Source organism: Ylistrum balloti, unplaced genomic scaffold (assembly GCF_031769215.1).
Source record: "Ylistrum balloti isolate Yb309-2 unplaced genomic scaffold, AGI_CSIRO_Ybal_v1 Utg370368, whole genome shotgun sequence".
Taxonomy (NCBI): Eukaryota; Metazoa; Mollusca; class Bivalvia; order Pectinida; family Pectinidae; genus Ylistrum; species Ylistrum balloti.
Genome location: NW_026782259.1, coordinates 307,943 through 452,121, shown reverse-complemented (window position 1 = coordinate 452,121; position 144,179 = coordinate 307,943). Strand labels below are relative to the sequence as shown.

Here is a 144,179-nt window from a genome sequence, read left to right as displayed (position 1 = left end):
CAAACAACACAAAAGACATGTTGTTTACAGCTACAACTGTCATACAACTCAACAGACATGTTGTTTACAGCTACAACTGTCATACAACTCAACAGACATGTTGTTTACAGCTACAACTGTCAAACAACTCAATAGACATGTTGTTTACAGCTAAAACTGTCAAAAACCATGACAGATGTGTTGCCTTTAGCAACAGGTTTTAAACAACACAACAAACATGTTGTTTACAGCTACAACTATCACACACAACAGACATGTTGTTTACAGCTACAACTATCACACACAAGAAAACAGGTGTATTACCTTTGGCAACAACTGTCAAACAACACAACATACATGTTGCCTTTAGCAACAGGTTTTAAACAACACAGCAAGCATGTTGTCCATAGCTGCAACTGCCAAATAAAAAGACAATGTTTTTACTTCTTACAACTTCATTTGCAAGCGAAGACACCTGATTATTTCTTGTATTGTTCATGATAATTGAAGTATTGTTGAGAATTATTTTGTAACCAATGATGAGCGGTATGCCAGACTTGTCCAGCCAGTTCTGAAGGATTTGTCTATTGTTAACTTACGAAGCTGAGATAATGATATTGTTTAAAAAAGAGCTCCACGCAAAACGTAAGTGGGTTATATTTCATCTTGAGTTCAGTTGAGTTGGCATGCAAAACATATTTGTATATTAAATTTGTTACATGTTAAAACAAGTTACTTTGTTTTGTAGAACTAACAATTTTTTTACAGTTTAAAGTCAAGGTATTACCTACTGATAAACTAAAAGGCTACCAGGTATATATGGTCTTATTTTTCATTGACCAAACCTGGGGAATTCCCCTTAACTCATCTCTTGGGATACCCTGTTATATAAAACTTGAGAGGATTGCCTTCGCATGTCTCACAAACTTTCTCTATGTTTATTGCATGGTTTGAAATTTCAAATTTATTTTATCATTAACGCTACTGTTAACTTTACCAACCAGGTTTCTTTTGTTTATTTCAATGTTAATTTTACAAACAAAAGTCTTTTTGTTTACTGTTTGATATGTTACTAATATACTTATTATCTATGAGAAATAACATAAAACACATAATATGTTGCATTCAGAAAAATTGTAAAGAAATTTGTCCAGTGAAATTGATTAAATTCAAATGTCTGTTTTAGAAACTTCAATGTTGTTGCATATATAATTTAGAAAATTATTTAAAATTTGATTTGTTCCAATTATGTTATAAAAAGTACACTCTTCTTAACTTTGCTATAAGTGAAGACCATTACATATATGTAATCCTTATGGTGAAATTATTCTATTCAATGTTTTATTTTGACAACAGATGAAAACTAAAGGACAACGAGAAAAGAACAGACGAACAACAAAACCAACTCCAGAAAAAATCATTCAAAAGGGGAGGCAACTCAGTAACGCTAATATTGTAAAGAAAAAGAAGAAATTTAAACCAGCTACTAAATTTATTGCACACAGACTTCCTCAGAGAAAAGCAAAACTACGTTGGAACAGTTGTTACCTTGAAGATGATGAATTTGATCATGAGGTCAGCTTTGTGTTTAAACAATCCCCAGAATCGTATACAAATAGGAAACGTAAATCAGAGCTAGACTCTGAAGGCCCTTCCAGTAGTGCACCTTTAAAGAAAACTAGACTGCAGAAGGTGGAAAAAAAATCTCAAAAGGCCAAAACTCATGGAAAAATTCAATTACGTCAAGTGAAGAGAAAAGTGAAAACAGAGAAGACAGAGAATACAAAAGTTTTAGGACAAAAGAATACTCAAGTAGAATGTGATAGTTCATCTGGGGTTCATACACGATCAGGAATTGTGTTGAGAGCAGAGGGGTGTGTGGAGGAGTCTACTATCCCAGCCGTCAGTCCAGCTACTGCTGGGAACAATAAAGGAGTTATTGAATCCAGCAAGAAACGATCTCAAATCAAACAGAAAAATATAAAGGATGATGTGAAATATAAAATAGATCAGAAAAAGAAATTTGAATCATTATCTCCAACTGAGAAACGGAGAAAACTTTTAGTGAAAGGAGAAAAGGACTCTAAAACAGACATTTTGATGTCAGATTCAGTCAAGCAAGGATCTCGAAATTCAGGGTCTGATTCTGTGAAACAAAAGCGGAAACCCTCAGGTAAGACCAGTATGAAGAAGTATTTATGATTTATAGAAATATCAGTCTTCATCATATGAGCTTTAATATCTCATTTGTACTATATCTGGCAAAAATGTTTCTAAGAAAACTTGTACAGTATCTTATTTTAGCTAATAATGTTTTAAAGTGAACAAAATATGTAGAAATTGAAAGTTGAAGTTCCATAAGTTATATAAAACATGTATGACTGTCAATTCAAATCTAGGGTGGTCGGGTGGCGCAGTGGTAACGCACTCGCCTTTCACCTAGCCGACCGGGGTTCGATTCCCGGAACGGACGTGAAAAGGTAAGGGGTCACCTACCCGACCACGTGGGTTTTCCCCGGGTACTCCGGTTTCCTCCCACAATAAGACCCCTCGCGCGCTTACATCCGGGCCAACAAGAGTGATTAGTATAAGTTGACATAACTTGTTTCGCAATTGTTGTAAAATAAATAAGGTTTATATTTTATATATATTTATATATTTATAATTCAAATCTACAGTTTTACTGCAAACATATCTAATGTGGTGCAATCCAATTTTAGCGCATTATCACTTTAGCACATTGATAAATTCACACAACCACAATAGTTAATTTATAATGGTATTATAGAACCTACAATTGTTATTTTTATGGACACTACAGTGAAGAAAAGGCTGAAAGACAACCTGTCGGTTGACAAGGAAGTGAAACAAGAGCCTTTTCCTGGGCCAGGGCAGCCTGCCAGACTTGTTGAGGCTCCTACATTTTACCCTAATGAGGAAGAATTCTCTGATCCTATCAAGTACATACAGTCTGTCACAATGGTAGCAGAACCGTATGGAATGTGCAAGATCGTCCCACCACAAAGTTGGAAGGTGTGTGTATTGTATAGTTGCTATTAGACTGTGTTCATCATCTTTACAAAATACAGTTTTTCTGATCGATTTCAACTAAGTACCCTCAGTTTGGAGCTGTATAACTCCCTAATATGAGGATGTAATGATACAATAAAATTTGTAAAGTTTACTTTGCAGCTTATTAATTATCAATGGATCAGACATAAGCTGGTGATGCTTCATTGTAGCTGCTTTTATTCAATTTGAATGATATGTCTACCTGGTATTGAGGAGTATTTGCATCTATCTATATAATCCTAGTGTTCTATACATGTGATGTATCGTGAATCAGCTGTGAGGTCCACTGTGTTTCCATGTTTTAGGCCTACAGTGTTTCCAACTTTCAGGTCTACTACAGTGTTTCCAAGTTTCAGGACTACAGTGTTTGCGTGTGTCTGATCTACAGTGTTTGTGTGTGTCAGGTCTACAGTGTTTGTGTGTGTCAGGTCTACAGTGTTTGTGTGTGTCAGGTCTACAGTGTTTGTCTGATCTACAGTGTTTGTGTGTGTCTGGTCTACAGTGTTTGTGTGTGTCAGGTCTACAGTGTTTGTGTGTGTCAGGTCTACAGTGTTTGTGTGTGTCAGGTCTACAGTGTTTGTGTGTGTCAGGTCTACAGTGTTTGTTTGTGTCTGGTCTACAGTGTTTGTGTGTGTCAGGTCTACAGTGTTTGTGTCTGGTCTACAGTGTTTGTGTGTGTCAGGTCTACAGTGTTTGTGTGTGTCTGATCTACAGTGTTTGTGTGTGTCAGGTCTACAGTGTTTGTGTGTGTCAGGTCTACAGTGTTTGTGTGTGTCTGATCTACAGTGTTTGTGTGTGTCAGGTCTACAGTGTTTGTGTGTGTCTGATCTACAGTGTTTGTGTGTGTCAGGTCTACAGTGTTTGTGTGTGTCTGATCTACAGTGTTTGCGTGTGTCAGGTCTACAGTGTTTGCGTGTGTCTGATCTACAGTGTTTGTGTGTGTCAGGTCTACAGTGTTTGTGTGTGTCAGGTCTACAGTGTTTGTGTGTGTCAGGTCTACATTGTTTGTGTGTGTCTGGTCTACAGTGTTTGTGTGTGTCTGGTCTACAGTGTTTGTGTGTGTCTGATCTACAGTGTTTGTGTGTGTCAGGTCTACAGTGTTCGTGTGTGTCTGATCTACAGTGTTTGTGTGTGTCTGATCTACAGTGTTTGTGTGTGTCAGGTCTACAGTGTTTGTGTGTGTCTGATCTACAGTGTTTGTGTGTGTCAGGTCTACAGTGTTTGTGTGTGTCTGATCTACAGTGTTTGTGTGTGTCAGGTCTACAGTGTTTGTGTGTGTCAGGTCTACAGTGTTTGTGTGTGTCTGATCTACAGTGTTTGTGTGTGTCAGGTCTACAGTGTTTGTGTGTGTCAGGTCTACAGTGTTTGTGTGTGTCAGGTCTACAGTGTTTGTGTGTGTCTGATCTACAGTGTTTGTGTGTGTCAGGTCTACAGTGTTTGTGTGTGTCAGGTCTACAGTGTTCGTGTGTGTCTGATCTACAGTGTTTGTGTGTGTCTGATCTACAGTGTTTGTGTGTGTCAGGTCTACAGTGTTTGCGTGTGTCTGATTTACAGTGTTTTCGTGTGTCTGATCTACAGTGTTTGTGTGTGTCCGGTCTACAGCGTTTCACAGTGTCTTAGTTTATTAAATAGTGAAACATTATTTGAAAACAATTCTAATGTTTTACTGGTATGTAGTTATGCAGTCTTGTGCTTAATAAAAAATTTCATCTTTTTCAGTCCGATAGTAAGATCAGTGAAGAATTGCGGTTCACCACACAAAAGCAGTATATTCACAAGTTGTATGATAGGTATGTATATAAACACCTCTCTCCATCAACCACTTGTATGATGTGTATGTATAGGATATTGGGAGAAAGACACATATAGAAATAACTATCTGTCACCCCTTACTGTCAACTGATTGGCTGTGACAAGTTACATATTTTACCTAAGGAAGGGAGCTCAGCCAAGCTTGTCTAGCAAGGAAATCTCAGTCTTTCGATTTAAGATTTCATTCACAGTATCAATAAACAGAAAAGTCATACCCTGATCGAAGTTCTTAATGAACCCAATTCAGCATTCAAGGCACTTCTTTTGTTATAAAAGGCACTTAATCAGAATAAGCCTGCTATGTTTAAAAAATATAGAACTGAAGACAAGTGGATTTGTTGTCTGTCTACAGGTTTGGACCCAATGTGTGTCAACTTAAAGCTATACAGAAGCATCTTGACTCTCATGGTGTGTCAGAGCCATTTCCAGTCGTAAGTCATTCAATTAAAGAAACATTACCAAGCCTTCAATCAACAAATCACCATGTGAAACTATGGAGAATAAATTATCTAGTGTCAATTATACATGGCATTATCAAATAAAGTGAAAGTATGGAACCCCTTAAGGACAAAAAATCCATGTAACAATCTCTGATAGTACTGCAATGTGTATTAAAATGATAACGGCATTAACATGAAATTTGTGAAAAAATGTTCAAACAAGTACAGTTTTCAGCAATTTAACTGTTATTATGATGAAAAATGATGGAAAAAAGAAAGTGAAAATGTTGACTTTGAGAAATTGCAATTGTTTCAAAAGAAATCTCCCTCAATAGTTATGGTTTTCATGGACGGGAAAATTTCATTGTATGCTATGTTTGCTCTGTTCAGATTGGAGGTGTAGAGGTGGACATCTGTAAATTTTCAGCTGTTATTCAACACTTGGGAGGCATGCAGAGTGTTATTGAAAAGAAGAAATTATTGAAAGTTGCAGACATCATAGGAATTCCTAAATCAGTAAGAGACTATAAGTTCTCTCAAAAACCAATGGTTCATTTCTGTTTCATAGGTCGACATCTTTAATACATTTGATTAAGCTGTCTGGATTGTAATACTGCATGTCAGACTACTTATGTATGACATAAAATTACTTAGTCCGGTGACTCAATCATCTATTCCTGGTGTGCTTTAGATGTGTGAATGCTGTAGGCGAAAGATAGGGGAATTAAACTTTTAAAGCTTACTGTAAGTTCCTGAAGCATTGTTTCATTCTTATAGGCACAGGTTTGGGGAATTTAACTTTTGAAGCTTACTATAAATTCATGAAGCATTGTTTCATTCTTATAGGCACAGGTTTGGGGAATTTAACTTTTGAAGCTTACTATAAATTCATGAAGCATTGTTTCATTCTTATAGGCACAGGTTTGGGGAATTTAACTTTTGAAGCTTACTATAAATTCATAAAGCATTGTTTCATTCTTATAGGCACAGATTTGGGGAATTTAACTTTTGAAGCTTACTATAAATTCATGAAGCATTGTTTCATTCTTATAGGCACAGGTTGGGGGAATTTAACTTTAGAAGCTTACTATAAATTCCTGATATAGCATGAATCAATGTTTTCTTCTTATAGAAAAAGGATAGGAGATTTACGATCATTACTGTAAACTCCTGATTTAACACATCTCTAATGTTTATATTGTTACAGGCACAAGATAGGGGAACTAAACTTTACGATGCTTACTGTAAGTTCCTTGTCTCTTATGATATGTTGTCTGCAGACAAGAAGCGTAAACTTGAGGAGGAGGTAACAGAAATGAGGAAAACTAGAAAAGATAAGACGGAAGAGGAGTGTGTGATGAAGGTAACTGAATCGGGGTCAAGGCCACTACAACTCTTCTCATTTGATATGTTTTTAGCCTTCAATCATCCCCATATGCAGGTTCCTCTTGGTTGCTAGTTGTGCATTGGCTGATTTTGGGACTGACCTGAAAAGTAATATGTCTGATCGATGGCCCTCTTGGATTTTGATAGTAACGATTTATTATTGCAATTTCTGGAGAAGAACTGGATGTTGTTTTTTTTTAATTTCTTAACCAAATCCAAAGAAGTCTCAGTAAGAGTAGCTTTATCTAGACAAGGACTGAAGTAGTCAGGAAAATGTTTTTATCTTCCAAAAACTGTTTTTACTCCGAAACAATATACTTTACACTTTGTGTATTACTGACATTGGTCTAGATCTCAAACATGTGTGTTAAACATGAGGCAGTGTAAGCAAACGTAATTGTATGTAAATTGTTCAGTTTCTCTCTGCTGATGTCACAATGATGCCCTCCTTCCTCTACAGGGAAAAAACATGTCCTTGGTAATGTTCAACAGAGCTGCACGGAACATCGGTGGGGCATGGCTGCGAGACTCTTCTTCCAACTCCACTGACAATGTAGAGGTTTGTGTTCAAGGTCAATGCAGGAGAATATTAAAATTTATCAACCATAGGACATTTCTGTTCTACTGTCCAAAATCTTTGCTGGCATTTGTTTTAATCTCTACCAGGAAGATATCAGAGTTGATGGAGAACAACTTCATAGACTACATTTGCTTGTGCATACACTGTGATATACTACTCCCACAGATGGAAATGTTCATGAAACACGTAATGATTTAAAGTTTTTAAAAAATGACTTTGAAAATTTACAGAACATTAACTTTTGGCTTTGTTGCAGTACAAACATGCTGTTAAGGATTTTTTATATATAGTGTTAATTTTTTTACCATTTTGTGATGGGACTTGCAATTTGAACTTTCTTGTTCATCATCAGCTACAGTCAATGATAGTCTTATATTGAATTTCAGAAAGAGTACTGGAATATAGTGAAAGGCAGGAAATCCCATGTTGTTGTACATGGTGGTCATATAGATACTCAGGCTCACAGCTGTAACACATTCTCTTCCAAAAAGGATAATCACCACTGCAGGTAAGGTACCTCCTACAGGTTAAAGGGTCAGTATCAAAAGTACTGGTAAGGGGGTGGGTCTCTTGTAATGGTAAAGGGGGTGGGGTCTCTTGTAATGGTAAAGGGGGTGGGGTCTCTTGTAATGGTAAAGGTGATGGGTCTCTTGTAATGGTAAAGGGGGTGGGTCTCTTGAAATGGTAAAGGGGGTGGGGTCTCTTGTAATGGTAAAGGTGATGGGTCTCTTGTAATGGTAAAGGTGATGGGTCTCTTGTAATGGTAAAGGTGAAGGGTCTCTTGTAATGGTAAAGGTGATGGGTCTCTTGTAATGGTAAAGGGCGTGGGGTCTCTTGTAATGGTAAAGGTGATGGGTCTCTTGTAATGGTAAAGGTGATGGGTCTCTAGTACAGGTAAAGGTAATGGGGTCTCTGGTACAGGTAAAGGTGATGGGACCACTTGTAAATGTTAAGAGGTGGGGTCATTGGTACCAGTAAAGGGGAAAGGTCACCTGTACAAGTTAAGGGGGTAGGGTCTACAGTACAGGTAAAGGGGATATAGTCACTTGTACAAGTTAAGGGGGTAGGGTCTACAGTACAGGTAAAGGGGATATAGTCACTTGTACAAGTTAAGGGGGTAGGGTCTACAGTACAGGTAAAGGGGATATAGTCACTTGTACAAGTTAAGGGGGTAGGGTCTACAGTACAGGTAAAGGGGATATGGTCACTTGTACAGATTAAGAGGTAGGGTCACTTCAAGTAAAGGGGAAGGGTTATTAGTATGGGTAAAGGGGATGGAGTCACTGGTATAGCTGAGGGAGTTTGCATGGTCAATAGCACAGGTGAATGGGTGGAGCCACTAGTACAGGTAAAGGTAATGGGGTCTCTGGTACAGGTAAAGGTGATGGGACCACTTGTAAATGTTAAGAGGTGGGGTCATTGGTACCAGTAAAGGGGAAAGGTCACCTGTACAAGTTAAGGGGGTAGGGTCTACAGTACAGGTAAAGGGGATATAGTCACTTGTACAAGTTAAGGGGGTAGGGTCTACAGTACAGGTAAAGGGGATATAGTCACTTGTACAAGTTAAGGGGGTAGGGTCTACAGTACAGGTAAAGGGGATATGGTCACTTGTACAGATTAAGAGGTAGGGTCACTTCAAGTAAAGGGGAAGGGTTATTAGTATGGGTAAAGGGGATGGAGTCACTGGTATAGCTGAGGGAGTTTGCATGGTCAATAGCACAGGTGAATGGGTGGAGCCACTAGTACAGGTAAAGGGTTCAAAGACACTAGCACACTTAAACGGGTGGGGTTACTAGTACAGATGAAGGGGCTGGGATTATAAGAACAGATTAATGGTGTGGTGTCACTATTAATATGGATAAAAGTTGCAGAGTTAACTAAAGGTGGAGAGGAATATGTGACTTCTACATGTAGGAGTTGGGGCCACTATTAGAGGTATAGATATGGAATTAAAATACAGGTAAAAAAGAAGGGGGGATATTTACAAGGGATGGGATGGGGATCACTACTACTGGGTAAGAGGGTGTAAGTACAATTATAGGGTGACTTATCCTGCAACATGGGAGGAATACAGTTAGAAGAATCAAGCAATAATTGACTAGAATGAAAATTTAAGAATGATTCTGTTCTCAATTCAGCCATCCATGGAATCTCAACAACCTCCCCCACAGTCCTGGCTCTCTGCTGCGTTATCTTGGACATGTGTCTGGTAGGTGTCTGTACACATTCTGTGCTCTAGTTATTTTGTATGAATACATATAAATGTAATTGTTTTGTAATTTGTATTACCTAATAATAGGAAAATCCATTATTTTAAGCTCACCATCATCAGATGGTAGGCTGTTCAAATTGCCCTACATCCGTGGTCTGTTATCCCTCTGTCTGCAAACAATGTTTGTTATTGTTATTTCTTGAGGTGTACTGGATGGATCTTTCTCAAATTTCACATATAGGTTCCCCCTGGCTTTTAGTTGTACCTGTAAGATTTTTGAACAGATCAGAGAAACAAAATGGCTGAGAAATGACCGTCTTTGATTTTTTCAGTGAAGTTTGATATCGCTATTTCTTGAAAAGTACTTGATGGATCTCTCTCAGATTTCATATGTAAGTTCCCCTTGGTCTCAGTTGTGTCCATTTGATTTTAGGTCTGATCAGAAAAACGAAATGGCTGACAGACAGCCATCTTAGATTTCTCCTCAATCTCTTTTTCTTAAGAAGTACTAAATGGATCTCTCTCAAATTTCATACGTATGTTCCCTTTGGTCTCTACTTATGCCAATTTGATTTCTTGACTGATCAGGAAAAAAACAAAATGTCTTCCAGGCGACCATTTTGGATTTAGCAGGAAAATATTATCATTGCTACTTCTGCAAATGAATGTTCAAATTTCTTATCATTAAGAGCAAAAACAGTGAAGAAATAAGAAAAAAAGGGAAAAAATCAAGCGTTCAAAGAGCAAATAAAGATCAAACAATGGTGGGCACCAAGATCCGTTTGGGATCTCTTGTTTAAGAAGTTTTAAGGAATAAAAACTGGAAAACTATCTCAACGAAACAAACTGTTTTGTTAGTATGATTAAAGCTGCAATGTAATAGTAGCCACTGTCATATGTTACTAGGAGTGACTGTACCTACACTTCACATGGGGATGGCCTTCACTACCTCCTGCTGGTCAACTGACATTCATAGACTGCCTTATGTCCAGTATCTACACACAGAGGCAGACACGATCTGGTGAGTAAACTACCTTATACTGACATTCACAGACAACTATATGTATACACACAGTTTGGTCACATCTCCTATACTAGAATAGACATTCTTATCACACAACCAGTAGAAGACGGAGACATTTCTATGACTTCACTGTCATCAGACAAATGAACAGAGTGAAGCACTGACACATGAAGTGCTTTTCTTTCACACCTTTTAAATTTAATATTTTTGTAAAGTTCTTCACTTTGGGATTCTAATGTTTGTATAATGTTTTATTGATATGTTTTGTCTTGCCAGGTATGCTGTGCCTGGACAGATAGAAGAGACCTTTAAATCTGCTATGAGAAGTCTTGTACCTACATTGGTGAATGATGACCCTCACTGGCTGCGGGAGGACACAGTCATGGTAAGATCATTAGAAATACCTGGCATCCTCACATGAAGAGCATTTTGATTTAGGTTAATATTTAAAACTAAACTTCCCTCACTATACTGTAAATCATGTATTTTTGTGGGTCTGAAATGTTTCGATTTTCGATGAAAATAGGTATCATTGCTTTTCTAAAATATTTTGGAGATATGTAGTTCTTCTAAATTCACTTGTGTTAAAATAAGATTTTGTTTGTTTACTGTTTATCATTTCACATACATATAGATTCGTTGATTAAGAGTACCCAAGAAATCAACAAAAAATAAAATCACAGAGATTTAAAGATTATCAAATCATGAAAAAATTCGTTAAAAAAACTGGATTGATTTCTTTTGCCCATATTAACAGTACTAAACTGTCATTAATTCAAGACTCTTGTGATATGTGTATTATTTCAAACCTGTCCTACCTGACCAGATTTGATGATATTGAATCTGTCAAAGTTTTTACCCCCAAACCACTGATTAATATCTTAACAAATTGATAGAATTTTAATCTTCAATATTTTAATAATTATTTAAAACCAAAACAGGATACATATGTTTTGAGGTTCAGGTACATTAAATAAAACAGATTGTTAGTATTTCTGAATATGAGACATCTTATTTAGGTGGATCCAGATGATCTCACAGCTAATGGTGTAGCGGTCAGTAGGTGTATCCAGAGACCTGGTCAGTTTGTCATAGTGTTCCCACGCTGTTACACATCAACAATCAGCTGTGGCTATTCCCTGGCTGAGTCCGTCCACTATGCAACACCAAGTTGGTTAGAGGCTGGGCATAGAGCCACAAAGGTACATCAATAAATCTGATGTGTTTTAAATAGGAATTATGTGTGCTTGTAAATGTTGTTTACCTTATGTCAACCATAACAGAATAACAAGTCTGTATAGATATTGTTGATAGTGGATAATCAAAAGTTACAGTATTGGTTGTTTGTATGCTGTAAAACAAATTGCAAATTTTGTTTGTGAACAATTTCTGTAAGAAACAAGTTAGAAAGTTTTTTTCCAAGTTTAGATGTCCGAAAAGTTATGTCAGTCATTAATGTCACATTCCTGTTATTACCACATTTTTTCCTTACAAATGGAACATGATACTAAGTAGTTTTCACTATAATAAATGGCAGTGCATGGATTAGTGGTATTTTTTCTTTCATCTGAGAACTTGAAGCTTTCATGTTCTTGATAAATTTACTTTATGTTAACTAATAGAAAGTAATAATGGCTGTTCAATATTGTTACATATTTTACAGGCATTGAATGATAGTTTTGAAACTGAAATGTTTTCCATGGACGAGTTGTTGACAAGGATAGCAGAAGATCCGACAACTCCTGTTGGTGTCCTGGCATCAATGTTACCATGGTTACAGAAAGTCATGTAAGTCGGTTTGCTTTCTTGACTTCGCTGTCTATTTCTGAGATGCCAAAACATACTTAATAATCTTCTGAGAATGAAATCAGACAAATGAAGATCTGGAATTTCACATTTAAGATAAGTTTAATGCAGAAATCATTGTTGAACTGTGTTGTGCACAAGCCAAAATGGTTGTTTTATCAATTAAAGTTTGCAGATAGCCCACTAAATTACATTGTTTGCAGGCTTTCTGCTACATAATAGATAAAGTACAGGTACCCTATCAGGGGAATCACCTGTTGTATTTTTACATAGTTAGAAAGCTGACACAGTTGACGGATGGGAGTAGGTACAGATGATGACGAAGGTATATGCATCTTATACAAATGAACACCATGTAAAACTAAAATGTTATTGTATTATTTTCACAGTGATCGAGAGCTTAATAACCGACAGCAGTTGTTTGATGCAGGACTTAAGTCATCCAAGCGTATGTGTACCAGCGGAAATCTACCGCACGCCTCTTCAAGGGGGGCATGTCAGGTGGAGGAAATCATAACAACATGTGACGTGTCAAAGAAGATCTGCTACCTGTCATTGGTGAATATCACTTAACAGAGCTCTGTGTGAATTAGAACAAAAATGTTTGCTGATATTTGTTTTGAACATTTTTCAAGCTTTTTTTCTTACAAAGGTAACATAACAATATTAGATAGACATTTGTCAGAGGAACAGATTCTCTGTCCTATATAATCTTACCTTTATTTTTGTTAGGTTTTGAATGAAGTTGATGACCTGGCTTTCTCATTAGAACATGGATTATCTCATGTGCAGAAAAAACGCAACATAAGGTCGTGTAAACTGATGTACCGACATACAGAGGTAAGTATCGTCTTCATAACATAGTTCTCCTTTGTGCTTGTTATCATTGTTGGCACTCACTAGGAGCTACGCAAACTCACAACTTTATCACAGTTCTCATACAAAGTTATTTCTATGTTATCCAAAAACTCTAATCTTGTACAAACTAATACTTAACTTTTAGTGTTAACAAGAGTTTTTACTTGTTGTTTGCAGTAATGGCTGTTCATTGGTAAGAAACAGGTTAGGGGAAAGGTCCAACACACAGTTTAACTGAATGCAAATTATGACACTTGTAAATGCTGTTATGCTTTAGTTCAGTTCTGTGCCTGTTTTGTAGGAGGAACTTAAGAAACTATTAAGAGATGTGAAGGAACGACTCAATACTCAACACATCAGTACTGGCTTGAACGAATCTGCAGAGGGAAGCTCACCACGCAGGAAACAGCCCCGCAAAGTGGAGCACAAGAGCTGATACAAACAGAATGACAGAAAAAAATAATTTTTGTTTGTTATGATTAGTTCAGCATTGTTATCATCGACCTTGTGTACAGTGAAACATCCAGTCTGGATGCAAAGTTAAAACTCATCACAACTAAAGAGGTTTAATAGTGTTAAAAAGTTAAGTTACCGCATTGATACCAAAAACTGTTTCCTATTTTACTTTTTTTTCTCTTGAATTTTGTTAATGAACCAATGCTAATCCATTAAGACCTTAACTAGAAGTGTGTTGCTGAACTGATGTCAACACATCAAGATCTTAAGCTGAGGTGTGTTGCTGAAATGATGTGAACACTTTAAGACCTTAAGCTGAGGTGTGTTGCTGAAATGATGTGAACACTTTAAGACCTTAAACTGGAGTGTGTTGCTGAAATGATGTTAACACTTTAAGACCTTAAGTTGGGGTATGTTGCTGAAATGATGTTAACACTTTAAGACTTTAAACTGGAGTGTGTTGCTGAAGTGATGTTAACACTTTAAGACTTTAAACTGGAGTGTGTTGTGTAACCTGATATTTCTGTATGCCAATAATGGCATTGTTATTGATAATGAGACTGAAATCCTTCATGATTAATGTGTGAGACGTCAGATAGAATATGGTGTTATTTATTTAACAATTTGTTGAAACGTGATTTTTGTATAAATCTAAGAAATATGTCTATCAAACCTACATGTAATATTAGTAAAACACTTTCTTGATTGTAAATATCAACTATCTGTACTCCGAAGATAGCCTCCATTACACTGAAAACTGTACCTGGTTTATAAATCATGGATTTAACTACATCTGTGTGCTGGATGCTGTGATTTGTTGCTTAAAACTTCTACTAATATTCTAATAATAGCGGAATACTTAAAAACAAAGAACACTTTACAGTGGACTTGGATGATTGAGTAACTGTTAAACTAGTTGATTTTGAGGGATTCTGTTTGTTCTGTTTGTCACTCTTTTCATGGTTGGAATAGAATTGTGCAACCCCCCCCCCCAAAAAAAAAAAAAAAAAAATGTACACAGGGAAAAAAGAAAACAAATTGCAGTCCATTTTATGACTTCTTTTAAAAATACATCTATTTTGCTATAAGCTTTTGGTAAATAATTGCAAATTTTAAACAACAATAATTGTAATTTTACAGAAACATTTGGTGATGACATTTGTTGGGAAGGTGAATAAATGTATTTGAGATAAATCTTTTTGTTTATCAGTTGATCAACTTTTATCGGTAGATGCTTTAAAATGTAGGAATATTAATATTTATTTTCAAGGCATTGTTCTTTAAATGTCTTAAGAGAAATACTTTAATTGTTGTTAATATTGAGAATTTTTTAATTGGACTTGTAATTTGGCTGTTGATAGCTTTCTATTGGCAATAATGTTAAATCCTATCAATTTTGATAAGAGATGTTGTCAAGATGTCTTTCTGATAGAGATGTTGTCAAGATGTCTTTCTGATAGAGATGTTGTCAAGATGTCTTTCTGATAGAGATGTTGTCAATATGTCTTTGTGACGGAGATGTTGTCAAGATGTCTTTCTGATAGAGATGTTGTCAATATGTCTTTGTGACGGAGATGTTGTCAATATGTCTTTCTGATAGAGATGTTGTCAATATGTCTTTCTGATAGAGATGTTGTCAATATGTCTTTCTGATAAAGATGTTGTCAATATGTCTTTCTGATAGAGATGTTGTCAATATGTCTTTCTGATAAAGATGTTGTCAATATATCTTTCTGATAGAGATGTTGTCAATATGTCTTTCTGATAAAGATGTTGTCAGTATATCTTTCTGATAGAGATGTTGTCAATATGTCTTTCTGATAAAGATGTTGTCAATATGTCTTTCTGATAAAGATGTTGTCAATATATCTTTCTGATAAAGATGTTGTCAATATATCTTTCTGATAAAGATGTTGTCAATATATCTTTCTGATAAAGATGTTGTCAATATGTCTTTGTGACGGAGATGTTGTCAATATATCTTTCTGATAAAGATGTTGTCAATATGTCTTTGTGACGGAGATGTTGTCAATATATCTTTCTGATAGATATCTCATTTGTTTCTCACCCCATCAACAGCCAGGGCCATGTTGAGGAAAGGTCTCTTGTTGGTTACCTTAGGGAATATCCATAGGAAGGCCCATTGTTCCTAAAAAGAATCAATTGTATATAATGTATCCTACCCAAGGTTACAATCACAACATCACAGGACAATCCAGGAAAAGATAACCCACCCTGGGTAAGGATCAGACCACAAATATTATATCTGCCCCTGAGGTTGGTAAGTCTGGTATTCTACGCACAGAGATATATTGTTAGTTCATGTCTCTGTAATAGATGTATTGTCAGTCGCCCTCGTTTTCATAAGAGATCTTGTCCATTTTTGTCTTTGTAATGAAGATAGTGTCATTTGTATTTTTATTAAGATGTTGTTAGCTCATTATTTAAGTTTGAAAATAATTATTTCATGTCCAAATCAGAGTGGGTGTTTCCAGCTCATTTCTTCCGTGACTTTAGGAAACTGTGGATTCACTTTGTCCATACATGATCACATTTATAAAATCATATTTGTCTTTAAATTTAAGCTGTTTTACATGGAATGTTAGTTGTATGAATGTTCAATTTAATAAAACAAGATCTTAATAACTTAATTTTTGTTTTAATTATTGAAGCAGATGTCAGTAAGGTTCCAGACTGATGATATACCTCAGTCAAGGGTTATTACATTCAATAAGAATATCTATATCTCAGTCAAGGGTTATTACATTCAGTAAGGAATCTCTATACCTCAGTCAAGGGTTATTATATTCAGTAAGGAATCTCTATATCTCAGTCAAGGGTTATTACATTCAATAAGAATATCTATATCTCAGTCAAGGGTTATTACATTCAGTAAGGAATCTCTATACCTCAGTCAAGGGTTATTATATTCAGTAAGGAATCTCTATACCTCAGTCAAGGGTTATTACATTCAGTAAGAATCTCTATATCTCAGTCAAGGGTTATTACATTCAGTAAGGAATCTCTATACCTCAGTCAAGGGTTATTATATTCAGTAAGGAATCTCTATATCTCAGTCAAGGGTTATTACATTCAGTAAGGAATCTTTATATCTCAGTCAAGGGTTATTACATTCAGTAAGGAATCTCTATATCTCAGTCAAGGGTTATTACATTCAGTAAGGAATCTCTATATCTCAGTCAAGGGTTATTACATTCAGTAAGGAATCTCTATACCTCAGTCAAGGGTTATTACATTCAGTAAGGAATCTCTATACCTCAGTCAAGGGTTATTACATTCAGTAAGGAATCTCTATATCTCAGTCAAGGGTTATTACATTCAGTAAGGAATCTCTATATCTCAGTCAAGGGTTATTACATTCAGTAAGGAATCTCTATATCTCAGTCAAGGGTTATTACATTCAGTAAGGAATCTCTATACCTCAGTCAAGGGTTATTACATTCAGTAAGAATCTCTATACCTCAGTCAAGGGTTATTACATTCAATAAGAATATCTATATCTCAGTCAAGGGTTATTACATTCAGTAAGGAATCTCTATACCTCAGTCAAGGGTTATTACATTCAGTAAGGAATCTCTATATCTCAGTCAAGGGTTATTACATTCAGTAAGGAATCTCTATATCTCAGTCAAGGGTTATTACATTCAGTAAGGAATCTCTATATCTCAGTCAAGGGTTATTACATTCAGTAAGGAATCTCTATATCTCAGTCAAGGGTTATTACATTCAGTAAGGTATCTCTATATCTCAGCCATGTGCTATAACATTGTATATTCAGTAAGGAAATCACACTCAAAGTGAAGATATGAATAGTACAAAATTTCACCTCAAGACATGATTGTGTCAATTTTTCACTTTCAATTTCTTCAATTTGGCTATATTTCTTTCCTTTATATACCATGATTAGCTCACCTGACCTGATGGACCAAGTGAGCTTATGCCGTAGCGCAGTGTCCGTCAGGCGTCACCTTTTCCATTTAAACAACTTCTCAATAACCAGCCGACCAAATGTCATAATATTTAGCCTGTGGATTGCTGGGATGTAAAAAGAATTGAATATTTTTTCAAACGTCATAAAATGAACAATGGATTCTCTTTTCTCTATAAATATCACCTTTCAAGGTGTCATTTTTTTTTTGTAACTTATCACAAAAAATAAAGATAAAATCAAAAGTGGTGATATCCATGCCTTGTCCTGACTGGACACCTTCTTTTCATATATATTATATTGCCCTGCATCCAAGTTGGGTGTCAATATTTCACAAAAAGCACCATACTCGTCAAAGTGTCTGCTTCTATGGTTTTGGAAGTGTGAATTGTTGGCAAATACAGATCAGCATGTGATCAGGACACAGTAGTAGTGACCATTTTTGCTGAACAAAGAGACGAAGTAACAAAAGAATTTCCAAGAAATAATAAACAAAATTGTAAGGAATTGAAATTTATTTTAATTTGCTTTTCCCCTTTATATATGATGTACAATTATTGACAGCTTTACAACGTTATGTATCACATAATATACTGCAGACATTTTAACAGCAAAACCCTCTACATTCAGACTTTCTTTCCTTCCAGTACACAAGGAAGAAACCTCTATACACAGTTAACATTCTGCATATTTACTGATTAGAATCATTGAAAAATCATTTTTTGTCTTTTGTTCATCGTGAGTTTGACAAAAGTTTAATGTGGAAGTAATTCTAGTCTTAACAACACACAGAGACTTTTCTTTTCGAATAGAACAAGTGAAATTGCTTTCTAATAATTCATACCATTTATCCTTTACTATTGCATTTCAACAAAAATATCAAGGTAAATAAGAGGCCCAATGGGCTGGTATTACTCACCTGGTATTCAATTTTTTTTTTTTTTTTTTAAATGAATATATTAGAACACAACTTAGATATTCAAATAGGTTTATACCAAATCTATTTAAACAAAATTTGAAACTAGGATATTTACAATACAATTTTAGGGCAGGTGAAGCCAGTGGAGTCTTTAAATGAATTAGAGTCCTGTGACCGTGAATATGGGTAAATTTGATTTTGCTTTCTAAAAATTCACTGAGCTTTATCACATCTAGTACTTTCATTTAATTAAAATAGAAGTCCTTTGAGCACTGTAACAAATTTGACCTGTGACTTTGAATATGGGTCAAGGTCATTTCTTTTCACAAACTTCGTGTGGCTACCTCCCATGGACCTATAAGCCAAACATCTTTATTTTAGGTCCTTATGTTAATAAGAGTAAATTTGATAAATATGACTCCTGTGACCTTGCATATCAGGTAATTTCTTCCCACAAACATTGTTGGGCTTTATCCCAAGAACACACAAGATAAATATCATGGTTCTTGACATTTCAGGCCAGGTTAGCATAAAATATTGATAATAATAAGCAGGGACTCGTTGTTAGCATTGTATATTTTTGTTCTTTGTGCATCAGGATCAAAGTCAAATCATTATAATCTGTGTAGATGGAGCAAATACCTTTCACCCTCATAGTTACTGTAATCATTGATTTATAGTTGTCTTCTTTAACAGTTTATCATTTTTTCAAAATCATTAAGTGATTCCAATATTTAGGTTTCTGATACTTTTTAATCTAATGGCTATATATTGTAAAGTACCTGAATGCTTAATTGCTGGTAATGAAACCTGACATTATAATAAGAAAAAACTATTGGATTTTTATAAAATTTTGATTGGAACTAGCTATGCATTTCATATCACTTCTGTAACAAAGGTAATAAGACTACAAGCTCTCAACTTTTGATCGATTTTCCGATGGACAAATATGTTCTTCAACACTGGTTCTATATCAGATGAATCATATGATAAGAAGTGCAAGTATATAACCAAAGTCTTACACAAAGTGCTCACAGTAGAATATGATAAACAATTTTGTACAGACACCGAGCATGCATGAATCTCAGCAGTCAGTGCTGAATTACAAATTACTAAATAGGGATTATATACTATATATATGTAATTATTTGGGTTCGTATCGCTGGTAAAGTTTCATTAAAAGTAAACTTTTTTAGCATAATGATGCAATAAGCCATGCTCTATGGATGGATAACTATCACTATAAGTTTAAATGGATTGATGGCCAACCAAATATCAAGATTTATCAAAATATGTGTAAAACACATCACACTTATCAATATTCTGATTGTTCAGTCATCACTCCTACAGTACTATACTAACATACCACCAAACTTGTCCTTTTTCCTTCCCTATTGTATTGTTATCTCTTTCTCTACCATGAGGTGAAGTATCAAGCCATTGTATTCCTGTTCACAACCAAATACATTTAAACAAAGTTTGTAAAAATCCTACTGAAGTGATGACCAAAAGGAAATTAAAATTAAAAATGTTTAGTTAGTGATCAGATATAAACCAATAAGCACATAGTTCACAAAAATGTGATTTATCTTTCATACATATTCTTCGTCACATATCAAATATGTATGATAATAAATGGGTCATATTTCATTTCCTTTGAATTAACAGCTGGCTGCATAAACGTGTAATACCACACAAAATGAAAACGACATCATTTACTGTGTGAAGGAGTTGAAATTTCCACATCTATAAATACACATATGATAAGAGCAATATATTATATTTGTAATAGGGTAAAGGGACAGAATGATTTTCAGCATATCTAGATAATACAGTACATATCTACTTAGTGAAAGTTGGCAAGGTGATGACAATATCACTGAGTGCATGCAAAAATGTTTTATGATGACACAAGAAAGTCATTTTTAAAAGATATATTGTACATGATCTACCACATACTTATTACTGGGGAAGTTGTGTAGATTATCTTAGTTTGTTTAGAGTACATTGAAAAATATCAACAGCAGTATTTTGTTAACAGGAAAACCATGAAGCATAAGTGAAGTTTGATTTTTTTAGCTTTAAGTTCCCTCACAAAAACATAATCATAAGGTTTTTTCTTGTTTTCTTTGATTTAATGATTAATGTGTAGATTTTGTCAGTTTTCCATGATAAATTTCTAACATTGTGAGATATACCATTATATAACAGGCAGTATCTACAGCTTCCATGTTTTGTTAACAATTCTGAAGTGTATGAACACTTCCTTATTTGGTCAAGTATCATTAAACATTAATGAGGGGAGGGAACTCAAGATAATAAGGATACTAAGGAGATTCAAAATCAGCTCAAGTTTGTATGAACTCAGCACTTTTCTACAACGTCCATATTGGAGTATATACCTTACACCAGTACAGGAACTATGATCTAAGTCTACCATTGAAAACAGCAACATTGAGATGACCAACATTTATTTAACCAAACCAACTTACATACATCTGTAATAATGGAACATAATGTCATGATCCTTAATCCTTGGATAACATGTCCAAAAGTTATCTCTATTAACATCAATCATAGAGAGGATCACATGAGAATTCTGTAAAGAGCTTTCATATAAATCCCACTAACTAATAGTGGAATACAATACTTTGGTGTTTAGTCATTTGTAGTGTTCAATTTCATATGGACAGGATCAAAAGTGAAATTTCCACCAAAAAAGTTGTTTTGTTTCACAATAAGCACAAAAGTAACATGGTGCACAGTATGCAGATCACAATGAAATGTTGGCTTCAGGCACCTTAGCCCATCAATGCTGATTTGAAAACAATTTTAGCTCTAGTCAATATTAAACATGCAATCAAGACCAACTGGATTCTTCTTAGCTTAAAAATCGCAATTGAATTTTGCTTGATAACTTCTTTCTTGGTTTTTGTATTTTTCTTTCATGGTTTTTGTATTTTTATGTATTTATATCAATATCATAAAAATGGTATGATTGGTCCTTTTAGAGAAATTTCCACATTTACCATAAATATGAAGCATAAGAGTAATTCCATTCAAATATTTTTTCAAAAATCACAAGTTCTTGATGCCCCAAATCTGTGGTGAATGTCTTGTAAGTAAAGGGTCTGGGACCTATCTGTCATTACATCAGTGATGACAAAAACAAGAGGTGGAGCCTGATACCTTGTTCTTCAGCTGGACAAAGTAGGACAAAGATGTGGAACCAACTTTGCAGATTAAGAGACAGCTCATTCTGAAGGGAGTGTAACTATAACCCAACTATCACAGATTTTTGGAGGATTTTTCATTCTTGGTGGTGTAGTGGATTCTGAAAGTGTGGGCAGTGTCCCAAAAGTCTCAAAGTGATATTGATTTATTATATAACATTCACAATGTGTTTTTTCCCAAAATCAAACTCCTAAGAAATGTTGGGCTATTCAAATTAATGTGCATTTAAACAATGTTATACAAAAGATAATGACATTTCTAATTTTATGTCATAAATATTTCTTGCACAATAGTTTTATGTTTCAAGTTTAAGGTTAGTTCAATTTAATATAAACATTATTGGCAGAAAAAAAGATATCTGTATGTATGGAATGTATAAATATGTAATGATGACAACCCCTATCACAATTTCTATATACAACTCTGATTTATATCTAGGACTGTTTCACAACTTGCTTTGTAGGGTAATGATAAAGGATGTCCATCATAAATCAATGCAAATTTTTGTAGTAGTTTCACTTTGGTCAAGACATAGAGATCAATAAGATACTTCAATTTCATCATTCTCAAAAGTTTCTTCGTTTTTTTAACAAAAATCTTGTGTTTTGATAAGCAAAATCTGTTCAGGAATGGATGTAAATACACACACATACAAGTAAAGATACAATTCTCATTTCTGTGTAACTGAATGTTTTTACTGAGACCACAGCAAATTCTGATCTTCTTAAATTGCAACTAAATTTCGTCTCACACCTCTGATCATACATAACATACAGAATGAATGCTACAAAATATCCATACTTAAATGCACTTCAACAAATTCCATACTACATACATTTTACATCACACAACAATACAAAACAAATATTAAGATAAACGAGTAAACTAAATTAGCCGCTTGTTGGGTCAAAACATAAATACTCTCTAAAATAATATTCTAGAACAATTTGATGTGATAAATAACAAAAGTGTGACATAAAATTGTTGAGTTATCTCCCCTTACTTGCTATCAAACTTCATGAAATGGATACGATTTTCAAATTAAACTCCAGAGGTGAACTATGAAAGTAATAGCAATGACACATAATAAAAATACATAAGAAAATTTGAAAATATATGTAAAAATGCTTTTAAATAAGCACTTTTATGTTAAATATCAGAAATGAAATAAACATATCTGCAATGTTTGTCAAGCTTTTCTTTTTTTCCAAGATCATTTTTAGGAAACACAATTGTAAATGATCCTAAATTACTAAGTTATATTTACTGGGAACATCTCTATATAAACAGGCAAACCTGCGCATCCACTATCTAGTAAATCTTTTTCCTACAAGAATTGTTTGTTACTTTTTTGAATGTTTGGTAATGTCACAGCAACAATAACCCATGTTTCACATTTATCACCATTATTTTCTTACCAACTATTGCACATAAGATTTGACAAAACCAAGAAACATTCCTTTAAAAGCAATTAAGTCTGCAAATTTTGAATGGAAATAAAAGACTAAATCCTGACTGTAAAATGACTTTTCACTTAAAAAAAAAAAAAAATAAGAAAAGGCAGTAAAAAAAGAAAAAAAAAAACAATGGGAAAAAACCACCTTACTGATTATGGTAGAAAAAACCCATTTTCAAAATCTTTTTATTCAAAACCCTTGAAGTTTGATGAACTCGTTTTTTTTTTTTTTTTTTGGCGCCTGTTTTTCATTCAAGCATGAATACTAGGCATATTGACACCATATGCATGTATGAGAACCAGAAAGCTGGTTTTGATGATGTCGTATGATGTTATTGATACTGAAAGAGTGGACAAGGTTTTATGTGGTATGTTAAAATGGATGTCGTCGCTGTCTATAGCAGATGTTCCCATCACAACATTGATGGATTTGAAGTATCCCGGTGATGTAGGTGCCAGTTAACAACAGCCACCTCCCTGGCTGCTACCACCGCCTGAGGAAGGCATGCTGGGATTGCTAGGAGAGTGTTGAGGTCCAATCTTAATGCCATTTGCCTATGGAAAAGGAAAAGATCAATATACATATCAATGAACTTTCTTAAAATAACTAACAGCAATAATTTAGTCTTAAGTGGTCATTTCCAATTAAATTTGAGTATTTGGGTGGTACAGGAAAATCAGTTATCTCTGGCTTTATTCCTGGAGAAACAAAAGCTAATCCCTATTTCATTCTTTCAAGTTTGTGATTTTTCTATCCTAAAACAGTGAAAAGAATTTACTTCCTCAGTATATTTCTTTACTTTCATTTGAACAATGGAGGATCTGTCATGATTGGAAATTCAGGTCTCATGGATTTAAGGTATTAATAGGAGAAAGCTGATACTTTGCTTAATCCACTTAAACATTTTTTTCTTGCATATGTTATAATAGGTATTTCATACATTTACCAATACAATTAACTCACCTCATTATTTATATCAAATACACCATCCTGTATCTTTTGGTAGATCTCTTTTGCAGTGTTGATGAAAGCCTGAAATATGTTATAGATTAATGAATATTTATCTACAAAATCTTACAAAAGTATTATCATTAACTGATATTAAGTTTCATCAGGAGGAAATAGTCATTTGTTATCTTGTTTTTAATAATTTGAATGAAATTTGTACATTCTTTACCAGATAAAATACAGTATTAAAAGTCTTATTATAATGACACACCTTAATTTCGAGTTTCAACTTTGAAATACGAACCTCTTCAACATTAGCAGCTGTTTTAGCAGAGGTCTCCATAAATATAAGTCCGTGCTCTCTAGCGAATGCTTCACCCTCCTCCTTTTTGACATCACGTCTTGCTTCTAAATCACTGCATGGGGTAAATGAAACATTCTGTCAATTTTATATAATTTCTGGAAAAGCTGAGTTGACTTTGGGAATATGCTACTAAAATTGTATTTCAATGGGTTAAAGAGTGCATTTTTGGAGGATAACAAGGCACACAAATTTAGTACAATAGTCTTACTTATTATTGACATGTCTGTTACAATTTGGTTTTCAGATCAGAACTTCATTTTCCATACATTGAGGGAGCCAGTTACCAAGATGCTGGAAATTAGGATTTCAAAATGTTTGAGATATCATAGGATCAGCACAAAACCAGGACTCCAAAAAAATCTTTGACATAACCACATTGAAATATTTATAAAAAGCAAAACTTTATACTAGGGTGCGATTGCACTGTTCCAGATTTTTTAACAAAAAGAAATCAAGAAACTATGAAAACGGACTTCCTTAAACGTTCATTGAAGCAGAATATCTAGGTCACCTTGACTCGTTCACCTTAACAAGGAAACCAATTATAAGTTCTGATGAAAAAACCAAAAAGATGAGATTGGAAGAAAAGACACTAAGAACAGTATTAAACAGCATACACAACATAAAGTAAGTTGTCTCTCTTTGTGGAGTTACCTTTTGTTTCCTATCAACATGATGACCATGTTGGAGTTGGAATGCTGTCTGGCATCTTCCAACCAAGTTGTTAAATGATTGAATGTGTCTCTCCTGAAAAACATAGCAATCATTAAAACAGTATAAAAACACAGGATTTCAAGCAACATGTATGCATCTATTTAACAAATAACTTGTTTTTTGCATTTAAAGATATTCAGTAGTTTCACTAGATCAATGTATATTACAGTTTCATTAAACATCTATCAGACTTCTTTCACTGACCATCTATCAAAACTTCTTTAATCAAATAAGATTTTGCTGCCAACCTTGCCTTTAATAAATGCAATACACTGACAGGGGAAGAGGACCAGGAAAGTCTGTGTACACGATTATCTGGTAATACTGCACACCAACAGTAGCCGACTAGCAGCCTGTCTATAGTAAGATATGGTGAAATATAGTTTATCTGGTAATGTCCTACACCAGTAGTGCCCCATCAGCCTGTCTATAGTAAGATAGGGTGATGTATACTTTACCTGGTAATGTCGTACACCAATAGTGCCCCGGCAGCCCCTCTGTAGTAAGATCTTGTAATGGACCTGAATGACTCCTGCCCAGCCTACCAATACAAGAGTGGGAAAAAAGGGATGAAAAATTGCTGCTTAAAAATTGAGAGGATAAGTCCCAGATGTACAGAAAAAATAACAAGTCATTATTATAAGACAGACCTAATTAAGCACAAATAAATATCAATACATTTACTTGTTGCTGCAGTGTTCAAACTGATCAGATATGATTTTGAATTGTCTCATGTAAAAACTTCTCAGTGCCAGAAATCTTCTTTTCTTACTTCATTTCATAAGCTTCTCATAAAATTTTAACTCTGTCAGAGGAAAAATGCATTGACATGGAAAAGTATTGGTAGTAAATATTTCAGTAAATAAAGATATATGTGGTTCTTCAAAAAAAAAACCCAGTTCATGTCTATTGAAATACATACTGTATCCCAGATCTGTAGTTTGATTTGTTTTCCATCAATAGTAATCATACGAGCTCCAAATTCCACACCTGTAAAGAGTAATATTATTCAAATTGTTAAAGACTGGCCACCAGCAATATTTTATTCACTAACAGCCCAAATATATTCAGTTTTTCCTAAAAGGTGTTATAGTTATACAAATATTTAATAATGTATGAAACAAACCTAAACACACTTTCTGATTCTGGATTCTTTTACAGTTGCAGCAATATGAATCCCTACCACAAGTGCGAAATTAAATTCCCAAATAACCATGAAATTTAAAAATTCTTCTCTTGACATTCATCAGTGTTTTCATAAAAGTAAAAACTGAAATTCCTTTTATTATTCTTTCAATACATTTGTATTTACCCAAAACATTGACAAACTTGACATATTCTAATCCAGAAAAGCTTACCTATAGTTAAATCATGGACAGGCTGGAATCTCTTGTCTGTGAACTGAAGGAGGAGACAGGATTTTCCAACTCCTGCAAAGATTATGACTGACATGCTGACATTGTTTAGATAACCAGAGATGTTATATTCTGTTTTTCATTTCCCTCAGGCAGCAGTTACTTGTACATTCCTTCAAGCTTGATCTTGGACGCAATTACATTTTAAGTACTCAAACCCACATACAACAGAAAATGTTCATTTCCAGTGAATATAAAATCAAATGATTATCTGGTTACCTGATCAATGGGAAAGGCCTGATGAAAACTGTCTGATATACTCAAAGTAAATTATCATCTATGATTTAAGAAACTCAAACCAGGCTATATAAGGCCATTGTACAGATCTCATTGAGGAATGAAAAGAATTTTCATTCACATTAGAAGACATGACGATATTCTTGAGAGAAACTAAGACTTGCTTATCATCAACTGTTTCCAAATCTCTTTGTTATACTTATTCTTAGTCTTTCTACCATTTAAATCCTTTCATAGTCATAAATGCACATATCTCAAATATTGGATTTTGCTTCTCACTGATAATATGATCCTCAAGAATGATGGAGATACTACATATATAAACTAAAACAAAACAGCAAATTTTAGACCACACCACCTGCTTATAGGAATTTCAATAATACTGCACATGTCAGATTAGGTCAGTGCCTGGTTATGGGCAACATAATACATCTGCCAGAAACACTGTTCAATTCAAGAAACCAACTTAAAATGTCAAATGGCTACTCAATAGAAGTATACTTAGTAAATGAAAACACCAGTAAGATCAGTGGTGAAGCTCTGGTATTCTAAAACTGACTGGACATAAGACTGCTTAACAGATAGTACTTCTCTATCAAATGTTAAAAGTTTTTAGAATAGCAGCTATTTGACCACTTTTGGACAAATACGTTATAATTTCAAAATGATCAAGTTTGCATGTGTCAGCGGACAATGAGATTCCATACAATTCTTTTAGGCCCAAGAACAAAATATTTGGAAATTTTTTTAAAGCGTACATCATTAGTTACCTATTCTGAGATTCTATTGACTTTTTGAACTGGTCTAGAGATTATTAATGTCAGAATAATTTGGACTATCAATTGTCTAACCTTTCTATTCTTCACTAGCTTTCTACTTTTAACTTCTTCAAAATTGCCTTATCACAAGACAAAAAGATGTCTGATGTAGTGCCATCAATCATCACCCAAAGAAAATTTCTCTTTAAATTTCTAGCCACATGAAAACTAAAAAAACAAACAAAATGCAATAAAACATCATTATTACACTAAAATGTCAAAACATGTTACAATTTGGACATCCTTTGTAACCTTCGTTAGACTTAAAATTACCCTCCAAGCGTCCTCAGCTTAAATACTATAAATGGATATTACATAACTGACAGATGTCATTCTCGTATCGCATTTACTCATGAGTCAATTTATGTCCTATGTCATATGATCGTAGAATCTTCCGGAGTTAATGCCGGAATAGTTTATGCAATAATATATTTTTTTGTAATTGAATAAAGATAATTTCTCTCAAAATGGAAGCATAAAAAGGTCGTATAAAGAAAATATTTAGATGAGTAGGATGTCTGTAAATATCGATTTTTTGTTTCGCTCTCCCGATTGGAATGACATTTTATCAACGGAACAATACTCCAACAAAGCATATTTTTGCAACCTCTTAATGGAAACATCCACAAGTGTAAATTTTGAATGCCAATGCCCTTTTTTCATTAAACGAGAAGTCAGATTTCACAAATAGTCAATAGACATAGGTGGTGCTTCGTGTTTGGGCAGCCATTTTGTGAATTATTCGTCGTTTACAGAAATAATGCGACACATCAACAGCCTGTGCTTTGTGAACACGTATGCATCCAATATATTACGTTGTTAGAAGCATGGATTTACGGAAGATGAATTACCTGTATCTCCGATAATAATATACTTGAATAAATAAGCGTATGACATCTTTATCCACGAAAAAGAGTTGGTCTGGGTTGATGATGTCAAGTTTGTTGACGTCACACTATCCTAACCCGGAAGTAGATCAATATTGGACCTTACCCTAATATTTGAGTCGAACCATATCCGGAAAATGTTCCGAGGGAAGCGTGATGTTGATACAAAAATATGAAAAATCAAGATGGCATACATATACTTCCGGTCATAACGTAGATATTTTTAAAATGTCAGTAAAGGTATGAACAATAAACTAGAGCTGAAACTAATAAAGTTTCCTATGGAAGCGCTCGATCGATATTTTACATGGTCAATATCGATCTTGTACTTACCTGATTAAAAAAATATCTTATTTATGAAATAAGATACACAATTTACTGATGTTTTACATTTATTAACTTATGGAATGAATATATAATTTATCAAATAAGACGTCTAATATATTTGTCTTTATAAGATAGCAGATTCAATAAGTAGATGTCTTTAGTAAATATATGTGATAAACTTCATTCGATATCATATTTCGTATATTTCACATAAAATTTAAATAATATATCTTCTAAACAAACAAGATACCCTATCTAATTTCGACAAGTACTGAACCGCTTCGCGAGTAAATGACAACTTGGCTTGCCACAGGATACTGTAACGTAGCTTACGTTTGTTGGCCCGAGGATTGGGTACTTCGTAAAAAAAATAGTATTTTTTTTACAGGGTACTCTTGAATAACCTTAATATAACAACAATTTATATCCTATATCATCATTTAGCACCCTTTTGCAGTTCATTATCCCATATAGTATCATGATTAGATCAATTCTGATATCATACATGGGTTCTGAAAATAATAGTACGGGGAGTCATTTAATTTGTATCATTGGCGAGACTAACAACTGTTATTACGAGTATTGAAGTCGATATGGGGCCGTTCAAGCTAGCACTATTTACATCGTGCAAATCTGATGCAAATATTCAACATTGTCATACATAATTTCGTCCCACCAGATCTGTAAAACATCTTTTATCTTAACTAAATTTGTACATAGCGAACTAGGTTTAAACGCGAATATAAACACTGTCCTGTTGTTGCATTTGTAGTCAATATAAACGACACGGTGTTGCAGGCCATTATAAATATAGCGCGAAATAGTAAGTTTACCTGTGAAACCCAGTTGTTGAAGTTTTTTTTCATAGACTACCAAAATTATATAACAAAAAAGCCCTTGTAGATCGTCTACAAAGCCATATAGAATAAGAAGGGGGGAAATCCCATCTTTTTTGTTGGCATGAAATGTGGAAACTATTATATTAAAATAGAGATATTTTAAAACAAAGAGAAAATACCAAACGAGAATCATAATCCAACTTGAACAGAAGAAATATTTACACGAATACTCTCATGAAAAAGTACAGAGAGAATAAGACCAGGGTCCGTATTCATGAAACCATTCTCATGCTCAAGCATGAATTTTGTGCTCAAGTCTTATATCTTCCTTTAGTTAAAAATGAATAAAAAAGGCTGATTTTGAAATATTTTTTTTTTGAAAATATTTTGAAAGGACTTAAGCTTAATTCTATATTCAATGTTTATATTTGACATTTGTACTATTGATATGATTTAGGTGAATTATGAAAAAGTTATCTTGAGTAAAAAATCGATGATTGAGCATGAGAACGGGTTCATGAATACGGGCCCAGGTGTTCCAGAAGAGTAAGCGTCTTCTGCCCCATCGACGACACTCACCATTTAAATCTTTGTCAATTCAAGTAAGACATTTTACGTTTCAAAACAAGAATAATGTATACAGCAACAGAGCCATCAAACACGTCCAGCTTCCTGTCGCACAATGTAATAGAATTTCGCTCAAAAAGATCGCTTGGACGACTTTAAAAACCTCCCATAATTTTCATCAATCTTCAATCCCTCGAAACCCTGTGTTGTTTGTCCAGATATTGCACGAAAATTGGTACATTGAGGACAGACCCTTGAATCAATTGCAATAGGTAAACACCATAGATTAGGGAGTGCAGGGCCGTTACCATCCACAACAATTAACATTTATAATCGAAATATATACATCACATAAATACACTGTTATCAGCGTAACAACACCTGCTATATTAGGTTTTTATGACGCACATTCCATTAATATGACGTAGCAGTGTTGTGATTAACCTAACTAAGGTTCCCGTTGTTTCCATTGTGATGACATAACTTCATCAGAAGCATTATTATGTCACTAAAGAAAGATATGAGGGAGAATCTGATTTTGTTTTTTCAAATATTGCAAAAGTATGCCAGTAACTTATAAATCAAAAGTGTAATAAAGCCATATACATCAGTTTTTTCGGTTATAACACACATTTGATTAAAATGACCTACCAGATATCAATCTTGCCCATTGTTATAGATTGTCACAACTTGTACCCAATCTTTTCGCTTGTTTTAGAAGCATGTAAAATATGCCTGCAGTCATTGTAATTAAACACATCATATGAATTTTAGTAGGAACTGTTAATGGTTAAATGTTCCCATTCTGACGTTATAGCTTCATTACATCATTTGTATTGAACGTCATCAAAGAGATATATTAGAGGCCATATCGAAGTAGTTTCGCGAATATCAAGTTTCAAATCAAAGTTTTATGTAATAAACATTCGTTTCCATTGAATATGAGATTAATGAAGATTGTCATGAATTAGGCCTTTTGCCTTGCCGGAGGCCTGGGAAAATAGAAAATTCTTAACCTCGTTTGATCCAAATAAGACCCTCTTTATTCTTTAAACGTAAATGCATTTCTGGTCTGCATCCACCTTGTATAATGTGTTTGTTGTCTCCCTTGGCTTATATTTACAAAATACACGGGTTCGACCAATCAAATCTCTAGTTAACTTTACTGTGAACCTAGATTAGAAATAGGTTTGTGACTCAATGTCAGTCAGTGCTGAATACATTTCATGATATAAACCTAGCGTCGTTTTCTAATACTCAGTTATTGTCAGTAGACCTGTTATATTTCTGTCAAGATGTCGGTCTTCGCCAAATTGTTTGGAAAGAACAAAAATGAAACAATCGAACCGACAGAAGCTATTCAGAAATTAGTGGAAGTGCAGGGGATGTTGGAGAAAAAGTCAGCATTCCTCGAAAAGAAAATCGAACACGAATTGGACACAGCTAAGAAGAACGGAACGAAGAACAAGAGAGGTATCAAATAATAACACAATTATAGACATTACCCCATAATTATCAGCACGATTTCGTATATTGAATACAGTAAGTTCGTAACTTCAGTAGTAGTTCAAGACCTGCTTTTCCGGGTTAGGGTTGTGTGCCCTAAATTCCAATAATGGATTTGAGATTCTAAATCAGGGCGCTTAACTAGTATTGGCACTAAGAAGGTATATGCACCTGAGGTCTCGCAATGTCTACTATCACCGTTGCTCTTAATGATATTGGCAAATTTCAGGACTATGGTATAACAGTTTGGTTATGAAAATACATCCTTACATGTACATATATGTATAAACTTCATAGCAGTTACATTAATGGTAGAGAAATAAAAATTGTTTAGATTAAAAATTTCTTCTGATTTCTGACATATGATTGGCATGGTCACCAACTCAACTAATGCTTAAAAAACGAAATACTATTAATTCCAACCTAACACTACAAATTTAAAATCAACAACATTGTCATGGTAACAAACTGCTCACATTACAGCAAATTCCAACTCAGAATGCCTTCACAACATGTCCATGTGTAAACACTAGGTGTTAGACAAAGATTTGAGACTGCCCAAATTGTAATCTCCGACACAGTGCAAAACTATTCTGAAAAATTTGAAACCCCACATTGTCCAATTGAACACGACAAGACCAATTTTAGCAATGATTTATTTTCAAAATCTTGATTTAAACCATTATTATTGGATAATCTAATGAACAGAAATATCACCCATGGCCACACCTTGAAATCCTACTGCAATAGAATGAAATTTCCATGAAACAGTCAAGCCTTATTGAAAAGGAAAACAAAACATAACAATTACCTGATACCACATGATGTTATCTGAACTCTTGTATTCTCTGCCTATGTCCTGTATGTCTATCATGGTGTTCACTTCTGATATAAAGGGTACAGTATATTTGATAATAATACTTTACTTGCTAACACTCTTACATTGGGTACTTGGTCTCACAGATGTCTGTTCATATGTCCATCAACATTTTCAGGGGTTGGGCCAATATGTTTCATATGCCCATCAACATTTTCAGGGGTTGAGGCTAAATGGCATTCAGTTAAAGTGGGAAAACAAATAGGATTCCCAAGCACTTGTGGGCAGGACATTATTCTTGTATGGTGTGGAAGACAGAATTATTTAAGCCATCATCATCTCAATTTGTGAAAGCAGACCTTGAACAGGGTCAGGGGATAAAGATCTGCATAAATCAAACAAAACACAAAACATTGGTGCACATTATGAACAGATGAGCCAAATTTTACATATATGTACCCACTAGAACATAGAACAGTCAGTGAATATGAAAAGTCCATTTTGTATGTTTACTTTCACAAAGGACTTGTTGGCTTGATTGTATTTGTAGACAAACATGTCTAGTTAAGATAATTTTATCCTCTGACATGAGAAGACCCTATAGGCCCCAATTAATGTTATGTATGACTTACAAATTTTACTATAGCCTTTTGAGGAGCTCTAAACAAAGTTTCATTGACTGAGGGGAAATATTGCATGATGACTATACAAAGTTTTAAATTGATACATGCTTTTTTGACTAACAAAAAAAGCATAAATACCAATCAAAGGCAGATCAATAAAACTACAAAAATGTCTTGACTGAAGTAAAAAGGCTTCACAGTTTTAGGATAATTTGTGTCACAACAGATACATTATTATTTGTTACCTGAAATATTGCAAAACAATGTATGTAAACTTCCATAAGTCATTGCCATCTATCTGTCAGTCAAATGTCTTGTGTTCATTCAAATACTGTTTTATTGCTTGTATATCCATGGGATTAGCCCCAACTTCTTACAACTTACTAGACCCTTTCCCATGTCTTTTGTTAAATTGATAAAAAGTACTCATAACCAGTCCTTAAAACTTGGCCTGACTTTATACATTGACAAAGTGAAACTATGACTTTTCTGTATACCAAATAAACACTATAATTATGTGTAATCAGTCTAAATCAGTTGTGTCAGGCTTTCAAAGCTTGCATTTTTTTTGGCTTTTTATTTCATATCAAACAAACATCTTACTAGTTCCCTTTTCATTTTGGCCTGCTTGTAGTGCTTCGAGTGATATAGGTTACTTTTTTTGTATTGCTTGAAACATTCATTGATTATATTAATAAATATCTTATGTGATATTCCATGTAATGAAATTTGAAAAAAGACAGACAGCAATTATATATACTACAGAGTAATATAAAAATAGATTTATGTTAAATTGATAAATTTGTAATCAGTAGTTGATTGAAGAATAGCTCCAAATGAGAATACACATCATATTTGATAAAAAATTACTTCTGTGGACATGGACATCTCATCCAGATTGTAGGAGTTTGATTAAAAGCCACATGCTGACCAGCTAGACTCATACACAAGGTTTGGGATATCTCTATCCACAACAGAACAGACTTCTGTTTTATAATGATTCTCACATGATACAAAAAAGAAGTTTAACAAATGGTAAGTTTTCGTGAAAGCTTTTCATAACCCTGTCATCAATGTTTCATGAAATATGCGTTAAAATTGATGATGATATCAGTTTGTGACATGATTATGCTACATAAATAATAATGCTACCATATTACGAGTGGCATCACAGTACATGCCAACAGTCTTTACCTACTCATTGTGAGTTAATTATCCCATCCCTAGCAACCACCGGATCACCCTGTGAAATCTGTGATTTTGTAATTTTGGAATGTTTGGAATTACGGTACAAGTTGGGTGGAATGCTTTCACACATCCATTTTTAGCCCACAACCTGTTCATGTTTCAAATTGAAAACCATGTTCTATGAATGTCCAAAGCAGAGCCCGGCATGGCATTTTGCATGGAATGAGTCCTGTTAACTTGCTCTAGTCTACAGCAATTACCTCTCAGGAAAGTCAGTATACAGCAAATATTAAGCCTACCAATGTTATATCGTGTTTCTGAAAACCATTTCTTGGGCAGTGTGATCACGGTATCACTGTATGGACCCATTTATTTTCAACTCACACATTGTAGTTATTTACATTTAATTAGTGATGTAAAGAAATGGTTTGTCCACGCTATGTATAGATTGGTGGTCTGAAATCTACAACCGCCATTGAGAATTGTGGTCTTAAATATATAAATGATCAGAAGAAATGAAACGGCGTTTTCTGAATGTTCTACACATCGGTCATAATTAAGAAGAAAGGACCCAAGCTCCAACAAGAGTGCTTTTATGATGACCTTGAAGTTTAGGTGACCTTGACCGTGGTGTGTTGGAGGGACTCCATTCCTTTTTTGAAGATTGATGACAACCATAATGAATGGTGTGTAATTGTAGGAAATTGTGTGTTATTTTCCCTGTCAAAGAGCTTTCTGTTTCATATTTTCTTCTTTAATTTCTTCCTTTGATAGTAGTGGAACAGTGTTATGAGTATACTATGATATTCATTATGTATGAATACTATGCAGTATATCTGTATTTACACAGAAGACTCTTTTTAGGAATTCATGATAGATTTTAGATTCTCGGTATTATACATCTATCTATCTATCTATCTATCTTGATATTAATATTCAGAATTATTGATACTACTCGGAATTTCTTATCAGACATTCATTTCTCTTTCCTTATTATATTTTTGATGAAGATTAACATGAAAAATGAAAATGGGTGATATTTCTTATCAATTAAAAACTTAACTTTATACGATTACAATACAAATCATGTGAAAAAAATCCTTCACTCTTAGCATCAACAAGTCATTATACTGGTAGTTGATTCAATATATAAATACAATGTGATTAATAACTTTACAGAAATATTGAAATTTAATCCTAGTAATATATTTTGTTTCCGTTTGTTATTACATTAAACATATTACTATAGTGTCTTCTGAAGAATCCTATTCTTTTGAAGATATCTCTTTACAAATTAGAATACCTTATGCCTCATAGGCATAGGTTTACTTTTATAAATGCATGCATTCCTATTCAGGATGGAATATAGCAATTTTGTATATTTAAAAAAAACGTGTTCTAAAGATTTGGAGCCTGAATCAATCCTAAAATCATATTTTTAAATCTGTGTGTTGTCTGGTAATAAACCCAGCAGCTATGATCATATTTCAGTGCTAAAAAAATTGGTATAGACTTATATGTTTGAAAATAAGCTTTTGTTTTTTTTCTCATAAGCCAATCAGATTAGCAGTTCTGAAGATGGTACATGTATATCGCTCTTAATTGAAACAAATGCTCCAGAATACATATTAACATACACAGAATGGCTTACCTCTAGCTGCTCTAATTATAAATTTCTGAGCTTGATTGCTTTAAATTTGCTGCCCATCTGACCATATTGGGATTTCTGTAGACCATTTAGACATGGATCGGTTTTTATTGATTGATAATGCTTAAAAGATGAAGAACATTCAATTGATGTATCATGCATGATTTTAACATAAATTTTATGTGTCCGTTTTTCCTTTTTGTTTTTATATGATAATAACTTTTACTACTTGTTATTGGTAGCTATCAGCATCTAATGATGTTCTGTCATGCCCCCAAAACCTTTATCAACCATTATGATACATAGGTAGAATGAGGTTATTATATAGTGGTTTGCTTTAGCTTGTCTGGCTGATACAACATGTAGGTGAAACATCTCTACAAACTAGCTGTTTTGGTCATGGTTCATCAGCTACTCAGTTACAGTATATGTCTTGCCAAAATTTGAGGTATGCATTTCTAAAGTCAAGTTAATTGATCTGCAGTGACCTTGCATGCTCCTTGAGGAGGGGGTTGGGGGGTTGGGGGCTTTGTCTGTAGGTACGCATGAAAGTTTGGTTGTTGTTAAATTTTGAACATACTCAAAAACCTGATCTTGGTAATTAAGTTGCAGGGATTTGCCTGCGAAGGTCCATGCAGATTACAACCCAGAGGCCTGTGGTAGTCAATAGTCAAATGCTTTTAAGTAGGTTTGGGGCGTTGCACAAGTTTGTGGTAGTTACAGGCACTATGCTGGCAAGGAACACTGTTAGTAATGCCAACTTGCTAATGGCGTCTCATTTCTGTGGGCTTGGAGCAAGGTTTTCAAGGAAAATGAAGGTGTGGTGAGGGCCAGTTATGGACATCTTTCCTGTTGCAAGTAATCTGAGGGCTAGCTGCCGCCAAATTGCTGGCATCCTGTGAGGACCTCTGGCATGTAAGAAGTCCCGTTCAGGCATCAGTCCGATAGGAGAGAGGACTTCTACACCGGATCACTAACAGGTCATGCATTCAGTATCAATTAGGTATCAAGCAGTCACAACTAGGACCCATGCATGTGCAAGTGCAGATGATGGAGGGATCAGAGAAAGGGGATTAGAAGATGGTGTGGTTGAGTCCCAAGAGATGCAGACCTGTATTTCCCATATCTGGGTTATGATATGCTGCTTTTTCCTCGATGGTTGGGTGTACGGCTTATATACTGATGTGGCTTATATGTAGACGTAAAAAATCGGCAGAGTGAAAATAAACATGAAAAGTATCGTCTGGCTATTGGTTCAGGACTGCCTTACAGGCAATTCCAACACAGATATTATACAGTTGCCCTTTGTGGCGAGGAGCTAGAAAGAACTTGTTTTGAAGCTCTTGCACTTCATTTACGTGTCTGACAGGCAGATCACATGATGCAAATGCAAGTACAATGCATCCAACAGGCAAGGTCCAAAACACACCCAAATACATCCAAACCTTGGCAGACCCACAGAAATAATTCTGTATGCTACACACACCAAGCCATTTTAGCCTGCCAAGAACAATGTGACTGGTTCATAACAGTACCATACATAGTCAAGTTCCTTCCAAATCAACAAAGATAATAGATATATTAATGTTTTTTGGATGAAAGTTTGTCAGATCTGATTAGCCATTAACTTGGGAGGGTGGGAAGATAGGTTCAAGCATTATGCAAAATTTGACGAACTTTCTCGGAGATGAAAATATAACTGAACAACTTTTGAACATTAATGTACTGTTGGTAAGTCCTGTGTTATCTTCATAAAAATTTTGGCAATATATTGAAGCATACGACAGGTTTGATACTGTACTTTTGCATTCATCTAAACAATTCACATGAGAAAGTGAAAAACAACTCATCCTTGCAAGTAAATCAATCTTTTAAGTTAAGCTGTTTTAGTTTTCAAAATTTGTTTTGTTTTTGAGTTGAGTTACTTAAAATCAAGGCTACCAGGTGTATAAATTAGTAATTTGCAGTGACAGTAAAATATATGTGCTTGAAAAGGAAGTCCATTATATAGGACCGTAAACAAAGTCATAGAAGTATGGCCTGCATATTAAAACTACAATACTTATGTAGTATATGATGATTTGAAATAATGTTGGATAATCTGTCATTAAAAAACTTATCCCTTAGGCTAAAACTACTAATGAACTGGACGAAGGAGTACTACATCATATCTTCTCCCCTTAGACTGGTGCGATGTTGAGGGCCCTGCTTGGATCTGTATCGGAGGCATGGAGATAATAGCATCTGACAAATTTTTCAGTGAAAAAATAGACTTAACATATATTAAACAAATTTCAATACAAGACTGTCTTTATCAGATATAGGAAACAAGATAAACTTCAACAAATGTCAGATTTCATAAGAACAAGCTCTTGAACTCTTTGAACACGAAAATACTGTTTTCTAATGCTTAACCTTGTGTTGATGTGCTGGATGTTAAACTGGATATCACCAACTTTAGTTTGTTTACATGCTGACAATTAAGCTACTCTTTACTCTGACTGCTGATTGAAATGATCATATCTGTTTGGAATGGTATACAATAATATCTAATATCATGATAAAATTTTAGCAATACTATTATATACATGTGTATATATGTAATGTGTTTATAGCATGGCTAGCCTTGTGTGGAAATCATGCATGTAACATAGATAATAAGATACAGCGATGCATGGTATTTATAATATGTATGAATAAATGAGTTTCATGAACACAGATAATGGGTCCTATATTATCACATAAGTAAGCACACATGCCTAATATAATGATTATAATCTCTTTGAAATGACTCCGCACTATATATTGCCAGTTTTTAATGGATCAGCAATACTAGGCATGATCACTTTTTAATGGATATGCAATATATAACCATATTTAAGTGAGTCCGTTGTACAATTATATAACTTCATTATGCTGCGATTAGCCCTATAAATTGTATATAGTCAGTTTTTAATTGGCCAGCAGCACTATGTATGATCACTTTTCAATGGCTAGACACTTGGTAATCATATTTTAATGAGCAGGCATTATTATTACATAACGAGATTTCAAATGATCAGCTCTAAATGTATAACCAGATTTTAATTAGCTGGCACTATTATTTCAATAGATTTGCATATATAACCACCTATTAATGTGCCTGCACTTTATATAGTCAGATTTCATTGGACCAGATCTACACATAACCTGATCTTAATGAATCAGCATGGTAGCAATATAGATCAACACCATACAACACCAGATTTTAATGGGCCAAAACTAAATAGTAATCAAACCTCACTGGGTCAGCATGATATACATAAATAGATTTTAATGGGACAACACTAAATAGTAATCAAACCTCACTGGGTCAGCATGATATACATAAATAGATTTTAATGGGACAACACTAAATAGTAATCAAACTGCGGTGGGTCAGCATGATATATATAAATAGATTTTAATGGGACAACACTAAATAGTAATCAAACTGCGGTGGGTCAGCATGATATATATAAATAGATTTTAATGGGACAACACTAAATAATAATCAAACTGCGGTGGGTCAGCATGATATACATAAACATATTTTAATGGGCCAACACTACATGGTAACCAGACCTCACTGGGTCAGCATGATATATATAAACAGATTTTAATGGGCCAAGTCTACATGGTAACCAGACCTCACTGGGTCAGCATGATATATATAAACAGATTTTAATGGGCCAACACTAAATAGTAATCAAACTGCAATGGGTCAGCATGATATATATAAATAGATTTAATGGGACAACACTAAATAGTAATCAAACTGCAATGGGTCAACATGATATATATAAACAGATATTAATGGGACAACACTAAATAGTAATCAAACTGCAACGGGTCAGCATGATATATATAAATAGATTTTAATGGGCCAAGTCAACATGGTAACCAGACCTCACTGGGTCAGCATGATGTATATAAACAGATTTTAATGGGCCAATTCTACATGGTAACCAGACCTCACTGGGTCAGCATGATATAAATAAACAGATTTTAATGGGCCAACACTTTACATAAAACCAGATTTCAATAGGTCTAAACTATGTGTGGTTTTAGTGTATCAACACTTTTTATCAGTACAGATTTTAATGGAAAACTGCACTAAACGTAACAATTTCTTAATGAGTTGGCAATATCTTTTACCATATTTTAATAGATTTGAAAATTATATCTAAGTAAAGTAACCAAATTATAATAACTGACTTCATTTTACACATAAAACCAGAAAATTATGGTTCTACACCTGATTGTGTTGTAAAGGTCAGCACCATATTGAGCCAGATAATAATGGTTCAACACTTGATTGTGTTGTAAAGGCCAGCACCATATTGAACCAGATAATAATGGTTCTACACTTGATTGTGTTGTAAAGGCCAGCACCATATTGAGCCAGATAATAATGGTTCTACACTTGATTGTGTTGTAAAGGCCAGCACCATATTAAGCCAGATAATAATGGTTCTACACTTGATTGTGTTGTAAAGGCCAGCACCATATTGAACCAGATAATAATGGTTCTACACTTGATTGTGTTGTAAAGGCCAGCACCATATTGAACCAGATAATAATGGTTCTACACTTGATTGTGTTGTAAAGGTCAGCACCATATTGAGCCAGATGATAATGGTTCTACACTTGATTGTGTTGTAAAGGCCAGCACCATATTGAACCAGATAATAATGGTTCTACACTTGATTGTGTTGTAAAGGTCAGCACCATTTTGAACCTGATAATAATGGTTCTACACTTGATTGTGTTGTAAAGGCCAGCACCATGTTGAACCAGATAATAATGGTTCTACACTTGATTGTGTTGTAAAGGTCAGCACCATATTGAGCCAGATAATAATGGTTCTACACTTGATTGTGTTGTAAAGGTCAGCACCATATTGAGCCAGATAATAATGGTTCTACACTTGATTGTGTTGTAAAGGTCAGCACCATGTAGAATCAGATAATAATGGGTTAGCACTGTTTTTCACCTGATAAATGGATCAGTATCACATTTGATCAGATATGAATCTTCACCATTTATGACCGTTTTATAATGGTGGGTTTGAAGTGGTCACATCTTACATGTACCAGGAAATTCTTTATTGGTCATTATATAATCTTTCATATATATATATATATATATATATATAAATATTATATATGGCACTCTGTAATGTAATGTCACTTGCCACTTCTTACATGTACCAGGAAATTCTATATTTGGTCATTATGTAATCATTCATATACATTGTATATATAAAGGTATTATATATAGCACTTTGTAATGTGTTGTCACTTGGCAAATTACTGTTATAGCTGCATTATTCTGCAATATTTGATTCTTTGAGTGGCAAAATAAATTCATCTTTAATCTTTTAACCAGAGAATTTTCTTGCTATGATATTAGTGGAAGTTGTTTTTTTCATAATTTATTTTTATTTTTCAGTTGCCCTTCAAGCGCTGAAAAGGAAGAAGAGATTTGAGAAACAGTTAGCACACGTAGACGGCACCTTGACCACAATAGAGTTCCAGAAAGAGGCTCTGGAGAATGCCAGTACCAACACAGAAGTCCTAAAGGTCATGGGAGTCGCAGCCAAGGCAATGAAAGGAGCTCACAAAGACATGTATGTATCATAACTTGTCCCATGCCACGACTATTGTAGGTTTAAACATTACTAGTCCCTTGCCACAACTGTTGTAGGTTTAAACATTGCTATTTCCTCGCCTCAACTGTTGTAGGTTTAAACATTGTTTGATCACAGGTGACAGACAATGTTTGATCAGAGGTGACATACAATGTTTGATCAGAGGTGACAGACAAGATTTGATCAGAGGTGACAGAAAAAATATGATCAGAGGTGACAGACAATGTTTGATCAGAAGTGACAGACAATGTTTGATCAGAGGTGACAGACAATGTTTGATCAGAGGTGACAGACAATGTTTGATCAGAGGTGACAGACAAGATTTGATCAGAGGTGACAGACAATATTTGATCAGAGGTGACAGACAATGTTTGATCAGAGGTGACAGACAATGTTTGATCAGAGGTGACAGACAATGTTTGATCAGAGGTGACAGACAATTTTTGATCAGAGGTGACAATGTTTGATCAGAGGTGACAGACAATGTTTGATCAGAGGTGACAGACAGTGTTTGATCAGAGGTGACATACAGTGGTCGATCAGAGGTGACAGACAATGTTTGATCAGAGGTGACATGCAATGTTTGATCAGAGGTGACAGACAATGTTTGATCAGAGGTGACAGACAAAAATTGATCAGAGGTGACAGACAATGTTTGATCAGAGGTGACAGACAATGTTTAATCAGAGGTGACAGACAGTGTTTGATCAGAGATGACATACAATGGTCGATCAGAGGTGACAGACAATGTTTGATCAGAGGTGACAGACAAAAATTGATCAGAGGTGACAGACAATGTTTGATCAGAGGTGACAGACAAGATTTGATCAGAGGTGACAGAAAAAATATTATCAGAGGTGACATACAATGTTTGATCAGAGGTGACAGACAATGTTTGATCAGAGGTGACAGACAAGATTTGATCAGAGGTGACATACAATGTTTGATCAGAGGTGACAGACAATGTTTGATCAGAGGTGACATACAAAATTTGATCAGAGGTGACAGACAAGATTTGATCAGAGGTGACATACAATGTTTGATCAGAGGTGACAGACAAGATTTGATCAGAGGTGACAGAAAAAATATGATCAGAGGTGACATACAATGTTTGATCAGAGGTGACAGACAATGTTTGATCAGAGGTGACAGACAAGATTTGATCAGAGGTGACAGACAATGTTTGATCAGAGGTGACAGACAAAAATTGATCAGAGGTGACAGACAATGTTTGATCAGAGGTGACAGACAATGTTTGATCAGAGGTGACAGACAAGATTTGATCAGAGGTGACATACAAAATTTGATCAGAGGTGACAGACAATGTTTGATCAGAGGTGACAGACAAGATTTGATCAGAGGTGACAGACAATGTTTGATCAGAGGTGACAGACAATGTTTGATCAGAGGTGACAGACAATGTTTGATCAGAGGTGACAGACAATGTTTGATCAGAGGTGACAGACAATGTTTGATCAGAGGTGACAGACAAGATTTGATCAGAGGTGACAGACAAGATTTGATCAGAGGTGACAGACAAGATTTGATCAGAGGTGACAGACAAGATTTGATCAGAGGTGACAGACAAGATTTGATCAGAGGTGACAGACAATGTTTGATCAGAGGTGACAGACAGTGTTTGATCAGAGGTATAGACTGATTGGTGATTGCTCACATTGTAATTTACAGTTTTTGTCTTGTTTAGAAAATTCAGGAAAATGTAACATACATTAACGATTGTTATGTTTGTTCCAGGGATTTGGACAAGGTGCAAGATGTTATGGATGATATTGCAGAGCAGCAGGAGGTTGCTAACGAGATATCTGAGGCTATTTCCAACCCTGTAGGCTTCGGAGAGGATGTGGATGAGGTAAGTACACTGTGTTATCACTTGTCATGTAGGGTTATTGTGTATATTTATGTAATGGTACTGCACTCCTGATAAATAGGGTCATGTTAGTATGTCATGGTAGTGTACACTTGATGAGGATGGTGAGGTGAGGTTTGTAGTACCATTACACAGATTCCAGTTTCAGTGATTGTTTAACACTTCAACATTGAATATGTATACATCCCTAATGAATACAAAAATTGGTAATAAATGCTAATAAACATTGAAAAGGTGATGGGGTGAGGGGAAGGGGGAGCGCGGGAGAACTGAGAGGTGATAACTGTAGTTTAAAAATTCAAATTATGATATTACCAGTACATACTTGGTGCAGATCACTGGTTTGATAGTTATAATGTTTATCTGATTTAAATCCATTAATACCATTGTTTTGTCTCCCTACAGGATGACCTTTTAGCTGAACTGGAAGATTTAGAACAAGAACAGTTAGATGAACAGCTAATAAATGTTGGTCCTATTAGTGAAGGACTGGATGACTTACCTTCTGTTCCCACAGCAGAACCAAGGGCTAATAGTAAGTCTTTTATACAGTTGTATACTGAAGGTGGCACTTCACGTCTCTAGTTTCAAAAGTTGTTGTGTTAAAACATAACAGTTTGGAATTTTTCAGATGTTAGAGATTCTCTTAGAAAGACCTGAACCAATAATCTTAATGATTCATTGTTAGACAAATAGGTAAACTTCAATGAGTTTCTGAAATCAATATAATTATATAAAATATAAAGATAACTTGTAAATTATTTTTTCAACATCTACTTTACATCTGTTATGACTATGGGATTAGGCATTGGTGATAAAAGGTATATTTATAAACCAGTAGCTTCATACTTCTCTTTTTGTGTTACAGAGAAGGTTGCCGTAGCAGATGACGATGATGACATGAAGGAACTCGCTGCCTGGGCAAGTTAAAAATATCAGTCACTCACCAGTACACACAGACATTTGCCTTATGTTGGACTAGTGGTAAACCTATTGTGGCTGGAAAAGGCTTCAGTCTCTCCAAGTGTTGAAGGTCATTTAATTGTCATACAGAATTCAGATTCAAAGAGAATGTGATAGTTAGAATTTTAGACTTACTATTACTTCATTTGCAGACATATCTTGAGAACCTGCTGTCTGTGAAACTTCACTGTTACTGGTAAATGAATGTAAATATTTTATTATGTTGATTCAGTAACCATCAATTCACCATGAACTTGTCCTAAAGAAAGTGTGACTCTGTCTATTAACACATTTGACTGGTGATAAACCCATGTTCTGCTACCTACTAAACAGCTTTAGACTAGACAGTGTTAGTTATTGGTACTTTAGAGATTACAGATAAAATGTTGATAAATATTTGATAAGTTAACTCTGAACAGCCATTTGCACTCTTTCAGTGAATAAGTGATGACACAAAATGAACAGAAATTTGATTTAAAGATATTGGACATCACTTGGTTGATCTTTGTCACCTTTTAAAAATAAATATTTTTTCATTATTCTCTTTGTCATACCATAAATATTTTTAACATGTTTGTAATTTTTTAACACGGTAGATATCTGTATTGAACATTAAGAGATAAGAAATATAAGAGCCAAGAAATATTAAAATAAGAAACTGCTCATAAAAAGTACGGTAACAGATAATGAATGGATGTGTGTATGAATGTGTATGTGTGTTTTGAGGTCTGTATTTAATTTCCATTCATGTATAACTGTAAGTAGTTTTTTTCTGCTATAAATATCTTGTATATTCTGTTACCGACAGTCTATAATATATATGTATATTTCTAGCACTTTCCTTAAGTGTACAGGAAACCAATTTGGATGTATGTAAGAGAACTTGCAGATGTAGATAAATGTTAATATGTCTGTTGTGATTGTTATATCAACAATATTGTTTTCTTAAATACCAATTTGTGAATTGTGACTCTTCTACTTTAAAATACCAGTAAAAATTGATACATTGAATTAATATTGAAACTGTTATGAAACAGTCTGTTTTAATTTATTCATTATAACTTTGAATGTACAATCTGTAAGGCTGTGCTGTTGTAATTGATGGATACTGTTATAAGAGCTGTTAAATCTGCTTGTCTGATTTTCAGGCCTTGACAACAACCTTTCCCAGAGTGTATTGTAGACATCTTATAAGGGCAAATGACTAACATGTACTGACATTTGACTTCTACATGTGAATGTATGACATCAACCTCCATGGTTATATGAGTATATATAATTTAGTTATTGTTCTAGAGCAGAAATGTGAAAGGGCATAGGAAAATAAATGAAAAAAGGAAGACCTCTGGGCATGGAGTTTTGAAAAAAAGATGAATTATACATGTTTAAAGCACGCTGTATGAATTTCATGAATTGTTTGGGTTTTGGTTATTTCAGTTCAATTTTCCAATGTAAAAAAGAGTTCTTGCAAAAGCACTACATATACTACATACAATGGTAGCCAAATTTAAACAATGATATGTATTGTTCGGTTCCTACAATTGTTAGAATGTGTCTGTCTAGTAAGTGTTGGGAAGTTATATTCATCACAATATTCATTACAAAATATAAAATGTGTTAAACTGAAGTTTGTTTTTTGTATGTTCCCATTTAGCAAAAATAGTTTTCAGTATTGTCCTTGTAATATTTTTTTTAAAACTACCCACAATGCAACTGGCTGCTTTATTTGTTGTCATTTAGTGTTTTGTATGATGTCAGAGCATGACACACACATGCACACGAAAAGAGAAAAAATCCTGTGCAAAGTAGTGTTATATGAAATGAGGGTTTTTAAGGCCATAGTTTTAAGTACCAATTCATTGACTTCCAGACAGACAAGAATTCATAAATCATTTATAAGATATAAAAAACATTTTGTTTTGTAGATTGGTATTCTTGTGAATTGTTTGATAAATAACAGTTTTATGATACACCTCTGAAACCCGAATTGTTCCGTGAAATCTTGATGTACCGGTACCTGCTTTCGGTGATAAAAAGACCTTGGGAGAGAATGCTGTTTCATAATTACTATTCTGTTATTCTCTGTTATGAAAAATCAATAGAATATATGTGTTTTTAATTCATTTTCAAATGACTTGCAACAGTTTGAATTTGCAAACAGTATATTTATGAATATTAATGTTAAGATATATTGAAATAAATATTTCATCAAATTCAATCTATGTTCCTTGTGAATTACCATGAAAGGTTGTGACAAGAATAGAACTGGTGTTCTTTGTACACGAGTCAGTGTTGATACTAACTTGCCAGTAAATAAAGCACCAACAATGGTGCCTTACGTAATTCTGGACTTTTTGTCTGTTACATTTTTGTTTGAATCCGTTATACAAATTTTTTTCACCACAGATTTTAATATTTCGCATACTGTCACACTGAGCATTAGAATCTGTTCTGAATGTTAAGGCAAGTGTTACTTTCATTAAAAATGAACAGAATTATTCTAAGAAGTCCGGGTATAACAAGATCCTGAAATCCAAAATGGCCACTATTTAATAACACTGTCTGGCTATTAAAACAAGTAGTCTGTTATAGTGGTAAAAATTGTTTGAAATAGTAAATATACAAGGCCAAATTATTGATTTATTGGGTTTTTTGTTACATAGTTTTACGGGTCAGTGAATTAGAACTTCAACTCCAAAGAAGATCAAATCTTCAAGAGGAATGGCGTGTATTGCATGTAGTACTGTAAGGCGTTTTACATCACCTTAGTAACTGCTGTATCCATGGAAATATGTGCTGAGACAAGCCTAGGTTTTTATTATAGGATTGAATTGTCTTCATTGTTGTTTTTATATTTGTTTTCAATTTCCACATCTTCATGCACCTTTGCAGTTGTAGTGTCTTCTTTAAAGATTTGTTATTTATTGTAACTACTCCTCGCAACATTTCAACAGGTTTCACATTTTGTTGGAAATTATTTGGTTTCATGTCCATGTGACATCGGTGAATTAAGGATAGGTTTTGAATCATAGATAGATGTTTTATAGGCATGTAGTTATAGAAATTAGGATACCATATTTTTAGTTTAGCCAGCTTTCAGTTGGCTCCAGTTTGTATGAATGAAAAAGCCATTTTCGAACAAATATCTAACTTGTTGATGTAGGTAAGTACAGTTTGTTTACAATCTTATCTACTTATATTAAATTTTATTTTAGAAAACAGAACCATATTTGAAGTTGACTATGGTCATCAATGTTGTACTCCACATTACACCAGAAATTTGGGACTTTGTTAAAGAGGAATCCATGAACTCTAGTATGTTTTTGAGTTAACAGTTGATGGACATAGTCCACAATGAATTGACTTAATCCAATGACAATATTTTTGACGTTACTAACTGTGGACATTGATGTTTTTGAGTTAACAGTTGATGGACATAGTCCACAATGAATTGACTTAATCCAATGACAATATTTTTGACGTTACTAACTGTGGACATTGATGTTTTTGAGTTAACAGTTGATGGACATAGTCCACAATGAATTGACTTAATCCAATGACAATATTTTTGACGTTACTAACTGTGGACATTGATTTCAGGAAGATCCTACATGTCACAACCACACACATGTATAATTTGGTGGATTACTCCACAGTAACAGTTACTATTTCATTCATAAACAATTTATCTGATCAGAGAAATGATAGATAAGTCCAGCAGGTAAAATAAGATGTTTCTCCCATGTTTGTGGATTATTGTGGAGAGAATGGCTTGTCATTGCTGACAGCATCAAGATATCAAAATATGTTAATTCACTACCATTTATTGGTATGTATTGTTAAACTATATTCTGAATGTGAAATTGCTAATAAATCCGTTCTTCATTATCAGTATTTTGTTTTGTCTTATCAATTTACAACAGTTTTAAGGTCGATTAAATCCTGTCGCCTCTGACATCATAGATAGCTCAGTTTTGATGGTATATAAGACTTGAGTTTAACTGCATTTTAAGTAGCTGGGTAGAAGACCATTATGCAGAGAATTCAAAATGAATTTAATGGGAGCTCAATATTAACCTACCATCATCAGAAAATTTAAAGTTTCTTTTTCTCTATAGTCCACCTATTCTGTTCACTATTCCACCCCTTAAATAAAACCTTGGTTCATTTCAGAATCTTACAACCCTTGGATCAAGACTTTTTTTGTCTTGCGATCAATGTGGGTAAAGATTCTAGTAATATTTAATATATAACATGTTTGATAAACAGCGGAGCTAAGTAAGTGTATTTTACCATAACATCTCTTACGTAGACAAGCAAGTGTGCAATACCATAATGTCTATTAGTCGAGAGAGGCAAATGTATTCTACCATAATATTACATACCAGGCAAGTTTACACTACCCTAATGTTACATAGACAGGTAAGTGTACTGTACTGTGATGTATTTTACATAGACAGGTAAGTGTGCTGTACTGTGATGTATTTTACACAGACAGGTAAGTGTGCTGTACTGTGATGTATGTTACACAGACAGGTAAGTGTGCTGTACTGTGATGTATGTTACACAGACAGGTAAGTGTGCTGTACTGTAATGTATGTTACACAGACAGGTAAGTGTGCTGTACTGTGATGTATTTTACACAGACAGGTAAGTGTGCTGTACTGTGGTGTATTTTACATAGGTCAGTGTGTTGTACTTTGATGTATTTTACACAGACAGGTAAGTGTGCTGTACTTTGATGTATTTTACATAGACAGGTAAGTGTGCTGTACTGTGATGTATGTTACATAGACAGGTAAGTGTGCTGTACTGTGATGTTTTTTACACAGACAGGTAAGTGTGCTGTACTGTGATGTATTTTACACAGACAGGTAAGTGTGTTGTACTTTGATGTATTTTACACAGACAGTTAAGTGTGCTGTACTGTGATGTATTTTACACAGACAGGTAAGTGTGCTGTACTGTGATGTATGTTACATAGACAGGTAAGTGTGCTGTACTGTGATGTATTTTACACAGGTAAGTGTGCTGTACTGTGATGTACTTTACATAGACAGGTAAGTGTGCTGTACTGTGATGTATTTTACACAGACAGGTAAGTGTGCTGTACTGTGATGTATTTTACAAAGACAGGTAAGTGTGTCGTACTGTGATGTATTTTACACAGACAGGTAAGTGTGCTGTACTGTGATGTATGTTACATAGACAGGTAAGTGTGCTGTACTGTGATGTATTTTACACAGACAGGTAAGTGTGCTGTACTGTGATGTATTTTACACAGACAGGTAAGTGTGCTTGACTGTGATGTATGTTACATAAACAGGTAAGTGTGCTGTACTGTGATGTATTTTACACAGTCAGGTAAGTGTGCTGTACTGTGATGTATTTTACATAGACAGGTCAGTGTGTTGTACTTTGATGTATTTTACATAGGTAAGTGTGCTGTACTGTGATGTATTTTACATAGGTAAGTGTGCTGTACTGTGATGTATGTTACACAGACAGGTAAGTGTGCTGTACTGTGATGTATTTTACATAGGTCAGTGTGTTGTACTTTGATGTATTTTACACAGACAGGTAAGTGTGCTGTACTGTGATGTATTTTACATAGACAGGTAAGTTTGCTGTACTGTGATGTATTTTACATAGACAGGTCAGTGTGCTGTACTGTGATGTATGTTACATAGACAGGTAAGTGTACTGTACTGTGATGTATTTTACACAGACAGGTAAGTGTGCCGTACTGTGATGTATTTTACATAGACAGGTAAGTGTGATGTACTGTGATGTATGTTACGTAGACAGGTAAGTGTACTGTACTGTGATGTATTTTACACAGACAGGTAAGTGTGCTGTACTGTAATGTATTTTACAGACAGGTCTCTTCTCTGACATACTACTGAAATTGAAATGTCCTGCACATACAATTCTTGCTTCTGTGTAGCGTTTGTGAAAGGGCCAAATACAATACCAAGTTAACTGGAAAAGGAATTCAAACGTAAGCTGAGGGCCATCTAGATTTTTTCTGTTCAGCAATATCATAGAACACAAGTGTTAATTATACCATGCTATGTTGAGGTTGATGGTCAATATGATCCATCTTGTCACATTCTTTTGTAGTTGCCCTTCAAGCTCTGAAGAGGAAAAAGAGATACGAGAAACAATTAGCAAGCATTGACGGCACCTTGTCAACAATTGAGTTCCAGAAGGAGGCTCTAGAGAATGCCAATACCAACACAGAGGTCTTCAAGGTCATGGGGGATGCAGCCAAGGCAATGAAGGGAGCTCACAAAGACCTGTATGTATTTAATTAACAGATCTTTTTCATCAGCATGCAGCATTGAAACAACGATTCATTTGTCATATTAAGATAAAGTGAAATAGAGTTTTTGTGGGATGGGGGTGGAGATGGGGATGGGGGTGGAGATGGGGATGGAGGTGGGGGTGGGATGGGGGTGGAGATGGGGATGGAGGTGGGGGTGGGGCTGATTTTGCTGGAATTTAAGATGAAGAAAATGCTTTACCTTTACATGCCTGGCTATAAACTCACCTACGTCTATTGTCAAGAAATACTTAATTTAACCCTTGATCGGTCATCAGATTGTAATCAGTGCCGGTATGAATACAATTTGGATGGCAGATAAATAAAATTTGTGTGTAAAGATTATTTATCTGTCATTCAGACTGCAATCATAGTGATCATGTTTACCCTACTGGTATTATTTGAGATATTGATGAATCAACATGTACTGTTCATCAAGTTAAAAACTTGTTTTCCTTGGATGTTTACTTACTGGAGGAGTCTCCCCAAAGTTATAATCATCTGGATAATTGATGTTAAGTTCTAAGATATGTTATATGAGGTGATTTGTTCACCATTGACATTACGTCGGTCAATACGTTAGTGCCAATACAATTAATACACAATAATGTGAATAAATTAACAATGATTTGATGTCAAGACATGATACAAAATATAAATATAAAAATACATTTTCAAATACCCGATGAATAATTAATATGGAAACATGATTTGAAAAATTGAAATTTTCTATACACTATACACTTGATAAGTTTTTGTTTAAAAAAAAAGTCGATGGTAATTGTATATTTATTTATAACAGTTGCTCTACACTCTGTCTGAAGACAAAGGGAGGTAAACCTTCCTATACAAATTAAGCAACTTCCTTATAACATTTTTAACATCAGTACAAACAAGTGAATTAATTGACATTTAAATATTTGGAGTGACACATTTTTTAACATGTCATTCGAAGAACTTGTATCTTTGAAAAAAATGTTTTAGGTAATTATGAAAATTAAGAGTAATTAAGTTCCTCCTGCAGTCTTCAGAGCAAATATAGATGTTAGGAAAGACAATTACAATATCTTTGATATTTACAGTTGAATGACTTTGTGCCATTTATTTATTTACACTTTCATTCCCATGTTTTATATCTCACAAATCAAATTCTCTGGATATTGTATGTTGTATTGTTTCAAAATAATAAGCACCGTTGATAAGTTGTATGTTGTAGTGGATGATGTTGTGGCTAGTTGTTGATGTCGTCACATTGCTGAACTATACAGTTGCGTGATTATAGAATAAATACACCACAAAATTAGCCCAGAACTTAATACAAAGTGTATGGGTTGTTTACAGAGATGTGGATCAAGTTCACGATATGATGGATGAGGTGGCTGATCAACAAGAGATAGCCAATGAGATATCTGAGGCTATATCTAATCCAGTAGGCTTTGGGGAGGATGTGGATGAGGTAGGACTTTATCTAGTCCCAAACAGAATAATCAAATGTAGCTAAAGACTATAGATATCAGACAGACATGTCTTTTCCCCACCCACAACATAAGTAAACCTATAAAATATATGCAGAAAAAAGACTAATAAAGAATATTTTAAGGATTCCCTTTGCAAAAAAAAAAAATGGATGTTGTTTGACCTTACATACTGCCCGGTTCTGTTTGACCACAGGATGACTTACTGGCTGAGTTAGAGGAGCTGGAACAAGAGGGCCTGGACGAACAGCTGCTGAATGTCGGTCCTGCCTTGGATGACTTGCCTTCTGTTCCTACCCAGGAACCTAAAACCAAGAGTAAGATCGTTATTAAACACTTACTGATTGGAACTTCCAAAGATCTGAGGAATTATTCCATTACTGGTTAACCTAACATTAGTTCAGACTTTGGAGGATAAAAAAGGTATAGCTAACCTTGATGTAGAGTAGATTTGGTATACCTTCTGGTGGCCATTGATAGTATCTTCTCTTGCTTTCACGCCCAATTCTTTTGTTCAGGTCTATGATAATCAAATGTATATCACGAATGTGGTACATGTATGTGTATTAGCATCCAGGAGTTGTTTTAGATGATAATTAAAATAGTAAAATGCATATTTTTTTTGGTTGAACTGTCATGCCTTATCTGTTTTGTATTACAGGGAAAACAGCACGGCCTGAAGAGGATGATGACATGAGAGAATTGGCAGCCTGGGCAAGCTAGAAATAACTTACGTGTCACATCACCTAGTCCTACATACTCTATAATCTAATCGGAGTTCCACATAACACTTTACTTCGGAGAAAAACCAAAGTTTGGGTATTTGTTACCATAGAAACCAAGAGGCCATTTCTTCTATCATAAAAATGTGGAATTTTGCTTGTTATACTATTAAAATATGGTCGCCTGTTTGTAGTAAACTACCACCTGTATTGTATCTGTCTTTAGGAGTCTAGCATTGTTACTTGAAATATAACATGTTTGGAGGCCAAGTGGAAGTTTTTCAGTTGAAAGCTTTATATATCTAGAAAGGATATCTTCTTTAGTGTTATATGTAGAGGTATGTTTGTTACAAGGCTTTAGTATTACATTATAATAGAGGTATGTTTGTTACAAGGCTTTAGGATTACATTATAATAGAGGTATGTTTGTTACAAGGCTTTAGTATTACATTATAATAGAGGTATGTTTGTTACAAGCCTTTAGTATTACATTATAATAGAGGTATGTTTGTTACAAGGCTTTAGGATTACATTATAATAGAGGTATGTTTGTTACAAGGCTTTAGTATTACATTATAATAGAGGTATGTTTGTTACAAGCCTTTAGTATCACATTATAATAGAGATATGTTTGTTACAAGCCTTTAGTATCACATTATAATAGAGGTATGTTTGTTACAAGCCTTTAGTATTACATTATAATAGAGGTATGTTTGTTACAAGGCTTTAGTATTACATTATAATAGAGGTATGTTTGTTACAAGGCTTTAGTATCACATTATAATAGAGGTATGTTTGTTACAAGGCTTTAGGATTACATTATAATAGAGGTATGTTTGTTACAAGGCTTTAGTATTACATTATAATAGAGGTATGTTTGTTACAAGCCTTTAGTATTACATTATAATAGAGGTATGTTTGTTACAAGCCTTTAGTATTACATTATAATAGAGGTATGTTTGTTACAAGCCTTTAGTATTACATTATAATAGAGGTATGTTTGTTACAAGGCTTTAGTATTACATTATAATAGAGGTATGTTTGATACAAGGCTTTAGTATCACATTATAATAGAGGTATGTTTGTTACAAGGCTTTAGGATTACATTATAATAGAGGTATGTTTGTTACAAGGCTTTAGTATTACATTATAATAGAGGTATGTTTGTTACAAGGCTTTAGTATTACATTATAATAGAGGTATGTTTGTTACAAGCCTTTAGTATTACATTATAATAGAGGTATGTTTGTTACAAGGCTTTAGGATTACAATATAATAGAGGTATGTTTGTTACAAGCCTTTAGTATTACATTATAATATAGCCACAGTGAAGGCTCTAGTTCCCTATAGCCACAGTGAAGGCTCTAGTTCCCTATAGCCACAGTGAAGGCTCTAGTTCCCTATAGCCACAGTGAAGGCTCTAGTTCCCTATAGCCACAGTGAAGGCTCTAGTTCCCCTATACCTATACTGAACTGTTTTAGTTTCCCTATAGCCACAGTGAAGGCTCTAGTTCCCCTATACCTTTACTGAACTGTTTTAGTTTCCCTATAGCCACAGTGAAGGCTCTAGTTCCCCTATACTGAACTGTTTTAGTTTCCCTATAGCCACAGTGAAGGCTGTAGTTCCCTATAGCCACAGTGAAGGCTCTAGTTCCCCTATACTGAACTGTTTTAGTTTCCCTATAGCCTCAGTGAAGGCTCTAGTTCCCCTATACCTATACTGAACTGTTTTAGTTTCCCTATAGCCACAGTGAGGGCTCTAGTTCCCTATACCTATACAGAACTGTTTTAGTTTTCCTATAGCCTCAGTGAAGGCTCTAGTTCCCTATAGCCACAGTGAAGGCTCTAGTTCCCTATAGCCACAGTGAAGGCTCTAGCTCCCCTATACCTATACTGAACTGTTTTAGTTTCCCTATAGCCACAGTGAGGGCTCTAGTTCCCTATACCTATACTGAACTGTTTTAGTTTCCCTATAGCCTCAGTGAAGGCTCTAGTTCCCCTATACCTATACTGAACTGTTTTAGTTTCCCTATAGCCACAGTGAGGGCTCTAGTTCCCTATACCTATACAGAACTGTTTTAGTTTCCCTATAGCCACAGTGAAGGCTCTAGTTCCCCTATACCTATACAGAACTGTTTTAGTTTTCCTATAGCCTCAGTGAAGGCTCTAGTTCCCTATAGCCACAGTGAAGGCTCTAGTTCCCTATAGCCACAGTGAAGGCTCTAGCTCCCCTATACCTATACTGAACTGTTTTAGTTTCCCTATAGCCACAGTGAAGGCTCTAGTTCCCTATAGCCACAGTGAAGGCTCTAGTTCCCTATAGCCACAGTGAAGGCTCTAGTTCCCCTATACCTATACTGAACTGTTTTAGTTTCCCTATAGCCACAGTGAAGGCTCTAGTTCCCTATAGCCACAGTGAAGGCTCTAGTTCCCCTATACCTGTACTGAACTGTTTTAGTTTCCCTATAGCCACAGTGAAGGCTCTAGTTCCCCTATACCTATACTGAACTGTTTTAGTTTCCCTATAGCCACAGTGAAGACTCTAGTTCCCTATAGCCACAGTGAAGGCAATAGTTCCCCTATACCTATACTGAACTGTTTTAGTTTCCCTATAGCCACAGTGAAGACTCTAGTTCCCTATAGCCACAGTGAAGGCTCTAGTTCCCCTATACCTATACTGAACTGTTTTAGTTTCCCTATAGCCACAGTGAAGGCTCTAGTTCCCCTATACCTATACTGAACTGTTTTAGTTTCCCTATAGCCACAGTGAAGGCTCTAGTTCCCCTATACCTATACTGAAATGTTTTAGTTTCCCTATAGCCACAGTGAAGGCTCTAGTTCCCCTATACCTATACTGAACTGTTTTAGTTTCCCTATAGCCACAGTGAAGACTCTAGTCCCCTATACCTATACTGAACTGTTTTAGTTTCCCTATAGCCACATTGAAGGCTCTAGTTCCCTATAGCCACAGTGAAGGCTCTAGTTCCCCTATACCTATACTGAACTGTTTTAGTTTCCCTATGACCACAGTGAAGGCTCTAGTTCCCTATAGCCACAGTGAAGGCTCTAGTTCCCCTATACCTATACAGAACTGTTTTAGTTTCCCTATAGCCACAGTGAAGGCTCTAGTTCCCTATAGCCACAGTGAAGGCTCTAGTTCCCCTATACCTATACTGAACTGTTTTAGTTTCCCTATAGCCACAGTGAAGACTCTAGTTCCCTATAGCCACAGTGAAGGCTCTAGTTCCCCTATACCTATACAGAACTGTTTTAGTTTCCCTATAGCCACAGTGAAGGCTCTAGTTCCCTATAGCCACAGTGAAGGCTCTAGTTCCCTATAGCCACAGTGAAGGCTCTAGTTCCCTATAGCCACAGTGAAGGCTCTAGTTCCCCTATACCTATACTGAACTGTTTTAGTTTCCCTATAGCCACAGTGAAGACTCTAGTTCCCTATAGCCACAGTGAAGGCTCTAGTTCCCCTATACCTATACTGAACTGTTTTAGTTTCCCTATAGCCACAGTGAAGGCTCTAGTTCCCTATAGCCACAGTGAAGGCTCTAGTTCCCCTATACCTATACTGAACTGTTTTAGTTTCCCTATAGCCACAGTGAAGGCTCTAGTTCCCTATAGCCACAGTGAAGGCTCTAGTTCCCCTATACCTATACTGAACTGTTTTAGTTTCCCTATAGCCACAGTGAAGGCTCTAGTTCCCCTATACCTATACTGAACTGTTTTAGTTTCCCTATAGCCACAGTGAAGGCTCTAGTTCCCCTATACCTATAGTGGTTCCCCTATACTTAAGTGAATTGTTTTCCAGTATAGCCTTAATGGACTATTTAGATTCCTTTAAAGCTGTTGTGGACTATTACCGTAAAGTTTGTTATTTTTTTGATATGACAATGGGAAACCATAATGTGACCGTTTGATTGTGATCTGAAATGTTGTTTATAACCTCTTATAGTTATTATTCATAAATATCAATATTATATAGATACTGTTTTCTTTATTTCTCTGTTGTTAAAGATATCTTTATACATGTCATAATCATTTCATATTTTTGTAGTCTGATAAAATGATTTATTTTTCACATGAAACAAGGATTAGTCTTCCTCGTTTTATTATCCACCTGTAATCAGTTATCAAAGGCTGGGTCCTTGATAATTGATTACAGGTGGATAATAAAGGGCTGGACCCTTTAATGACAGATATAGGTTACATTAGTTCCTTTGAATCATCTGTTATTTACAAAATTTTTATATTGTTGAATAATTTCCAAAAGATGTCTAACAAATTCTTCCTTGAGGTGTGCTAAATTTTATTCACATATTAAGAGTTAATACAGCTGTTACCCAGACTCTCAAATCTGTTTAAATCTTCCCTATTTATAACTTTCCAATTTAAGAATATACAGATTTAGAAATTACTTATTTTAGATGTCTTTATTACAATCGTGTTTACTGTAGCTCGAGTCCAAAGGGACTATGTGGTAAAGTTAGTTTTGTAATTTATATAAAAAAAAAAAAAGATAAAAAAAAAAATTTTTTAAAGGATGGCAACTCAGAGAATTTTATACTTAACCTATCTATAAGTAAATTTGTTGAGTCAACGTCTAGTTAAGGAAGACAAAGTTTGCCTAGATTACTCTCGTGTTTTATTAATGAAACTATAAACTTAATTAGTAAGCCACCTGGAGGTCCTAATGGTGACTTTACATCTAGATACCAGACAAATATGCTGAGTCAATAGAATAAATCACACTTGCAGCCTAGAAGCTAACTACACTGTTCATTTGTCATTATATATACGGTAGTACAAAATATTGCAGTCTACTGAAAATTTTATTTCCCAAAATAACAAATGCTATATACTTATTATATAAAAATACTTATGATAAAATGAAATATTATTTAGTTACAAAATGAGAATTTTGAAAATACATTTAGGCTATGCACAATTCTGATTTCAACAGCAACATTAAAATATAAACAAAGTGAACTTTAAAGTTACAAAATCTAGTCCTCAAGTTCTTCAGTTGTACAGCCACTGAGTTTTTATTTAACTTTATTTAGTTATTTTTTATGTAGAAGACGAAATGCATTGAAATATTTCTGTTGTACTGGAATTTTGCATTGCATTCTTTTGTAAGATAAAATATTTACATCTTTAAAATTAAATTTTAATCAACTGCATGATTCAATTGATAAAGAACAAGTAATCTTTTATATGTCACAATTTTCTGAATCTCCATATTTATACTTGCAGGTCAAGATACATATATCATATTTATATTTATATATTATAATATATATTATTTATTTATCAAAGATTTTAAGCACATGAAGAAAATCAGCGAATTGTGCTATTTCAGCTAGATTTATATCTTGATCTGACTGAAGCAATGCTTTTTATATTTGTATTTAAATATTTGATGAAATGTGTTGTGATAAAGTCAGTGTATGTATGGAGCCAGCATGGACATTTGTAATGATAATTTGTGATCCAATCAAGAAGTGTCAATTAATGGAACAAAAGAAAAGTTAATGCTAAAAGTTATGACAGCAATGTCTATATATAAATGTAATGGTGAATTAGTTATTTGGAGATATTAGAAACCTTACTGATGAAAATAAATAATGATATCCCACACTTTCATATTGATAAGCTGTTTATTGCATATCTCAGAACAGGATTGAATTATTTGAAAATTCTGTTTTTTATCAAAACTGTGAATGTGCACAAGTTTTTGGTGTAATAAGGTATTACCATATTCCAACATATACATGTATACTAAAATCCTCCACCCAGGTGAAAATTGCACAGTGACTTATTTACGAGATTTTACTTATGACCAAGGATGACTAAATATGATTCAATGCCAAATAAATCAAGATTAGATTTTACTTGTCAGTCATCATCAGTTTTTATATACAGGTTTGCCAATGCATTGATGTAGTGAGGAAATAATGAAATAGATGTGTACCTTAGGTTTATACAAATCATAGATAATTTTAATGGTATACTGACTTTAGTAAAGTTGTGGTTTTTTCAACATTATCTTTAACTGTGTGATTATTTTGATTTCTTTCTAAACATGAAATTATGAAAACCAATAAATCATTAGACAACTCCAATAGTTGTTCTTTTATTTATGAAATATCTCTTTAAAACATTGTACATTGTACAAGAGTTTTATATGCCACCTCAAACACTACGGATGAGTTTTATATGCCTGCTACAAACACTATGGAGGAGTTTTATATGCCTGCTACAAACACTAATGATGAGTTTTATATGCCCACCAGAAACAATAATGATGAGTGTTATATGCCCACCACAAACAATAATGATGAGTTTTATATGCCTGCTACAAACACTATGGATGTGTTTTATATGCCCACCACAAACACTACGGATGAATTTTATATGCCTGCTACAAACACTACGGATGTGTTTTATATACCCACCACAAATACTACGGATGAGTTTTATATGCCCACCACAAACACTAATGATGATTTTATATGCCCACCACAAACACTAATGACGATTTTATATGCCCACCACAAACACTAATGATGATTTTATATGCCCACCACAAACACTAATGATGATTTTATATGCCCACCACAAACACTAATGATGATTTTATATGCCCACCACAAACACTAATGATGATTTTATATGCCCACCACAAACACTAATGACGATTTTATATGCCCACCACAAACACTAATGATGATTTTATATGCCCACCACAAACACTAATGATGAGTTTTATATGCCCACCACAAACACTAATGACGATTTTATATGCCCACCACAAACACTAATGATGATTTTATATACCCACCACAAACACTAATGACGATTTTATATGCCCACCACAAACACTAATGATGAGTTTTATATGCCCACCACAAACACTAATGATGAGTTTTATATGCCCACCACAAACACTAATGACGATTTTATATGCCCACCACAAACACTAATGATGATTTTATATACCCACCACAAACACTAATGATGATTTTATATGCCCACCACAAACACTAATGATGAGTTTTATATGCCCACCACAAACACTAATGACGATTTTATATGCCCACCACAAACACTAATGATGATTTTATATACCCACCACAAACACTAATGATGATTTTATATGACCACCACAAACACTAATGACGATTTTATATGCCCACCACAAACACTAATGATGAGTTTTATATGACCACCACAAACACTAATGATGAGTTTTATATGACCACCACAAACACTAATGATGAGTTTTATATGCCCACCACAAACACTAATGATGAGTTTTATATGCCCACCACAAACACTAATGATGAGTTTTATATGCCCACCACAAACACTAATGACGATTTTATATGCCCACCACAAACACTAATGATGATTTTATATACCCACCACAAACACTAATGATGATTTTATATGCCCACCACAAACACTAATGATGAGTTTTATATGACCACCACAAACACTAATGATGATTTTATATGCCCACCACAAACACTAATGATGATTTTATATGACCACCACAAACACTAATGATGAGTTTTATATGCCCACCACAAACACTAATGATGATTTTATATGCCCACCACAAACACTAATGATGATTTTATATACCCACCACAAACACTAATGATGATTTTATATACCCACCACAAACACTAATGATGAGTTTTATATGACCACCACAAACACTAATGATGATTTTATATACCCACCACAAACACTAATGATGATTTTATATACCCACCACAAACACTAATGATGAGTTTTATATACCCACCACAAACACTAATGATGATTTTATATACCCACCACAAACACTAATGATGATTTTATATACCCACCACAAACACTAATGATGAGTTTTATATACCCACCACAAACACTAATGATGATTTTATATACCCACCACAAACACTAATGATGATTTTATATACCCACCACAAATACTACGGATGAGTTTTATATGCCCACCACAAACACTAATGATGATTTTATATGCCCACCACAAACACTAATGATGATTTTATATGCCCACCACAAACACTAATGATGATTTTATATGCCCACCACAAACACTAATGATGAGTTTTATATGCCCACCACAAACACTAATGATGATTTTATATGCCCACCACAAACACTAATGATGAGTTTTATATGCCCACCACAAACACTAATGATGATTTTATATGCCCACCACAAACACTAATGATGATTTTATATGCCCACCACAAACACTAATGATGAGTTTTATATGCCCACCACAAACACTAATGATGATTTTATATGCCCACCACAAACACTAATGATGATTTTATATGTCCACCACAAACACTAATGATGATTTTATATGCCCACCACAAACACTAATGATGAGTTTTATATGACCACCACAAACACTAATGATGATTTTATATGCCTGCTACAAACACTAATGATGAGTTTTATATGACCACCACAAACACTAATGATGAGTTTTATATGCCTGCTACAAACACTAATGATGATTTTATATGCCCACCACAAACACTAATGATGATTTTTATATGCCCACCACAAACACTAATGATGATTTTATATGACCACCACAAACACTAATGATGATTTTATATGCCCACCACAAACACTAATGATGATTTTATATGCCCACCACAAACACTAATGATGATTTTATATGCCCACCACAAACACTAATGATGAGTTTTATATGCCCACCACAAACACTAATGATGATTTTATATACCCACCACAAACACTAATGATGATTTTATATGCCCACCACAAACACTAATGATGAGTTTTATATGACCACCACAAACACTAATGATGAGTTTTATATGACCACCACAAACACTAATGATGATTTTATATGCCCACCACAAACACTAATGATGATTTTATATGCCCACCACAAACACTAATGATGAGTTTTATATGCCCACCACAAACACTAATGATGATTTTATATGCCCACCACAAACACTAATGACGATTTTATATGCCCACCACAAACACTAATGATGATTTTATATGCCCACCACAAACACTAATGATGATTTTATATGCCCACCACAAACACTAATGACGATTTTATATGCCCACCACAAACACTAATGATGATTTTATATGCCCACCACAAACACTAATGATGATTTTATATGCCCACCACAAACACTAATGACGATTTTATATGCCCACCACAAACACTAATGATGATTTTATATGCCCACCACAAACACTAATGATGAGTTTTATATGCCCACCACAAACACTAATGATGAGTTTTATATGCCCACCACAAACACTAATGATGATTTTATATGCCCACCACAAACACTAATGACGATTTTATATGCCCACCACAAACACTAATGATGAGTTTTATATGCCTGCTACAATTATTACTGAGGAGTTTTATATGTCACCACTAATATTACTGAGGGGTTTTATATGTCACCACTAACATTACTGAGGGGTTTTATACATCAGAGGGGAGGATTTTCCTCTGGGGAGTAAGATCTTTGGAGAATGGTTTTAGACACTTCACCCTTGAGAGGCTGACCTTGATTTGCAGGTACACAAAATGAAATCCCTGCAACGATGCTTTGTGCCAAACTGAATAAAATTTGTGTTTTTTTTCTATTTATTTTTTTTGCAACTTTAGAAACTGTCCATCAGCCCCAGCAATGGGAAAGCCAGAACAAAACTAATTTATGCATACTTACAAAATTTTTTTATTATTTCTGAGTTTAAAGGCTTAATTTTCAAAAGGAACTGGTAATACTGTCCATTGTTGTAGTTAATATTTGATCCATGACCTTACAAGAAGTTCAAGGTCATAATTGGAACAAACATGATAGCTCTTCATCCCAGCATGCTACAGGTCAAACATATGCATAATGGGTCTTTTGGTTATTGAGAAGTTGTTTAGATTTTGACATATCTGATGTTTGTAACCTTGAAAGTGGTTCAAGGTCAACAATATGAACAAACCTGATAGCCATTCATCCCATCATATTACAGACTCAATATCAGCATTTAGTGCAGCAGATAAGGGAATGTATCTTTCAAAATGTGATACAAGCACCAAACTTGGCACAAATACTCCTTAGGGGTTACTTTTTTGAAAAAATACGCTGGCCACCTGAAATTCAAAATGGCTACCATTTTTCAAGATGGCGGCCATTTTGGCATATAAATTGTCTATTTTGCCATAGAATCTCACTACAGTAACTGATTTAGTTGATCGTTGTGTTAAAAAGTAGGTTTTCAAGTATAAGGAATCCAAAAGTATAACTCTAAGATCTATTTGGAGCTTCTTTCTACCATTTCTATCCCAAAAGAGTGAAAAATTAACAGGAAACGCGGCTTTTGCAATGATATGAAACAACTTTTTATTAAGATTGACGTATGCATATCTAAAAAATGTATATCCAGTTATTCTGCATATTTCAGGAAACTAACTGTATATATTTTAGCCAGAACAGATCTCCAAATATCATTTCAATATCCAATCCAACTGCAGAGTCAAACTTGTCCACGGCTATAATTTTGTTAATAATGTCTTAATGTCTATACATCTTGTTTGTCTTTCTATTGTCGTTTTGATTGGAATTCAGATGAGTTGAATTGGGCCTAATCCTCACATCTGCAGCTACATAATGCCGTACAAGTTAGACCGAAGCGATAGCATTTGCATCTTCCTACGCGGCATTCTGACTTGCACCCACACTTGGTCAGCTGTTGACAACTCTCTGCAATAGGAGGAAGTGTTGTCCAGAAAACCTGCCACAGATCATCTTTCTTTATCCAGCCCCAGTCTGCAGGACTTTGTGTTTCTGGTTGGCGCAGTGTTGACTGACTCCATATGCAACCTGCCTCAAAAGCTGCACGTTTGGCATGCTGGAGCAGTGCTGCTCGAGTTGGGGGAATGGCTTCGTAAGGTCTCTGCTTTCTAGCAAACATATCTAGCCTGGCGTTATCTACACCTGCAGCTGTACTGGACCTGTCATACATCGTCACCACAAACTTTTCCAGGGTCTCCATATCATCATCATCAACTTTTGGTGGGTACTGGCTAAGTTTTGTAAAGACATCAGAAGCTTCGGGACATACATTCCAGGTTTCTAGATATCTCTAGCACTCTGTCGTACGAAATGCTGACACCATGCTCATAAAGCATTGCTGACAACTCTGTGTCCTACTTTGTTTTGTATGGTTGGGAGGACTCCCAGCTGTGCATCAAAAGTCTTTGTATAAAGCATTTCAACTAGTGTCCTCTTTCTGGTTTTGGCATACACAGACGTCCCCATGTAGACAGGGAATGGTGTTTCCCGATCTTTTGAGTGTCTGTGAGTTGCTGCTCCTTCTTTGTATCCTGCATAGCAGTTGTACTGCAACAGTTGTGCAATTGTCAGGTCTGTCTTTGAGGCACCAAATCTCAGTTGAGATTTGATATCAGCCCCATGTTCAACCATTCCCACGAACTGAAGAAGGCTGGTTGGTATGGCGTCTTCAATGCACCCCTCATTGAATGTTCCATTAAATACAGACTTGTGGTCTAGCATGTTTCTTCTCAAGATCTTGGCTGCTTTAGCAAGAGTCATGGCTTCAGAATAGTCAGAGGCTTGTGACAAGACCAAGCCCACATCGTTACAGAAAGCCAGTAAGATATCCCTTCCTTTCCTTTGAGATTCCAACTCAGGAATTTCTGCCAACAGCTTGTCCTTCAGTCTGGTAGAGTTGACATCAGGTGACTCAAGTCCCAGCTGTTGTAGCCGCTGCTTGTATAGGCTAACCAGGTCTGCAAGTCTGAAGATAGAAGGACCTTCAGAGCTCGATTTAGTCTCCATTATGTAGGTCACCAGTTCTGAGAATGCCAATGGATAGGCTTGTTGTTCAACGCTCTGGCACTGCTTCTGCTTCTCAATGTTCCTCAGGTGGTCTCTCTCTCGGTTGTACAGGCCTGTTAGACACATAGAGTGGTACTTGAGTTCCTGTGCTATAACATCACCACCACTAAGAACTGCCAGAAGCCTTCCATCATTTAGATTTTTGGCACAGTCATGTAGTCTTTTATTGAGCTTCATTGTCATGGCCTTTCTCAGTTCAGATTCCGGTTCTTCTCTTTCACATATGAAGCACTCGGACTCTCGACCTTCACGACTGGTTCGTCGCTGCTTAGTTCGCCCTTCACCTGACTCTGTACTCTGAGCAGCAGCCTTTCTTTTTCGTGCCCTCTTCAGTTTGGTGTTGTTGAACATAACACGGCAGCTCTGGTGATAGTTTGCCTTGTTCTTTCTCAGTGTTTGTTCAATGCCTTCACCCTCATCCAGTCTCGCTGGATCCAGAACAATCGGCATTTCATGGAGGGCATGGAAGAGGGGGATATTTGTTGCAATCATGGTGTATAACGTGTCGGTGGAGATATCAGATCATCGTCATCCTTGTCCTCTTGACATAGGCAGCATTTGCTCCAATCAGTTTGCCATTTTGATGACCCTGGTGCTAAACTTGCCATGTTGGATATGGTAAGGCCGAGGGTTTATCCTTTTACCGCCTTAATACCACAATATGAAGATGCACATTCAGGTATGGGATACAACTAGGTTCGGACATGATCACCTACACCTAGCCCGATCGTTCATCCAGTGCCATTTAAGTCCCGTGCGATCTGTACACCTTCCGGGTAACTACATACAGTTATGTAAAGCCCCGTTACCCTTGGCTCGGCTCTCCCGCGCTGGCACACCCTGTCAATTCAGGTGCGGCTATCTAACAACAAGTGGGGCTTAAATTAGATAGCATTTGGGACACTTATAATACAAGAGACAATACTACAAATAGAAGTTATGTATTATTTAGCCGGCACTGAACCCCATGCTGAGTACCACAGCAGTGCAATGTCACCAGTGTGCCCTGGTTGTGCCTTGACATGCACTCTTTTATTCCCTCTCTCCCCTTCCCGGTGAATATGTGTTACTTTCTTCTTCCTCGGTGATATTTGTTTCTTCTGTAGTCCTTGGTGGAGGTGCAGTTCTCATCATCAATGGAGGTGTTCCACATTGGCCAACCATGGATAAGTTCTTGTGTTGAATTCTTGGGTCATAGGTAAGTGTTAGGTAAGCAGTGAGGACCAGTGCCAGGAGTTCTTCCATGGTTAAGGATGTGGCTGACTGCTGAAACAAAGGTACTACCTCTTCTACTACACCCTACACCCCAAACACTATATACATAGACCTACCACGCTACTATACCATTATGTAGGTTGACCACAGCTCTGTAATTTTGATCCGAAGTCCCAAAATAAGGTAAAACGAAGGTATTTAGTGATTCAGAAATTCATAAATCAGATTCTGCATGGTATAAAATGTATGATTTGGCACCAGAATCTTCCATATTGGCAAAGTATGTGCATATTTATTGCAAAAAAGTAAGATTTCGGTATTGATTATGGCCGCCATCTTGAAAAAATGGCAGCCATCTTGAATTTCAGATGGCCAGCGTATTTTTTCAAACAAGTAACCCACAATGAGTATTTGTGCCAAGTTTGGTGCTTGTATCACATTTTGAACGATTCACCTGAAAAAAGTCATTTATCTGCTGCACTAATTCAGGACCTTTTTGTTAAGGAGAAGATGTTTAAATATTGACATATTTGATACTTGTGACATTGAAAGTGGGTCAAGGTCAACAGTATGAACATATTTGGTAGCCTTTCATGCCACCAAACTACAGGCCAAATATCAGCACTCTTGGTTCTTTGGTTATTGAGAAGTCAGCTAAAGATTTTGACTTATCTGTGACCTTGAAAGTAGGTCAAGGTAATTCATTGTAACATTTTGTGATCCTTCATACTAGCATGCTACAGGCTGAATATCAGCACTCTGGGCCTTTTGATTATTGAAAAAATGCAGTTTAAAGATTTCAACAAAATTGAAACCTGTGACCTTGAAAGTGGGTCAAGGTCATTCATTTTGGCAACTAAGTAGTCATTTATCCAAGAGTGCTATGGGCCCAATATCAGCACTTCCTGCCATTTGGTTTTAAGAAGTTGAAAATGTGAATTGTTTATGCCAGACAAAAAGCAATTGCAATCGGCCACTTGAAACTTCATCTCAGGTGACCTAGAAATTCTCCTGATCAAATCTGATGATGAAATTCTGTCATTCCAGAGAAAGCAGTATTTAAAAGATGTTATTCTATTTCCACTATTGGACTACACCCTCTCACCAAAGGGGCCCTTCCCCCACCCCACCAAGACCCACAGCTTCTACAAAATTGATCACCCAAGGATGCAGACAGCCCCAAAGATAAAGAATTTTAAAAATATTTTTTCTATATTACGAAATTGATTTTCCTTCCAACAAGGATGATTCAGACCAAATTTGAGTAAAATCCAATCATCCCTTCAGAAATCCTTCTTTCTTACAATTTGTTACTAACCTCTCACTGAGGTCTTCCTTTTAAAGGGAAGTTGTAGACAAAACAAAATTTATACTGGAGACCTGGTGAGCAACAAACTATTCTATGAAGAAAGTTACGACATATATAGTTATCATGTAAGCAAGTATAACAAGATGTACTGCAGAAAGAAAGGTGATCAAAACACTCCTCTTCTGAGTCAGCGATGTAGAATGTTACCTTTCTACATTGATGGTAAAATTAGGCCATAAACTTCAAATGTTACTTTTCGATTTAAACATGTTTTGAGGTGTTAACAGCAAAACAAATCTGATCTTCATTAACAGCTTTTCACCAACTTTTTACTCCAATGGACAGCATGTCTCTATCACTAGTCCCAACACTTTGAAAATAACGATCATCTGTACTAATTACTAGTGAGACTGATTTTCGTGAAGATATTTCAAGACAATTCTAACAAAACTACTTTCTCAATTCTTACTTCGTTGAGTGTAGATATATAAGTTTATCTGTCCAGTTCAGAACTGCAGTCAATATCTGGAAAACAGTGTACACTAAAAATACTCCCAAGAGATGTCAAAACAGGGTTCATATTACTGATGCTGTATTTGACTCATCAGCCATTTTGTATTTCAGATCAGTCCAAAAAACATACTGGCACAACTATGAAATACACACATATGAAATTTGTGGAAGATGTATTCAAGATTTCTAACAGAGTAATGATAAACTTTTGTATTCAAAATACAAGATGGCCATCTCTCAGCCATTAAGTTCTGAACAGGAATGAAGGGAAACCTACCTATGAAATTTGAGAAAGATCCATGTAATTATAAATAACAAGAATTATTTACACAGATTAGAGAGAACAGACCATTTGAAAATCCTGCCATCTCATTGCATGATGGTGGGTTCAAAAATTTCAATGTGGCAACCGATCAATAAAATAACTTGATAAATTTTCCATTGTTTGATAATCAGAGCAGTTGAAACTGATGTCCTCAGTTGCCAAGGGATGCTGGTTTATACAATCTTACTGTAGTTAATCCTAGATCTTATAATATCTGCACCTGAAACCATGATAGCAAATTTGAATCCATCATGAAATTAGGTCTCAAGAAATATACGGGACAGTGTTTAAAGTTAGATTCGTTCATAATCAAATGTGTATATTATACATAACGGGCTGTGGTCACTATATACAGGCCACAGGTAATCTGTCATTGTGTAGTCTCCCAGAAGGCTATAAAGTGTGTGGCCTTCACTTGTATTACGTTACCCTAGACTATGTTGCATAGTTAACAAATGTAAATGATCTTTAAATGTCTAGCTTGCTAAGAAATCCTTTGCTATCAATTAAAATTATCAAGAAAACAGCAGTTTTTCAATATTTGTGTATTAACTGTCCACAAGGAGTTCCAACCTAATTCTTGTTTTGTTCAAGATTTGTAATTTGTATTCACAAAGATCCCAACATGATCCCTTTCACCCTTTTGAAAAGGATATATAGTAAATGTAGAAATTGGATAGACTTAAATACAATACACTCATACTGTGATGAAGATAAAACCACAAAAACATTGATTACTTGTACAGGCTTTTAATGGACGCTCCATCACAGAAAACCAATAACGTAGTCTATTTCTTAGGCTTATTAGCCTCTTCTTCTGCCTTCTGCTTGGCTTTCTTTTCTCTGAAGCCCTTCAGCTTCTGATTAGCACGAGCTTTTCGCAGGGCAGTAAATACACTGTGTTTCTTCTCCTCAGCTGTGATGGCCCTAGCCTTCTCGGACTTAGCAACTCGTCTCACTGGCATAATCACAGAGCTTGACAACTGTTTGGCCATCTTCATTTCTTCAGCCTGAAATTTTAGAATTTTACATTTATTAATATGATCAGATTCCGCCTAGGCATGCATAAAGGACCTTACGAGTTTTCATTTCAAATCAAATTTATGAAAAAGATTTTATTTTTGGGAGACAAGTTTCATAACATCACATAGGAAATTTATGATACTTAATCTAACACAAAAAATTGATCTCTTGACTTGTTTTAAGTCAAAATGTGGGTGACAAAATTAAACAGAGGCAGCCATGTTCAATCATTAGGTCACTGTTTGTATTGCAACAACACAACTGATTTTTGACTACAGCCTATGAAAAACATTTCCGGGTATATTTCACTAATGACATTTGCTAAAAAGAAAAAATTATTTAAATGAAATTTCGGTTGTAGTTTGGGGGATGCAACATCTATCTATCCACTCTTCCAGCAAATATATCGGTGTAAGAACCTTTTTAAAATTCATGTGAAAATAAAGTGAAATGGTCGACTTTACGCTGATACTGGTCTGAGCAGACTTTCAGGTTAGACTGATCAGTTTCAGTTTGTTTGGGGTTTACTGATGTAATAGAGGTCATTATTTACTTTGATGCCTCTGCAAGCATTCGAACTTAGGACCTCTCTGGGAAATAATGCACCAGTTTCCTGAGGTAACAGCAATGGGAAAGAAACACCTGATTATTCCTAATTGGGTGCCAGTGTAACAGATATCATTCTTTGCCTCTATGCCTTCAACTGGATTTAAATCTGGCACCTCTGTAATAATAGTCTTGCACTAAGCCAATCCAGTCTAAGCAAAAACAAACCTCTAGTCAAGTGGTATATGTGGCTATCCTTTCACAGAGTTATTACACTCAAATGTGACCTTTGACCATTTAACCTTGACTGATAACTATCTTAGTATAGAGTGTTTAACTTCATGTGATGATATTAAGAACAAAATCTGTTCAGAGGTCCTCAAGATACAACATTTATTCAAAAACAGACAAATAAGGGTACCAACCTGCTTCCACTAAACCAAAACATCAAGCTTGTGCTCTTTACCATTGACAGTAATGATACTATAGCCATACAAAGACTGCTATCCCAATATTGTTTTTACCACAACATGTATTGAACAGTAGTACCACATCTTAAAACCATAACATCTATTTATCATATTTAATAACAAGAGAAACAAACTACATTTCTTTAAAACAGATGAAAACTCACAGTAGCATCACCCTTCCTGGGTTTGCTCTGCTTCTTGGGGAAAAGGATGAGTTTGCTTCTGTATTCTTTCAGTCTCTGAACATTCTGTTGGAGCGACTCAACAGATTTGTTCCTCCTCCTGTAGTCAACAGCAATACCAATAGTCAGTGCCAGCTTCTTGTTGATACCAGCTTGCTGTATTAACAAATAAAGGCCATATGTAAATAAGTTATTTTTACTGACACATTTAGGTGTTTTGGAAATGCTTACCAAACATTAGAAAATCCTATTTCATACTTAACTTTAATTTAAAGAGGTTCTTGTTTTCGTAATATATGAAATTGGCACTGTACATGTTATAATGTTTTTAAGTCATGTAGGATTTCAGGTCAGTTTGCATTAAAATGGTACACAGTTCAATATTGCTATCAGGACTGGCTTCTTGATGTTGTCAGTAGGAAATGTGCCCCTAGGTAGTTGATATGATTATGATTTCATCCCTATGGTACAATCAGTAAGTAAGCAAGTCAAAAGTATTTCATAATCCTACTCAGTAAAGTTAAGCTTAAAGGCCTATATTTCTTCAGCTCAGTCAGTATGAAATTGTGCTATAATATTTTATATGGTCTTTTTCAATTCATCATGACTGAATTATGGCAATTTAATAGCAATCTGATTTCAATTGCAAACAAGACTACTATCTAAATTTAATCACCTTTAAATCCAATTAATGAAAACTGTTTCAAAAGACTTGCCTTCAGTTCGTCCAGGGTGAAACCCTTTCCAACTCGCTGCTTCGTGTTGTACTTAAATGTTGGGCATCTAACAATTGGTCTAAGACATCCTGCAACTGGACGAGGAGCAATTGTGCGAGCTTTCTTGACACGTGTTTGATGCCTTCTCTTCTTTCTCATGGGCTGGTTGAACCATGTTTTTACGAAACGCTGCCAATCTTTGTGGAAGTGCCCATTTGGCACCACATTTGCTCTCTTTGGGGCCATGGCTACAACCAAATTTCATTCTGATTACTAAAGCATGATGATTTTGTTTATAAGTAAAACAGTGGTAAAATTTACTCACAATTGTCCTGAAATATATGGTCCTTTTTCTTGGGACAACAACTTACCAAATGTTCTATGCGTGAAATATAATTATTATACTACTAAAACTGCATGGAATAGGGATATTTTATATATATATATATATAACCAATGTCATTAGAGCAGGTCAAGTAGAGTATCACAAACTAACTGTCTGTTGTTTATTTATATTGTATAATCATTGCATCTTCTTAGTCTTGTGAAAACTATTGGGAATTAAAATATTCTTATGGCTAGAACGTCAGACATCTTAAGTGTTTGTATTTGTCATTATCCGTGTCAGCTCCTTAAAAAAATTTAGCAACCCTTTAATCGTAACGAGGATAATTGAAGAGACAACCTCCCCACTCTACAAAATTAGCATTTACACAATCAGAATTTTTGCAGACGTTACTGTCAACATTAACGATCGACGATAGAGTAGCTTCTCTCGATTTACGTTCCACAATCTATATCTCGTCCTCCCTTAAATTGTCACACGAAAGCAATATGTTATCGTATTAACCTACAGATTAAAAAATATTAGCTTGGTACTTCGGTTTAACAACGTGAACAGAGTCGTATAACTTTTATTTACAACATCGAAGCATGAGCAACACGGTAAATTGGCTGCATTCGCGTACGATAATAAGCATAATCTGCAGATATAAATAAAAAATATCCAACTAAGGATGTGAATGGAATATCTGTTAACTCGTTTCGATCTTTTACTGTGTAAAATTAGCAGAGATTGGCAGTATACAATAGGATTTATTTCGGGCGTTTAACTGTAACGTACCGTCACAGAATGGCCGATATTGAAAAGGAAGTACAAAAGAGTTCCAACGGAAATCAACACTGCACAGCAGCGCCGCCAATGTTTATATCGCCAGGTGATGTTTGAAGAGGTAAGACTAAGTTTTCGTTTAACTTTGCCGTCGTTTTGGATAAATTCTCAGGTGTACTAACATGCTTTCTCATGACAAAAATGTGTCTGTCCGTGCGGTGTTTATTTCAACTATTTCTCAACTGAATAGACACTTGCGTCGTCTGCTAAAGTTCTAACATGTTGCTCTCGCGAACGTAGGGACGTGCAACTGAAGATTTCTATTTAGTATATGACGACAGTAGAAGGTAATCACTGGTCACCTTTGATAGCTTATTCTGTTACAGCCACCGAGAAAGTTATCCATTTATAAGAAATATCCGTGGAAATATGTTTTACTTGTTTTAAATTTCATTACCTGACGTGACCATTATATTGTGGAATGTTGTTTGTGAATTCGCAAGCACCTGTGTGTATGAGACCACAGGGCTGGCAATGTGTACACTGTGTATGGTCTACCTTTATTACTTTCCAAATCATGTCAGTAGCAATAAATCAGTTGAAACTACAAATATATACACATCAGTATACCTTCCTTATGCATATTGTATAGTAGATGAACACAAGTAGATAAAGGAAGTGACAAACTGTGTGTATCCTGTTAATGCATTGCATGGATCTTATCATTTCAAAAAGTGTATTGTGTGAACTCCTGCAAATGTAAGTACATGTACTGAAAAGGGTCCTGGTTTGTGTACTGTATATATAATTATTCTTTATTAATTGCATATAATATCACAGACTTAGAAACTGATAATTTAAAAGTTGAGAGTACAGGTTGCCTTACTAGCTGTGACCAGTGGGAATATCCCATTAGCCAAGCAATAGAATGTTCAGCTTGAGATCAAAGTGTCGCTAGTTCCACAGGGATTAGCATGGCTGGTTCAAATCCATTCAATGCATTTTGCTGTCTTATGCAGATTTCAACTTGATTATTTTAAACTACATGTCAGTTTCTTAACAGTCAAACATGTAAGTGTTTCAAAAGATAACCAAATGATAATCAACAGACTTTTCAATGTCCCAAACAGGTCACTGTCTTAGCTGATTGTTAGTTTTCTGTCTGTATTGTTGCTATCACGTTTTCAAACACTTTGTCCAGGTTTTGCAAGATCTCTGATAGTTTGCATTAATATATACAGTAATGATCTTATTACTATTTTTGTTCATAAATAAATGGTCAAATCCAATGATGGTGGCCTCACACCATTGATTATTCTATGGAAAAAAACCCTTGAAAACCTATAGCTAGGTAATATGCACACCCCAAACTTTGGACATTTGTTTTCTAAAAAAAAACTTTGCACATTATGTAGGTTTTTACAGTAAAGTGAATTATTCATTATTGGCAGAGACATGTATCAAGTAAAACTACCTTTTTTTACGCTGATCTGTTTCTATACCCCACCCCAACAATGTTCACTGACATCATAATGGTTGTGCCTTGATGATCATGCCCTGATGGACATGCCCTGGCCCATGTATCATTTACAGTACCTTGAAGTACACTTCTTTCTGATTAATTTATGTAGTGATATTGTAAGCAATCATACAGACCCAGTGAACCTCTTGTGAAAAACTCGATATTGGAAGTTTTAGAATTATTCCACTTTGATGTGAAACACATTGCAAAGAGCATTTTGTTTGAAGATAATGTATGTTAAGATGATCGATATTCAATAGGATTAAGTCACTTTGATACTTAGCAGCTGTGAGGCATCTACAACTTTATTCTTAAGTACAGTTCACACTGTATAAGAGACTAGTGTTATGCACGGTAACCTTATAGAGCTGTCTAAAAATCACAGTATACACCAAAGTGGGTAAATATCATAGATATTTGTAAATATCATAGATATTTTCACATATCTAGCTTTGTTGATTGATGCAGCTTATTTACAATACATCAGAATGACTTTGTTAATTCATTATTAGCGTATAAACATTTAATATAGTCAACATTTTTTTGTGATTGATGTTTAGTTTTGATGTATGAATCATTTTGTCTGTTAACCTATCATATACCTTCATGTACTCAACAGAATAGAAGTATGACTAGATATTACCTACAATCTTTATTTGAAATTGAAACAATATCATCTGTTGCCATTTTGTTTTATCTCATCCATTCTTCTGATACTATGTTTTGGATAGAATAGAAAAAACTGATGAAAATTTTATTGTGAAATAGTGGATGGTGGACAGTGATATAAGGAAATAATGCTAGTATCTAAAAAAAATATCATTACATTGCACATGAAGGAGGTTATCTAGCCATCTGGAGCATGCAGGTTGTAAGTCATAAGATTGACAAATTCCAGACTTCTAGTAATCATTAACCACAATGCAATGATTGAACCATCCAAACATGGAAGACATGCAATTCCAGAGGAAGGAAATAGGAAAAACAATCGACAGCTGAGAAGATTTCTCTTTAATATTATACCTGTATCCCTGGTTATTAGGTCATCTCGATGTTTTCTAACATTTTTGTTCAGGTTCCACCTGGCCCCATGTGTCAGTTTGATTTGAGGCTTACTGAGAAATAAAAAATGACTAACAGAGCTACCAGATTTTGAGCATGGATGTTGGATCTCTTTCTTCTCATGTAGCCTTTGAGACTAATTTGAGATGGAATAGAAAAACAAAATGGCATACAGACAGTCATCTTGGATTTTGAAAGTTCAGAGTTCGTTATTGCTTTTTCTTGATGGTATTTAGTATAGCTTTTGTCAAATTAGTTAAAATACAAAACACTGTTTTTGTTTTTGACAGACAACTTGATTATGAAGTGAAGACTGAAGATATCAAACAACTTCAATATGAACAACAATGAAATAACAATAATCCATTTCAATGATGTATATAACATTGAACCTCAGAAGGATGAGCCCCGAGGAGGAGCAGCAAGGCTGGCGGCTTATGTACGGCAGTGTGAAGCACAGCATCTCAATCCCCTTGTCATATTTAGTGGAGATGTTTTGAACCCATCTCTTTGTAAGTTGTATTCATTGTATTATAAATATTATTTAACTATAACTGATAATTACACTTGTATTGGGTAGGATGATAGAAATGTATGTGTAGATATCTCATGATCCGTCCACAGTTTTGTTTATATTGTCACTCTATCACACCATCACATACTACACATGGTCAGATTTTGTGGTCTCTTTCTTGTCATTGTTTAAGGGTAAAAAATAGTACTTATAATCATTTGAAATAAGAAAAGCAGGGGTGAGGAATTAATGTTAATCTGCTTAGTTAATGTGTGCAATCAAAATCAATTAAGAAAGAGCAAAGTATGAATAAAAAGTTGATGCAGAGATCCTTGGTATTTCAATAGAACAGGAATCTTCTCCTTTATGGACAACACTTTCAACAACAGACATCTGTCATAATAATTTCTAGAATATACCATTATCAGGTAACTGAATCATTGGTTGTGAGAGTATAAATCTTACTATAAAGAAATGCAATATCCATTATTTAGCACAATTAAGTACAATTGCTGGAATGAACTGAATACAATCATACTTCTGAAAGTAATCTAGGGCCCCAGTTATCATTCAGGATTTATTCCTTGTTTATATGTCATGAACATTTTATCCCAAACATCTGTCATGGCAACAGATGAGACTGTCACTTTATGATTAATTATCACATATATAGATAACATTTGCACACAACTACAATTCTTAGATGATTTACACCTGGGGATGTAGGGAAGCAGATAGCCAAGCAAAACCTATGTTAATTCATATCTCTAATAAGCTGACTCTTAAGTGATTCCTTAGTCCTTGAAAATTTGTTGTACAACAATTATGGAAACATATAACTCTCTGTAGTGGTTAAGTTCAGAAAATTAAATAGAGAAATGTTGAGTAATCTTATCTTCATCCAAATGCTTTTGAGATCTCATACAAGAGACCTGATGCAATATTTATCTTAGATCTGGTAAGAGTGATGGTTAAGACAATGTGATAGGTATTTTTAACTCTCAAATGATTTATTTTTGCAGTAAGTATATTTATGAAAGGAGAACAGATGATTCCCATACTAAATGCTATAGGAGTCCACTGTGCAGTCTATGGCAATCATGACTTTGGTAAGAACTTTTCTTATTATTGATTGTGATGGTGTGAATTGTTTCTTTAATTAAAAAAATCCATGAAATTGCCTTGAAAAAATTACATTACTTATACTGATAATTGGTCTAAAACTCTCTAGCCAATTATAGTTTTCCCGTGTTGATAAAGTAAAGCTGTTAACGCTTTCTATTTTGATGTCCCTTATATCAATCTCTATTTGAAGTGACAGTGTTACTTTTAGATTTCGAGTAAAACTTAAACGAACATTGTAAAAAACAGCAAAATAATTACCGCGGTAATATTGTATCACTATTGTGTCCTATAGGAAATTTGGTAGACTCACTACAATGTATTAGATAAAGAAGGCACTTTCAACCCATTCAGATTTAAAATTTGATTGGTTTGTGCTTGTTTAGAGTGAATTACTTATAACATTAACAAATGCATGCTATTGTAAAAGTACATCACATTATATTTACTAAAAATAAATGAAGGAATGAATACTGTTTACTTCAAAATAACAATGTGAGAAACATTAAAACTCTGGAAACAACAAGACCTTTTACTGTATATATCTTGTGTAGTCAGAACTGAAGCAACAGTGTCTGGAAACAACAAGACCTTTTACTGTATATATCTTGTGTAGTCAGAACTGAAGCAACAGTGTCTGGAAACAACAAGACCTTTTACTGTATATATCTTGTGTAGTCAGAACTGAAGCAACAGCGTCTGGAAACAACAAGACCTTTTACTGTATATATCTTGTGTAGTCAGAACTGAAGCAACAGCGTCTGGAAACAACAAGACCTTTTACTGTATATATCTTGTGTAGTCAGAACTGAAGCAACAGCGTCTGGAAACAACAAGACCTTTTACTGTATATATCTTGTGTAGTCAGAACTGAAGCAACAGCGTCTGGAAACAACAAGACCTTTTACTGTATATATCTTGTGTAGTCAGAACTGAAGCAACAGTGTCTGGAAACAACAAGACCTTTTACTGTATATATCTTGTGTAGTCAGAACTGAAGCAACAGCGTCTGGAAACAACAAGACCTTTTACTGTATATATCTTGTGTAGTCAGAACTGAAGCAACAGCGTCTGGAAACAACAAGACCTTTTACTGTATATATCTTGTGTAGTCAGAACTGAAGCAACAGCGTCTGGAAACAACAAGACCTTTTACTGTATATATCTTGTGTAGTCAGAACTGAAGCAACAGCGTCTGGAAACAACAAGACCTTTTACTGTATATATCTTGTGTAGTCAGAACTGAAGCAACAGCGTCTGGAAACAACAAGACCTTTTACTGTATATATCTTGTGTAGTCAGAACTGAAGCAACAGCGTCTGGAAACAACAAGACCTTTTACTGTATATATCTTGTGTAGTCAGAACTGAAGCAACAGCGTCTGGAAACAACAAGACCTTTTACTGTATATATCTTGTGTAGTCAGAACTGAAGCAACAGTGTCTGGAAACAACAAGACCTTTTACTGTATATATCTTGTGTAGTCAGAACTGAAGCAACAGTGTCTGGAAACAACAAGACCTTTTACTGTATATATCTTGTGTAGTCAGAACTGAAGCAACAGTGTCTGGAAACAACAAGACCTTTTACTGTATATATCTTGTGTAGTCAGAACTGAAGCAACAGCGTCTGGAAACAACAAGACCTTTTACTGTATATATCTTGTGTAGTCAGAACTGAAGCAACAGTGTCTGGAAACAACAAGACCTTTTACTGTATATATCTTGTGTAGTCAGAACTGAAGCAACAGTGTCTGGAAACAACAAGACCTTTTACTGTATATATCTTGTGTAGTCAGAACTGAAGCAACAGTGTCTGGAAACAACAAGACCTTTTACTGTATATATCTTGTGTAGTCAGAACTGAAGCAACAGTGTCTGGAAACAACAAGACCTTTTACTGTATATATCTTGTGTAGTCAGAACTGAAGCAACAGTGTCTGGAAACAACAAGACCTTTTACTGTATATATCTTGTGTAGTCAGAACTGAAGCAACAGTGTCTGGAAACAACAAGACCTTTTACTGTATATATCTTGTGTAGTCAGAACTGAAGCAACAGTGTCTGGAAACAACAAGACCTTTTACTGTATATATCTTGTGTAGTCAGAACTGAAGCAACAGTGTCTGGAAACAACAAGACCTTTTACTGTATATATCTTGTGTAGTCAGAACTGAAGCAACAGTGTCTGGAAACAACAAGACCTTTTACTGTATATATCTTGTGTAGTCAGAACTGAAGCAACAGTGTCTGGAAACAACAAGACCTTTTACTGTATATATCTTGTGTAGTCAGAACTGAAGCAACAGTGTCTGGAAACAACAAAGTGTTTTACTACTTTTTGTGATCCTCAGAGATTTGTTATAAGTGAGGTTGACTTTATACAACTTGTTAGGTTATGTCTGATACAGAAATTGAAAACCGAACAATTTACAAGTGTGTGTGCATGGCATTGGAGGTTTTCTAAAGCCTGAAATTCTTTAATACTTTAATTTCTAAAATATGTTAACAAAATTATTGATAACACCCAGCTCTCCTCATAACAAAAGTAAGATAAAACATGGCATGTCTGCATAGCAGTTTGTGATCTATGTTTGAATGTTGCATTTTGTTTAAGATTTTGGAGTTGATCACTTAGAAAACTTTAGAAAACAGACTAATTTTCCATGGCTTATAAGCAATGTTACGGATAACCTCACGCAAAAGTCGCTGGCAGAAGGAAAAGTGACACACATGATGGCGTGGCAGGGATTTAAGGTAATATTAGGCTGATAGTACCATTTATATGTGTGATTCACTAGTACTAATATTATTACTGACAGTGGCTTGGAATTAACTACATAAACTTTTTCACTTTTAGGAATATTTATTTGATTAGAGAAGAAAATACTGCTTGCCAATTCTTTATCAAGTATCAAATTCTTTTTCTTCTTAATCTTAATCTCAGTGACAAAAATATAGCCGAGTGATTTATACCTATTACCTTGTAATTCTCTCTCCTTTTGAAGGAGGCACCTATTGGCTGGTTCTTTCTCTATTGACTCAGTGGTATTTGTGGTTGTGCCTTGTAAAAGGATTGTTTTGAATATACCAAATAGCTAGCTATTTTCCCCAATTGAAGTCTATGGATGTAAATCCCCATCCTTTTGTCATTGATTTCAGAAGGAGCACAAGGTCAGCTGATTCTTTCTATTTTAAATTTTACACTTTGATATCCATGTAATCAGTACAGACCTTCTAGGTCTCTTGTATACTTTAACAAAAAAAGGCAACTATCTGCAATGTCATTTTTTTATTTCTTCCAAATATGGGAGCACCTGAAAATGAGGCCAAATATAAAATGAAGTATGATTCACTCAGCTGTGTTTGTACACTGCCTGTTCTAGATTGGGTTTATTGGACTGGTAGAAGAGGAATGGATTGACACATTAGCTACACTGGATCCAGAGGATGTTACCTTTGAGAATTTTGTTGTGAGAGGAAAAGAGTTGGGAAATCTTCTAAAACAGCAGGTAGACTGTCTTTGATGTGTTATTGGTTTGTTTAGGAGTCGGACACTGTCGTAGCTACAACACAGATAGAGTGTAGCAATTATTACGGCAACATCATTTTTGTTTCAACACAGTATTCATAGTTCTGTCATGTCAGACTCCAAATCTCTGAATCTCAGTCTGTTATTGGTTTGTTTATATAGGGGGCTGACATCGTCATAGCGATGACACACATGAGGTGGCCAAATGATCGTCGCCTGGCAGAAGAATGTGATGTAATTGATTTGATCCTTGGAGGCCATGATCATGATTATGGTGTAGAAATGGTAAATAGCTTACAATATAAGACTTATATTTGATTATATGAAGCATCTGTTCGTTATATTAATAAATGGAACTGTTTGATGGATCTCATTGCTATAATAATTGAACATCTCCCATCAATTGCTTTTCTTTAATGAAAATAATTTTCCCCATTCCTTGTAATTTACTGTGTGTAACTTTCTTGAAATTTATAAATTTGCAATAAAACACATAATTAATATTTTGATTTGTGAGCATGTCTGATTTCAATGAAGTCATCTTACCTTGTCCTCCTTTTCGACATCCGTACCTAATTTGATATACATATTCAATTTCAGGAGATTATCACATATTCAGAAAAGATGTTTAATCGGATAAAAATCCTTTGGCATAATCTTATTGTTAAGTGGTGATGTGTGGTAGGATGAGAGTAGTGATGGTGTTCCACTTAACCATAGTTATATGTTACATGACAACACATTTCATTGAAGATTAATGGAAAGTATGTGGTGAAAAGTGGAACAGATTTTAGGAACCTGAGTAAGATCACAATGGGGAAGGATGAGTCTGGACTTCATCTGGATATCAAAAGGGTTGACCTTGACTCAAGTTGGGAGGAGAACGAAAAGGTCAAGGACATTGTCCAACAGTTGTTAGGTACAGTGTCTTGTGTTGTTTTAATCAAGTGATTAGAGAAAGCTATATTTGAGTTTATCTTCTCATTAACCCAATATTCTGTCTAGTATTTGAAACAAAAATGTTGTATGTGAATATATCCCTGTACTCCAGCTGCTGCAACATATGATGTAGGTGAAGATGGCTACAATGTAGAAAGAAATGATATGTAATACTCAATCTTCTTTGTTTAACAGAAGTGACAGAGGTTACAACATGGTAATCACACCAGATTTTCCTCTTTAAGAGATGTTTTGGTATATCTATAACAAGTGTGTTTGATATATGAAAATTGCTTGGTAAGTTCATGCTGGTGATAAAATACCTTTTGATGTTTTAGGACAAGTTGAGAGTAAGATGGATGAACATTTAGGGGAAATGGCTGTAGAAATGGATGGCAGATTTTCTGCTATACGTACCAGTGAAACTAACTTAGGTGTGTATTCATTATGATATTGATTTACCTGTGCTTTGTTGGAGGGCAGGTTTTTATGCTGAAACTGGTGAATACAACTTTCTCAGATTAATCTTTGGTTTAGATGTCCTCTACAGATTGTGGTGTTAGACTCTGTCATATATCTGGTTTCTGAATGTAAGTAACGACTTTGAGTATATGCATTGATTTTTCTAGGTAACTTAGTGACAGATGTCATGCTAGAGATCTCAAAAGCAGATGTGGCATTGTTGAACTCGGGAACTTTCCGTTCGGACAGAATACATGAGAAGGGAGAATTCAAACTGAGAGACTTACTTACTATTCTTCCTCTAGTGGATCCTCTAGTTGTGTTAAAAGTCACAGGTGAGAAATACAAATACATATGTAGTTTTGCTATTTCTTCCTTTTTTCCTTGTAAAAATATATATATACAGACTTAAGTACATGTTGTTATGAAATGATGGAATGGTTTCTGCATGAAATTTTTCTCTTGAATTTTGTTCCTAGTTTAAGTATGACGCTAAATACTCAATCAAGGAAAAACCAGAGTTGTTATATAAGCCTTGAAAGTAAATCTACAAAATAGAAAAGGAGACATTTGTTTGATATCTCTCTTTAAATAATTTAAGGAAAAGAGATACTGCAAGCTCTGGAGAATGGTGTTTCTCAGTATCCAAAGTTGGAAGGCAGGTTTCCCCAGGTATCTGGTATGTCCTATGGATTTGATCCTAGTAAGCCAAGTGGTAACAGAGTGGACCCAGCCCTGGTCAAAGTACAGGAGGATTATCTAATTCTTGACAAGGTAAAGTGAAACTAGTCTCCATATAGTTTAAGTGACTTACATTATCCTCAAAGGCTCAGGGATCTCTCATCCCTTTGGTAGCTCCTACTCTAGACTAGTTTATCATAACAATGGACTGTACCACATCACGCTATAGTGTCACAATCTTTTATTCCATTGGACCAGTATAACTACTAATTCACTATCACAAAAGTAACAAGGTATCATTAGGACAATCTAAACAGAGATACTAGTACTATTCTACAACTTTAGCTTGAGCTTGAGGCCTTGTCTCGCCATATTGTCCTGCTTTATTGCCTTGCTGCACCTGCCCATACCCAAATTAATATTGTTACCCTTTGTTGACACTTTATGAGGCAAAGTACCTGTTGAAAAATGTTTAGATTTTTCAGGAAACTTTTCATTGGATATTTATCGCATCCTTCTCCACCTGAAGTTTGAATTTTTATTTGGTCACTAATTAAATATGGCTGCCTGAAGTTATCTTCTTGTTTCTGTACTGTAATAGGTCCCTGCTTGGAATTCTAAGGAATGTTTATGTTTATATCTTAAGGAGCCATTTGTGTTAGGAACTATATCATTTAACAGTCTCTATGACATCTGTAGAACTCTTGTCTTTTAGGTTTATAGTTTGTGCACTAAAGAATACATTGCCTCGGGTAAAGATGGATATGAAGTTTTCAAGAATTGTGACATCCTTGTAAGTAATATTAGAGAACTTGTTCTTATATTTTGTTACAAAGCAACAACGAATAAATAAATTATTATATATGTAAAAAAATGTAATCTGATGAACTTTGGAATTTGAAAATAATCTGAAGCTGAGTTCAAAGTCATTGTTATTCCTTATATGATATGAAAACTGCTGAAATCAGCCAAGCTAAGATTTCTATCATTTACTCACCTTCTATGTGGCCAGAACATATAGCAAATATTTCATTTCAAGTCTGGTGTAGAGGATACTTAATCCTGTATCAGAAATCAATCATAAAATATCATTAGATATTCAATTAAAATGTAATGTGATAAATGAAAAATATATTGACTGTATTATGTCAATCTAATTCTAAATGTGAGGTATGCTTTTGTCAGAATTCCTTGTACCTAATCATGTAGATAGCATTTAAAACCTTGTGAAGGAATAAATATGATAAAGAAGACAAGACTGTCCTGTATATATTGTAAAATAACTATTGTCTATTTTAAGACTTATTCATTTATGGTACAATAACATGGTAAAATCAGGGTCATTTGTTTCAAATTAGATCTGTCAAATATTGTTTAATTGTGATTTTTAATCAAATTTCAGGATGTGTACACCATTTCATTGATTTCCTTTTTTGATCATTACATTGTTCATATTGCCAGGTGTCATCAGAACAGTGTTGCACTTTGAGTACCGCTGTACGTAATCATTTTGAGTCTATCCTCATTAAGCAGGGAATCAAATCTTGTAAGTCAGGACATAGACAAAGTCTCGTCAGTCTTGTGCGGTAAGTCTAGTTCGTGTAATGCCATAGAGATAAGAAATTTTGACAGAGAGTATTATGCTGTGACGTCGTCTGTCTCTCCTTACTTCTATAGCTCTCTTTTTTTGTCCTAAGAATCTCTTACATTTGTCAGTCAAGCACTTTGAGGCATGGTAAACTTAATGTCTTGAAATTGTTCTTTCTTGAATGGTACTTTGTTTCCACAAATACTGAAGAAGAGTTACTTTGTAAGATTGTTTCAATTAGGCATAGGAAATTTTCTTCCGGAGGACGTAATTTGACGCGTTACATATACATGAACATATTTCACTTTGACATAGGTTAGGTATATAAATGGCCTTGAAGAACAGTCTTTGTTGTGATACTGCAGGAAAAAGAGCCTGGTTCTGCAGAAGAGCAAGTCACTTGAGTGTTCCAACTTAACTAACCGCCTGGTGCGCCAGGTTAGCGTGCATGAGGTTGAGACGGAGCAGTGTCAACTAGCCCCAAGAGTTGAGAGACGCATTTTTACCTATGATGATGAGGTAAATTTATAGACTAATTCAACATGTATAGTGAAATATTTTAAACGAAAAAAATCTTAAGACATGGATATGACTTCATTGTACCACTGCAAGACTATTTCATCTTCCTAGTATTTTCTAGATTGTTCCAAATTATTTTGATTTGAAATGTATAATTTTTTGTTGATATATCCGGGATCCTCTTTTATTGTGAATTGTTATACTTGGATTCTGCATGGTTTTAAAACTTTCTTCCAAACTGAATTTCAACACCAATTTGTACAGCTATCTTGTCGAATAAGGCAGTATGTAGAAATACTCCTTTGACTGTTGTATGAATTCCATATTTGTGATCTGTTTCATTGATCCATCAAAATTTACCAGGTGTAGTGTGAATCATGACAATGCCCAAAACTTGCTTATTGGAGCAAAAAGAAAAATAATGATAGTTTTCTTCTTTTTCCATACCAAAACTTCACAATGTTTTTTTGCGACCAAACAGATTTTTGCCAAACATGTCAGGTGGTTAGAAACAGTTTGGCATATTCTGCTACTGGTTTAAGTTGAAATGTAGTATGAATTAAATCCTTTAGTATCTCTCACAGAAAGAAAGAAAAATGTAGTGGGTGAAACAAATATAATGAAAGAATACTGTATTTAACTGGAAATGAGCTTAGAGGACATGACAGTCAAGTAATTGATATGGATGTTAGTGTTATTAGGGTCCTGCCATTTAGTGATCACACTGTCCATGCTTCTGTCCAGAATACATTCATGTGTTCTTCATAACAAGTCATAGTAGAGGGATGACTCTTTGTATGGTAGGCAACCACTGTAAGAAGGTTGTCTCCAAATTCTTGTTTGTACTTTAAAGGTCAAGTTCGCAAAATAAGGTATCAGAAAATCTGAAATCCAAAATCTAAAAAGTATATTGATAAGGCCTACACAATTTATTGTTGTGACCCCAACAAATTCAGGTATCCATACATACCCGTAATTCTCTTGAATTTCCCTGTTCCAGATTATTTTAGTACTCAAACAGATTCTTTAGATTCTTTTTTTTTCGCAATGGTAGATGGTTTCCATTGCCAAGTCGTTTAAAATTGTTGATCCTGTGTGTTGTTATGGCCATACACTTTTAAATTTTCCTTTTTCAGATGAAACAAATTCTATTGGCGTCTAGACTGGAATCTAGTCACAGTTTAAGAGATTCCTGTATACGAGAATCTTCTTTGGAAACTTCAGACCTGGATGAGTTGGATTCTGATTTCTTCTAGCTCCTGGAAACTACAGACCTGGACAAGTTGGATGCTTACTTCTACTTGTTCTGGGAATATTTGGATATGTACAAGTTAGATTTAGACTTTTTCTACAAGACATTTGATTCAGGATGAAGTCATTATTGTAAAGGTCCATGTATACTGACAACAGACCAATTAGAATGTTGAATTAAACTCTCATTTTGCTAATTATTACAATACATTTAAGAAAATGTACCTCAAGATAACTAGGGATTTACCTATGAAGGCTAGCATTTACAATTTTTTAGGTCAGCTTATTTAATTAAGGCTAGAGGGCCTTGTGTTCAGTTTTTTTAGACCTGTCTGTCGATAATGGTAAGTAAGATGAGGTAGATATAATACAATGCAAACTTACAAGTACATTGTAAGAAGATATGTATCTTTTTTTTACATTTTGTATTCATTATGTCATATCATTAATACCTGTATTGCCAAAATATTTGGGAATAATGTGGCTGATAAAAATGAGAAATTAAGTGTTACAAAGTATGCCTGCTGTATGATGACAGTTGCAATCACTTTATTGATGACAGTATTTGTTATATGTCTACATGTCCTTAAATTGTTTTAGGTGCTCTCATTATCAGTTATATTTGTTAATTATTTTTTTATTATTAAAGTAGGTACACATTACTTTTGTCCACATTTTGCTAAGAATCATTGTGTTCAATTTTTTTATAACATTTGAAAAAATAAAAACTTTTTATGTATTAATCACCTTAACACAATGACCACACACATGGAAGAATTGGTCATACTATGTACATGGGAAACATTATTCATAGTTTTTCTGTCCTCACAGAGAAAGGTTAATTTTTGCCAATTCTGAAATTCCCTGTAAAATACATAAAATTACCAGTAAAGATAAGCTCCTTTTAAGTTTTGTCTTCTGTGCAGAAGGTTAAAATGAACATTTCAGTTAAAACTGCGGTGAAGTTTTCCAGTATATAGGGGTAGATCAGGATCATTATTTCTGAAACACAAAACTTGCTTTTGTCATTATCATCAGTGGGTGGATTACAAATAGAAAAATACTTCACCTCTGGGATTTTCATTTATCACATTGCTGGTGTGTTCTGCCATGACAGATAGAGATATGTAGTAAGACTTTGTGACATTAGAAATAGATAATATCATTCAAATGGTAAATGAAATTTGTTAAATTCATTTTGAAGTACTTTTACGCTGTGTCAGCCATAGCCTAATTTTACATTGATTTCAACATAGGTATATTTTTTGTCTTGAGTACCCGCGACATGAGTTTATTCTGGGAGATTATTCCAATAAATTGCTTGTGAACAGGTCAGGAAGTTTGCAACTTTGTTACTGAATCAGTATTGTTGAAGGATGATTTGGAGTGAGTTTGATGGAGTGATGTATGATTTTAAAACGATCCCATAATTATGATTTCACTATGACCATTTAATCAGTTTGTCTGGTATCAAATATTTATACAATCCAGCGTTCAAATTTTTGTTAAGTTTTGAAGCATTTATGTGCAATGTTTTGTAGTGGAAATCTATTAAAATGACCAACTGCTGGGTGTTGTTAAGTTTAGAAGTATTATAACTGTTATCAGTCAGTTAGATTACCCGTATATACAACGGCATTCCATGTGATATATTGTAACCACTAGATACATATCGGTTTGATATTGATATCATTTTTCCTTTTTGTCATTTTTGGTCAGTAGACCTGCCCTGTATTGTCCATTTACCTGTCCTATGTGGTCAGTTTACCTGTCCTATGAAGTCAGTTTACCTGTCCAGTGTGGTCAGTTTACCTGTCCTGTGTGATCAGTTTACCTGTCTTGTGTGGTCAGTTTACCTGTCCTGTGTGATCAGTTTGCCTGTCTTGTGTGATCAGCTTGCCTGTCTTGTGTGGTCAGCTTGCCTGTCTTGTGTGGTCAGTTTACCTGTCTTGTGTGGTCAGCTTGCCTGTCTTGTGTGGTCAGTTTACCTGTCTTGTGTGGTCAGCTTGCCTGTCTTGTGTCGTTAATTCAGTATCTGCCAATCCATTTTTTTTTAATGCCCATATTGATTGTTAATTGGTTACCACCTTACTCAGGATATACGTAGTTATACATTCTTGTACATATAAACAGCATTGTCTTTGTAGCGTCTGTTAATTATGCTTCAGTAGTACATGTATTTAGCCTGCATATGTTCATGTTGTTTTTTAGAATTTTTTCATTTAAAGTAGCCATTTTCTGCTGCATGTGTTTGTTCTAATTTCAGATACAAGCTGTAGCTTTTAACCTATTTTTTGAGCTTGTGCCATAACAAGTATATGACCTTTTATGTTACATTTTACTATTTGATGTGCATTCTTTAGCAGTTACCAAGAAATTTCTGATTTACAATTTCTATGTTCTTTTTATCCATTAATACTATACTAATGTAAAGTAAGCTGTTACAATGATATAGAGTTTGTGTTGTTCAGCCAAATATCATCGACGTCAACTTAATTCTTAAAGAAAATAATTTGTCTTAGAGTATTCTTTTCAGGTTGTTTAAGTTAGAAGTCTTGAAAAATGAATTCATCAATAGCAATATATGGTACTGGTCAAGTTCTCTTCAATATTCATATTGATATAGTGCACATGTCTGTTAATAAGCCCACACACACATGCTATTTTATTATCCAGCAAGAAGCGCTCTCCTTGACATTAAATCAGAGGTTATAACGTTTTGGTCCCGAGATTTATCACAGGTTGAGTATGGTATCAGTTTCATACTTAATATCTAGATATCTATAATTTAAATGTATATAAAGCAATAATTGATATATAAATTTAAACAAGAATGTTTTTTCATTTGATTTATAATTCATAATGATATAAACCATGTCTTCCTATTTAAATTTGACCTCGGTGACAATGAATCCTACTGGATTGAAGGTAACTATGCCATGTACTGTTGTAACTTGAAAATATTTGAGTTTACCACCATGAAAAAAGATACTCTTGTGTTCTTACTATCATCAAATGTGGCTTTTCAAGGTTTTTTTATGGTTCTGAAAAACATTAAAATGTTATTCATCGATTCTCACTGAAAACTGTATACCTAAACATTATAAGAAAACAATACTCATTATTGGTTCTTAAAACTACTTACATAAGGTTATTCCAAAGTTCTAAATACCACCAATAAGGCTAATCTTAAGATTTGAATGTCATAAATTAAGCTATTACTAAGTTCTGAACACTACCATTAAGACTATTCCTAAGTTTTCAACACGATCAAAACGCTATGAAAGGATTCTAAAAACACTACAAGAAGGTCTGTACCTATACTTGGTTGGTTGGGTGATATGCTTGGTAGTTAGTGTTTTCCTAATTAAGCAACTGAAGCTGTTTGATCGTCAAAAAATTCAAAATATGTACTCACTGACCTTACCACTACCTTATCCTAGGTTCTCTGAATACAGACCCTCAAGGTTAACAGTAGAATATAATTAGACAGTCCTCCCTTTTTTATGTGTAAGTTATTTTGTAAACACTTTTTATTTTTTTTATTCTTGGTATATTTTATATTATTAGATAATTGTATCTGTCGAGAATAGTGTTGTACAATAATAATATTTGTTTTCCTCAAAATTACAATTCTTTAGTATGCATACTATCAAAATACAAAGCTGATACCATATTCCTTTCAATGAAAGTAAATGTTGGTGCTTACCCACAGGTAAAAAAACAATGCTTATATTGAAGTATATTGTTGTTTTGTTGATATGGAGATGCTTAAGGAGTTAAAACACATTGTTGACACATGTTTTAAATATAATACAATGTTAATGACTCAGTGTTATACTAATTATCTAATTAAGACCAGTGTTGATAAACTTTATATATTCTGTAATGCTTAATATAGTGCAGTGATGAAGCTTATTCATAAATACATATTTACCATTGTATAACAATACTACAGTGAAACCTTACTTCAGCTAGTTGTGTATTACCAGCTCCTGAACTTTTTATGAGGTAGAAATATTGTAAGTGTAAATAAAATGAGTCCCCTTCGCCATCCCTCACTGTCTTTACTAGATGAAAACTAGTAAATGTTATTGAATTGCTTTTACTGGACAATCCTGTGCATTGTGAATTCCAAGTGATAAAAACAAAGTTAATTACTTAAATACAATTATGAAATGTGTTCCGTTATAAATCAAAGCTCTAAGAGACGTTTCAGAATTAGAGTACCGATTATCGATTCATTCATTTGAACAGTCAATGTATTTTTTAATAATGTACAATGCCATTGTGTTTCTAATTTATGTACTTTTTCAATAAAAATTGTTTATCAATGTATTGTTAAATGTAATGTAGTGTTAATCAAGTCTTGATCTTATTCTTGAAATAAAAATAAAGAAATGTACTCCTGAATCACATATAACACAGTATTATATACTCAATGATATATCAGGTTTTTAAAACAAATTGTTAATTACAATACACAACACAGTATTATATACTCCTTGATATATCACGTTTTTAAAACAAATCCTGTATTTCAATACACAACACTGCAGGATAAAAGTACGAAAACCAAGGTTAAATCGTAAAACAATTAACCCTTTCTGTTAGCTTTAAGGTAATGTGTTACAAGTGTTGGACTGCTGATTTCAGACCCGGCAAAGCTATCAAATAAAAATGCCTATTTTCACATTTGAAATTCTGCAGTAGCAAATCCTTTGTTTTCTTTACTGTTATTGAATGCTAGTTGTTCAGATGTGGAGATTTCATGTTGATTTGTCGTAAAACTTTAGCTTTTCCAAGATAATCCAAAGTTGAGCAACGAATTGATTGTTTGAATACTGTGATTTTTAACCTACCTGCATTGTTGTTTATTGTGTGAATACAACCGATATATGAATGTGTATCTACAATATCTTATTCCAACAGCCAATAACGGGTATAGACCAGGTAATGTTTTATATATGTAGCCATTACTTTCTTAGTATTCTTGTTTTGTACATTAAACACATATCGGAACAAAGCTGTTGTTTGTTATTGAAATACATTTACAAACATGCTCTTATTCTCTTTATGAACCATTTAGACTGTAACTTACAGCAGCTCTGTAAACTGAACTAAAATTCAATTTGATTTCCATTTGATGTAATTTTGTTTGGTAATCAATATGAACATTTTCTGATATATCATATACATACATACCATCATATGCTGTTGAAATTTACCAGACATGTTGTATTCAATGGGTGTCACAGTGTAAATTCTTTGTCTAGTAGATGGTGAAATATTAAAACATGAGGCCCATGGGCTTTAACAGTCATTTAACTACCTGGTAATCTTAACATGATTTAAAGAGTTCTGGGTCACAACTCTGTCAGTTGTAATTGTATCGGTCCAATTGATGATATAAGGCTGCATACAAAGTTTCATCAAAATCCATTCATACTTATTCACTTTATTTCAAGTTATCATGTTTACAAGGTCTAACAGTAATAAAATTGTGCTGGGCTATAACTCTCAATGATCAAATAAGTACCATTGTCGAACCCCTCCAAGGTAGATGGCAGCATATCAAGTACATCAAAATCTATTATAATTTATTCATGTTAACATGTCCACAAGAAAAACATACAAAGAAGGATTGAAATAGGTCACTATGATCTTAGTTCAGGTGACCTAAAAAAACCTAAACATAGATTTTAGATCATGGTGGGCAGTTCAAATCCATGGTTGTTGCAATTCCCTGGTCCCTTGGGGTCGAAAAAACTTTCTGAATTTAGGAAATTATTTCCAATGCCCCATGATGTTTCAGACCAAATTTGGATGAATTTTGCTGAGGCATTAAGCAGGAGTAGTGTTTTAAAGTGGACAACACACAACGATGAATGATGCACAATAGCAGTAGGTCATCATGGACCTAAAAATGGCTAATAAGCAGCCATCTTTGATTTTGACAAATGAAGCTTGTTATTGCAATTAACAGGTGTTGGATAAATCTTTCTCAAACATCAATATGCAAGTTCTCATTGGTCTCCAAAAAAAGGAACGACTTGACAGGAAGCCATCTTGTATTGAGGGATACAACATAGGACATTCTCAAATTTCATATGATTCTCTGTAAAATCAAAGGTCTGCCTGTAAAATGTACGATAAAGAACAAGAACTATAATTGGAGATTCGACAGTAGATTCTTCAGTAAAGAATGTTGAACTAAAACTTTAAATCTGTCTGCTGATCTATGGTAAAGAATGTTGAACTAAAACTTTAAATCTGTCTGCTGATCTATGGTAAAGAATCTTGAACTAAAACTTTAAATCTGTCTGCTGATCTATGGTAAAGAATGTTGAACTAAAACTTTAAATCTGTCTGCTGATCTATGGTAAAGAATGTTGAACTAAAACTTTAAATCTGTCTGCTGATCTATGGTAAAGAATTTGGAATCAAATTGTAGGTTTACCTTCAGAATTCCTGTTCCCTACATTGACTTTGTCATATTACAAAATCTTTCACTTTGCAATTACATAAGGTACTCCATATCTTTAAGTGATAAGTTTCTACTAATTCCCATTGACAAGACTACCTGCTCTTTTGGCCATACGTATTTCTGTAAAAAAAATCTTGAAACTTTTGTTTAGCATCTTGACCAGGATCCCTGCTTTACACAACTACATACTAAATTAGTGTTAAATGTGTCCATCAGTAAAAAGTAAACAGGAAGAAAGAAGAGAACTTGTTCTTCAGCAGATAAATTAGTCGTAGCTGAGGTAGCTTCTAACTGAATGTATTTAAATTATCATCTCACTCATTGCTGAGTGAAAAACAACAATATACACATCAAAGTTGATTGCCATTTTATCTTGACTTTAAAAACATGATAGATGATACGATAAATAAAAAACGAACATCAACAAAATCCCTCCCCCCACCCCCAACTCCATGAAAAATGATAATGATAAATCTTTAAGTGCCATGCATTTACTAGACATGTCTTTCTTTATACTTAAGTCCATGACCCACAACATAAAAAGATTTCTGCTTAAACTTTTTTGCCATTAAACTAAGGGTTAAAATCTGTAACAACAATAACTAGTTAGGGAAAACAATTTTTTTTAAAAAACATTTTAAAGGCAAGAGAGTTAATTTGAGCCAGTAAACGTTTGTGCAGCTGTACTTTTCAATCAGGCAACTGAACATCAGGCTATGCTAGCATACTCTTGTGTAGTAACGGATTTCCATTTAGAAATGAGAGTTCTGAAGATTCTAAATACAAATTCTAAAGGTACACTTCAACACTGGTCATAAATACAAACACTACAATGAAAATCCATCCTGATGTACATCCATAAGATCTGTGTAAAATCCTTACCACAGTCTAGCAAATGTATTGAAATGAAACCATCAACTCTGCTATGTTTTCTTATGCCTTCAGGGAATATTTCTGTGTAAAATTCCCCGTTGACAACTACTACTTTACAGACATTTCGGACTTTTTCACTTGTCTCAAGCTATATTCCTATATTTTTGTGGTATCTTACAATGACAGGTTTTCTTTATCATATAAAATTACCAAAATTTGTTGCATTTAAAAAGATAAAATATAAATGCTAAGAAAAACATCAGCTTTTCTCTTTTTGTTCTTGAAATTTTTCAAATTGCACAATTGGCCATTAATTATCTACACTGTGACAAAAATGAACTGGAAGTTTCTGATGCCATATGATAAATTCAACTCAAGTACAGGCTGACAAATACCTGCAGTGGTTTTCTTCTAGCCCTGATTTAGATGATACAAGGTACCAGTTATCCTTTCGTTTGGAGGTATAGCCCAGCAATGGGCATTGTCTTGCCTCTGTCACATAAGGACATTTTCAGATAACCAGCAAATCTGTAGTAATATTTACATTCTAATGAAAATTTTATGAAAAAAGTACATCTACAGTCCCATGTTTTGTTAGTAAGAGTTAATGAGTATGTTACACTGATATTTTATTAATACTATTTTTAAAAGCAATTACAAGGTATTGTCATTTAAAATGGCATCATTCCAGTACAGCTATGAAATATGGTAGTTTCAGCATCAAACTAGCTGGTCGAATCATAAATGTACCAATAACGGCATGGAGGAGCACATTAATATCAAGGTTACAAATGTGAGGATAGAAAACTTGGGACTTAAACATGTCACAGTACTTACCAGATTAATCCAGCAATAGGCCCATAATAGATGATAAGCCCCTCTACATTTATTGAAGGTTTCATAATAATTTTAACAAATACTATATCACTGGCCTGTGGCAAGTCCACCGTCTGACTCCCAGTCAGAAGTTATGTTTTGGCCCCTGGGCCTATTGCAGGATAAATAATATAAAGAAGGATTCAGCTGGACTCCTTCCTGGTTCAACTTCTGGGCCACTATCAGGATCACACCAGATAGAATACATGAATGAAAAACAGCAGTGTTTTTATACAAGAATTGTAATGATTGTGTAGTTTGGTAATGATTATATACATATGACTACAAAAAAGTAATAATAAATACATTCAGGATTTATAAATTTGCAAATTGTGTACAATAGGTTTAGGAACTCCGTACACAGGTACACATGGTATATGCACTATATATATATATTTTTTTTTACAAAAATACATTTACATATATTTAGAAAACCTTTACACATTAACATTGCAAGACCAAAAATTCAATATGTATACATCAAATGAATTCCTTTGTACATGAAAAGTATCTAGAATCCATAATTAACCATCTATAACACACAACAAAATTGCCGTAATTGATAACACACCAGTATATGAGGAAGCTGCCTTTTAATCTGAATAATGTACAATATTTTGGAGCAGGTGTTCCATATGAGACTTACGCTTGAAAGAAAGGTTATCCTAAAAATAACAGTGAATTATAGAAGTGTTGTTGATGATGAAGTCAATAACATGACATCTGGTTATAATTAAGTTAAGGTTGGATGACACGAAATGACATCTGAGCATCACTGTAAAAAAGACATACAGAAAACAGAGATATGATACAAGTAAGAATATTTTCTGTTCCAATAACACTCCTTCTTTACAAAGCATTAAAATCAAAGTGTAAAAATATGCATTATCAAAGTGTACATCCTGTTAAAGTTAAGCTCGACCAAAACCGTCAAGGATATAAACACTTTCCTTCAAAAATCAAAAAACACATTTGACTAAGAAATATTTCAAAATACAGAAAATCTTATTTCAAATCTGACTTTAGCATTTTTCAATTTGTAAATCCTTATCGTAGTCTATCTAAACTGTATATGGCTTATTGAATAATAGAAATCCTCAAATGCAACATTTCTACAAAGTTGTTTTTTGTTTTGTCTTTGTCTTGTTTTTCATCTTTTTTCACAGCAAGAAGTGACTATAGGAGTTTCAAATATAGGTCCTAGCTTTACACCTTCCTGTTACTTCTACCATCCATATTAGTTATGAATGCATTTTTAACATGCACTTGAAAATTTCATAATTTTCAAGAAATTACACTTGTATTTTCTTGAAAATAATTAATTTAAATTTTAATATATAAGTGTGAATATGTCAAAACCCTGTGTCAATGATTTTTTGGAGGGCAGTGTTCCAGTATGTCTATTTATTCTCGAAACACTTACGCTGTTTATACATAATTGTCCTCTAATATCAGCACTGTTTTATATAAATCGTGAATATATCAGTCCTCACTCACAAAAAAATAACAAAAACGTTTATATGACTATATATCCTCATATACATAACAAAAATTGTCAGATACTGTAAAACCGTTCATTTTTTGTGAGAAATTATTTTCCTTGATTTTGTGGGTTCTCTTAACCACAGATTCATATGTCCATGAACAGTTGTTTTATGTAGCTTAACTGAGCCTTTTTTATCCATAAAATCAAGTGTCCATGAGCAAGTAATTTTTTGAAAACCACAAAAATTGAGCCTCACAAAATATCTGAATTTACAGTAAAACAAAAAAGTAAAATACATACAGGAATGTATCCATACCTGCAAACCTACATGTACCTCTTTGTATTCTCAGACATGCACTTTAATATGTTTCCTAAAACACCATTTTCATATACATAATATATGACTGTGTATTCTAAAGTAGAATTGTTCTATATACAAATGTTATTTACCGCTTTATTTAATCAATAAACTTTTATACATGTCACTCTAAACAGACATACAAATTGTCAGAGAAATTGTAATGGAGCACTTTCAGTCCCAAGCTATAGGCATCAAGTTGGGTTAAAAATATTAAATTCTATAATTAAAAAAAGGTAGATCAAGTTCACACAAGCGTCTACAAAGAGCTAGAAATTCAGTTTAGTTTGTACAAGTCTTTGTAAGGTATTTTGATATTTATGATGGAGTCCATAGAAAAAACTGATATAAGTAAACATCTGAAATGAACAACATGGTACCATATTAAAGGGCTACAAACCCTGATGAAAACTTGTTCTGACTGGGAGGATAACATAACCTGATCTAGTGCCACCATTCTTGTGCCATGTTTATAGAAGCTTCCTGACATCAATCAGTCATGTCAATGTTAACATACAGAAAATATCGAAGTCCATCTGTCAATAACAACACTAGATGTCAGTTTAAAAATTTAAATTCAATATACAATTTTTCATAATATGAAAATTGAAAACTGTTTTCAAGACAGTTCTGGTTTGATACAATACCGTAAATGATACCACACGATCCATCTGAAATTCATAATCTAGAAATATATCTAACGCTGCTACTTCTAGACATCAAAACTAATGAACACAAATATTCTAAGCTGAGGCATCCAGAAAACCTGTCTACATTGAATCCTGTTTAATCCGAATCTTGGCACTATCAGCTTCTGTCACATCCTCCTTCCCATAATATATATCAATATTTTCAATTCTAATAACAGTTTAAGCACTGTTTTACTTGAAGTATCAGTTTTGCTTCCTTTCCCCTACCCCAGTTCCATCAGCCCCACACCAGCCTGATGATAAACAGACCCACTATGTACATTTACTATTAGTTAATCCAACAAATCAACACAGGAACCACTAACATAGAGATTGAAGAACAAAAAATATTGGTGACAAATGCTCTAAAAATTTGGCAAGTAATTATTATCAAATAGACAGACAACATGAAACAAAATGCATGTTTTAAAATCTCTATAACATCATTATTATGTAACAAATATAAATCTAAAAATCTTAATCAACACTATTGGTACACAACCAAAACTATTTACTACGCCAATCACCCAGATCTAATCCTGGCAGTAAATTGGTGGCCAATTTTAGGCTTCTGGGACATAACATAATCAGACAGCAGTTTAAAACTTAGATTTGTAGCAATTTCCATCCACACATACATCTAAACACGAAAATAAGACTTTAGTATCAGTACACAAAATAATAAAAGAGGATATCTAAGATATCAAACAATGTTGTAATTTAGCTGAGTCTTCCATTTCTTCCCACATATACACTGAGAGTGTAACTAATAATCCACTTTAATGATATGTTTCTCAATATGATGAGATGAACATTGATGTGTGTATCTACAGATGTGACATAATGAAGAAATCTCCAACAAACAATACTGTGGAATACTTCTGTGTCAGATCTTTGACCCCTAATTCTAAGCATATTGATCCATCTCTTGCTGCTCAGATAAAGAAAACTCCAGAAAACTGATGGTTTATTATGTTATCAAATCACATCGGTATGTGATATTGATGTTGACTTGTAACTCCAGGGAGTTGACTTCAAAATAAATCTAATAAAACAATACTGCCTACATACACTTTTTAAAAAAGTTATATAAGAATAAATAACATGCATATAATTGATATACATAGTCTTACTTGCATTTCTCAAAATGCAGAGATTCCACAAGATCCTATGCTTGTGTCTCACCACATCAAGTTCACAAAACTACTGTCTTCGTAAAAGAAAGATTTCTTGTAAAACAGATGCCTTTTTTTGTAATCAGTTAATTAAAAACCTATACGTTGTTATCTAGAAAGTATAAATCAAAGAAGCATGATTAGAAAAATACATACAGACTATTAAATTTTTCATTTCAGGAAACATGCCATCTTCGACTAGCAAAACGATTTTGACCGTTTCAAATTGACATTTAGCGACGGGTACCTGACCCCATCAGTTGCTATTTTTGATTTTCAACTTCTGAATGTTCTTACAATACAGAAAGAGCAAACATGTGCATTTTTTAACCTTGTCATTGTTTCGGAATGGCTGTGTAAATATCCCAAGAAATGTCTGTTTGATTTTAAATCAACATTTTTTCCCCCCAGGTTTTCCAATTTTCTCTCAAATGGTAAGTACTTTATGACTTACAAGGTACATAACTTAAAACTGAAGTTTATGAATCTTATGGAAAAACTTATGATATGATCTTTTCACATCTGTAGAACGATTATAAAACAAGACACAAAAGCATCTCATTGAAGATACCCATTGTCATTCTAGGTATGACTTCAGAAACAGGAAATTTTACTACCGGTATATGGAAAATTCAACTTGGTGCAAACCAGACAGTGGGAAACTTTTCAACACAGGCTATCCAATTTGATACATGAAATCCAACTACACACAGAAAGTGACATTGACGTCTGCAGCTGCAGATACAAAGATACGAATATCGGCACACATTCCAGCCTTAACTGTCTGTGGAACAAAGTCTGTGTCGATGTTCGTTCTGAGACCTAAGAACACTTTTGCTATACAGTATCACGAGGCTTGGATGACAACAATAGTTCCTTGACTCGTTCTGGGGTTGGTCCCCATCTGGCAAAGCCAGCATTGTTCTGAAGAAACACCACCATTGTACCATGTAATGACTTGGAACTCATGTCTGTCCTGAAATAACACAATCAAAATTAATTAACATTCATTTCTCAGGAAGGCTGATAACAGATTATATACATGGGTCTATTAATGGATTTCGTTTGTGTTTTAGTCTCATTACAAAAAGAAAACAATTAATTGCTGTGGGAGGATACAAAAGCTTGATACTTAGTATTTCACAGTTAACTAACTTACTTTGGACAAACATGTTGAAACCCACTCCTGTACTCATGTTCATATGGGGGAAATATCACTTGTTTTCTCTTAAATCTGAAAAAAGTTATCATATAAAATATACATGTATTCCATCCTTCACACAACAGACTGAAGGACATTTAGATAACAAGAAAAATAAAATGTGGTTAGAAAACATTTTTGATGTAATTATCTAATTACATATATTAGTATTACAAGATTTTATACACAGTCGTTATTTATAAAGAAATACATATACCTACTAAAATTGAACACAGAATACTTAAGTGAAATGATTCCTTATAATTTCAAATCATATCTTTATTGAATAATAATGACAACTATGTATATGACCCACTTGTAATAACATGGTATAAAGTGGAACTTTCAGAATATACTTCTAAATACAGACCAACCTACATGTCCGCACAGACACAAACCTGCTGGATTCTAGACGCATGAGAGCCTCAGTGGGAGGGTCTCTCCACTCTGGGATGAACACAATGAAAGATAAGGGTTCCTGGGTATCACCAAGCAAGCCCTGCAAATATACAGAAGTATTGAATAAGTACCAACATATGTGTCATGGTTAAAAGATTAGTGGCCTATATGCTGATGTGTAATCTAACTCATCCTAAAACCAGTCAAAGAGCGAATACATTACCTTTGACTAAAAAAGTTACCATGTAGGATTATTACAGAACTCTAGAATAGTGTTTGTTGGCAATGCTCCTGAATATCAATATATATATATATATTGGTGAGCTTATTACCAGTTACGGGATTGTTGTCAAGTAACAACATTTATCCAATCACCACTATTCAACCTAGTTACCACATTGTCCTTCAATGAGTAATATATTGTCAATTTGTCTGTCAGAAGTCTCCTGTCCCACTATCAAGACACATCTATTCCAGTTGTCCTTCAATCTAGTTAAGAGTCCTGCTATCCAGACACTATTTTTCTACTTGTCTCTCTATCCAGTCTCCTGTTTGAGTATCCTGTCCCTTTCTCCAGTGTCCTGTCTAACTATCTAGACACTGTTATTCTACATGTCTCTCTATCCAGTCTCCTGTCCCAGTATCCTGTCCCTTTCTCCAATGTCCAGTCTAACTACCTAGACACTGTTATTCTACTTTTCCCTCTTTCTAGTCTTCATTTCTCTGAATTTCTGTCAAGATAGTCATCACTAACTGTCAAGTTACTACTAATCCTAACAGAGAGACATAATTCTCATGTTAACACAGCTTTCAGTCGCATACCAATAGATTTGTTCTTGATGACCGTAGCATTTACAGGTTTTTGATGACCCTAACAGTTTATCTCTTTGAATATGCAGCAAAGATTACCTCAAAATGGTCCACCATGGCTTCCATGAGTTCCTCACAAAATGGCGGATTGGCTTCAAATGACCCAGACACTGGATGGAATTTCAAAATTGATCTGTGAAAAAAGGATGCAACAGATGTTAATGATTTAATATTTCATTCTTTACAAATTCACCAAAACGTCATCTGATTCCACAAAACTAAAAAAAAAAACTTTTAAAAAAATCGCCAAATAGCCTAGGGAATGAATAGACTTCTACAAAAAAAAGGAAAGTATTTTCAGTATTCTCTGTATCAAATTCAAAAGAATTCACCACTATCAAAAATGCATTTGTTGTCTCCTCCAATATGTTTTTTCTCTCTCTTTGTCTTCCTAATAATTTCCTCATAAAGATCACTTCTTTATAATGACAGAATACAGCTGGACAAAGTTGTAAGTCTGCTGTGTCACAGAGTTACTTTATAAGGAATCAAGATGACTTACCCACGAGAACCAAAATAGGAATCTGTATCTTCAAATGCTGAACAGTACTGTCTGAAGTAGCAATTCAATGGGGATGCAAAACATTCAAATGAGACACCAAAAACACGATTCAAACATTCAAACACGGGCACTGGTAGGGCTCCTTGTAAACCAAATCCTTCATTGGCATGGATCCCAAACAAAGTCTGAAATAAGAAGGCCAAGTGCCATGAGCTGTACTTTTCCCTATTAACAAACAGCAGTATCTATAATTAACATAAATCCCTTACTCTGTATACACACTGAAGTAAAACAAAGGTACTCCATTACTCAAATAGGTACTTAGATATAGGTCTGACAAGTGACGCCGACAAATGAACTCAGATGAAGTGATATACAGTGAGTACAAGACACACTAACATCACAAATTATACCCATACACAAATGATCCATGACCATTAGAGAAGACATCTCAAAGAAACTATTCTCTTGGTGAACGAAACAACTTTCTTCTTGTTAGCAACACACTAATCTTAAATGATGTACTCAAAAGCAATTATTGAAAACCCTAATGTAAATAAGTACCGACAAGTCCTAGAAACTTCAAAATACAGGTCACAGTGACCTTCTTTAATTACGTAACTGCCTTCCTCAGACACAAACCTTAAAGTTGCAATATTGTAATGCACTAGAGTTTGTGCTTTCAATCTTTCCATTACAGTAATATTTACCTGATAACGCCGTAACAAGCACCATACTCTGGCAAGAAAATGGTCAAATCTCGGATCATCCCTACAATTCAGTCTATACAGTTGCTCCTGTAATAAGCACACAGTCACAGATAACTTCATCAGTCATTAATAAGCATAGGCTTCAGTATATTCATCAATCATATGTTGCGGACTTTTGCATGTATTTAAATAAACACTAACATTTTGTTACTCTTTAGTTTGTAGAATTTATAGAAAAACCAGTCAGCACAAATACTCTATAACTCTGTACAATGAGACCTTGCTTAAAAGACAAACCTATCCAAGGGACAAACAGTCTTTCACAAATTGTAGATTATTATATTACGTAAATTCCGTCATGTTTGCCCTTTAACATCTTACACTCTTTATGTACTGTAAGAAACTCAGTTGATGATTCACACACAATAATGAAGTGTACATAATAGTTTTCTATTCAAAAAAATCTCCTGTTTTGGACTAAAAAAGTACACTGCTTACTGAGGATTTTACTAAATAAACTTCATCAAGACATTTTGAAAAGTTACAAATGACACACCGTCTCACCAAGTTGAACTCACACTTTATGAGACTAACTCTGAACAAACCTTCTCTTTGATGTAGGTCAAGGGTCAAAATGTTGATCAGTCACCTACTTTTCATACATGACACATCACTCACCAAGGTGAACCCATACATCAAATATGACATTCTAGTGACAAGAAGTGTAGAAGACAGGAAGATTACAGAAGGACAGACAGAAGAATACAATGCAAAACTATATTCAATTTCCCTCCCTTGTTCATAGAAGGGAACTAACAAACCAGAAGTTCCAGACCAAAACTAAAATAATTTGATCTGTAAGATTAAAGTCAGATATGTAGCAAATTTATCTTTAAAAAAAAATGTCTTACCAGTTTATGAAAATGTGAGCTGTTGATTCTGAGAGTTTCTGTTTTGTACTTAAGACTGTGAATCTCGTTTTCTGTCTGCATTTCCACCTGTGGAAGTCGTGGACAAGGAATCACCATCTGTATTGGGTAACAAACTACCTTACGCTTGTGTGTTGGCTCCGGAAATGGTGGAACCGCTGAAAAAGTAGAGAGAGGAATACTAATACTTCAGTCAGTTATTTTGTTTTCTTGTGCAAACACAAAATTGAATGGGCACAACCTAGGACCAAGGGGAACTTGCAGACTAAGATTGAGAAATAGCAATAACAAAGTTCAACTGTAAAATCTAGAATGGCTGTCTGGCAAGCATTTTGTTTCATTGATCAGTCGCAAAATGAAATTGTACATATCAAGTTTGACAAAATGGATGCTTGAGGTGAGACAGGTGTTCCACTGGAATAACCCTTATCAAAAACCAGATAATCAATGTCAACCAGCTTCATGACTCACGATTGATGTTGCTTTCTTTAAGTAACTGCCAATGTTTTTCATGCAGGGTTTTCACCGTGTCAGCTGACATGTTGAAGATCTTACTACAGATGCCCTCCACAGATCCCTTGGCTGTCTCAGTAAGATGGGGTTGACACTGTCGTTTGAGGTGGGCCAGTCGTTCCTGTCACAAACAACATTAATATATTATCTTACAATATACTGTGCATCTTCCCCTAACTGTTCCTTCTGAAAACTTAGCACCCTTAAAAGCCAAATAGCAATGTATGGAATGGTGTCCTCTTTATTTTAATATTACAAAACTTCCTCATATTAATCCCGCCCAATTCTGATGTATGAAATGCTTAAAACATACTGAAAATTACTTCTAAAACCAGCCTAGTCTGGGCATTTAAGACCAGAGCTCTGACCAACAGACCACGAAACACATACGCTTTGTGTCTTGGGCACATAAGTATTGCGGGTAGGCTTTTTTATACAGGCCATACGACAATCGGGAACCAAGTAAGATATACAAGTAGAGCTAGAAAGCTGCAGTTCTGCATTCAATTGGCATGACTTAAGGAATATTCTAAGTTTTACAAAATGAAAATATTATTGGGGTGTTGTTTTGAAAGATGATTCTAAAGTAACTACCAATAAAACATCATTTAATCTAATTCATTGCTTCTAACCACTTCAAGACAGACCAATGGCGCAACGCAGGTAAGGTACAAGTCTTTCTTTGTGAGCGAAATCACATACTTGATATTTTTTTCTCTTTAATTAAATACTTTTACTCCAAAGTTTCTGATTGGATGGAGCCATGTGTAGAATAAATGTTCAAAGTGAACCTAAAGCTTGGAGGAATTGATATTAATGTCATACACAAAACAAAACTGAATTTGGATTGGTAAACTTTGTTCCCTATAGAAGCTAAATATTTATGTCCCTTGCATTGTCTGTTTAATGAGGTTTCAATGTACTGCAGAAATTCATAAGCATACATTGGAAGACATAATTTTTCACATAAGCTGTAATTTTATCTATCAAATCAATTTTAATGTTGCAGTTCAAAAACTTCTTCCAAAATGATTTCTGTACATACAGTAATCATTCACATTGTCTAGTATACCAGCAATTGACTCCTTATATCATCCATTATACAGTGCCATATTCTGTTACACAGAAACTGAGAGAAGGTTCTCAATCAGCAAATGTCCTCTGCAAGAGGCGAAACTAGTAGATTAAATACCCACTCACAAGTAACACAGGATTAATTTCCTCTTCATAAAACATGTGCATGATACATGTATGTATGCAGTTTTCCATCTTTTATAAATGTACAAGTGCAACATATGTTTACTTAAATGGCTTACCAAGAAATCCTCATAACTTGCATTCTGTTGTTTTCTTAGCCAGGTAAAAGTGTCCTCGACATTCCACTTGACAATCTTCCGACTTTCTGAAGATGCACTCCTTCAAAACAAAATTTCATTGAATCAATGGAAATAAGCAAATCCATGTATCCATCTAATGAAGTTTCAGTTTTACTGCTGCATCTGGTATAATCCAAAATATTTCACTGCTGTTTGTAGATTATCCCATATACAATTTTGGGATGTCTGTATTAATGTGAAACATGCTGCATGATAATGATGTACCATTTTATAACAATTGTTGCCAGTAGTAACAATAACATTTACAGCAGTACCTGGTTTCGATCATTTTCTTCGCTGATTCAGCATATTTGAATAGCTGCTTTTTAGCATCACCAGAATACTTAGGTTTGATGAGCTTCACAGGTATGTCATTCATAATTTCTCTGTACATAGATTGTGATATCTCCGGTGAACACACAGATGGCAAGAATGGGTCAGAGCCCTTGTCAAGGACCTTTCTCTCCAACAGCCACCTATTGAACGACTCTGTAGGTGCATGTATCCCTGAAAAGATGCACCAGAAAGATGGCTAACTCACACAAAAATGGGGATGATGGACACAAGAAGGATGGAAGGAAAATGTACGATCATATATGTTCATCAGTTCATCATAAAAATTATAAGCTTATGGTATTTTTTGTTAAAACTAGCATCAATACATCAGTCAGTTTAATGTGAAATGGGTGACAACAAAAGATCCTCTAGGAAATTATGACTGAGGTTATAAGACTGAATGGGCAATATCTAAACAAAACAGAAAATTCTTCAAAAATATGTTCTTTCAAAAACAAAAACTCATTGTGGTAAAATATGTAAAGATCATTTTAAAATAAAACACATTGGAGAGGACTATGTAATTGTTAGATACATGGGTTTTTTAAGGTATTCATAGGAAAATGAAATGAGTCTCTTACCAAGGAAGCATCTAATAACTTTTGAAGTCCTGTTTAATTGTGTTATGATGTTCATATACAGGAGAAGATGAAGAAGTATTGAGGAATTACAGTACTTACATTGACACACACTTTAATGTTTTTTTGCTATCAAAGAAAACTGGTTTTTTTTTTTTTTTTTTTATCATAAAATAGCAAAACATCTACAACTGCATCTGTCCATTGAATATACCTATCTAAACTAGTTTCATCTTCAACATTCTTAACTTTATCTTATACTGACCTTCTCTGGCTTGACAAAGTTCCTGGTAGTGTGTCCGAAGTCGAGCAATCATCTGAGCTCGCAGAATCTCCATGTCCGGATGTGGAGGAGGAAGAACAGGAGGGGCACGTTCAAATATAACAGCATTGGTGGGTACATCGAAATTCCAGAACGGACTGAAAAAAGATACAGCAATCAGAATGAGTATGCCACAATAATGACTTTTAGAAGGAGGGAAGATTTATGAAGTCTTGGAATAAACTAATTTTACTCTAACGTGTGCTGAAGATGTATCTTCATGAAAGTTTTAAGACTATATCTGAAAAATGAAGTGGAAATATCTACTTGAAATATCTTCTGGAAAGCTGAATTTTTGTTCATTTTTTTTCAGGTGTTAAAAGTCAAGGTCAGAAGTCAGGAAGAGGCTTTAGTGACCCCACTTAGTATGTGACATAATAACTTTTTGTACAATCTACCTATTTTCCAAGTTAAATTTTTGTCCATCCATTAGGACAAGATGAATATTCTACATCCCCGACTTCAAACAAAGTGGAGGTACAACATTGTCACTCTTAAGAATAGTATATCTTACCTGTAAGCAAATGCTGGTCTCTTTGATGGACTGAGTGGCCCCATTTCTGTACTAGACCGTCGCTTCTCCCCAACTTGTGCTGGCGGTATTTCTATACTGGGTCTTGTAAGTCGTACATCCCCTGCAACATGTGAGGGTGCAGATCCTATCCCTAGTGGGTCGGTCAGTAAGTCTGGCTGTTGCTAAAAGTCAAATGACATTTACCTTTAGTTAATTCAAGTATGAAAAAGAAAGAAAAATAAAAACTTTTAAAAAGAATAAACATAAGTAATATTTTTCTTCATTCATTCAGATCTAACAACTTTTTAACATTCAGAATCTGAAGAGGACAGGGGTCTTCGAAGAGGCAAACAGCATTAAACAAAAGGCAAACATACTATATAGAAATGAAGGCAAACATGATAAGCATCTATAACGAACATCTAATTTTGTTCATGAAGAGAGCGTCTATTATAGTCCAGTTTTTTATCATCATTAAACGTATACTATCAGAACATTAATATAAACTGTACATAGCGCCTGCATTTGTATTTTTCTGCCATGTATTAACATCATTTTCTTCTGTTCACTTTGTATTTATATCAAAGCCTCCATTACAGATTTAGTTTGCTTGGTATTAACATCCAATACAAATGTAATATCAATGACACTTACCCCACCAATGGGAGGGGGCTGATCCCACAGGGATTCATTGGTGTTTTTGTTGAAAAAATATGGCCGTTGCTCTCGTTTGCTCCAGAACTTTCTCCATCCAGCCAGGAGCAGCTCTTCTGGGAGATCATGGACTGGGTCTGGAGACATCGGTTGCTGTGGTGACATTGGGAGGGAATCTTGTCTGGGGATTGGAGAGTGATTGATTGGAGGTGTCATAGTAATTCCATCTTTTGACAGTCCTGCAACAGGGTCAATCATTTTTTTCAACTGGGGTGACCCATTCCCATTGTCACCATTCTGAGAAACTTTAGGCTGCGGTTCCATTTTCATCACCTTTAATGAAAATATATGTAACTGTAAGAACGTAAAACAGGAAAAAATAAGAGAGCTTTTGGTACCAGAAACCAATTAATGTATCTATTAATATATTTGGTGAAAAGTTTTTCAATTTATCAATTTGTGACTGAAGCCATTTTTCTTATGAAATATTGCATATTTACCGACAGCACAAGTTACACAAGCATACATTAATGAATTTATACAGTGACCACTAAAAATTTATACTCAGCATCTTAACTTTTCTACGTGAATTGTTAATCTATATATCATTTAAACTCGAGCACATAATTCACAACATGCACCGACATTGGATAACAATGCTCAACAACTTTAATACGAGATATATATATATGAAGATAAGAGTATATCTCTGTACAGGAACACATTGGCTGTATTTGATCTTTACTTTCTGGAGTACTGTACTAGTTTAATCTAGGGTTGTGCTAAATGCAATTGTTGGAGGTATATTGTTGAATACTGCATGCAGATGAATTGCTTGATGCACACCTACTTTGCTTCATAATAAAACAAAAAGTTTGCGGGGAACTTGTAAATCAATGGCAATGAGACAGGTGTCTGTTAACATAACTGTGGATAACAATGTAGCAGTATCTGTGATAGCCAAATTAATACTTTTTCTTGTTTATCTTTTTTCACGGATACATAAAATGACGTAATTTTAATATGGAATTGCGTCGCATTTAATTGCAGTTGAAATAAGCAGTAGCATAAAATCCTTTTTTATTAAGAATAGTGTCCTTATCAAATATATCTGTATATTGGAAGAAAACACTAAGTAGTTTCAAAATGCCACTACTTGTACTTGCATCCAATATTGTTTCAGTGACGCAAAGTAGTAACAACATAGACACTGCTGGCACGAAATTTTCTTTCGTGTTCCATAATTTTGCATCCACAGATCGTGAATATTTTTTATCACATATAAGATACAATTCCATCCTCTATAATATGCACCAAAAATATATAACTACTTTCAGTTAACTTCCGCAAACACCGCTAAAAACGAGAGACGATCTCTCCCACGGCAAGCGAGATGACGCCATCGGCGGAGTGCTTTAATGAGGTAAATACAAAATGATATCAAAATGCCAAAGGAAACGAAACGGCACTTAAAAACATTGTTTGTGTCTTAAACATTTTACCACAATACACATATAGAAAACAAAACTAACAAACGTCAAATTATAAACAAGTATCCCCATCGGAGAGTATTTAACATCTTTTAATATTTTACGTACCATGGACTATATTTATTCCGTATGAAAATATAATTCGTATATTATACAACCCCCGAAGTACCCGGATGTGAAATACATACCACCTCAAGGCCTATGACTTGCTAATTAGCATATTGTATGCAAAACACTAATAGACTTGCAGTAGTTCCAACCGAAAGTGAAACTTGGAAATGATTGTATGTTTTTTCTGCTAAACTAACCTACTGCTAAAAAGGTTAATCTACACATTTCCTGCAATTCAAATAGAAATTTGAATGTACATTTTTTTTCATCAATATTCCTGAAAAATGTGTGATTTATGCTGTATATACATGTTTTTGTAATTTAATCTTCTATTTCTCTAAAGGAGTTAAGAATTGTTTTCAAATCCATGCCAACATATTGAGGGAGTTAGATTGACCGTTATTTTGCTGATAGCACAGCAGCACTTGAAAAAAAAGTGCTATTACATACAGTTGATAATTTAAAGATTTTCACTTGTTGATTCCGAACAAATTCATATAGTTCTTATCCTATATCACCTTCTTTCTTACCTTCCTTTCAATGATAAAACATATTTAGTGTGATCTTGAATTGTAGTAAATTTTGGTTTTTCATCAGGTTAAAAAATGAACTCTTCAAAAAGTAACAATATTCTCCTATCACAAATGACAAATAATGAGAAAAAAAAATCAAATCCTAGTGCAATGAAATATCTTTAAAACAACAAAAACAGTAACAATGACAAACCACCACAGTAATACACATATACACCAACCACCACAGTAACACCTACACCAACCACTACACTAACACACATCTACACCAACCACCACAGTAACACACAACTTCACCAACCACCACAGTAACACACACATACACCAACCACCACAGTAACACACATATACACCAACCACCACAGTAACACCTACACCAACCACCACAGTAACACATATCTACAAAAACCACCAAAGTAACACACATATACACCAACCACCACAGTAACACCTACACCAACCACCACAGTAACACATATCTACAAAAACCACCAAAGTAACACACATATACACCAACCACCAAAGTAACACCTACACCAACCACCACAGTAACACACATCTACACCAACCACCACAGTAACACATATCTACACAAACCACCAAAGTAACACACATATACACCAACCACCACAGTAACACCTACACCAACCACCACAGTAACACACATCTACACCAACCACCACAGTAACACACATATACACCAACCACCACAGTAACACCTACAAAAACCACCACAGTAACACACATATACACCAACCACCACAGTAACACACATCTACACCAACCACCACAGTAACACACATATACACCAACCACCACAGTAACACACATCTACACCAACCACCACAGTAACACACACCTACACCAACCACCACAGTAACACTCCTACACCAACCACCACAGTAACACACACCTACACCAACCACCACAGTAACACACACCTACACCAACCACCACAGTAACACACACCTACACCAACCACCACAGTAACACACACCTACACCCACCACCACAGTAACACCTACACCAACCACCACAGTAACACCTAAACCAACCATCACAGTAACACACATCCACACCAACCACCACAGTAACACACATCTACACCAACCACCACAGTAACACACACCTTCACCAACCACCACAGTCACGAACCACCACAGTAACACCTACATGAACCACCACAGTAACACACACCTACACCAACCACCACAGTAACACACACCTACACCAACCACCACAGTAACACCTACACCAACCACCACAGTAACACACACCTACACCAACCACCACAGTAACACACACCTACACCAATCACCACAGTAACACACATCTACACCAACCACCACAGTAACACCTACACCAACCACCACAGTAACACCTACACCAACCACCACAGTAACACCTATCAAATATAAACCCTACTGTAATCCTTTCAAATCTAAACATTACTGTGGTCATGTCAAATCTAAACCCTACTGTGATCCTATGTCAGCATGTCACATCTTGACCTTACTGTGATCCTTTCAAATCTAAACCTTACTGTGGTCATGTCAAATCTAAACCCTACTGTGATCCGGTCAAATATAAACCCTTCTGTGATCCTATGTCATCATGTCACATCTTGACCTTATTGTGATCCTTTCAAATCTAAACCTTACTGTGATCCTGTCAAATCTAAACCCTACAGTGATCCTGTCAAATCTTGACCCTACTGTGATCCTGTCAAATCTAAACCCTACTGTGATCCTGTCAACCCTAAACGCTACTGTGATCCTGTCAAATCGTGACCCTACTGTGATCCTGTCAAATCTAAACCCTACTGTGGTCATGTCAAATCTAAACCCTACTGTGATCCTGTCAAATCTAAACCCTACTGTGATCCTGTCAACCCTAAACCCTACTGTGATCCTGTCAAATCGTGACCCTACTGTGGTCATGTCAAATCTAAACCCTACTGTGATCCTGTCAAATCTAAACCCTAATATGATTCTGTTAAACATAAACCTTACTGTGGTCATGTCAAATCTAAACGCTACTGTGATCCTGTCAAAATGTGACCCTACTGTGATACTGTCAAATCTTGACCCTACTGTGATATTGTCAAATCTAAACCCTACAGTGATCATGTCAAATCTTGACCCTACTGTGATCCTGTCAAATCTTGACCCTACTGTGATCCTGTCAAATCTAAACCCTACTGTGATCCTGTAAAATCTAAACCCTACTGTGATCCTGTCAAATCTAAACCTTACTGTGGTCATGTCAAATCTAAATCCTACTGTGATCCTTTCAACCCTAAACGCTACTGTGATCCTGTCAAAATGTGACCCTACTGTGATCCTGTCAAATCTTGACCCTACTGTGATCCTGTCAAATCTAAACCTTACTGTGGTCATGTCAAATCTAAATCCTACTGTGATCCTGTCAAATCTAAACCCTACTGTCATCCTGTCAAATCTAAACCCTACTGTGATCCTGTCAAATCTTTACCCTACTGTGATCATGTCAAATCTTGACCCTACTGTGATCCTGTCAAATCTTGACCCTACTGTGATCCTGTCAAATCTAAACCCTACTGTGGTCCTGTAAAATCTAAACCCTACTGTGATCCTGTCAAATCTAAACCTTACTGTGGTCATGTCAAATCTAAATCCTACTGTGATCCTTTCAACCCTAAACGCTACTGTGATCCTGTCAAAATGTGACCCTACTGTGATCCTGTCAAATCTTGACCCTACTGTGATCCTGTCAAATCTAAACCTTACTGTGGTCATGTCAAATCTAAATCCTACTGTGATCCTGTCAAATCTAAACCCTACTGTCATCCTGTCAAATCTAAACCCTACTGTGATCCTGTCAAATCTTTACCCTACTGTGATCATGTCAAATCTAAACCCTACTGTGATCCTGTCAAATCTAAACCTTACTGTGGTCATGTCAAATCTAAATCCTACTGTGATCCTGTCAAATCTAAACCCTACTGTCATCCTGTCAAATCTAAACCCTACTGTGATCCTGTCAAAATGTGACCCTACTGTGATCCTGTCAAATCTTGACCCTACTGTGATCCTGTCAAATCTAAACCTTACTGTGGTCATGTCAAATCTAAATCCTACTGTGATCCTGTCAAATCTAAATCCTACTGTGATCCTGTCAAATCTAAACCCTACTGTGATCCTGTCAAATCTAAACCCTAGTGTGATCCTGTCAAATCTAAACCTTACTGTGATCCTTTCAAATCTAAATCCTACTGTGATCCTGTCAAATCTAAATCCTACTGTGATCCTGTCAAATCTAAACCCTACTGTGATCCTGTCAAATCTAAACCCTACTGTGATCATGTCAACCCTAAACCCTACTGTGATCCTTTCAACCCTAAACGCTACTGTGATCCTGTCAAATATAAAACCTACTGTGATCCTGTCAAAATGTGACCCTACTGTGATCCTGTCAAATCTTGACCCTACTGTGATCCTGTCAAATCTAAACCTTACTGTGGTCATGTCAAATCTAAATCCTACTGTGATCCTGTCAAATCTAAACCCTACTGTCATCCTGTCAAATCTAAACCCTACTGTGATCCTGTCAAATCTTTACCCTACTGTGATCATGTCAAATCTAAACCCTACTGTGATTATGCTAAATCTAAACCCTACTGTGATCCTGTCAAATCTAAACCCTACTGTGATCCTGTTAAATCTTTACCCTACTGTGATCATGTCAAATCTAAACCCCAGTGAATTTGGGTTAACTAAATTTTAAAATATAATACACAGTGACACTATCTAAAATGAACTTTTTGTTTAACACCAAAGTGAACCTAGCATTTCAAACTGAAACCTCATGGCAAACCTGCTGCAGCTGAACACAACAGTGAACCTGTCTAATGTAAGCACTATTTACCTCATCTACCATATATCTTGTATTTTTATTCTGGGTAGTAAGCAAGTACATGTAGTATGATTCTAAATTTAGAATTTTTGTTGCACTGATAAAGGCCAGTTTGTCTGTGTTACATCATGATGTTGTACTGGAAAAAAAACCAATTCTTACAATTGATCAATATTTTAATAACATGAATATACTTACATATAGTACATCAGTTTAAAACATAATTTCACACCTTAATGAAAGTCCATTGTTATACCCCATCCCATAAGGTATAAATGACTGTCCCATAGACCTATTCACATAACATTGTGTTAGCTCAGACTATTGTTTTGATACAACAAGTCTCGAGCTTCATCAGCCTTTAAGTCCATGATGTCAATTAATTCATTTGTTAAAGTATATGTCTTTCCTTTCCAATGGAACTTGGTTGGTGGGTTCTGTTCACCGTTCTCAAATTCAAAATTCTGACTGATTTCAATCGCAATGCTTGATTTGACAAGTCCTATTCCACCTAAGGTAGAGGCTGCAGGATGATAGACACGCCCAGTATTAGGTAACATACAAATTCTTTCAGGTTCAAATTTTACAGTCAGTGATGTTCCTGCTCCTCCGTATGATAACAGGTCAAGGTCATCTGGAGATGGAGTATCCAGAATGTGTGTATAAACTATAGGTCTATCATCACAACGGATAAAATTGCGTTCACGACCACAAGGTGATAAAAATGGAAAATCTTCTCTGTATCTTGAGGTTTCATTCAATCTTAATCTTTTGAAGAAAAATGCTAGGAAATCCTTTTCTGTAAACAGAAATTTGAAATAATAAACCATAACACCATGCATAGTTTTTTTCCTACATCTACCTAATTTTGAAATAGCATCAATGTTTTCATGAAATTCATGTGATTTTACTACCAGATAGTTTTTTATTCGGATGAATATGACAAGGTTTTTATATGTGCAAAAGCAAACTTACTGGATTTATTGTTTTTGAAAAAGCATAAAAATTTGTGTCATAAATTTCCGCCTGGGTAAATAAAGTTCAAATGATAAAGTCATCAGATTTAAACAACAGAAAAAACCTAATTAATCATGTTATTAACTTACCTTTAAAACATGAAGTGAAATTTTTCATCTTTGCATCATCAAGAAAGAGCTGTTAAAAACATAAAAAAAGAAACTATGAACACAATGTTTCCATAGGTATATCATTGTCTTTTAAAAAAACCTGATCAGTGGATCTAAACAATTATCACTAAAGACATATTTGTCATACTTATGAAAAATTTATTTGAACCAATGTCTACTATCAGTAGATATCAGTCGAGTTGCATCACCATACCAAGACAAAAGACCCATGGGCCTTAATCTGACTTATCTCAACAGTACTTAAACTGCAAAGAGCCATAACCAAGTTGCATTCATATTTACTAAAGTTAGTATGTTGACAACAGCCATGGTAATAAAACTGCAAATTGCCATACCTCTGTAAATTAGAACAAAATCCATTGTTTCGTTCATATTTACACGAGTTATCAAATTCACCGGGTTCATGGTAGTAAAATTGTGGAGGGAAATAACTTATTATAACAAGTTATGATCAAACCTATCTCATTATTGAAATCATACAAAGTTTCATCAAAGTCAGTCCATATTTACTCAAATAGAATATGCATAAACAGGAACTGAAAATTTGAGGACGTCATTGCAATCAATAACTTTCAAATTCCATGACAGCGGTCTTCTATACCGTTTTTCCTGATCTGTCCCAAAATGAACAATGCACAACTACGGAACAGAGGGAACCTACACATAAAATTTCAGAATGATCCATCCAGTATTCTTTTCAAGAGAAAGGCTACAACAACAGGCAAAATTAAAGATGGTCAGCTTTTGGCCACCTTTGTTTCCTGATGAGTGCCAAAGGATATAGTTCACAACTGCGTAGTGCCCAAAGGCATGCAACATATACTCTGTATGTGAAATTTTCCAAAGGAATAGCAACAAGAGGAACATAGGGTCTGTATCGCTAACCTGAATCTTAAAGCCTAGCAATGGTTTACATGGCTATAGGTTTGGTATTTCAAATATTTCCAAATTACAGCTCAGTCACTTAACATCTGTCGTAGGACAAGACCAATGGATAAATTCTTAAATCATTACTGTTTTTCTCTTTTGATGCCCAGTAAGAGTTTATATGGTTATCGGGTACCTCAACTATGTGAACAAGGGTCGTCAGCAACAGGTTACATTCCATGAATGGGACAAAATTTATGTGTGAAAAATAACGCAAAGCAATAGGAGAGTTATGATTTTTGTGCGTTATCCTCCATTTTGTGGAGGTCTATCTACCTATGAAATTTTATGTTGATACCGTGTTTATGTTTGAGTTATGCTGCAGAAGAAATTATAATAGACGGACAAAGTGGTGGCTATATGCTCTCCATTAATATGCATAAAAATATGACCCAGAAATTATGTCCCTTGAGATGTGCCACACCCAAGTGTCAATTCTTACATCATGAATGTGTTTATCACTTGATGCCAAGCATTATTTTACATGATCTAGGGGTGGAGATCTCAACTGGTTCAAAGATATAACTCAGAAATTAAGTCCAGAGGGGAGGAGCCACACCCAACAGTTAGCTCTTACATCATGAACATGTTTATCTCTTCATGTGCATCACTTCTATATATGGTTATGGGATGATGATCACAACTGTTTCAATGATATAACCTAGAAACTAAGTCCCCAGGGTTGGGGCAAGTCTCCAAGGCCAATTTTCACATCATGAGTGTGTTTATTTCTTGATTCCCATCATTGCTATATTTTGTTGTGGGATGGGGATCTCCACCGCTTCAATGATGTAACATGGAAACTAAGTCCCTTGGGAGGAGGACACAACCCAGAGCTAATTCTTACATCATGATTGTGTTAATCTTTTATGCCCAGCAATGCTATACATGGTTATGGGATGGGAATCTCAACTGTTTCAAATATATAACACATTTCCCACGTTAAGCCCCTCCTCTCCTGCTCCAGGGGGCCAGAAAAAAGACCCACCATTTATACAAATTTATTGTCCTCCACCCAAACATACCCAACAAAATTTCACCAAAATCTAATCAGAAGAGTAGGATTTTAAAGAATCCTTCACTCAAGCATAACTCAGGCCAAATTTGGACAAAATCCAACCATTCCTAGTGGAATAGTAGGATTTTAAAGAATTTGCTTATGGGGTTGAGACCCAATGTTCATACAAAATTGATTTACCTTCACTCAAGCATAACTCAGGCCAAATTTGGACAAAATCCAACCATTCCTAGTGGAATAGTAGGATTTTAAAGAATTTGCTTATGGGGTTGAGACCCAATGTTCATACAAAATTGATTTACCTTCACTCAAGCATAACTCAGACCAAAATTGGACAAAATCCAACCATTCCTAGTGGAATAGTAGGATTTTAAAGAATTTGCTTATGGGGTTGAAACCCAATGTTCATACAAAATTGATTTACCTTCACTCAAGCATAACTCAGGCCAAATTTGGACAAAATCCAACCATTCCTAGTGGAATAGTAGGATTTTAAAGAATTTGCTTATGGGGTTGAGACCCAATGTTCATACAAAATTGATTTACCTTCACTCAAGCATAACTCAGGCCAAATTTGGACAAAATCCAACCATTCCTATTGGAATAGTAGGATTTTAAAGAATTTGCTTATGGGGTTGAAACCCAATGTTCATACAAAATTGATTTACCTTCACTCAAGCATAACTCAGGCCAAATTTGGACAAAATCCAACCATTCCTAGTGGAATAGTAGGATTTTAAAGAATTTGCTTATGGGGTTGAGACCCAATGTTCATACAAAATTGATTTACCTTCACTCAAGCATAACTCAGGCCAAATTTGGACAAAATCCAACCATTCCTAGTGGAATAGTAGGATTTTAAAGAATTTGCTTATGGGGTTGAGACCCAATGTTCATACAAAATTGATTTACCTTCACTCAAGCATAACTCAGGCCAAATTTGGACAAAATCCAACCATTCCTAGTGGAATAGTAGGATTTTAAAGAATTTGCTTATGGGGTTGAGACCCAATGTTCATACAAAATTGATTTACCTTCATTCAAGCATAACTCAGGCCAAATTTGGACAAAATCCAACCATTCCTAGTGGAATAGTAGGATTTTAAAGAATTTGCTTATGGGGTTGAGACCCAATGTTCATACAAAAGTGATTTACCTTCACTCAAGCATAACTCAGGCCAAATTTGGACAAAATCCAATCATTCCTAGTGGAATAGTAGGATTTTAAAGAATTTGCTTATGGGGTTGAGACCCAATGTTCATACAAAATTGATTTACCTTCACTCAAGCATAATTCAGGCCAAATTTGGACAAAATCCAACCATTCCTAGTGGAATAGTAGAATTTTAAAGAATTTGCTTATGGGGTTGAGACCCAATGTTCATACAAAAGTGATTTACCTTCACTCAAGCATAACTCAGGCCAAATTTGGACAAAATCCAACCATTCCTAGTGGAATAGTAGGATTTTAAAGAATTTGCTCTGTTTCCACTCTTGGGCTCCAACCCACCAGCCCCATGGGAGCAAGCCCCACCATTTATACATAACTGATTCTCCTTCACCTACAGGAGCTGCAGGACTTAAAGAAAATTTGCTCTGTTTCCCCTTTTGACTACCACCCCTCAATCCCCGGGGTTGAGGAGACACACCATTTATAGCGAGCACTTTATGGTATTGTGTGTGTGGTTATTCAACTCCAACAAACTGCCCATACGATCAACTTTAAATGGAAGTATGGCTGGAACTTCAATACCCACAATACACTTACCGCAGCACACAATGAGAACTGCCGACCCGTTGAATGGATTAAAATGATTTTGACTGACAAAATATCGTTTCAAGCTCTAATGCGGAAATGAAATCATACTAAAAGTCTTAAATAATTCAAATGGATTTAACAAAAATATAATTTAATGGTTTTAAATGCATATAACGAATATCTCAATGAAAAATTACAATTTTAACCATTCAAGATATGAGCAGGATTGTGCACCGATATACCCGATTTCCGGTTTAACCTTCGGGAACTTTCGTCACATTCCGTAAGACATTGTCTCTTAGACTAAAGCAGCCGAAAGGTACCGATTTGGCGAAAAACCTGTCCTGTCTCCTAACTATATTAATTCTGCAAGATGTGGATATTCTTTTTATAACTGTTTGAAATTAATTATGATCAAGTATATGAATGTTTAGAAAGGAGTGCCAGTTTGGGCCTTCTGGTGGCCATGACGAATACTTTTTATTGTTTGACTATTAAAAACTTGAGGTCAGGCGGTAATGACATGACAGTAATCTAAGGTCAGCTCAAGGCTGTTCAGTTGTTATAGGGGGGATGAGTGGGGGATCAAATTCAAAGTTATTGCAATAATTATTAAAGTATAATATTTTTTTTTGTTTTTTTTCTCTTAAATGTCATTTGATGATATATTTCAAAACCTTCATTAGAAAAAATGACCAAAACATATGTCATTGTTGAAGAGTAGGTCACGGTAATTAAGTGCCCTAATTACTAATTAAGTCACACTTGAGCACCGTTTTTTGTCTTAATGCATCTATAAACAATATGTTTATCACGTGCAGTGTATTTATTTGAAATATTTTTGCAAATATGGATATTAAAATGGAAAAAATCAATTTAGCACCGGGTTTCACAGGATCATAAATATACAAGGCATGATGATAGGTAACTATTAGTGGTAAGTTTTTTTGTTGTTTTTTTTCAGAAAAATGCATTTATGTAATATATTGTAACTTTTGAATTTCGTTTAAACATATATATTTATATTGATTTTCTGAATTACAATGTATAACACAATAGTTTCAACAGTGTTTATAACTTTACCCTCTTTTTGCTATCAAGACAAGTCAACATTACTTACAAAAGTGAAGGTTCGAAAGCATTTTATGATTTGTTAATTAACAGAACGAAAACTTCAATAGCAAAGAGAAAAGAAAACAGTGTTTGAGTAAATTCTGTTGTTAATAATGAAAACTTGTTAAACATATAACCACCGCCTTTACAAATCGGACTAAAACTATATTGTCTTTCACAATATTTTGACTACAAACTCTTTTTTAAAGCAAAGTCGATATATAGTCCTCTCTGCAATATCTGTAACTCTGAAAGGGAAACTCTTGTACATTCATTTTGAAGAATTTGTTTTGATCAATTTTTTAGTCTAGATATGCTGTCAAAGACTTTACCAATACATTTACTGTTACCATTGAAACCGATGACCCTCATCACAAATTTCAGTTTTTCTGGTCCAATGCTCTGAAACCATTCAAGATAATTGCTCAAAACCTTTTACACTAATTAGGCTTGTAGTGTCTTTTGCTATGGGGGAAGTTCACCATTTGAATACTTTCTCTGTTACCATGGAAATAGAAAGGTCAAATCACAAAGTTCAGTTTTTTTATCAGACCAGTTCTCTTAAACCATTCAATGTAGTTACCCGTTACTCAAAACTTTGTACAGGCATCAAGCTAGTAATCAAGCAGAAATTCTCAATTTCACTACTTTGTATGGAATGATTTTATTCGAACCCCGGACGGCTAGGTGAAAGACAAGTGTGTTACAACTGTGCCACCAAATCATCGCCTGATCGTGTTGATACATTGTTTTCTAGAAGATCAACAAGAAGAAGATGTGTTGATGACGATGATGTTGATAATATATTAGTACAATTGTATGTGCAGATGTTTTGTTAAAATCTTGCGAAATATACAATTTTAAAAACATGCTTCAGTGCAGACATGGGCTGTTCAAATTTGCATCTTGTTGACCAACTTAACCTCGCTTTAAGGCAGTGCCTATTTCATATTACAAAATATGTTCCTCTCCACCAAGAATGACCAAATTCCGTCATAAAGTTGATGGACGGACGGTGGATGCTGTACCATGGCATAAGATCACCTATCCTTTGGACCTGGAGAGCTAATAAAAATTACAACTAAATCCAAGATGGCCGTCTGTCAACCATTTAGTTTTTTGGGGTTTATAAAGTTCAATATACATATGAAATTTGAAAATTACCTATCCGGTATTTTCAAAAAATTGCGATAGCAACAATTGTTAAAGCGGGCGTGCGACGGATGAAGAGCGACCTGAACAGCCTACCATCCAATCTTGGCATAACCCGTTACTAACCGGTGATTACTTGTTACAACAGTCCCTGAATTATTTACCTGGCCTTGATGGTCGATAAAGTAAAAATACTCCCTTATTTTTGGTTCAGGTGATTGACCTTGTATATAATGCACATCTCGACACCTGAGGTTAGGTTGACAATATTTCCTAATCATGAACTGAAGTCTAAAAAGACTCATGGTTTCAGAAAGTGAAGAGTTTGTTTTGGTCGGAAGTTGGAATAAAGTTCTGTCATGCGCAATCACTTTGTTAATCCCTGTTTGAAACGAATCAGATGATTAGTCTTATGCTTACTTCCGCTTTCTATTTATCCAATAAACGAAGTCGACACATAACTGTTACAGCCATATTTCCCTGATGAGCACTTTTAACAATTGTCATGCCTCTTCAGACCTAAGAATGACACTTTAAATACCAAAGACTAAGCAATGGATCCGGAGAGTGTTTAGGAATGAACTTTTGTAACGTTTCCACAGAGAAACCAATAGGCTAACTGTGCTTGAAGAAACCTTATAGAACTTAAGATGTCACATACTAAAAGAGCATGGAAACTTCGTAAGTTAGCAATTTAGCCAAAAAAGTCACTAGTTACGATCACACGCTACTCTGTTTTAGCCATATGTGCAATGTGTTGTGTTTATATGTTGTTACATTAATGTGGTGTTTAAATGAACGGTTTCTGTATCGTCAAATGCATTGAAACCAGATCACTGGTCTGAAAACATGGTATCTATGAAATTTTCTGTTTACAGTATACTGATATGTTTATGTAAACTGTAAAGGATCCAATCTCGGTCACACCTGCTTGTGGATCCTAACAATGGTTTTCATGAATATTGTTTAGAAAATTACATGCTTACTTCAAAGAGGTATTGACACAGCAAGACGGTATCGTGTACAATGAAGTCATACCATGCATCCTTCATTACAACATATGTCTATTCACCATAAATTGTACAATTTTAACATTAATGAGTGATAAAAACATGCTCTCAACTACAATCTGTAGGAGGACAATCTATACTTGACTAACAGGAAGTTCCCATTAGTCGATGCAAGTAGGGTTGACCTGTGCTCTTGACTTCTACTCATTAAAGTAACCGATTAGAGACGTTTCAGTACCAAATTGTTTGGTGCTTGGATGTTTTGGTACTTAGGTGGAACATTTTGATAACACAGATTTGTAATTTCGAGGAGTTTGGTTATTAACCACGGCAGTTTGATTATTGGCCAATATTTGTTGTTACCTTTTCAGACACCAGCTAATGCTATAGGTCAAACTGAGTATGAAATCATCTTTTTTTGGTGATGTTATATCACTTCTTTCAGTATTATAAGACAGTATGGATAGAGAGAATCAACCCTGAGCAAGTATTGAAATTTCAGGAGCCTGTCCATATTTTTAGTTTTAATTTTCATTTTTCTAATGCAACAATGAGCTGGGATAGGACTGGATGTTTAATGGGCAGAAGACACGACCGACCAATGTGTGCTATTTTCAAGCATCAAAAGATAAATAATCGCTCACCTAAGAAGGCCTATTTTCTGGTGTCTTGTTTGTTCATCAATACAGGAGAGAGATTATCATTGAATACACCAATGAGAAAAAATTATGCATTATAGCACTGCAACAGTTTACAAAGTTTTGAACTGAAATGACTCATTAAAAGGTACTAAGAAGTCTTTTTCAAGTCCTGAACAACTGGGTACCACAGGGCTCTCACACCCCATTTTGGGATTGGGGCCCGGGGCCCTTAGAAATGGGAAAACTTGGGGTCTAAATTGGGAAAAAAAGATACTATTTTGCATTTTATTATTATTATATTGATTATGACATAAAAGTTTATACATTACAACATTAAGTTTGTTTTCTTTTGAATTAATCAATTGAGACCAATAAGTCAACATTCTCGTTTTAACTGAAATATTCAATGGATAAGCTTAAACGATGGTGTACTACGTTTGATCCCAAGTAACAATTTAGAAAATTTGAAGTGAGCTCTCTCAATAACTTGTAGATTTGTAAAACCCCAAATCTCACATCCATACAATAATATAGGTTTAACGATTTTATCATACAAATCATAAATACATTGATTAGAGAGGTTATACAACCTTCCCTTTTTTTAAACATCATACATTGCAATAGTTGCTTTTTTAACGTTGTAATTTTTAGCTTCATTAAAGGAACAGGTGCGAGAAAAAACAGTGCCCAAGTATGTGAAGCTTTTGACAATTTCTATCTCCTCTGTATCAAATTTAAAATGAAATTTTACAATTTGAACTTACAATTTGCATTTAGCAAGAATGTTATTGTTACCGTTAAATAAATGAACACCTGAAATGTTACATCAAGCTTGGGAGAAAGAAAATCCCTGAATTTATTTATCAAATTGGACCATATATTTTACTTACTGTTATTTAGTTCTCATTTTGGCATTTTTAACAAATCATATTTGATAAATATTGTAAGCACTCTTGATACCTTGCAATTTACAAATGCAATGTTTCTTAGCCCACCATCATAGGATGGTGGGCTGTTCAAATTGCACTATGTCTGTGGTCTGTCTGTAACAATGTTTGTTATCACTTTTTATTGAGATATACTGGATAGATCTTTCTCATATTACATGTGAAGATTCTCCTTGGTCCTTTGTTGTGCTCCTTTGATTTTAGAATTGATCAGAAAAAGAAAATGGTGGACAGGTAGCCATCATTGATTTTGACTTTGCAAGTGTGATATCATCATTTCTTAAGAAGGACTGCATAGATATTCTAAAATTTCATTCATAGGTTCCTCTTGGTCCTAAGTTGTGCCCGTTGGAGTTTTGGACTGATCCAAAATATGAATTGGCTTACAGGCAGCCATCTTGGAGTGTGTGATTTTGCAAGTTTGTAATCACTGCTTTTTGAGAAAGACTGCAAGGATATTTCTCAAATTTCATTTATAGGTTCGTCTTTGTCGCTAGTTGTGCCTGTTGGAGTTTGGGACTGATCAGAGAAAGAAAGTGGCTGACAGGCAGCCATCTTGCATTTCACTTAGTAAAATTTGTTATCCCTATTTTTTGAGAAGTAGGGAATGGATCTCTCTCAAATTTCATACAATGTTACCTTTGGTCTCTTCTTGTGCCCATTAGATTTTTAGACTGATCAGATAAACAAAATGGGTTTCAAGCTACCATCTTGGATTTGGCAGGTATAGATCATCATCGCTATGTCTGCAAATGAATGTTCAAATTTCTAGTCAATAAGAGCAAAAACAGAGAAAGGAAGAGAAAATTAGGGAAAAATCCAACTTTCAAAGAGCAAATAAAGATGAATCAATGGTGGGTGCCAATATCGATCTGAGATCTCTGTTTTACAGATGAGAACTTTTAATGAACCCTTGAAAAATATTTGGATATTGCTTGTTGCTGCCTACACACTTACCAGGTATCTCAGAGCATTCACATGAATTATTTAAGGTTGAATTGTTAAAGTTTTTACATGTATTGATAATTTCAGAGGAGTTTGTGGCCCATGGTGCCAATGTGAATTGCCTTGCTATAGGACACAAGTCCGGCCGGGTGATGGTGACTGGAGGGGAAGACAGAAAGGTCAATTTATGGGCTGTAGGCAAGCCCAACTGTATCATGGTAGGTATTGTATTCTAACAAACTGAGGAGAGATTGACTTCAAGTTCAGTGAACTTGTATAGGTCCTATTTATGTTAGCTTGAAACAAACATCACCAGTAAAGAGCTTGCCTAGTTTAAGTTATTTTGTTATTCCAATTGTTTGAGTAAGTTTGTTTATTCTAAATTTTGACATAAATTACTGCTATATGATTTTTAGGGCTTTACTTAACTGACCATATATGGATAAAAAAGTATAGGCAAGCATTGACTATGATGCTACAAAAAAGTAAAAAATAGACATTTAAACATGTTTTGCTGTTAAAAATATAACTGATAACTGACTTTGATATTTTTGACACTTACATATCATGCCATTAACCTCATTACAGAGTCTGACGGGGCATACAACTCCAGTAGAAGCAGTACGCTTTGGCCATGAAGAGGAAATTGTACTAGCAGGATCAGTGTCAGGAGCCTTGAAAATATGGAACCTAGAAGAAGCAAAAAGTAAGCTGGCATAGAAAAATGTGTTTTCAAAACTCGAGTGATCATGGAGGAAATTGGTTTATTATGGTGTAAATAACACTGCCAAAAGCAACAAAATGATGTGCAAGTGATTTTATGTATCACAGGCAAAAATGTTAGACTGCAGTATCTTTTAATATGGACTTGCGCTTTTCTTTTTGAACACACTGAAATTCCTAGAACCCACTATATCTCTTTGTAACTGGACTTATCAAAATTTTGGAAATGGTGCACTGGAACTAACTGAAAATACCCTCAAAAAGCACAGAAAACCTAGATGTTCGTGACATAACTTACATTGGTGAAAAATTCTGTGTAGAGTTAAGAATTGTGTTTGTGCTATCTTAATCTCCTTACCTTAATATGTATACTCTTATGTGGATGTTTCTTTAAACAATGTTATCTTAAAATAAAATGTGATTTAATTTCTCTGAGCTTATACTATATTTTCAATTTTGGTTTCAGTAATGAGAACACTTACTGGTCACAATTCAAGCATTAAGAGTCTGGACTTCCACCCATTTGGAGACTATGCTGCTTCAGGGTCTATGGACTGCAATATAAAGGTAGGTAGCCTTTGAAGATGGACATAACAAAAAAGGATTTTCAATAACCATCATTAAAAATGTAAACATTGTGAAATTTAGTGCATTCTGCAGCTAGTGAAACTCTGTTGTTGGGACATTTTTTTCTATCTGGGAACTAAGTAGCAAAAAGAAGGTACATATTGAATCAAATGTCATAGAATAGAGAACATTAACTTTGATATTTAGAGGTATTTATCTTAGCTTCTATGTATTCTGTTAATGTCTATGATCTGTATTCTTCCCAGTTGCCAACACCTCTCTCAGTTTGTATTATCTCCCCTTAATGCTTTCCAAATGTTGCATGTAATCTTTATTACCTCTCATTTATGTTGTCTTCCTGTGTAGTTATGGGATATACGACGAAAGGGATGCATCTACACATATAAAGGTCACACAAACTACGTCAACTGTGTACGCTTTAGTCCTGATGGCAAGTGGATAGCTTCAGCCAGTGACGATGGACTGGTGAAGGTAGTGTACAAAACATCACAGGGAATGTACTTAAAATTTATTGTTGAAAAGATTTGGTTTTTGATGAGAATTGGAAAACTAAATTCCAAATAGCCTGTTGTTAATAAAACTCAACAAAAATTATGTTGCTAATAATTGAAAATGTCAATTATATTAATTATGACACATTTGAAATATTTTATTTTCTATACCTATATATTTTAATTTCAGATATGGGACATCACAGCTGGTCGAATGCTGACAGAGCTTTCAGAACACACAGGGCCTGTCAATGTTGTAGAATTTCACCCAAATGAACTGTTGATTGCCTCAGGCAGCTCGGACAGGTTAGTAAAACCATATTAATTTCAACATGGGGATAAGTGTGAAAACATCATGCAAGAAAAACTGTAAAATATTTACAGCTTGTAGAGTGAGAGAAGTGTTTTATATCTTGACTGCAAAAACATATGTCATTATCATTGTTTGTCTGGTTTGACATGATGCTTCATCATTGCTGAAACCTTTTGACATATTAATCCTGTTTCAGAACTGTAAAATTTTGGGACTTAGAGACGTTTAAGATGGTATCAACAACAGACGGAGATTCAACGCCTATCAGGTAGTTCACCCAACAATGAAATACAAATAGTTCAGGAATTTCTAAGCATTATGCCGATTCTTTTTATCAAGCTTAAGTTAATGACACAAGAAAGTGTAGAGAATATAGAAATGTAGATATGAAACAGCAATATGCTTGTTTTACTGTACATTTGGTCCCCAATTCAGTGGATAAAACTTTTTAAAATATGTATTTATAATACAGTGTATCTATTCTCACATTTGAATGCATAGCAAGTATTTGACTCCCAAAAATGAGTTTTGACTCTTTGGATTAAAGGGACGTGTCTGTTCTATATATGTTTTGACCCTTCAGGTCAACTGAATGCTCAGTAAATTTGATATCAGTATTTCTATGTATATTTTTTGAATTTGGTAAACTTTTAAAGAACATTATGCATAGAGCAATACCAAACCATATTCCATCTCATTGGGTTAACATTAGTCTCATTTGATCTTGAATTGTCTTCCTTTCATTCGGAAGCAATGATGTGCAGTGTACCAACCCATCAATTACAGGGTTATTGCCCTTTGTTAAAACTGTTGTGTCCAGGGTAAAGGAACATTCCTAAGATTCACTGATACTACCCCCTCTCCCCCCTTCCTTTTGGTAAATAATCAAATCCTCAAGAACGATAAAGAAATGACTCATTTTATATTAAAGGTGTATCACTGTTGTAATTGATTTTTCAGACGGATATTTTTCCATCCTGAGGGTCAATGTATGTTTAGTGGAGGTCGTGACACAATGAAGGTTTATGGATGGGAACCTGCAAAGTGCTTTGACTCTATCCCAATGAGCTGGGGTGAGGTGGCAGATATAGGGGTGGCTCAGAACCAGCTGGTAAGTGTTATATTGGGGATGGGGGGAGGAAACAAACTCACAGTGGCAGTTTCATTAGTTTTAGAAAAAAACATTATCTTTTTCCACTTGTGTAATTAGATAAAGAGCTTGAAATAACCAAATCATTTACTTGACTGATATGAAAAGTATCTCTCCTTCAATTGATGTCAACATGTATTTCAGTATAAGGTGAACAAAAATGGTACATGCCTTACCTGCAATGGTCAATCTATAAGTTTACCCACTTAGGTCCATTTGTTTGCATTTCACAGTAAGTGCAAGTTCATAATACCTATAAAGAACTGAGGTTTTTAGCTTGCTGCTGCAAATGAAAACAATGTGAAATAACTACAATATCTATTGTCTTTCAGATATGTGCTTCGTTTAGTAAGACAAATGTGTCCAGTTTTGTGGTAGATTTACAGGTATGTAACATTTCAAATATTACGTAGAACAGTTATATATGGTACCTGTATCATGAGTAAATGGAATGATTGTAATGAATTCAGTAAAATATATACAAATTGTGAATTTTATTGTTATTGTTGTGTGAATTGCTTTTCACAATCATGTTCATTAAACATAACAATTATGTTAAACCTTAGTCAGTTCAAACAAATCTAAATAGATATTGATGAACCTGTCAGGAATTTACAGAATTCTATTGTCAGAGTTGACAAAGCACAAAATCACAATAAAGTGTTTAAAAGTGTCCTAGCAAGGCATGAAACTACAGATTGATAATGACATTTTCTCAAGAAAAGAAATGTCATTTACAAAGTATTATCTTTTGAAAAATTTGGATACTGCAAAACTTGTTAATTGACTGTTAAGGAATCACACACTTTTAGTTTGTTCTTCTTCACGCTGGGTATTGCTACAAAGAAATCATGTGAAATGTAGTGAGAAGAAATGCATATATGCTTGTGTGTTGGCAGAAGTTAGAGTTGACATATTAGTATGTTGAGTGTGGATTGAGATTTATGACTACAGATTAATGTTTGTTAAAATCTCTATGACTCCTACTATTATTTATTTGACATAATGAATAGTGACATGATTATCATGTTGAAATGTGAAGTGAAACACTGTTGCACTTTGACAATGAACATTCCAACATTCAGTATAAAAACCTTCTGATTGCTTGTAATACAGAGTTGGGGCCTCAAGTTGTGTCAGCTGGCAAAAGCATGATATTAAGCAAGATGTGACAGGAATCACTCTAATCAATGATAATTAATAGACGTGTATGTGTTTAATTTGGCAGTTGTATATGATGGTCATTTTCAGTCAGCTACCCACAGTGTTTAATGTTATGTGAATAGTGACCACATATAACAGTTATTGTGACCCCAATGCCTTTATCAATAGTGATATGCACAGTCTCACAATATGTTTGAATATTTGAATTGTAAGTGAAACAAGTCAAGAAAGGGTTTGAACTATTACTAGACAGAACATTATTGTTTTTGTTGAAAAAAGATCATGGGTTTGAACTACCTGCCTATTAGAGCTGGCTGAAAGTTTACTGTGCTGTTTGCCTTCATTATAAAGTCATATTCATTTTCAGTTCTGATTGAATTCAATTGTAATGTTTAATTAAATGTTGCAACATTTTATCTGCAGAGAGTGAAGCCTTGTGGCACTGTGCCTCATTCTGATAGTCCTCCCAGTCCTTCTATAGGTGTGACGGCTCATAATCAGTCTAAGTAAGTGTCACATCACATAGATTATTGAAGTGTCACATCACATTATAGATTATTGAAGTGTCACATCACATTATAGATTATTGATGTGTCACATCACATTATAGATTATTGAAGTGTCACATTACATTATAGATTATTGAAGTGTCACATCACATTATAGATTATTGATGTGTCACATCACATTATAGATTATTGAAGTGTCACATCACATTATAGATTATTGAAGTGTCACATCACATTATAGATTATTGAAGTGTCACATCACATTATAGATTATTGATGTGTCACATCACATTATAGATTATTGAAGTGTCACATCACATTATAGATTATTGAAGTGTCACATCACATTATAGATTATTGAAGTGTCATATCACACAATCAGTCTAAGTAAGTGTCACATCACATTATAGATTATTGAAGTGTCACATCACATTATAGATAATTGAAGTGTCACATCACATTATAGATTATTGAAGTGTCACAGTATATTATAGATTATTGAAGTGTCACATCACATTATAGATAATTGAAGTGTCACATCACATTATAGATTATTGAAGTGTCACATCACACAATCAGTCTAAGTAAGTGTCACATCACATTATAGATTATTGAAGTGTCACATCACACAATCAGTCTTAGTAAGTGTCACAGCACATTATAGATCAATGAAGTGTCACATCACATTATAGATAATTGAAGTGTCACATCACATTATAGATAATTGATGTGTCACATCACATTATAGATTATTGAAGTGTCACATTACATTATAGATTATTGAAGTGTCACATCACACAATCAGTCTAAGTAAGTGTCACAGCACATTATAGATAATTGAAGTGTCACATCACATTATAGATTATTGAAGTGTCACATCACACAATCAGTCTAAGTAAGTGTCACATCACATTATAGATTATTGAAGTGTCACATCACACAATCAGTCTTAGTAAGTGTCACAGCACATTATAGATCAATGAAGTGTCACATCACATTATAGATAATTGAAGTGTCACATCACATTATAGATAATTGATGTGTCACATCACATTATAGATTATTGAAGTGTCACATTACATTATAGATTATTGAAGTGTCACATCACACAATCAGTCTAAGTAAGTGTCACAGCACATTATAGATAATTGAAGTGTCACATCACATTATAGATTATTGATGTGTCACATCACATTATAGATTATTGAAGTGTCACATCACATTATAGATAATTGAAGTGTCACATCACATTATAGATTATTGAAGTGTCACATCACATTATAGATTATTGAAGTGTCACATCACATTATAGATTATTGAAGTGTCACATCACATTATAGATTATTGAAGTGTCACATCACACAATCAGTCTAAGTAAGTGTCACATCACATTATAGATTATTGATGTGTCACATCACATTATAGATAATTGAAGTGTCACATCACATTATAGATTATTGAAGTGTCACAGTATATTATAGATTATTGAAGTGTCACATCACATTATAGATTATTGAAGTGTCACAGTATATTATAGATTATTGAAGTGTCACATCACATTATAGATAATTGAAGTGTCACATCACATTATAGATTATTGAAGTGTCACATCACATTATAGATTATTGAAGTGTCACATCACATTATAGATTATTGAAGTGTCACATCACATTATAGATTATTGAAGTGTCACATCACACAATCAGTCTAAGTAAGTGTCACATCACATTATAGATTATTGAAGTGTCACAGTATATTATAGATTATTGAAGTGTCACATCACATTATAGATAATTGAAGTGTCACATCACATTATAGATTATTGAAGTGTCACATCACACAATCAGTCTAAGTAAGTGTCACATCACATTATAGATTATTGAAGTGTCACATCACATTATAGATAATTGAAGTGTCACATCACATTATAGATTATTGAAGTGTCACATCACACAATCAGTCTTAGTAAGTGTCACATTACATTATCAGTATAAGTAAGTGTCACAGCATATTATAGATCAATGAAGTGTCACGACACATAACAAGTCTAAATAAATATGATTTAAGAACAGGCTTAAAATAAGAAATTCAATGGGAGTAATCATACTATGTGACTCAGAGAGTAACGGAGTGTGTATACTGAGGCATGAATCTTGGTGTTGACTGACGACTCTTTCTGATATAGGTGTATTAGTCCACAATCTGAGTTATTTATTACATGTAGGTGTATCTTGTACATGATTTAGTATTTTACAAGATTAATTGATTAAATTATTACAGAGCTATATTTGTTCATTCCGAGTATTACCTCAGTTTGTATAAGAAATAACCAACTGAATAGTAATAAAGGAGAGTACTGTGGAATGACATCGGTTCTGTGGTCTCTAGGTAATGCACTGATAGAAGTTACATAAATGTGCATACTTAGCAGTGATAGAATTTATACAAAATATCATTACACATAGATTAAACCGTTTACTCTTGATAAAAAACAATAAACAAAATTGGTTGAATTAGCAAAATTTTCTAACCTGTTAGTACAGATCATTTTTGGCCTTAGAATGATCTTTATATACAGCATTGACTAGCACTTTTTGTATTTGAAGGTTTGTACTAATTAAGTTTCTTTATTTGTCTGTGGTATTGTGTCATTTGATCCTTTGCTCTTACATGCTGATATTATTGTTTTAGGAGCAGTAGTGGTAGAAGGAGTTTCATCACAGAACGACCTCCCACCTCATCAACAAGACAGGCAAGGTATGTTCTGTTAAAATTTTGTAAAAATTTTGTTAAAGGAAAAAACTAGCAAAAGAATGAACTTTCAAATTTGATAAAAAAGATTCCAAAATGGCCAGGAAATATACATGTAATAATTGTGAATAGGAAATATTTTAATCTGAAAGAAATAAAATTCCCATTTTAATGAGCATGTTTAAATATGTTCAGACCCTATTTATGAGGTCTGCTATTGCATGTTACCACTGACAGAATTTTACATTACAGTGTACCTAAAGAAGAGGCTGAAGAACCAACACATGACAAGGATGATGGATCAGATGAATCTGTTGCAGACATACAGAACCCCAAAGACTACCAGAGCATATTCCAAACAAAGTCCAAGATCTCACGCTCTCCCACTAGGCAGTCACCCTTCATGCCACCTCCTGAGGATGGTATGTGTAAAACAGGATGTAAGCTAGATAGGTTACTCCGCACTTATATGATGGTCACAGGGAAAAAACGAAGAGGGGGGAGTAATAGTCAATATTTGAAATGGGAAGTCCTGAGGGTAACAAGGGGAAAAATGGGAGTCTGTATTTGAAAAGAACTAAGATGGAAGGCATATCCCTGGTTAAGTACATAGAAAATATTTGATGATTTCCTAAAATATCATATATATTTCACAAGTATGACAGAGTATAGGTATTTTGCATAAGCGCCATGAGTGAAATATATGAAATATTAAAGAAAATAATTGATTTTTAGCTAACCACCCGTAGATCATTAAATGATGGAATGTTCTAATCAGTCTCCATGGTTCATCGTCTGTCCTTAAACAATTCTTGTTATTGGTTTTCTAAGAGAAGTGTTTGATGCATTGTTCATAATAACGTATGTAGGTCCCCTATATTCTCATGTTGTGCATTGTCTGTTTTGGAAGTGAAAGAGAATTAATATGGCTAACAAGTGGATTTTGACAGCTTCAGATTATTTTCACTGAGAGATATAAAATAGATCATTTTTCAATTTTAATATGTAGGTAGCCCTTTCTCCCCAGCTATCTATTTTGGGGACAGAATATAATGGCTGACAGGAACCAGTCTGGGAATGAAAAAGTTATGTTTGTTATCTCCAATTCTTATATATCACCAAGATCCCCTCAAGGGATCTAATAGCTTTGATAATCACTAGATATAAAATCTATTTACTTTTCTAGATTTCTATCAAATATTTGTTGCTGTGTTATATACAGGTCAACCCGATGTATTCCCTGTACATCAGCCAGCTCCTACTCCAGCCCCAGCCACACAGCGGACAAAGCCAGTCTCCAAGACTACCAGCAAACCAAGTACTGTTTCCAAAACACCAAGTGCAACTCCAGTTGTCAAACCTCAAGTGTCTAATTCTACTCCAAAGCCTAACCCAACACCAGTACCACCACCAAAAGAGCCTGATCCTGTACCTGGAATTGCTGCAGAAGACTTCTTACCTGTAAGATAATATGGTGAATCAAAAGAAAACATCAGTTTTCATAATCATTTTAAAGTTGCAGTCTTCAAAGCTTCAGTCATTAATTGTGAAAACTAGAGGGAACTTTCGGTGAAACTGAACAAATTGCATATTTTGATATCATATAATTTACTAAAATCTCTCTTGTTTCATTAATTTAACTTTGAATGTGAAGAAAATGTGAAAGTTACTCCTATGTCTGAAGTTTTACACTTGAGATAATAGAATTGAAAGTTAACTGATAAACCTTTTCGTTCCTGCTAATCCGATGCTGGGTTAGAAATGGACATGGGGAAACTTAAGGAAACATGTATATTTCAGAAAAATGGCTCGGCAGCAAGTGGAGAGCCCGATGAGGACACTGTTATTGGTGCTGTTTCCAAAGGACATGGTGCAATGGCACAAGTGATGTCAAGTCGCAGTAAAAACATACAGATTGTGAGAGCTATGTGGACCAGTGGAAATACCAAGGTCAGTGTGACAAATTCTAGTGCTTGGCATAGTGATTACCAAAGATATTGATGTAGGTATCTGTGATATGTACAATATTGTACAATCATGAAATTCAGTCAGATAGATCATTGTGCAATTAGCAAAGTTAGTTTGACAGATCCCTGTTATGTCTTCAATCAGCAAAGTTCCTGTAATGCTTCTTCTAATTTAAATACAAGCAATTAAAAATTTTGCTCCAGACACAAAATATTAACACAGGGCAATAGCTCTGTATTAAAGGGGTTGCAGGCCTGAATTGGGTACACTACACGTCATCATTTGTATGATCAATGTACATACCAAGTTACGTTATCCTAGTGTGTACTCAAACAAATTTATGCTCCCTTAGTATGACTTATGTATACATCGAGTTTCATGATCCTTGTTAAACTAGGCAAAATTATGCTTTTGACAGACAGACTAACAAAGTGGCGACTATATGCTCTTCCAAAAATTATAACAATACTGTTTAGTTTAGGTTTTAAAGTTCAAATCAAATACATTTCTTTTTCTCTTCTTTTAGTCCAGCAAATGTATTTTATTAGATATATTAAACCTAAAGATTATTGTTAAAGAACTGTAGCGACTACATGGAGATCTCCCATACAATTACGACGTCACACAATCACTCTTGTTATGACGTCATAGATAATGTATCTAACCAATTTATCAAACATCATGAAGATTCAGGAATGAAAGCGCTAAGGCTTAATTTGATCTGTTGTTTGAGGTTAATTATATATATTTACCATAGTTGCTGAACATCTCATCCCTTTAGACAGGCAACATTTTTGATGGTTGATAAAGTGAGATAAAATCAAATTTCAGTTATGTTCTGTAGGATAAAAAAGTGTATTAAATGAAATCAAGTATGTTGCTATGTGAATAATGATTCAGGAAATTATATCTATCCAAACACCTCACAAGGGAGTATATTTCCTGTTTTACAGACTGCTGTCGACTCTGCCATTAGTATGAATGACCTAGCTGTATTAGCAGATTTATTTAATGTTCTTAACCTCAAATCGTAAGTATGATATTTTAAATTAAAGTCTGTCCATTATTTAATGTTTTAACTATTGATTATTGTAAAGACGGTATCAAGGCATATTGGTGAAAATGTGATATTAAAATGTTGATATATCATGCAAAGTGACACTGAATTGTGTAAGTGTTAAAGATAGGAAATTGGTGAAAATGTATGTGGTTATGAGTTAAGATTGGATATGGTTTGGATGTAGTTAATTGATTATGTTACCGACTGACTGTGTATTCAATATTTATAGAAAGTGAATGCATTCTTCATTGCAGTTATATTTTCTTTTTTCAGTAATTTTAACATTAATTAACTTTTCTTACCTAAAATTCATACAAGAATGAATATTATTGACAATTACTTCTTTATTATGCATAGTAAGAATTTTGCTTTTGCTAAAACACAAGAAGATATTAAAGTGCTGATGATCATTGTGAAAATTATGACTGATCTTTGCATCAAATGAAGTAAAACAATTGAATACCTGATTATATCGGATCGTGGTCTGTCACAAACAAGTATGAAATGTGTGTAATTGTATCAAAAGTTCTTTTTGAGAAAGTTTGAACTGAGACATTTTCTGGGCCCCTTTTCTGCATGATAAGTGTATAAATATTTTGTGCCTGTTTCACTTTACTTGTCTGTATTTTGAAGGGGACTCTGGAGTCTAGATCTATGTGCTACCTTACTGCCTCACATCAAAGATTTGCTGAAGAGTAAATATGACAGGTACATATCAAACCTTCATTATAAGGTTATAAAAGACAAGAGCAGACCATTGATATATACAAAAATTTGAAAACAAGTAGACCAGAAAAGATTTAAATTCCATTTACTGCATATTATTGATGTAAATCAGTTTGACTTTCTTCCTGTAAATAATACATAAAAAGTCTATATGACATTCTATTTATCATTTAATTCATATTTCTGAAGAAAAAAAATATTTGAAGAAACTTTTTTATTTTCCAATTAGATAGGCTTATTCTATCACAGATGATACAATTTATACTGCTGGGACAATTTGTGATGTCACAATGGCATGACTTATTTGTGATCTCACAAAGGCATGACTTGTTTGTGATGTCACAATAGTGTTGTTCCATTTATGTCTTACATCATTTATCACGGCCATAAGACAAAACACAGTAGGTCAGCTATGTGATAAATGATCATATAGCAGTTAAATGTTCACTATAGAATTGGGTATGGTTCATGGTCGGTCAACACCTAAGGTTTGATCACTGGGACATTCAAGGTGGCCATCATGGTTCCTTGATTAAAAATGTTCTCTGAAATTGGATATTGACATAGAGACAGGACCATCACTAGCAGGTAACACCAAACAAAATTTGTGTACTTTTCAGAGAGATAGTCTGTTTTTAGGACCTGTCTCAGGTTAATAATGATTTGTTATGATGAAATTTTCTTTTATCAGTCATGGCAAGTACAACATCAGTTTTGTTTTATAAAAGTCTAATTGAATCGAATTTTAATTTGATATTGTTATTAATTCATACCTACCTTTTACTTGACAGTTATGTTATGACAGCCTGTAATTCCTTAAAAATTATCCTGAGAAACTTCGGGCCTGTGATTAAATCAAATCTAACTGCTCCCCCATCAGTGGGTGTTGATATCTCACGAGAGGAGAGGTAAGTCATCTTAATTGTTGTCTGTTGTATACCACAATAGAGTCAGGAATAGTGGCTGGTGTTTACCACAATCAGACTACAATAGAGTCAGGGATAGGGAGTGGTGTATACCACAATAAACACAGTGATAGGGGCAGTGTATACCACAATTATACCACAATAGAGTCAGGGATAGGGAGTAGTGTATACCACAATAGACACAGTGATAGGGGCAGTGTATACCACAATTATACCATAATAGTCAGGGATAGGGAGTAGTGTATACCACAATAGACACAGTGATAGGGGCAGTGTATACCACAATTATACCACAATAGAGTCAGGGAAAGGGAGTGGTGTATATCACAATAGACACAGTGATAGGGGCAGTGTATACCACAATTATACCACAATAGAGTCAGGGATAGGGAGTAGTGTATACCACAATTATACCACAATAGACACAGTGATAGGGGGCAGTGTATACCACAATTATACCACAATAGAGTCAGGGATAGGGAGTAGTGTATACCACAATAGAATCAGTAATAGCGGCTAGTGTATACCACAAGTATACCACAATAGACACAGTGATAGGGGCAGTGTATACCACAATAGACACAGTGATAGGGGCAGTGTATACCACAAGTATACCACAATAGAGTCAGGGATAGGGAGTGGTGTATATCACAATAGACACAGTGATAGGGGCAGTGTATACCACAAGTATACCACAATAGAGTCAGTGATAGGGAGTGGTGTATATCACAATAGACACAGTGATAGGGGCAGTGTATACCACAAGTATACCACAATAGAGTCAGGGATAGGGAGTAGTGTATACCACAATTATACCACAATAGAGTCAGGGATAGGGAGTAGTGTATATCACAATAGAATCAGGAATAGTGGCTGGTGTTTACCACAATCACACTAGAATAGAGTCAGGGATAGGGAGTGGTGTATACCACAATAGACACAGTGATAGGGGCAGTGTATACCACAATTATACCACAATAGACACAGTGATAGGGAGTAGTGTATACCACAATAGACACAGTGATAGGGGCAGTGTATACCACAATTATACCATAATAGTCAGGGATAGGGAGTAGTGTATACCACAATAGACACAGTGATAGGGGCAGTGTATACCACAATTATACCACAATAGAGTCAGGGATAGGGAGTAGTGTATACCACAATAGACACAGTGATAGGGGCAGTGTATACCACAAGTATACCACAATAGAGTCAGGGATAGGGAGTATTGTATACCACAATTATACCACAATAGAGTCAGGGATAGGGAATGGTGTATACCACAATAGACACATTGATAGGGACAGTGTATACCACAAGTATACCACAATAGAGTCAGGGATAGGGAGTAGTGTATACCACAATAGACACAGTGATAGGGGGCAGTGTATACCACTAGTATACCACAATAGAGTCAGGGATAGGGAGTAGTGTATACCACAATAGACACAGTGATAGAGGGCAGTGTATACCACAATTATACTACAATAGAGTCAGGGATAGGGAGTAGTGTATACCACAATAGACACAGTGATAGGGGGCAGTGTATACAACAATTATACTACAATAGAGTCAGGGATAGGGAGTAGTGTATACCACACTTATACCACAATAGAGTCAGGGATAGGGAGTTGTGTATACCGCGATAGACACAGTGATAGGGGGCAGTGTATACCACAATTATACTACAATAGACATAGTGATAGGGGGCAGTGTATACCACAATTATACCACAATAGAATCAGGGATAGGGACTGGTGTATACCACAATTATACCACAATAGACACAGTGATAGGGGCAGTGTATACCACAATTATACCACAATAGAGTCAGGGATAGGGAGTAGTGTATACCACAATAGAGTCAGAGATAGGGGACAGTGTATACCACAATTATACTACAAAAGAGTCAGGGATAGGGAGTATTGTATAACACAATAAAGTCAGGGATATTGAGGTGTATATACCACAATTATACCACATTAGACTCGGGGATAGCAAGTGATGTATACCACATGCTTTAGGCCTTTGAGGTCTATTTCCTATCAAACTGTTTTGGTTAAATTTGATTTGGTAAATAACTTTGGAAATTTAAGTAATCTGAAGATTGTTTAGAAAATTTACAATGAACCAGTGAAAGAAGGGCTTTGTATAGTGTATGTTGTCTTGATATGAGATCAGATTTTATCCTATTTTGGATACAATAAGACCATTTCTGTGTTTATTTGTTATTAATCCTGTTAATCAACTAACCATTTCACTGATGTTCCAAATTTATTAGGTTGTAAACAACATGGGTACAAATATTTCATTTTATGATTTGGGACCATTTAGAGAGTAAGTACCTAATGGAGAGCTGTTGAGATAATACTTGGTTGGGTCTGTCTGTTCATTATCTTGTGCAGGCTCTATCTTATATACTATTGGTGAGGTGGTAATTGCTTTGCATTTAATTTCACATTAAGTGGTGACTGTAATTTGCAAAATGGTCTGGATTCAATTAATGTTTAAACTGGAAACAAAATGTACTTTCTCACGTTAAGCTGTCTTGTAACATGAAATTAAGAAAAATGCATTATACCGGTGGAATACCAAAATAAGAGTGACCTTTCATTAGGATTGTCTGGGGAGGACTAAACTGGCTCGAGATCATCAATGATAGTTGTTTTTGTTTTTATGTTATGTTTAACTGCAACGAAAAGATTGTGTTCTCAGAAACAAACTTGGCAAATAGATTTAATAGGGGTTGTCCAGAAGTGATTGAATGGAAGACACAGTTAATGTTCTACTTTCAGTTTCTGATTTAATTTACTTTGATGAGTGATCTCCCTTTTCTCCCATACCATTAAATTTGGAATATTTCTAATCTGTTCCATTTTGTTTTAGAATTAATACTGATATTTGATGCATGTTTCTGATTTCATTCTAGGTATAGGAAGTGTAATGCCGCATATAGTGTTATTTTACAAATTAGAAGTGACATGGACAAGAGAAAGAACCTTCAGGGGAAAGTTGGCACTGTTTGGCGTGAACTACAAATCCTTATGAACAACTTGGAATAGATCACTGGAAAAGCATTTAAACCATTACATTTGCAAACCCTGTCTCAGCACAAACATGTCATTTATGTAACATAACATGTGAGACAGAGCGATGCTAAATTCCAAAACTGTTGTATTGTGGAAAGCAACTGCATCGATACTTGAAATTAAATTGCTAGACACATGTTATTGTGGAACAGAAGGGAGACAACTGTTAATATATTCCATACCAGAAGTGTTACAGCCTTAATTGGTGTTTTACAACTAAGAGGTGTTACAAACAAATGGCAAAACATTCAGGGAAAAATGAATATTCTGTGAACTACAAGTCTCATTAACAATTTATGTGAGGTGACCAGCATATTTGATCCGTTATGATTCATATGACTGTCTCAGCACAGAATTTACTTGTGTTAAAATGTTTGTGAGACTTTATGGAACAGTACTAAGTTCCAACATTGTGTTACCATGGATTATTTATGATATACCTTAGTGCTAGGTTGTGTTGTGCAACATTAACATATGGGAGACAACTCTTACATATAAATTCTACACAGAAGGTTAAGAAGACATCATAGACTGTTTGATCAGCCTGATGTATAAATCCCCTGTTTGTGATATGTATAGTAATCATTGTCCAGCATTGAGAAGGACTACATATATTGGCGATTAAGTGAGGATTAGGATTGGTCAGTACTACATGTCCTAAAATGAGATGGACAACAAGGAGATGCGTTAGATTGATCCATCGTTAGGGAGTTTATCATGATTGGTGAAGTACTGCATGTGTTGAGATCTTCATCAGGAGATGCATTGTGATTGGTCAGAACTGTGCTTTACCTGCCATAGGCCCACATTACATCATCGTTGCTGGGTGTATTGTTTAACTCTAGATATATCCTTTAAAAGCTTATTTTCAGATGTGATACTTTGTTGTCCGAGGTGACTGAACATGATGCATTGGGTTTACCAATGGTGAGACAGTTTGTGCCTGTGTGTATAATGGTGGTCTACAAAATGAGTTAAGGCATAAATATTGTATTAACACCACAGTGACAAGCCTTATCTCACTTTTAGCAATAATTGTGGAGTGAGCATATCTGTGTATGGTAATGCACTGTGTATTTGTGTATGTAACACAGTGTATATTTAGGTATACAAGCATGCTCAGGAGGCCTTTAGTCAGGAATTTCTTATACTTTGGTCTTTATGTTGATCTGTATTTTCACAAAATTCTGTGGGTTTGGATCTTGACTGCTGACAATCTAGCTGTTGGATGTGATAATTGATGCTAGTGTTACTGATAAAGCTATCGTTTCTTTGTAGTGGTATGGTCTGAAGTTTACAGCCTAATGACAAACAATAAATGATGGATCTTCCCCAAACACAAGAGCACCCAAGCTTGCCTTATAAAGGGGTCTCCCACTTTTTAGCCCACCATCATTCGATGGTCTTAAGGTTATTGTGAATTTGTAAGGCCAGTGGTTTAAGAAGTGCAAAACTATAAGAATTTTCATAACAGTTCAGCTATTTTCTGAAATAAGTATTTCTGCACAGAAAAGACAGAAAAAAATATGAAATCCCTTTACCCCTGGCACAGTTGATGATATACTAATTAAAGGGGACATGTCAGATAAAACAAATGCTTAATCTCTTAGTGTTTATGGCAACTGATGACATGTGATTCTACACAATTTCTGAACAATTAAGACTCATTTCATTACCAACACATTCCTGCTATAAATGAATAGATTAATGAATATTTTACAGAAACTATTAAAGTGATCCATATAGTTAAGATATAGCAAGAGTTTAAAAAGCTGTGCTGGAGAGAAATTTATCTTTGCTTAAATGTATTACTTGATTCTTTTACATTTGATACATACGTTTTACTTTGCTTTCCTCACATTCTTTCTGAAATCTTAATTGAAAACATTACTGTAGTTATAGTGATGGATTCTAGAGTGTGCCTTTATATTTAGACACTGGTGTGTCACAGTTACCTCCCCTGAAAGTAAAGGTGTCATTACATTAAACATACAGGACATTAAAAAGACATTTTAATTCCAAAATTTTACAAGTTCTCTAATGTCTATCATCAAATACCAGTGTATCAGTGCTAACTGTATGGAAATGACATGAATTGGGTGATATGTTGGGACCTCTTATAAAATACCATACTGGTGTCTGTATAACTGCCTGTTTTTACATCTTTATATCGAACTTCTAAGCAATAATCAGTTCAACAAAGTAAGTATACAAAGTATACTATATTTGATTGTTGTACCTGGGTAAGAGAAAGGTAAAGTGTTGAGGGAAAATTAAATAATTACTTGTGATGTTAAGTGATGTCATTTATCAGATAAGTTATGTAGTTGATATAGATATATTCAGGTGGTTGGAAGAAAAATAATCTCTCTTTTTTAAATAATTCCATTTTTGTGTCATTGTATCTCCAATATAGAAATGTTTTTGAATCATTATAAAGGAAAGAATGTAATAATGCTGATAAGCCATGCAAGGAACACCATATAAAATCACAGTATATCGTATATTTCATGTCAACAGATACCTGTAGCATTCAGTCATATCAACATTTACCAATAGGACCATTTGTATGTATGAGACAATATGTTGTTAAAGTAAGTGTGAATCTGTTTATCACTTTTATGAATGAAAGTCAGATTTTTTTTTTAAAGATTCCATCTGCTTAGCTAGGGATTTAAAGTGATCTGCACCTATTTGCATGGAAATTGCCACTATTTACATTTTTGCCAAATGTTGATTTCTTTATATAATGTGTAATGTTGAAATGTTGAAATGTAAGGTTGTGTGATTTTGATTTTTTTTCTTTTTTGCTTCTCAAATCACTGAACCCTTCTTTTAAGTTGATGCTTATCTCAGCAATGTGCTGTTTGTTTTGCTTTATCAAACTGAATATAAGTATATCTATTTAAACTTTAAGAGAAATAAAATTATATCAGTTTGGTTTATTTTTTGAAGTGGTAAAAACTAAGAAACAATACAAAATGTGTATAATTGTGAAAATTTACCTCCCTTAGATGCTAAACAATTTCCTAATAATTTAGTATATTATCTGTGTTTCAGTTTGTGATTACAGGCCATCCTGTACTTTTGTGGTTATGTCCTTGGGCAAAACATTTTATCCCAATTGATTATAATAGTATGTGAGACAGAGCAGTGATAAATTCCAAAACTGTTGTATTGCAGAAAATCACTGCATCAATACATGAAATTAAATTACTTTAATCACACTTCTGCATGTTGTTCAGTAGGGTAGCCACCAGCTTTCACAAGGAGACTTAGCCTCATAATGATTGATCCTTGCTATTTACAGGGTGATAAACCCTGCAAACAAAACACCAGTATACTTTTGATTGTCAGTTATCCACAGTGGGGACTAGTTACTTCCCTTTAACATGTTAAATAATTATACAGATTCTTTAATTATGCTTTTATTTCTCATTCATAAAACTACCTTTTAATTGGATGTTTAATAACAACTCCATTATCAGCTGTTCAAATGGCCCTTTACATTTGTATACCTTCTCAGCATGTGAGTTACTGGCTGGATACTTATCAAACATCAGTTAGCTCCCCTTGATCAAAAGTTGTGCTAGCACAATGATACTGACAAGTAATGGCCAAACTAACCCTAATAGAATGATGTCCAAAGTGAAATACTTTTTATACAGTGTATGCTAACTGCATATATATTAGTGACAAAAATTAATGAATTTCATGGTTGCTTGTCAGCTGTATACTCTTTTTTTTTTTTTTTTTTTTAAATAAAACTGAAATTAATAAAAATCCCTGGAAATGATGCCATAAGACAACACCAAGATCCTTGGATATTTCCAGATAAATGGATGTACACATAATTAAAGTAACAAGGTGTCAGAACCTTTATAAAATGATTGAGAATACAAGGTATTCCATTTTGGGTACCTCATATGCTGAAATTCAAAATGCAAACTTGCTTTATAAATGGACTTTCTGAATAGCCACATGTACTTCTAAATTTACAACCAGTCAGAGCAACAAGAAAAGGAGTCTTAGATCAATAGATAGGCAGTAGGATATAATGTCACACAGCAAAATTATATCATTGACTGGAGACTTCAAAGTAGTATATAGAGAAAACAATCTTTTTAAGTGACAAGCAAACCATCTTGATACGCTGCAGAGGACTGGTACATATACAGGGATGAGGGGGCCCATATACTCTCATTGTAGAATAGATTATTATGGGACAGTACATTGTTACTGCCTTATGTACATATGGAAGATCACCAAATCAGCCTGTTTTCACTATAATCTTATTGCCATCTCGTCACACTACTTTCTACGTTAGTGTACTTATGATTATACTTCCGCCAAAATATCCTTTTATTATATTACCATCTTCATTCTGGTCATTTGTCTGATAATGTGTTATCATAGTAATGTCACACATGACTGGTTGTTACATAAGAACATGTATTTAATATCTAATATTTCTTTAACTACATAGAAAAGTATAGTATTTTTCAACAAATTGTAGTGATACAGGTGAAAGATAACCAAAACCATTCTTCATATTAATTCATACAACAAACCGATGATCCAGCAATAAAAAAATACCATTTTTTTTAAAAGTTTCACCTAAAAGCTGTCAGCAATAACATCCACATATACATTACTATTAAAAACAAAATGTCTATTTAGAATTGATCTGTTATGACTAGACTGAAGTCTTATGCATAAATACTATATACACATATGTAGCCACTGGGATAGATTTATTCAAAGTGCATTCCATCTTCACTGTGATAGGTACCCCTGCTTCTTTGATTGGGGATGGGGGATACTGAAAAACAGAAATTAAAATTAATAATAACATAATACTGCAAACATTTTATTTAGTACAGACTGGAATGAGGTGAATAAATTTTGTTTACCTTGAAAATAATTAATTCTGATTGGGTTGAGGTGCTATTTTTACATCCATATCTTGGTATAGAGACAAGGAAAGTGTCTGACGTGACTGAGGTAGGAAATTTTTAACATTTAGTCTCCAGTTACCACCAGAATCAATCTTGACTTTGACAAGTTCATTGACTATCTTTCAGAATTTATCAGAATCCATCTTCCCCTGACATCAGTTATCTGCAGGCTGAATACAAATCGGTTCCAACTTCCTTCTTCAGTCCCCCAGGGTTTCTGTATACAAGCAGTTTAGACTGTCTAGTTTCATAGATAATTCCTGACCAGACTATTCTGTACTTGTGTGGAAGAAATTCTCTCCTACTTTGTCATTCTAAGACAGTATATATATTAATGGTGGTGTATGTGTACTATCAGTGCCTAAGAATATTTGATGATTACATATTAAGATTTGCCTTGTGTCCATTCTTATGCAAAAAATGCAGTACAGTATCATATACTGTGTATGCTATGATGTGAAGAAATTAAAAAAAAAAAAAGGTGTGCTTAATTTTGGGGATTTTAATGTTCCTCCCAGGCAGTGATATAAAATTGTTTAA

At 34.7% G+C, this 144,179-nt stretch overlaps 9 protein-coding genes across 10 annotated transcripts in view; 5 read left to right on the top strand and 4 right to left on the bottom strand.

The window, feature by feature from the left end:
• LOC132553930 (protein Jumonji-like) overlaps positions 1 to 14,612 on the top strand; it is a 27,916-nt gene extending 13,304 nt beyond the window's left edge. For both annotated transcript variants that reach the window (XM_060218221.1, XM_060218220.1), the window contains exons 6-21: positions 1,336 to 2,152; positions 2,801 to 3,012; positions 4,771 to 4,841; positions 5,216 to 5,294; positions 5,694 to 5,819; positions 6,511 to 6,666; positions 7,150 to 7,248; positions 7,656 to 7,777; positions 9,408 to 9,478; positions 10,388 to 10,502; positions 10,782 to 10,890; positions 11,525 to 11,707; positions 12,169 to 12,293; positions 12,701 to 12,869; positions 13,044 to 13,151; positions 13,471 to 14,612. In XM_060218221.1, the coding sequence (XP_060074204.1) occupies positions 1,336 to 2,152; positions 2,801 to 3,012; positions 4,771 to 4,841; positions 5,216 to 5,294; positions 5,694 to 5,819; positions 6,511 to 6,666; positions 7,150 to 7,248; positions 7,656 to 7,777; positions 9,408 to 9,478; positions 10,388 to 10,502; positions 10,782 to 10,890; positions 11,525 to 11,707; positions 12,169 to 12,293; positions 12,701 to 12,869; positions 13,044 to 13,151; positions 13,471 to 13,605 (2,697 nt within the window). In that variant the 3' untranslated portion in view covers positions 13,606 to 14,612. The remainder of the gene's footprint in view (positions 1 to 1,335; positions 2,153 to 2,800; positions 3,013 to 4,770; positions 4,842 to 5,215; positions 5,295 to 5,693; positions 5,820 to 6,510; positions 6,667 to 7,149; positions 7,249 to 7,655; positions 7,778 to 9,407; positions 9,479 to 10,387; positions 10,503 to 10,781; positions 10,891 to 11,524; positions 11,708 to 12,168; positions 12,294 to 12,700; positions 12,870 to 13,043; positions 13,152 to 13,470) is intronic.
• A 6,335-nt stretch (positions 14,613 to 20,947) lies between these two features.
• On the bottom strand, positions 20,948 to 30,315 carry LOC132553948 (ras-related protein Rab-2). Its single transcript, XM_060218243.1, has 9 exons — positions 30,259 to 30,315; positions 28,532 to 28,640; positions 26,569 to 26,640; positions 26,133 to 26,200; positions 25,669 to 25,751; positions 25,151 to 25,243; positions 24,437 to 24,548; positions 24,148 to 24,216; positions 20,948 to 23,738 (listed from the first exon to the last, which is right to left on the bottom strand). Exons 1-9 carry the CDS (start codon positions 30,313 to 30,315, stop codon positions 23,643 to 23,645), a joined length of 759 nt encoding a protein of 252 aa, XP_060074226.1. The 3' UTR covers positions 20,948 to 23,642.
• Positions 30,316 to 31,496: 1,181 nt separating this feature from the next.
• Positions 31,497 to 48,495, top strand: LOC132553913 (charged multivesicular body protein 4b-like). Its single transcript, XM_060218202.1, has 5 exons — positions 31,497 to 31,773; positions 41,555 to 41,732; positions 43,509 to 43,623; positions 44,047 to 44,176; positions 44,510 to 48,495. The coding sequence occupies exons 1-5, from the start codon at positions 31,596 to 31,598 to the stop codon at positions 44,569 to 44,571; spliced, it is 663 nt and encodes a 220-aa protein (XP_060074185.1). The 5' UTR covers positions 31,497 to 31,595; the 3' UTR covers positions 44,572 to 48,495.
• Positions 48,496 to 50,431: 1,936 nt separating this feature from the next.
• LOC132553947 (charged multivesicular body protein 4b-like) lies at positions 50,432 to 53,127 on the top strand. Its single transcript, XM_060218242.1, has 5 exons — positions 50,432 to 50,450; positions 50,728 to 50,905; positions 52,271 to 52,385; positions 52,601 to 52,721; positions 53,066 to 53,127. Exons 1-5 carry the CDS (start codon positions 50,432 to 50,434, stop codon positions 53,125 to 53,127), a joined length of 495 nt encoding a protein of 164 aa, XP_060074225.1.
• A 16,052-nt stretch (positions 53,128 to 69,179) lies between these two features.
• LOC132553927 (large ribosomal subunit protein eL13-like) lies at positions 69,180 to 72,521 on the bottom strand. Its single transcript, XM_060218216.1, has 4 exons — positions 72,506 to 72,521; positions 71,383 to 71,630; positions 70,649 to 70,822; positions 69,180 to 69,455 (listed from the first exon to the last, which is right to left on the bottom strand). Exons 2-4 carry the CDS (start codon positions 71,626 to 71,628, stop codon positions 69,234 to 69,236), a joined length of 642 nt encoding a protein of 213 aa, XP_060074199.1. The 5' UTR covers positions 71,629 to 71,630; positions 72,506 to 72,521; the 3' UTR covers positions 69,180 to 69,233.
• Positions 72,522 to 75,414: 2,893 nt separating this feature from the next.
• On the top strand, positions 75,415 to 85,689 carry LOC132553961 (mannosylglucosyl-3-phosphoglycerate phosphatase-like). The gene is made up of 13 exons (XM_060218256.1): positions 75,415 to 75,589; positions 76,614 to 76,700; positions 79,330 to 79,469; positions 80,099 to 80,224; positions 80,407 to 80,529; positions 80,998 to 81,163; positions 81,522 to 81,617; positions 81,813 to 81,980; positions 82,247 to 82,419; positions 83,042 to 83,119; positions 83,788 to 83,912; positions 84,280 to 84,433; positions 85,570 to 85,689. The coding sequence occupies exons 1-13, from the start codon at positions 75,415 to 75,417 to the stop codon at positions 85,687 to 85,689; spliced, it is 1,731 nt and encodes a 576-aa protein (XP_060074239.1).
• Positions 85,690 to 92,619: 6,930 nt separating this feature from the next.
• LOC132553925 (mRNA (2'-O-methyladenosine-N(6)-)-methyltransferase-like) lies at positions 92,620 to 107,932 on the bottom strand. Its single transcript, XM_060218215.1, has 14 exons — positions 107,864 to 107,932; positions 106,533 to 106,865; positions 105,879 to 106,060; positions 105,308 to 105,462; positions 104,404 to 104,635; positions 104,069 to 104,168; positions 102,711 to 102,873; positions 102,222 to 102,397; positions 101,311 to 101,397; positions 100,601 to 100,785; positions 100,138 to 100,231; positions 99,228 to 99,328; positions 98,788 to 98,862; positions 92,620 to 98,604 (listed from the first exon to the last, which is right to left on the bottom strand). Exons 2-14 carry the CDS (start codon positions 106,860 to 106,862, stop codon positions 98,466 to 98,468), a joined length of 2,019 nt encoding a protein of 672 aa, XP_060074198.1. The 5' UTR covers positions 106,863 to 106,865; positions 107,864 to 107,932; the 3' UTR covers positions 92,620 to 98,465.
• Positions 107,933 to 112,729: 4,797 nt separating this feature from the next.
• Positions 112,730 to 119,987, bottom strand: LOC132553943 (UPF0598 protein CG30010-like). Its single transcript, XM_060218237.1, has 3 exons — positions 119,842 to 119,987; positions 113,667 to 113,715; positions 112,730 to 113,359 (listed from the first exon to the last, which is right to left on the bottom strand). The coding sequence occupies exons 1-3, from the start codon at positions 119,980 to 119,982 to the stop codon at positions 112,872 to 112,874; spliced, it is 678 nt and encodes a 225-aa protein (XP_060074220.1). The 5' UTR covers positions 119,983 to 119,987; the 3' UTR covers positions 112,730 to 112,871.
• Positions 119,988 to 120,253: 266 nt separating this feature from the next.
• LOC132553942 (katanin p80 WD40 repeat-containing subunit B1-like) lies at positions 120,254 to 138,654 on the top strand. The gene is made up of 18 exons (XM_060218236.1): positions 120,254 to 120,358; positions 123,308 to 123,438; positions 123,809 to 123,926; positions 124,410 to 124,510; positions 124,877 to 125,002; positions 125,213 to 125,328; positions 125,532 to 125,603; positions 126,296 to 126,446; positions 126,818 to 126,871; positions 128,073 to 128,155; positions 130,850 to 130,915; positions 131,162 to 131,331; positions 132,132 to 132,370; positions 132,710 to 132,859; positions 133,831 to 133,907; positions 134,571 to 134,645; positions 135,455 to 135,571; positions 138,522 to 138,654. Exons 1-18 carry the CDS (start codon positions 120,328 to 120,330, stop codon positions 138,652 to 138,654), a joined length of 2,010 nt encoding a protein of 669 aa, XP_060074219.1. The 5' UTR covers positions 120,254 to 120,327.
• The last annotated feature ends 5,525 nt before the right edge of the window (positions 138,655 to 144,179 follow it).

Excerpts from the sequence above, each read along its gene's own strand:
- LOC132553948 (XM_060218243.1), bottom strand. The coding sequence starts at position 30,315 with ATGGTGAGTGTCGTCGATGGGGCAGAAGACGCTTACTCTTCTGGAACA. Across the intron at positions 26,641-28,531 it reads TATTATTATCGGAGATACAG|GAGTTGGAAAATCCTGTCTC; the intron begins GTAATTCATCTT and ends TAATCTTTGCAG. Across the intron at positions 24,217-24,436 it reads CAGCTGCTAATGTTGAAGAG|GCTTTCATCAACACTGCAAA; the intron begins GTTCGTATTTCA and ends AACATATTTCAG.
- LOC132553913 (XM_060218202.1), top strand. The coding sequence starts at position 31,596 with ATGTCGGTCTTCGCCAAATTGTTTGGAAAGAACAAAAATGAAACAATC. Across the intron at positions 31,774-41,554 it reads CGGAACGAAGAACAAGAGAG|TTGCCCTTCAAGCGCTGAAA; the intron begins GTATCAAATAAT and ends TTTATTTTTCAG. Across the intron at positions 41,733-43,508 it reads AAAGGAGCTCACAAAGACAT|GGATTTGGACAAGGTGCAAG; the intron begins GTATGTATCATA and ends TGTTTGTTCCAG.
- LOC132553947 (XM_060218242.1), top strand. Across the intron at positions 52,386-52,600 it reads TTGGGGAGGATGTGGATGAG|GATGACTTACTGGCTGAGTT; the intron begins GTAGGACTTTAT and ends GTTTGACCACAG. Across the intron at positions 52,722-53,065 it reads CCAGGAACCTAAAACCAAGA|GGAAAACAGCACGGCCTGAA; the intron begins GTAAGATCGTTA and ends TTTGTATTACAG.
- LOC132553927 (XM_060218216.1), bottom strand. The coding sequence starts at position 71,628 with ATGGCCCCAAAGAGAGCAAATGTGGTGCCAAATGGGCACTTCCACAAA. Across the intron at positions 70,823-71,382 it reads TCACCCTGGACGAACTGAAG|CAAGCTGGTATCAACAAGAA; the intron begins GCAAGTCTTTTG and ends TTGTTAATACAG. Across the intron at positions 69,456-70,648 it reads CCAGGAAGGGTGATGCTACT|GCTGAAGAAATGAAGATGGC; the intron begins GTGAGTTTTCAT and ends CTAAAATTTCAG.
- LOC132553961 (XM_060218256.1), top strand. The coding sequence starts at position 75,415 with ATGAACAACAATGAAATAACAATAATCCATTTCAATGATGTATATAAC. Across the intron at positions 81,164-81,521 it reads CATTGTCCAACAGTTGTTAG|GACAAGTTGAGAGTAAGATG; the intron begins GTACAGTGTCTT and ends TTGATGTTTTAG. Across the intron at positions 83,913-84,279 it reads AGTCTCGTCAGTCTTGTGCG|GAAAAAGAGCCTGGTTCTGC; the intron begins GTAAGTCTAGTT and ends GTGATACTGCAG.
- LOC132553925 (XM_060218215.1), bottom strand. The coding sequence starts at position 106,862 with ATGAAAATGGAACCGCAGCCTAAAGTTTCTCAGAATGGTGACAATGGG. Across the intron at positions 100,786-101,310 it reads GCTTGTTACGGCGTTATCAG|ACTTTGTTTGGGATCCATGC; the intron begins GTAAATATTACT and ends TTCTTATTTCAG. Across the intron at positions 98,863-99,227 it reads ATGCGTCTAGAATCCAGCAG|ATTTAAGAGAAAACAAGTGA; the intron begins GTTTGTGTCTGT and ends AACTTTTTTCAG.
- LOC132553943 (XM_060218237.1), bottom strand. The coding sequence starts at position 119,982 with ATGAGTCTTTTTAGACTTCAGTTCATGATTAGGAAATATTGTCAACCT. Across the intron at positions 113,716-119,841 it reads TTATCGACCATCAAGGCCAG|CTCTTTCTTGATGATGCAAA; the intron begins GTAAATAATTCA and ends TGTTTTTAACAG. Across the intron at positions 113,360-113,666 it reads TTTCACTTCATGTTTTAAAG|AAAAGGATTTCCTAGCATTT; the intron begins GTAAGTTAATAA and ends TTCTGTTTACAG.
- LOC132553942 (XM_060218236.1), top strand. The coding sequence starts at position 120,328 with ATGTCACATACTAAAAGAGCATGGAAACTTC. Across the intron at positions 123,439-123,808 it reads GCAAGCCCAACTGTATCATG|AGTCTGACGGGGCATACAAC; the intron begins GTAGGTATTGTA and ends ACCTCATTACAG. Across the intron at positions 134,646-135,454 it reads CTGAAGAGTAAATATGACAG|TTATGTTATGACAGCCTGTA; the intron begins GTACATATCAAA and ends TTTACTTGACAG.